Raw genomic sequence first — 142,736 nt, forward strand, 5'->3', positions numbered from 1 at the left:
ACAATATTAAAATCTAAAAAGGTTGGAAAATACCAGTGTTGCCATCATTCCAAATCAAAATACTTGTACAAGCTGATCGAAATGGTCATAAATAATTCATTCAATTTTATCATCAACAGTTAATTTGAAATTTTATCTGGTGCCCCTGTTGGGCTGTGTTCTAAGCAAGTGCTTAATGGGTATTCTGGCACTGATTGTCTGCTGTTTTGCTGGAACAATTTTCCTGTCAGTATGGTTAGGAAAATGTTTTGTGTTTTTTTCATGCAAGCAGGTTCCTAGTTAATTCACTGACACTATTTACAGGTAAAACCAGTTATAACATGATGCTTGGGGTTGAAAGAATAACATCGCAATGTAAGTGGGATCTCATTAACAAATTTTTTGAAAAACTTCCCAATTGAAAATGTGCATTGAAATTTCAATGTCATCAGTTTTAACTAACCTCCTGATCATATAACATTTTTTGTTTTATTCACTGGGTTTCATCAGACATCAAATATACTTCAGTTTTGAATTGTATATATGCCAATATGGCAGAAACAGTGCACAGAGAAGCTAAGGCAACATTAAATGCAGTGCTGGGATTAAAAATCTGCTAGGGATATGAATAATTGGCTTATCTAAGAACATGTATTTAGGATGTTAAAAAGAGAGGTCAGCTTAAACTAAAAAATAAGAGCCATGTTATCGTGTCATAAGCGGAATCACATTATAACAAATCACATTAAAATGGGTTTTAGCATCAAACATTAGGGTTTCTCTTTACATTTATTTTTGAATCAAAGGATAATTTTATTAAAACAATCAGGATTTTCAGGTACAAAGGTACCTGAAAATCCTGATTGTTTTAATAAAATTATATTTTATACTTCACAACTTATTACATTTAAAAGTGTTCTGCTAACTGATATGTATAACGATAGTAATGTATCAGGGAAACATGTTACTCCCTAAGTGGAGATATAGTGATGTTGTGGAGATTTTAAAAACTGAAATGCCTAAGGGTATGGTTAATATAGTTACTAATCAAAAATAACTAATAACAAAACTTAAATGATGAAATTGTTGAGAAGAATTATGAAAATGCTGTTTATTCCTTTTTACATTCACCAATCTCATTGTACTAAGGACTGGCATCTAATTTCTAACCTTCATATCATGCAAGTCACAGAAATGCAATAAGTATACATACTTACAGTCTCTTTGAGATCATGATGTAGTTACATAAGATGGTGTACATAAGGCCCCTCCAAAACATTAAAATGTAACAGCATATCTTCTGCATTTGCTTCTTCTTAGTTAATTGGTAAAGCAAAGTTAAAAGAAACAATAAATGTGCTTTTAACTCTAATTCCACTACCCTATGAAAAAAGACTAATTAGTTTTCAATGTTCTCTCTCTCTCTCCCCCTCCCTCTCTCTCACTCTCTCTCTTGCTCAATTTTCTCTGATACAATTTCAAAGTAAAATTGTGATCAACATTGTTGTCAAAAAATAATGCTGATTTTTGTCATAGTTTAGAAGGATTAGTGATGATTTAATCAATTAAATAAACTTAAAGTTAGATTTTCAATCAGCAGTACTAACAATGATATTTCCTAACTGGACACATTGAAATCACATGATAGATATTTTCTGCATATTTCTTCTTCAAAAGAATTTCCAAAAACAAAACAATAGACTAAATTTAGATTGTTATCACAGGTTGCAACCACAACATTTTTATGTCATTTAAAATGACCATTCCATTAATACACTTCATTAAAAATGACCATTCCATCAATACACTTCATTGAAAATGATCATTCCATCAATACACTTCATTTAAAATGATCATTCCATCAATACACTTCATTTAAAATGACCATTCCATCAATACACATCATTAAAAATCACCATTCCATCAAATACATTTCATTAAAAATGAACATTCCATCAATACACTTCATTTAAAATGATCATTCCATCAATACACTTCATTAAAAATGATCATTCCATCAATACACTTCATTAAAAATGATCATTCCATCAATAAACTTCATTTAAAATGACCATGCCATCAAATACATTTCATCAAAAATGCCCATTCCATCAATACAGTTCATTTAAAATGATCATTCCATCAATACACTTCATTTAAAGCGACTATTCCATCAATACCCTTCATTTAAAATGACTATTTCATCAATACACTTGATTTAAAATGATCATTTCATCAATATACTTCATTTAAAATGACCATTCCATAAATACACTTTATTAAAAATGATCATTTCATCAATATACTTCATTAAAAATGATCATTCCATCAATACACTTCATTTCAAATGATCATTCCATCAATACACTTCATTAAAAATGATCATTCTATCAATAAACTTCATTTAAAATGACCATTCCATCAAATACATTTCATTAAAAATGATCATTCCATAAGTACACTTCATTAAAAATGACCATTCCATCAATACACTTCATTTAAAATGATCATTCCATCAATACACTTCATTTAATATGACCATTCCATCAAATACATTCCATTAAAAATGATCATTCCATCAATACACTTCATTAAAAATGACCATTCCATCAATACACTTCATTTAAAATGATCATTCCATCAATACACTTCATTTAAAATGACCATTCCATCAATACACTTCATTTAAAATGATCATTCCATCAATACACTTCATTCAAAATGATTATTCCATCAATAAACTTCATTTAAAATGACCATTCCATCAATACATTTCATTAAAATTGATCATTTCATCAATAAACTTCATTTAAAATGACCATTCCATCAATACACTTCATTAAAATTGATCATTTCATCAATAAACTTCATTTAAAATGACCATTCCATTAACACATTTCATTCAAAATGACCATTCCATCAATACACTTCATTAAAAATGATAATTCCATCAAAACACTTCATTTAAAATGATCATTTCATCAATACACTTCATTTTTTTGTTGTTGTTGTGGGGTTTAACGCCATTTTACAGCACATGATAGGCTATACATGGCGGCCAGTATTAATGGTGGAGGAAGAACCAGAGAAAACCCCGGAAAGAACCACCGACCCACGAGAAGCTACTAGCAAGCTTTCTCACATACCCACATTGGCTGAATCTTAGACTCGAACCGCCGCAGACAGAGGTGAGATGGCAGTGATCCGTAACGAAGAGCGCTTTAGACCACTCGGCCACTCGGGGCCCCTACACTTCATTTAAAATGACCATTCCATCAATACACTTCATTAAAAATGATCATTCCATCAATAAACTTCATTTAAAATGACCATTCCATCAAACACATTTCATTAAAATGGCCATTCCATCAATACACTTCATTAAAAATGACCATTCCATCAATACACTTCATTTAAAATGACCATTCCATCAATACACTTCATTTAAAATGATCATTCCATCAATACACTTCAATTAAAATGACCATTCCATCAATACACTTCATTAAAAATGACCATTCCATCAATACACTTCATTTAAAATGACCATTCCATCAAAACCCATCATTAAAAATGATCATTCCATCAAATACATTTAATTAAAAATGAACATTCCATCAATACAATTCATTTAAAATAATCATTCCATCAATACACTTCATTTAAAATGATCATTCCATCAACACACTTCATTTAAAATGACCATTCCATCAATACACTTCATTAAAAATGAACATTCCATCAATACACTTCATTTAAAATGATGATTCCATCAATACACTTCATTTAAAATGATCATTCCATCAACACACTTCATTTAAAATGATAATTCCATCAATATACTTCAGTTAAATTATCATTCCATCAATACACTTCATTAAAAATGACCATTCCATCAATACACTTCATTTAAAATGATCATTCCATCAATACACTTCATTCAAAATGATAATTCCATCAATACACTTCATTAAAAATGATAATTCCATCAATACACTTCATTTAAAATGATCATTCCATCAACACACTTCATTTAAAATGATCATTCCATCAATACACTTCATTTAAAATGATAATTCCATCAATACACTTCATTAAAAATGATCATTCCATCAATACACTTCATTTAAAATGATCATTCCATCAATACACTTCATTTAAAATGATAATTCCATCAATACACTTCATTAAAAATGACCATTCCATCAATACACTTCATTAAAAATGACCATTCCATCAATACACTTCATTTAAAATGATCATTCCATCAATACACTTCATTTAATATAACTATTCCATCAAATACATTCCATTAAAAATGATCATTCCATTAATACACTTCATTAAAAATGACCATTCCATCAATACACTTCATTTATAATGATCATTCCATCAATACACTTCATTTAAAATGACCATTCCATCAATACACTTCATTTAAAATGACCATTCCATCAAATACATTTCATTAAAAATGACCATTCCATCAACACACTTCATTTAAAATGATCATTCCATCAATACACTTAATTTAAAATGACTATTCCATCAATACACTTCATTTAAAATGACTATCCCATCAATGCATTTGATTTAAAATGATCATTCCATCAATACACTTCATTAAAAATGATCAATCCATCAATACACTTCATTAAAAATGAACATTCCATCAATACACTTCATTTAAATGATCATTCCATCAATACACTTCATTTAAAAAGATCATTTCATGAATACACTTCATTTAAAATGACCATTCCATCAATACACATCATTAAAAATGATGATTCCATCAATACACATCATTAAAAATGATGATTCCATCAATAAACTTCATTTAAAATGACCATTCCATCAAATACATTTCATCAAACATGACCATTCCATCAATACACTTCATTTAAAATGACCATTCCATCAATACACTTCATTTAAAATGATCATTCCATCAATACACTTGATTTAAAATGACCATTCCATCAACACATTTCATTAAAAATGACCATTCCATCAATACAGTTCATTAAAAATGATAATTCCATCAATACACTTCATTTAAAATGATCATTCCATCAATACACCTCATTTAAAATGACCATTTCATCAGTACACTTCATTAAAAATGACCATTCCATCAACACACTTCATTTAAAATGATCATTCCATCAATGCATTTGATTTAAAATGATCATTCCATCAATACACTTCATTAAAAATGATCAATCCATCAATACACTTCATTAAAAATGAACATTCCATCAATACACTTCATTTAAATGATCATTCCATCAATACACTTCATTTAAAAAGATCATTTCATGAATACACTTCATTTAAAATGACCATTCCATCAATACACATCATTAAAAATGATGATTCCATCAATACACATCATTAAAAATGATGATTCCATCAATAAACTTCATTTAAAATGACCATTCCATCAAATACATTTCATCAAACATGACCATTCCATCAATACACTTCATTTAAAATGACCATTCCATCAATACACTTCATTTAAAATGATCATTCCATCAATACACTTGATTTAAAATGACCATTCCATCAACACATTTCATTAAAAATGATAATTCCATCAATACACTTCATTTAAAATGATCATTCCATCAATACACCTCATTTAAAATGACCATTTCATCAGTACACTTCATTAAAAATGACCATTCCATCAATACACTTCATTTAAAATGATGAATCCATCAATACACATCATTAAAAATGCTGATTCCATCAATAAACTTCATTTAAAATGACCATTCCATCAAATACATTTCATCAAACATGACCATTCCATCAATACACTTCATTTAAAATGACCATTCCATCAATACACTTCATTTAAAATGACCATTCCATCAAATACATTTCATTAAAAATGACCATTCCATCAACACACTTGATTTAAAATGATCTTTCCATCAATACACTTCATTTAAAATGACTATTCCATAAATAGACTTCATTCAAAATGACTATCCCATCAATACACTTGATTTAAAATGATCATTCCATGAATACAATTCATTAAAAATGAACATTCCATCAATGCCCTTCATTTAAATGATCATTCCATCAATACACTTCATTAAAAATGATAATTCCATCAATACACTTCATTTACAATGATCATTTCATGAATACACTTCATTTAAAATGACCATTTCATCAATACACATCATTCAAAATGACTATCCCATCAATACACTTGATTTAAAATGATCATTCCATGAATACAATTCATTAAAAATGAACATTCCATCAATGCCCTTCATTTAAATGATCATTCCATCAATACACTTCATTAAAAATGATAATTCCATCAATACACTTCATTTACAATGATCATTCCATCAATAAACTTCATTTAAAATGACCATTCCATCAAATACATTTCATTGAAAATGACCATTCCATCAATACACTTCATTTAAAATGATCATTCCATCAATACACTTCATTTAAAATGATCATTCCATCAATACACTTCATTGAAAATGACCATTCCATCAATACACTTCATTTAAAATGACCATTCCATCAATACACTTCATTGAAATTGATCATTCCATCAATACACTTCATTACAAATGATCATTGTATCAATACACTTCATTAAAAATGATCATTCCATCAATATACTTCAGTTAAATTATCATTCCATCAATACACTTCATTTAAAATGACCATTCCATCAATACACTTCATTTAAAATGACCATTCCATCAAATACATTTCATTAAAAATGACCATTCCATCAATACACTTGATATAAAATGATCATTCCATCAATACACTTCATTTAAAATGACTATTCCATCAATACACTTGATTTAAAATGATCATTCCATCAATACACTTCATTAAAAATGACCATTCCATCAATACACTTCATTTAAAATGACCATTCCATCAATACACTTCATTTAAAATGATCATTCCATCAATACACTTCATTTAAAATGATCATTCCATCAATACACTTCATTAAAATTGATCATTCCATCAATATACTTCATTTAAAATGATCATTCCATCAATACACTTCATTTAAAGTGATCATTCCATCAATACACTTCGTTAAAAATGATCATTCCATTAATAAACTTCATTTAAAATGACCATTCCATCAAATACATTTCATTAAAAATGACGATTCCATCAATAGACTTCATTTAAAATGATCATTCCATCAATACACTTCATTTCAAATGACTATTCCATCAATACACTTCATCAAAATGACCATTCCATCAATACACTTCATTAAAATGACTATTCCATCAATACACTTCATTTGAAATAATCATTCGATCAATACACTTCATTAAAATAACCATTCCATCAAATACATTTCATTTAAAATGATTATTCCATCAATACACTTCATTAAAATGATCATTCCATTAATACACTGCATTTAAAATGACTATTCCATCAATACACTTCATTTAAAATGACCATTCCATCAATGCACTTCATTTAAAATGATCATTCCATCAATACACTTCATTAAAAATGATCATTCCATCAATACACTTCATTTAAAATGATCAATGGAGGTAATGCAATCAGTACGTCTAGACAATCTAGACTGTAACACATAATATCAAACCTAAGTAAAAAGCTGTAATGCAGTCAGTAGGTCTGGGAAATCTAGACTGTAACACATAATATCAAACCTAAGTAAAAAAGCTGTAATGCAGTCAGTAGGTCTGGGAAATCTAGACTGTAACACATAATATCAAACCTAAGTAAAAAGGCTGTAATGCAGTCAGTAGGTCTGGGCAATCTAAACTGTAACACATAATATCAAACCTAAGTAAAAAGCTGTAATGCAGTCAGTAGGTCTGGGCAATCTAGACTGTAACACATAATATTGAACCTAAGTAAAAAGCTGTAATGCAGTCAGCAAGTCTGGGCAATCTAGACTGTAACACATAATATCAAACCTAAGTAAAAAGCTGTAATGCAGTCAGTAAGTCTGGGCAATCTAGACTGTAACACATAATATCAAACCTAAGTAAAAAGCTGTAATGGAGTCAGTATGTCTGGACAATCTAGACTGTAATACATAACATCATGTCTAAGTAACATGGAGTGATGCATGTTGGTAAGTCCAGACAATCAGACTGTGTCATACATAACATCAAGTCTAAGTAAAATGCAGTAATGCATGTTGGTATGTCCAGACAATCAGACTGTCACATATGACATCATGTCTAAGTAAAATACAGTAATACATGTTAGTATGACCAGACAATCAGACTGTCACACATGACATCAAGTCTAAGTAAAATACAGTAATACATGTTAGTATGTCCAGACAATCAGACTGTCACACATAACATCAAGTCTAAGTAAAATACAGTAATACATGTTAGTATGTCCAGACAATCAGACTGTCACACATGACATCAAGTGTAAGTAAAATACAGTAATACATGTTGGTAAGTCCAGACAATCAGACTGTGTCACACATGACATCAAGTCTAAGTAAAATGCAGTAATGCATGTTGATAAGTCCAGACAATCAGACTGTCACACATGACATCAAGTCTAAGTAAAATGCAGTAATGCATGTTGGTATGTCCAGACAATCAGACTGTGTCATACATAACATCAAGTCTAAGTAAAATACAGTAATGCATGTTGGTAAGACCAGAAAATCAGACTGTGTCATACATAACATCAAGTCTAAGCAAAATGCAGTAATGCATGTTGGTAAGTCCAGACAGTCAGACTGTCACACATGACATCAAGTCTAAGTAAAATACAGTAATACATGTTGGTAAGTCCAGACAATCAGACTGTGTCACACATGACATCAAGTCTAAGTAAAATGCAGTAATACATGTTAGTATGTCCAGACAATCAGACTGTCACACATGACATCAAGTCTAAGTAAAATGCAGTAATACATGTTGGTAAGTCCTGACAATCAGACTGTCACACATGACATCAAGTCTAAGTAAAATGCAGTAATGCATGTTGGTATGTCCAGACAATCAGATTGTCACACATGACATCAAGTCTAAGTAAAATACAGTAATACATGTTGGTATGTCCAGACAGTCAGACTGTCACACATAACATCAAGTCTAAGTAAAATACCGTAATGCATGCTGGTATGTCCAGACAATGAGACTGTCACACATGACATCAAGTCTAAGTAAAATGCAGTAATGCATGTTGGTAAATCTGGACATTATAGAATGATATCACACACAACATTGAGTCTAAGTCAAAGAAGGGACTGCTGATGATAGCTTTGGACATTTAAGCTCGTCACTACTTTCAGTAATTAAATTCAGGATTCTATGGGATTACACTGCACTAGAATAGTGGGATTTTAATTTATGCATACTGTTCAACAAAAAAACATAAGATATTTGTCTTACTTTAAGAGCTTCTCTACATTTGACATTTAAGTCAGATTTGCACCTGTGCACTGCTGGTTTTCTATTACCCATATTCAGTATGATACAAATTTCTAATACTCACCCCATATCCAGTATGATACCAATTTCTAGCACTCACCCAATATCCAGTATGATACCAATTTCTAGTACTCACCCCATATTCAGTATGATATAAATTTCTAATACTCACTCAATATCCAGTATGATACCAATTTCTAGCACTCACCCCATATTCAGTATGATACAAATTTCTAATACTCACCCCATATTCAGTATGATAAAAATTTTTAGTACTCACCCAATATTCAGTATGATACCAATTTCTAGCACTCACCTCATATTCAGTATGATACAAATTTCTAGTACAAACCTCATAATCAATATGATACAAATTTTTAATACTCACCCCATATCCAGTATGATACAAATTTCTAGCACTCACCCAATATCCAGTATGATACCAATTTATAGTACTCACCCCATATTCAGTATGATACAAATTTCTAATACTCACCCAATATCCAGTATAATACCAATTTCTAGTACTCACCCCATATTCACTATGATACCAATTTCTAGTACTCACCTCATATTCAGTATCATACAAATTTCAAGTACTTACCCCATTTCCAGTATAATACCAATTTCTAGTACTCACCCATATCTAGTATGATGCCAATTTCTAGTATTCACCCCATATTCAGTATGATACAAATTTATAGTACTTACCCCATATCCAGTATGATACCAATTTCTAGTGCTCACCCAATATTCAGTATGATACCAATTTCTGTCACTCACCCCATATTCAGTATGATACCAATTTCTAGTACTCACCCAATATCCAGTATGATACTAATTTCTAGTAATCACCCCATATCCAATATGATATCAATTTCTAGCACTCACCCCATACTCAGTATAATGCAAATTTCTAGTACTTACCCAATATCCAGTATGATACCAATTTCTAGCACTCAGCCATATCTAGTATGATACCAATTTCTAGTACTCACCTCATATTCAGTATGATAACAATTTCTAGTACTCACCCAATATTCGGTATAATGCAATTTCCAGTACTTACCCCTTATCCAGTATGATACTGATTTCTAGTCCTCACCCTATATTCAGTATGATGCCAATTTCAAGTACTCACCCCTTATCCAGTATGATACAAATTTCTAGTACTCACCCCATATTCACTATGATGCCAATTTCAAGTACTCACCCCTTATTCAGTATAATACCAATAACTAGTACACAATGCAGTATGATACCAATTTTTAGTTTCTGCTTACTAGTGCTCACTATATATCCAGTACTATATTAATTTCTAGTATGTGTAAACTCTGTTGACTATTGCTCACCATACATCCAGTATGATACCTATTTCTACTGTGTGTGAATTCAGTTGACCGATACTTACGTATCCAGTATATATCAATATTAGGCTGTGTACATTCTGTTGACTAGTACTCACTATATATCCAGTATGATAGCAATTTCTACTCTGTGTGAATTCTGTTTACTAGTATGTCCAATATGATTTCTAGTCTGTGGAAACTCTGTTGACTCACTATACATCTTGCATGACAATAATTTCAAGTGTGTTGAAATTCTGTTTTGACCAATACTCACCATATGGTTATATATGCTTAATTTGTATTGAGTGTTGGCCTTTGTCCATGATCTTATCTTATGTATATTTAATCTGTAGTATGTGCTTGACCTTTGTCCGTAATTAAGTGTAGGAGTCTGGGCCCACCTGACTAATATTTTTTATAAACAATATATTACATAGATAATTCTTGTCTATGATTTTAGATTATATATTAAGATCATTATTACTTGAAGGTACGCATGTTTATATGGCCTTTTGACCCTGGAATTTTGTAGAAGGGATCTTGATTATGAATTTGACAGGAAAATTACACTCATCCTGGTTCTACTATGGTATCTTAATTTTTTATATCAGGGATGTTTACCTCAAAAAATGTCATTCCAATCTTAAAATCAGTCTCTAGAGGAATCAATTTTAACTCTGTTCAGCTAAAATTGGAGAAAATTTATTTATTTCAATTATTCACCAGAATTACAAAATGTTCTTTGACATTAGGAATAAGTCACTATTTGGAATTATTGTGAATTCATTCAGAGAGATTTTGGATTATATCATTGTCATACATCAAGACACCATTGTAATTCTTTGGAATACACTACTTTTCAACTTGTAATAGTACTCTTAGGATTATTTGTGATTTAATTCACAGTACTGTTAAGTTCTTTTTAAATTTTCACTTTGTATTCCAAGGAAATAAATTATTTGTTGAATTTTGCAAAACTTGTTCGCTTTTGCTCTTTATTGTTACTTAGTTTAAGACCATAGAGTCATAACAAGATATCCATTATGATACAAATTTCTACTCTGTGCGAATTTTGTTGACTTGAACTCACTATATATCATTTATAATACCAATTTCTAGTCTGTGTAAATTTTGTTTACAAGTCCTCACTACATATCCAGAAACTGGAACTGCAGTGGATATGTGGCACATGTATTGCAAGAACTTAAATACATGAGCAATATCAGTACAGTCTATTGTCATCCTATTGTGAAATGTCATCTATCTTACAGTCTATTATCAGTCTCATCTTAGTGTGTTGTCAGTATTTTCTCAGTTTAATCTTACTGTGCTGGCAATCTATCATCAATCTGAACTTAGTGTGTTGCCAGTCCATTGTTAGTCTGATTTAAGTGTGTAACCAGTCCATTGTCAGTCTGATCTTTGTGTATTGCCAGTCTACTGTCAGTCTGATTTTAGTGTGTTGGCAAAGTATTAGCAGTCTGATCCTAGCGCTGCTAGTCTATTGTCAGTCTGATCTTTGTGTACTGCCAGTCTACTGTCAGTCTGATTTTAGTGTGTTGGCAAACTATTAGCAGTCTGATCATAGCATTGCTAGTCTATTGTCTGTTTTCAATATACTGGTCCAATGGTATGGAACAACATTCCCAATGACATAAGGCAGGCTCCTAGCATTTCATCTTTTCACAATCAATGTCTTAAATGGATGAAATCTTTAGAAAATTGAACAGTTCTAGTACAAAAGATACATCTTGCTTTTCTGTAATTTTACATTATTTTCATAGTTGAATTTTTCAATGCAGGATTATATTTTATGTTCTATATATGTTTATGTTTTCACTGATGCCTGTGAATGTGTTCCAGGCTTGATACTTTGAATTTTAAAATTACTTAATTTTTTAATGTCAAGACAGACTCTACACATCATTTTGTATATACTGTATATATTGTACATAACAGATAGAAGGCCTCAAGGTAGATTAGTTCTGTAACTAAATGAGTTACCTTCTCTAAATAAAGTCTTTATTATTATTATTATTATTATTTATTATTATAACACTAGTGTAAAATTAGATATGTACATGACAGCACTACCTTGCTAAGATAGATATGAAAATAACACCACATTATTAAATGTAATATGACCATAACACACTAGTGTTAAAATAGATACAGTATATGAACAATACAGTGTCTGAACAAAGAATGAAAACATGTTATGCAATGTGTTGTATATTTTACAGAGATGAATTCCAAATTATATACCGGTATGCATTTTCTGACTGCATCAAAACAAGATTTTGTGTATGTGTGTGTGTGTGTTTTGGACTTTTAACGTAGCTTAAAAAAAAAATCTGTCATATCACTATGATGTCTGTTGTGTTTTTAGTGCAACCTACCACATCCGAGGCGGATGCTCTAACCACAAGGCCACCAGAGGGAGCAGTGCATCAGATCATGAAATAATGGCATTGAATAGTAAAAAGTAAGCAATATCAAGCACCAGTTTTGGCACCAGTCAAAGTATAGTAGGCATGATACTAATTCTACTGAATAAAAAAGCAGTTTTCTGTACTGATCAGCTCTTTGCCAGGAAAAAAAATCAGAGAAAACAAAAAAAATCTACAAAATGCTGCATCAGTTTGCTCAGCCATTTAAAAAACCTTGTAAAGTTACTTGAGAAAGAAAAGTATACCACTATGAACTATTTTTGCCTGTGGTTAATAGTTCCCTTGAAAATAAAAAAATCCATCAAATTTCATGACTGTACATACTCTGTCAGAGAATTAGAGCTAAATGCAAAACCCAATGTAGTAACAGAAGTATGAAAGGTCACTGTGATCTTTTGTGTGCATGGCATGAGTACCCCCACAATGAATGTGCCCATTAAGTTTCCTGACTGTACATACACTTGTCAGAGAAACTGAGCCAAATGCAGAAACTGAATGTAATCACTGAAGATGATTCAACACAGTTCGCTGAGACATAATTTTGCCCATCCTGAATAACACCATGTGATATAAATACACCCATCGTATTTCATGACTAAATAAATAACAGTTTTTGAAACTGAGCTAATTGCAAAATATAAAAAAATACATTATGCCTACGCAAACAACAAAAAAGCTGTTGAAAATGTGATCCCTATGTTTCAAATATTATTTTCTTAGAGTCTACAGTTGGATAACATAGCATCTTTTTGGATGAATTAGTGTTGTGAAACCTATGAAACAAAAAGGTGCTTATATACAATCAGTCTATGCTGGCTGAGATGGAATTTGATGCAGAATCTGTAGAAAGATACAACCCGTCTATGCTGGCTGAGATGGAATTTGATGCAGAATCTGCACAAAGAGATGAAGAACATATCTGACATTGCACTGTCAGACTCTGATAATATAACTGTTTTATAACAACATCAGTTTTTTATGATTGCAGTTTGTAAACAATCAATATATATGAAAATATAATGCAGCTTTCTAAATGATTCAGTTAAAATTATGCAATGATCAGTGGGTCATTTAAGTACATGTACGCACTGGTCAGCAGTCATGCAAGTAAAATTATGCATTGGACAGTGGGTCTCTATGAATTTTTTTATAGCGAAAACAATATGTTGATTTTCATAGGTAATAAATTGCTCTCTCTTTGTACCTCATTTCATAGAAACCATCGGGACTGAATAACGGTAACAGTCAATGAAATGGTGGTGTGATACCCACTTAATTTAAAAAACAAAAGGGCTGATGTAACCAGCTTGTAGGAGATGGGGACTGGGGATAGAATGGTATGTAGACTCTGCACAAAAAGCTAATAAGCACATCGCACATATTTTGTCAGATTGTGTTGTGTGATAAAATATTTGCTTTACAGCAAAAGCAGGCTTCAGATTCAACAATTTGTTTCCAATCAGGGATATTAGCTTATGAGCTTATCAGAATACTGTATCACAAAGAATGACAGATTATTGATATACTGCCACTGATTATAGTTGATATCTGAGGGGAAAAAAACAGTAAGAATGACAAAGTCTTAGAGCAGGTGCTTGAAATATGTCATTTCTTCTGAATAACACAAAGAAAGATTAAACAAAGGCAGTATTGTGTTTTTAGTACTTCTGTCATAAAATAATACGTGAGGAAAAACTCGAGATAAAAGTACCCAGAATACTGATAGTTTGAAGGACTACAGTGATTTGGTTTGGTTTGTTCCTTTATGGCACAGAAACGCAAGGTTACTTGTGCCAAGGCAATTGGAGCAAAGTACCTTGCCCAAGGATACATCATGATAAATGAGCCAGGCTGGTCTGATGGTAGAATTCAAACCCATGCTCTTTTGAATGGGAGTCGCCCATGCTAACCACTGAGCCACTGTGGCTCCTTGATTGAAGTGATACTAATTCATATAAGATAAAATAAAAGAACATGACTTTTTAAAAAATTGACATTCATGGTGCTTTACGATAGTAAATATATGTCTGTAAATAATACATAGAATATTTTCTAAATTGAATGTCAAAAGAAAATTTACATTAAAGTTTAAAAATGTGAGAAATCATTTATTTATTGTGATGATTTCCTTTCAAAAGCTTTTTCAACTTTCTATCAAACAGCACCTCTGCTGTGGAACAATATCCATGGAAGAGAAATGCTATAAGGTCTAGTCCTTTCTCTAAATCTGAGTTGCCTTTGACATATAAAATTGACATGAAAGCCCAATGGATCTGTACTTTGTAACCAATCTTTATCAAGACCATAAATTTGCTCGTATTATTAGTGATGCAAACTTTGGTAAAGAGAATGAAGGTACAAATTTTGTAAAAGAATTAAAAGTTTGGTAAAAGAGGATGAAGGTACAAATTTGGTAAAAGAGAATGAAGGTAAAAAATTTGTTAAATGAGGTTGAAGGTAATAATTTGGTAAAAGAGAATGAATGTAAAAATTTGGTAAAAGAGAATGAAACTGAAGAGCCATATTTTAAGTTTGCTTGGCCATATAGTCTGAGTAGATAAAAACTTACCTCTGCCATTATTGGGACTTTAGACTCTTAATTTAGCTAAATGCTGTACTCACCTATAAAAGAAAGACAAAAAACATTAATAATAAGGTAGATAATGAATCAAAAAGAAAATTTCATTTCAAGAATTTTATTGCCTTTATACAGAAGAGCAATCGTATGGGATCATACAGAAGTTTTCACAACTTATCAAGGGTTCTCTCCCTTGATACTATTATAAAAAGACATGCCAGTACAAGACTTGGCACTAATCATTTAATGTTAAAACAGCCATAGTAAAGAGACCCCTCCCCCCATCAGCATGATACCAATCACGATACTGAAAAAAGTGTTAAGAAACAAGATGGAAAAGAAAGGAAAGACGAATAAGAAAAAAAGATAAAATGTTAACAGAAAAAAGAAAACCAAATATAATGGATCAGTCGAATCAATGAGTATCCTCAAGTTTGTTGCTGAATAAATCCGTTACTAGTAATTATCAATGAGAGACTATCATTAATAATGAGAAACTTATAATTACTAGTGGGAGACTTATTATTACTACTGGGAGAATAACAATTATTAGTGGAAGACTAATCATTCCTATTGTGAGACTAATAATCATTTGTGGGAGACTAACTATGGCTAGTAGAAGACAAATATTTATTAGTGAGATACTTATAATTAAAAATTGGAAACCAAAAATTGGAAACCATAGTGGGAGACACATAATTATTAGTAAGAATCTAATCATAAACAACATAATAAATTCATGTATAGTGGGAGACTAATCATTACTATATTATAACAATTTAAAGGTAGTGACCAGAGAAAACAATTTAATACATCAAAACATTCTCTGTCCATGTTTAATAGGACAGTCAAAGCAAAGTGTCCTGAATGCACAATGTTAACATGGTAGGTTCATTTAAAATATATCAGCTTTATCTAGATTTTAAATTGTCTACGACCTTAAGTAAAAATCTGGATAATTTACAAATATCAGGTCAGTTATGTTTTTTGTATGTGCCCCTTAGCATTGTGATTCTCAGTGTTCGAAGGCTGGTAATTCCAACAGTTATTTCTACTAGGAAAGAAAGAAGAAGAAAAGAGTTTTAGCCTGGGTTGCAAAAATGTTATTTGATGTGTGGATTGCATAAAAGTTATTTGATGCATGGAATGCAAACAAGTTATTTGATGCCCGGATTACATAAAAGTTATCTAATATCAGATGCCTGAAACGACAAGTTTTTCAATGCCTGAATTACATAAACGTTATTTGATGCCTGGAAAGCATTAACATTATTTGATGCCTTGAATACATAAAAGTAATTTGATGCCTGGACTGAATAATGGTTTTCTGAAATGTATAAAAGTGTGAACTATATGATTGGACCTTGGATGAGTACACCAGTGTGGAATATTTGATTGGATTGTGCTTACTTGCTGTGAGACTATTGTTTAAAGCAGCTTTTACTGGTACCACACTTTTGGAGTATTTTGCCTTTTTATAAAGTTTACAATCAATGAAGAAGCACATGTGTCTTTTAATGAGCCATCAAGTAGTTTTATTTTTTCTTTTGCTTTCAACTATTTAGTTGTTGGCTTGATGTAATTAATGAAACTTAAGAACCTGAAGGAAACCAGGTAAGACCCTTGTATCCATGTCAGAACAAGGATTGAACTTCAGACCATACAGATGCAAAGTCACCATTTTTTATTTTTTATTATTATTCTGGAATCTTCAAGTAAATGAAGATTGTCTTTGACTGTACAAGTCTGTGGAATGTGATCTGACACACACACACAGAGACACATATTTATCTGATTTAAATTTGGCTGTTTTCTTATATAAACACACATACACACATGCATAGAGACAGCAAGTGTAAAGTTTTGGAGCTGTTTCCATTTTTCCAACAGTATCATAACAAAACCAAAATGTAAACCCCTCACTAAATAAATGGCTATACAGGATATATAAAAAAATCTAGCTTTTTATCCAAGTTACGTAGAAATGAACTTGTGTTATAATGTCTTGTACATCTCCATGATTTATATTTATCTGACAATCCAAAAAACCAGTCGGTATGGCTTAAAAAAGCCTTCATAAATCCAGCCTATTATTCAACATTTCTCCTCCAATTAGGGCTGAAAATTCCAACAAAATATCAAATTCTGACTGGCAGTATGAAATTCATGTATAGCTCTTGTCAAAGCGAATATTGACTTCTGTCACAAAAGAATTTTTTTGTAATTTTTGTGTTTTAGCAACATGTTTAACACGCTGGATAAATCATTCCATGAAAATAAGAGTTCAGTGCCTTTCCCAAACGCTCATCTATGCAGTTTATCCAGACCCCCTGGGTAGGTATCAAGCCCATGACCCTTATATTATGAGTCTAATGCTTTACCAACTGAGCTACCTTATGGATCCTTCATTAAATGGAAGTGCAGGATATTCTAAGGATAAAGAGTACCCCTTCACTTTACTGCACATAAATGCAATCACTTTTATAAGGAAGGATCCCTTTAATTCTTTAATAGCAGTAGTATGTATAACATACCTCAATATAAGGTGACCTCACAAATAAGACAGTCAATATCTCAATATAACATGACAGTGAATACCTCAATATAACACAACATCATGAATAAATCAGTCAACACCTCAACACAACTTGACCTCATGAATAAATCAGTTAATGCCTCAATATAACATGACTTTATACATTACTTATACCACAATATATGGTGAACTCACAAATAAGACAATCAATACCTCATTAAAACATGACCTCACATATAAGGCAGACAATACCCCAATATAATGTGACCTCACATATAAGGCAATCAACCTTTATGGCTCCACAGTGAAAAAATACAGTAATATGAACACTTGACTAACAGAATTCAGCAATAATTCTATGGAGGGAATCTGGGTATGTTAATGAACTGTAAAGAATGTTGAGTGGCACTTGCAAATAACTATGAAGAAATTACAGTAAGCAGGAGGAAATAATTTCTATCTCATACAAAAGCAAACAGAGATCTGTGTAAGTTTACAGTTACACATAACTGGAAGCAGTCTGCCCAAAAATATGACATTTAGGAGCCAGATGGCAAATGAATCATGTAAGTACGCAATCAATGTCGTCAGTTCTGACAAATTATTTTGCAAAAGGTATTTCAAACCATAACTTTCAAACAAATATTTGTTTGTACAATACTAATTTCAAGCTTAATAGATATTTCAAAATGTCAAATACTGTACTGGTTTGTGTATTGTAAATGGTGGTATATACAAGACAGTCTATGCTGGTTTGTGTATTGGAAATGGTGGTACATAAAAAGATAAACCATTCTGGTTTGTGTATTGTAAATGGTGGTACATACAAGACAGTCTATGCTGGTTTTTGTACTGGAAATGGTGGTACAGTACATACAAGATAATATATATTGGTTTTTGTATTGGAAATGGTGGTACATACAAGATAATATATACTGGTTTTTGTATTGGAAATGGTGGTACATACAAGAAAAAATATATTGGTTTTTGTATTATAAATGGTTGTACATACTAGATAATATATACTGGTTTTTGTATTGGAAATGGTGGTACAGTACATACAATATATATTGGTTTTATATTGGAAATGGTGGTACATACAAGATAATATATACTGGTTTTTGTATTGGAAATGGTGGTACATACAAGATAATATATATTGGTTTTTGTATTGGAAGTGTTGGTACATACAAGATAATATATACTGGTTTTTGTATTGGAAATGGTGGTACAGTACATACAAGATGATATATATTGGTTTTTGTATTGGAAATGGTGGTACATAAAGAGATAGTCCATTCTGGTTTGTGTATTGGAAATGGTGGTACACACAAGATAATCTATGCTGGTTTTTGTACTGTTTGAAGTTCAGATCCTGATGTGCTTTAACCAGTTTTCAAGTGTTCTCATATCCTAGCCAAAATTTAAATTTATACATAAGGCAGTTCAATTACCTGGAGAACTCTCAATATTCAATTGTAACAAATTATAAATCCTCAACAAAACAACACATGATCATGCCTCCTTGATCACAACTGCCTGATTGAGTCTCTAAAAGCTCAAACAATGAAACAAAGGTGAGCAAAATAGAAATCTACCTGAAAATAATTTGTATGACTCTATGCTCTTAAACTAAGCAACAGAAAAGAACTAAAACATACAAGTGTTTTATTAACTAACTTCCCTGGAATACTGAGTGAAAATTTAAAAAGAACTTACAGTATTGTGAATTAAATATCAAATAGTCCTAAATGTTCTATCACAAATCCAAATGTATAGAGTTCCCAATGAATTCCAGTGGTGTTCTGAATAAATTCCAACATTGAACATACTGATGTACCCATAGCCTCAAATGTGCTCATGTGCCAACAGTCTTGATGCATCACAATGATATAATCCAAAATGTTGAATGAATTCCCAGTAATCCTAAATTAGTGATTTAGTCTGAAAATCAAAGAGCACTTTGTAATGACTGTGGATAATTTAAACAAATAAATCCTCTCAAATAAAAGTTGATCATTATAATAAGACCAATTCCAATTCAGAGCTTAAGGTAGGAGTGAGTAATCCTAATGCAAACAACTTTATATACCCCTCCACTTGACTTCAGTCACAATTACTGTTTCCATGAAATAATCTGTAATCTTAATGGAAAATTTCATTTCTGGAACCTTCTAAGATCATAATCAAGATTGTATATATGACTCGAACTGAAGTAAACACCTTTACAATTAATAATTATTTTAATACATAACCTACAATGATAGACAAATATTAGATATGTATTATACTGTTTACAAAATAAATGTTACTAGTCAGGTAGGCCCTTACAATCTATAATCAAAAAATTAAATGAACAATGCAAATAAAATATACAAAACATAATCAATAATTTATTATGCCAGTATTATCACATATACGTTTTTAAAAAATATCTCGGATATCAATTAAAAACACTCTCTAAAAGCTGTCCCTGAATTAATTTGGAAAATCTCCTGAAAGTGAGAAGTCTCTCTAAGAAGGATTTAGCAACTTCTTCTATAAATAAAGCTGGTCTCTCTGTTCCAGAATTATTTTAGGAAAATCTCCCAGACAAATTATTTTCCATATTGGCTGAGATGCTTTACAAACAATACACATGATAATTTTGGCAAATTTGCTTTAACAACAATGCAAATGGTATACATGGTTTTGCAGATTAGTTTGATAAACAATACATGTGAAATAAATTTGTTTTGCAAATTTGTTTTACAAACAATAAACATGACTCACTTTCCTGCAAATTTGTTTTATCAATAAAACTAATAAATTTTTCGGGCAAATCAATGCCAGAAGCATCTGTTTAATTAAAAAATGTAAGCATGTTTTTTTACATGAATAACATCTGTACCAATTTAGTTGCCACAGTTAATTCAGAAAAATGTTATGTTCCAATAAAGTTTGTAATTTTCAGTATTACTGTTATATTATTTTGCAAAGAGAACAAATACCCTGAACAAGAAAAATGGTCTTAAAAGTTCACCATTGATTTGTTACTAACTGTGCCCACCTGTTCCATTTCATCACAAAAGACAAAACTGAATCTTTGTACTGGTACAGAAAATAGTTCATCCTATCTGAACAATTTTAAAATTACATGGTGTAAAATTTGTCAAAATGTATTCTGATACATAAATACCAGAAAACTAATGGGATACTGGGAGATGGGTCTTAAATGGACAAAACTATGCTATAATCCCAAAGTAAAATGGGTCCCAAAAATCTCAATTTAAGATATTTAAAAATCATATGGATTTTCCAATTGCAGCAATTTACACTAGATATTTCTTTTCCAATTCATCATTTTGTTTTAAATAAAAGAGAAATATTTTACAGGTTAGCTACCACTGGCAGGTAATAATAAATAATGTATGATAATCAACTGACACAGATCCTGCAATGTATGTTGACCTTTGTACTTTCTGTCCTTAACACTGCATTCAGTGGGTCTCTGTAATGCCTGTAATTCATTATCATGCAATGTCCCATTGTTAGGGTATGTAGCACTCTGTATCATACATTTTTACTTAGAGATGCATGTGTCTTAAGTAAATGATCTGTCCTTGACCCTACATGATCTGTTTTTGACTTTACTTGATTTGTTCTTGATATGAAATGATTGGTTTTTGACATTACATGATCTGTTCTTGACTTTACATATTCTGTTCCTGAAGTAAAATGATCTGTTCTTGACATTAAATTATAGTTCTTGACTTTACATGATCTGCTCCTGAATTATGACCTGTTATTGACATTAAATGATCTGTTCTTGACTTTACATATATTCCTGAATTTAAATGATCTGTTCTTGATATTAAATTACATATTCTTGACATTAAATGATCTGCTCTAGACTTTACATGATCTGTTCTTGACATTACATGATCTGTTCTTGACTTTTCATAATCTGTTATTGACATTAAATGATCTTTTCTTGACATGAAATGATCTGTTATTGACATTAAATGATCTTTTCTTGACATGAAATGATCTGTTCTGGACATGAAATGATCTGTTCATGATTTTACATAATCTGTTATTGACTTTAAATGATCTTTTCTTGACAAGAAATCTATTCTTGACATCAAATGATTGATTCTTGAAATTAAATGACCTGTTCTTGACATTAAATTATCTGTTCTTGACACTGAATTTTCTGTTCTAGACATTAGAGTAAGCACCTTAGACTACTCAGCTACAGCCTGACTTTTAATGATCTTTTCATGACTTTAAAAATCTGTTCTTGCCAATGAATGCTCTGTTCTTGACACTGAATAATCTGTCCTAGACATTACTTCATCTGTTCATGACACTAAATGGTGTTTTCGACTTTTGATTTTTACTGCTTCTGAAATATGACACTGTCAAGCATTTTTCATATGTACTTTGAACTCTTTTTTCTATGAATATTTAAGTTTTTATGAAAATATGCAAATCCTAATATTTCATCATAATGTTTAAGATTTGCATTCCTTGGATTACAAATTTGCTATGAGGAGTTCACAGGTATACATGTTTAATACACTGTGAAGTACTATATAAACTAAAGGATAACTCAGATCTGACAGCAACCTTCATAGATCCAGATCTGCTATTGCATAATGTGCAGGTGGATCAGGGTCTATGCAGTTTGTTCAGATAATTAAGTAGAACAAACAACACAGACCCTGATCTGCCAGCACATTGTGTTATGGGTAATCAGGGTCTATGTTGTTTGCAGGTGGATTTGATTTATAAGCAAGTATATGTAATTAATTATTATTATTTGCTGCGTTCTGATTCAGGTAAATTGTATGGCTGCAATAGACTGTGAATTGACAGACCTATAAAAACTAATTTTCATAAACTCCATCTTTAGAAGAAAAGTATCTATAAATTTCAGTATTTACAAAAATGTTATTTTTTGGTTTGCTAAACCAAGAATAATTATATGCTTGAAAGTATATGAAATCTGTAATTCAGTGTAATCTTTAAGTGTAATTCAGTGTAATTCAGTGTAATCTTTAAGTGTAATTCCAAACTGTTTTGTGTATTTCAATGTACTTTTTTTTACTGTAATTCAGTGCAATCTTTTGGTGTAATTCCAGGTAATAAGTGTAATATTTCATTGTAATCATTTAAGCAGTTCAATGTAATCACTGTGTAATTCTGTGCAATCTTTTGGTGTAATTCCAGGTAATAAGTGTAATATTTCATTGTAATCATTTATGCAGTTCAATGTAATCACTGTGTAATTCTGTGCAATCTTTTGGTGTAATTCCAGGTAATAAGTGTAATATTTCATTGTAATCATTTAAGCAGTTCAATGTAATCACTGTGTAATTCTGTGCAATCTTCAGCATAATCTTTCAATGAAATTTGTCAGTTTAACGGAATGTAATTTTCCAGTGTAATTCAGTTTAATCTTTCACATAATCTTCCAATGTAATGAAGTGGAATCCTTCAATAACAAGAATCGTTGCTTGGTTTTTAACACCACATTTAACACAGCATGGAGGAAATGGTTACAAAGTAACTTTTTCAAGGACACAGAATAGAAGCTGACCTGGGCTCACCTAAAAAAAAAATAGCAACAACCATGATCTAACAAGAGTGAAGATATGAACTTTACCCCCCACCCACCCACCCGTCAGAAAATGGAACTGATATTAGGTGTTATGTAACAAAGAGAATTCTGATTGAATTCCTATATTTTCTAAGTGATCTAGTGCACACAGGAGAGCTCATGTTAAGAACCTGTCACTTATGACATTTAATTAAAAATGTGTGTGTGTGTGTGTGTGTGTGTGTATGTGTGTGTGTGTGTGCATGTGTGAGATTTGAACATTTAATGTGGCTTTAACAACTTTTCATTCACATCACCATGATGTCTACAGTATGGCAGTTTATTGTAATTCTTGCACTGGGGCATCATGCTGCAGACATGTAGCATCATGTCCCACCCAGTCATATTATCCTGACACCAGGCCTACCAGTCCTAGCACTAACCTCTTAATGCTGAACGACAAGCGAGGCAGCTGCCTGTAACATTTTTGTAAGTCTTTGGTATGACTCGGCCAGGGTTCAAACCCGCAACCTCCTGCATATAAAGCAAATGTTCTAACCACTAGGCAGTAAGAGAGAAAAAGAGACAACTAAAGAAAAAAAATGAAGAAATGAGGTATCTTCATTGTGTCAAATGCAAGCCATCAAAGTAGCTGATAAAGTATTTCAGATAGTCTGTGAAAATCATTTTCTTCTTAGAGTCACTGTAACCTTGACCCTTAACCTTTTGATTTCAAACTCAATAGCGTCTTTCTGATCTCTTTAACTTATTGCAAAAATATTTGTTCTTTTTTTTCATTCCCTGTCACCACGAACTTGTATATATTGAGCCTGAAAGAAATGTTTCCTCACTGACTCAGAAAGCAGTACTAAGAGTCGTAATGTTAGATGCTGGTGAACTTGAGATACTGTGCATAATCGAAAATAGGAAACATGGAAGATATCTTAGCATGACACTCTGTCTTATAGCAGAGGTATGAAAATGGTGAGTGACTGAATATATTAAGCAATCATTTACACACACACACACACACACACACACACACACACAAACATACCAAAAGAAATCAAGTGTATATTAGGATTTTTTATGTGATGAAATAATAAGTCAAAAAGAACAGATGCTGCTTTCACCAGAACATGTGTTGTTTACCACTTGTAGCTGGTATTAGAGAGTATGAGACTGCTATCATCAGACACATACAACTAGAGTTGCAGAGGGTGCTGTTCATGGACTGGTACACAAATGCCAATCAGCTTGATAGACTGGTTCACACTTTAATAATCAATGGACTAAGCCATTCAACAGATGACTTTATGGTGACCTGTCTGCCTTCTGGAGGACATTTGAGACTAGAAACATGGCTGTTTAGGGGACAGCAACCACTTGACACTGACAGCAAGGGTCATTCAGGTTTGGTTTTAACAGATACTTCTAACAATTTCACTAACAGAATATTGCAGTAGCACACAAAAAGTGTAAAAAGGATGATATTGGCTTTTTTCCAGTCAATAAGTGCACTACATTTGAGGTCAATAAATGTTGTTTTTAAATATTTTTTAAATTCTTTTTTCTTCCAATTTTTTTAATAACATGACAGAGAAACATTTACATAAAAAAGAGACATACAAAACAGACACATACAATACATGAAATGAGAAGAATCATTTCATTATGTGTAAAATTGTTAGATACAGCAAAATCCTGTATATAAATGGTTGTATGTATGTAAATTACTATACAAGCAGAAATTGAGAGATAGCAAATACTTGAGTTGTTTGTGATACTTTGTTTTACAAACATAAATACAAACAATATGTGAAGCCTGGATCAATACGAGTTTTATAAACTATATATCAAAATACAAATGTCTGACCATTTGTACAAGGATTTATTACTGGACTGCTTAACTCTGAAACATATTTCTCAACTTTAAAATACCTGCTACAAAATCTGAATTAAAACTTCAAATCAAAAGGTGATAATAAACAATTTGGTCTGTCAAGAAAAGTGTGGCCTGCTGAGATAAAGCTTTGTTATAACAGTGAGAAAATAAATAATATTTGGAATATCGGAACTGAATATTATAGTAATATCAATTTCTTATTAATATAAAAATTATTTTTCAACCACTGCTCTGTCTGAATCCATATACGATTTCCTTTCTCTTTACTACATTCATACAATAAATGTAAAACTAACTCAATCTCCAATCACTGAATTAGTTACAAGGTACCAATTTCACCTAATTAGTTACAAGGTGTGTGTGTGTGTGCGTATGTGTGTGTGATTAGGATTTTTAACGTAGCTTTAACAATTTTTCAGTCATATTGCTACGATGTCTGCAGTGTGGCAGTTTATAGTGATGTCTAGCACTGGGGCATCATGCCGCAGACATGTAGCATGATGTCCCACCAAGTCACATTATCCTGACACCAGTCCGACCAGTCCTAACACTAACCTCTTAATGCTGAGCGCCTAGCGAAGCAGCTGTTAGTACCATTTTTGTAAGTCTTCGGTATGACTTGGTAAGGGTTCAAACCCACAACCTTCCGCTTCTGAGGCGGACGCTCTAACCACTAAGCCACCAGAGCAATTAGGTACAAGGTAACCAAGGTTTATATATAATGGATAATACTACAGCAATGTGGGGGGAAGTACTGTATATATATAATGAACAATACAAGTGATGTGGGAAAATATTGTTTATATATAATGGATAATACTACAGTGATATGGGAAAAATATTGTTGATATATACTGGATAATACTACAGTGATGTGTGAAAACTATTGTTGCTGCATTTGTTACTTCTGATATTACTACCACTGTTCTTACGATTACCACTGTACTAATTCTTACATTAATTCTTACGATTACCACTGTACTAATTCTTACATTAATTCTTACGATTACCACTGTACTAATTCTTACATTAATTCTTACGATTACCACTGTACTAATTCTTACATTAATTCTTACGATTACCACTGTACTAATTCTTACATTAATTCTTACGATTACCACTGTACTAATTCTTACATTAATTCTTACGATTACCACTGTACTAATTCTTACATTTGTTACTTCTGATATTACTACCACTGTTCTTATGATTACCACTGTACTAATTCTTACATTAATTCTTGCATGTACAATGCTATAACAAATTTATTACATTTATTTTCTCATTGCCAATTTTTTTAATATCACTGACATTTCAATGAAAGATTTAATATACAAATTGCAAGCTGACTAGTACAATACTGTTATAACAGTGAAGATGTATAATACAATACTGTTATAACACTGAAGATGTATAATACAACACTGTTATAACACTATGATGTATATAGTACAGCAATGACTGTTATAACAGTGATGAGTCAGATCTGTCAAACAAAAATGTGAAATGGTTTGTGAAAGCCCATATAACTGAAAACTTTTTAAAAAAACAAGTTATTCAGACATAATTTATCCTGACAAATTTGTTGGTTTGGGGCTGAAATTTGTTCTTAACTTAAAACCACATTTCATAATGCAGTCAAAAAGGATGCTTCTTCATCAAGGACAATTCCATAAATTTAAAATGTCAAAACTCATGCTAATAATAGTTTGTTCTTCATACAATGGACATCTATCTATGTGGACACATAACAGTTATAACTGCCTATATGTCCACTTTTCTGGATAACCCTAAAGCCTTGCAATGCCCCTCAAGCAAGTAAAGTAGGAATGTAAGTCACTGTGACCAGTTATTTATATATATATATATATATATATATATATATATATATATATATATATATATATATATATATATATATATATATATATATATATATATATATATATATACACAAACACACACATACACAAATTTTTCATGATTAAACTTACAAGTGTTTGAGATACAAAACTAAAATTAATGTAACACTTGAACAAAAAAAAAGGTCAAAGTGACCTCCTTTTAAGCCTCTACAATTAAGTTTCATGACTGCATGCCACATAATCAAAACTGAGCTTGATGCAAAATCTTAATGCTTTGCAATGACAATCTTATGACAGAAGTGAAACCTGTCCCACCTAGGGGAGGGGGCACTAGACAATTTTTGCATAGAAATTTACATGTATATCCATATTACACCTGTACCTTTGTTGCATCTTTAAACCATATACTGGGCTGACACAGCAAATGTATTGACTGGAATTGACATGCAAGTTTAATTTACAAGACATTTAGCTTTTTTAAAACAATTTTCATGTTTTTCCTATAACAGATACTGAGAGCTTAATATAGCAAAAATAAATGTCAGGTAGTTATATAGGTTACTGTTCTTTTGTATTTAGTCAAAATAGATTAAAAATGGAAGTTTTCTCTGTAAAAACCAAGTTGCTTCCAATTTTTATTCTGGTAAAATGTCTTGTAATCTGTCTGTAGTAGAGCACCTATAGTATCTAGCCTTGACATTTGACAACATTCCGCAACCCATGTTGAGAGGTTCCCTAAAGACTTGCAAACCATGATTTTCAGTAAACACTGACTTCAGTTTTTTATTTTCCTGAGTTACGAATAACATGTGTCTAGGTATTCAAATAAATTTATTCAATCTTATTCTTCCTGATTTATTCATAAATAGAATTTAACATTTTGACATGGAAAGCGTGGCAGTGGACTGGAATTGATTGAATCCTGTGGCATTGATACTTTAAGTGGTCATATTGCTGTTGGACTCCCTAATATGTCAGTAATTGCAGTGAACTTTGTCAGGATGGTTATAATCAAAATTTTACTACAAATTCAGGTGATCAACAAAAAAATTTTTATAGCATGAATTGAGGAATTGCTTGTAATGTGGCTCTTTAGGAAGAGATGTACTGATTAGCCTTTATAAAGCAAATGACCAACTGCTAGCCTCAAATAAATTGGGGCTTTTTACTGAAAATAAGTGATTTGCATTGCTTTTGTGGACTTGGCAAGCCATTAGAAGTGACATTATGGAAAACTAACAATATACCTAGCACTGAAGGCTGAGAACGGGATGAAAATTATTCAAATCAAATTAGATGCGTCTGATGGAAAGAAATAGCAATTGTGAGTCTAAATTAAATATCCGAGGGTCATTTTCTGTATTTTCCTTGGACAAATGTCTATTTGACTCAGTCACCAGTTAATATTCATAGTTATAGTAAAGAGAAAAGATTTAGAAAGTCAGTCTGATATGGTGGTACCATTAGTTGGAACCCCTTACATAAGTAGATGGTAATAACAGGTTGTGGAAAGGTTACAAAATCAGCCATATTGTGTAGGAATGATATACTATGCACCTGTTTCTGTATAGGAGTAGATTTACTATAGATACAAGAAACAGGTGGACAATCAGTCTAGGTTACCATGACATTTGGGACTGGCTTCGTGTAGTATTTCATTTAAAAAAATCAATAATGAAATCAAATATAGTTATAAGTTAAACAGAATAGCTACATTTAAGAGAACAAAAAAACTATGTTTAGCTTAATTTGTTTTTTGACACAAAAGGGAACATTAATGCAGGCAAATTAAAATTTATAATGTACTCTGAATTCATTGTACAACACCATAATGTATGTAATATTTCTTACAGTTTTTATTAATTGTTTTGAACAAATAATTATAAATAAAAGATCAGTTATAATTTTCAGCTGATATTTAAGTTAAAATAAAAATGAACTGATTTTAGAATACAACGTTTGTACATTAGAAATTAAGGTAAGGCCAACAATTCCACACTGAAAAGCTGGATTTATAAATGGTGTGACCTAAGTAAAAATATACTATTTTCCAACTTTTATAATAATGTTCTATCAGAGACCATCTTGGACTTTCAGAAGGAATGTGGTTTATATAACAAATTGTGATTGTGGTTTAAGAATGTTACATTTTTTACTTTAATCTTTTATTTTATAAAAACTTTGCACAACTCTGAAACTTTGACCTTTTAACATTTCTCATGTTTATGTTTATTTGGAAGACTTTATCGTCCTTGTTATTTTGCAATTTTTAAAAATTACATTTTCAGAATTTTACTTTCAAAGGATACCATATACATGAAGCTAGATATCCTGATATGGCATTAGACACTACTACTGCTACTACTACTACTACTATGTGAGGGGGCAAATTTCTGTCAATCAATGAAAAGCACATTAGTTGGGGCCAGAGAACAATTAATTAAATTTATGGGAGCAGATTTTTGTTAAATCGTTATACAGCAATGATTTCTAGTGTCTGGTTGGTAAAGGTAGAGATTTTTAAATTAAGCATTCATTTACTTATCCATGAGATGGACCATTAGGGACACTGTAGTTAAACTTTGATTTCATAGTGAAACTGTCGAACTTGATAAATTCCAGAAACCATTAGACAAAAACCTGGAAGGGCAAGCTGACCCCAACTTTGGCACCTAGTTATAAAAGGCAGTAAATATATTTCATCCTGATTGGTTATGCTAAATTGGGGCGTGTTTCCCACATGAAATTTCCTAGCTGTAAATATTCCCCCCATCGAAAAATTGAATTAGTCTAAGCTTTGCTACAAGAGCAAAGGTACAGGGGACTCCAAGAGTCAATTTGGAAGAAATTCTCTTGTAAAACATTTGTCCAAGGGACCATATGTCTGGAAGGTCAACACAATTTTGGTGGTAAAAACAAGAAAAGCTTGAAAGCACAAAGATATTTGCACCATATTCATGAGATTCGTTGATACCAATATAATGCTTTGCTTGAATTATTTGATAACATGTACATGAATTTATTAGTTAATTCATTGATAAATTCTCTTGATATAAGTATAACTGTGTTGAGTTTATATATATATATGAATTCATACAATAATCTTCTTTATATAAGGTTGTCGAATTGTTTAAATTTGTTGTCTTGTTTGTATAGGAATTAAGTTCTAAGAATATTTCATGTATTACTTTAGTTGATATTAGTTATGAGAATCCGTGTGAATTCACTGATCTCAGGTAATTTCACATATGATAAAGACTATAAAAAACTAAAAGCATGAAGTATATGAAAAAGATGCACAAAACTTAGTAATTTCATTCACACATTTATAGTTTCTAACTTGATTTCTGCCTGGGAGTCTCCAATACTGTCTTTTTGTTCATATTTCAGACAAAACGATACATTCTTTACAAACATGGCCACCATATTTACCTGGATGAGTCTATTTTTCAGACAACAGACATAATGTAGTTTGCGTCTTTGATAAGTTCTATATAATTGGCAAATTCCTGTGACTTTGGAAGTTACGGAATAGTGCCTATTCTGATGTAACTATGCTTAGGGGAATTCCTCACAAGGGAGAGGGTTTTTCTTTTCCACATTTAATGTAACCCTACTGCCTCCAGATGCTATGCTGCCTCTTTTCACCAGGATACAATACAATAATAAATTTAGGTCACCTGCGCAGCTAGTGCTTGCGCGACCGGTTAAGTCCTGAAGGTCAGGATTCTTAATTAGTCGGGTCTGTGGGTATTGTGTCACCACAGCCCTGTTTTTATGTGCAATGTTGCACTCCTTAATTTTGAGATTTTGGACATGTCTAGGCGAGGCAATGAGGAAAGGTACTCCATGTGATGCTGTGAGCCATTGGATGCTGGTATGCCCTGGAATGCTGAGACTTGTATGATCAAATTTTCATCCAGTTTTACTATTGGACACTTACTTTCCCAATAATGTGTGAGCCACCTATGCAATTTAAAAAAAAATTCGAGTTCTATAACTTTATTATTTTTAACAAAAGATTGGAATTTTGTGTACATGGCGTACCTTTATTTTTCCGAAAAGGTGCCAATCAGCTGGGTATCAGGTACCCTGTATACTTTTTGTATCCTGTTAGGTTGTTGTATTTTGGGTTTGAATTTTAATGGTGGTAATCAAAGGATCAGATTAGGATTTTGTGGATAGAGATTTTGTCAAAAAAAAACTTCATAAACCAAAGGAAGGTCCTCGTTAATAGAAGGCAATTTGAAAGTCGATGTCGGTCTTCTTTTTCTTCCTTCTCTGTCTTCTTTCTGCTTTCTGTTGTTGAGGTGGGATGTTTTTCGTTCCAACTCAACTTTCAATTTTGTAGTCCGGTATGATGTTTGCGACTGGTCTCTCTGGTTATTAGGCCGTTGTTCTCATTTACTTAATGGAGTTTTGGAATTACATTGTGCCTCTAAGTGTTATTAGTTTTGTGAAAATGTTAGACTTATGTAATGTTGGGCTTAAGATGTTGTGTTTTAGATAGCCTGATGACTGGGCTTTGTCACCTTATATTCTGATTTCTTATTGGGTCCTTTCAGCATGGTTGACCCCTGACTTATAAACTATCCTAGTGGACTTCAGAGAGAGCATTCCCTGAAGACCTTTTCTAGGGTAAACTTACAGTTCACCTGTGTTGCAGATCCTTTATCTAACCCTAGTCTACATATTAAAATAAACAAAATCTAAATTATATAATCCAAATTATAGCCATATATTGTGACTCTCCACACACACACCTTTTGCAACTAATAATGTAAATTAGAATTTCAAAAAATATTATGTTAAATAGGATATTACTTGTAAACTTCAGCCCTATGAACTAATTACTTCCAAATTAAACTGTAATTACACAACTCTATTTTAAGCACTTCATATCTACTAAAAGCGATTCCAATTCCCCAACAACTGTTCACTAATTTAAATGTTTAACTATTAAGGGAAACTTGCTATCATTGATTTATAGTCGGTTTACAAATACATAATCCCACTACTGCAATGACTTCTTTGTTTCCATTTCTCAGCCTGGACTGTCACAAGAACCCAACAATACTGACCCTGACTGCTGCTGATAATATCATATTTAACCCATATCACAGCCCCTACATTTAGCAGTAAATAGAGATGTATGCCTCTATCATAGACAAACAATTATTAAATTTACACAAATGTATCTTTTCTTCTAAAAGCTATATAATGCCATACCACCTTAAATAACTATATTTAGCACTATAATAGTTACATCCCTTTGAACACATTTATGTTAAGAGTTACACGTTTTTATCTTGTTCCAAATTTTTAGAAATGTTAAAACTGGACATTGCAAATACTGCATGCAGATGACACAGCTTATAGTCAAAATGGACTGTTCTAGGAACCAGAAAATGACACTGAGGAGTCTGGTTGTTTCTATTTGTTTTTTTTATTTGTGAACAAAGATGACAATGTTAGGGGACACCTGGCAACAATCAGGCTAGAAATTATAAATTGATGAATGAAATCACTTAATTTTGTGCATTTTTTATAAGACAGTGATGTCTTTTGTTATTAAAACTGCTAGGAAGGTACAAACTAATACTACAGAGGGTACAAGAATGTAAGCCAGTGGTGAAAGTTCACAACAATCCCTCTTGATGGCTAAGATGATGGCAAATCCATACATGAACTAGAATCCATAATCAAACCCAAGACTTTAGAGTTGCAAAGTAAGCATGCTACCATCCAGACATGAAAGGAATGAGTCACCTTTAAGCCCGGTTTGGCTGGTACAATAGATGTTCAGATAGTGGTATATCAATTAATAAATGAATAAGGTGTCAAAAACAAGACTATGACATTAATTATACACAGACTTATTATATTGTACTTGGGTATTACATGTTACAGCCTGGTTTACTAACAGTTGTAATCCAGATGGGGTTCAGACTGGTTCTCTGCCTCTTTTACTGAAAACAAAATTAGTTCTGCTTCTCCCATCAGAATTACAGGCCATGACTAACATCTCCTGAACATAACCATGTATCCTTTTGGTATGAAATATTTGATAGTAAGCACATAAAAACACAGCCAGATAATTGCTCTGTTTACACTAGTTCTATTTTAGGAAAGGTATTAGATATTTAATTTATAGGAAAAACAAAACAGTTTGCATAACTCTATTGACTGATCATGAAGTTAAAATGTCCTCCTGTTGAGAAATGTTGTCATGGATGTCAGTTAAATCTGTCTGAAAGCAGATTTGTTTTTTTATCTGCCAGTAATAGGGTCAGTTTTGAGAAATATTTGCTTCTTAACCAGATATGTGTGCTTGTAAAACATGAATGACCCAACAGCATTTAGAAACCCTATCCAAAATGTAATAAAAAAGAGGGCAAAAATGTGCAAAATTCATATGTTCCTATAGAGAGATATTTCTACATTATTATGCTAAAGAAGTTTTTGCTGAAAAATTGCAGTCTACAAACTCTAAATGACTTGTTTAAAATTTAAACAAAAATTACTAAAATGGCAAGAAAATGATATAATCATAGCCAGAAAAAACATACCGAATAAGTCTCTAAATAATATTATTGGATAGATAGAAACACACCTACCTAGTTTCAGTGTAATAATCAAGGATGGATGGAACCATGACTACCTTAAGTTTCAATGTAATGATCATTGATTGATAGAAACATGCCTACCTAACTTTAAACTAATAATCTTGGACTGATAAAAACACGTTTATCAAGCTTCAATAAATAATCTTATGGATAGAAGCATGCTTACAAAGTTTCAATGTAATAATCTTGAATTGATAGAAATACGCCTAAATAGTTTCAATGTCATAATCTTGGGTAGATAAAATATGCTGACCAAGTTTCAATGTTATATCCTTGGGTTGATAAAACATGTCTACATTGTTTCAATGTAATAATCTTGGACTGATAAAAACATGTCTAACTAGATTCAATTTAATAATCTTGGATTGATAAAAGCTTGTCTACTAGTTTAAATGTAGTAATCTTGGACTGATAAAAACATGTCTACCTCATTTCAATGTAATAATCTTGGATTGATAAAAACATGTCTACTTAGTTTCAATGTAATAATCTTTGACAGATAGAAATATGCTTACCAAATTTCAATGCCTATTAATACCAAGTGGTTTTTGTCATATAATCATGCTATTATTCTGGCCAAAATGGACATCTGAAATCAGGAATACATGGTTGGACAAGAGTAACTCAAGATGCCCCTAATGCATTCACATTGGTAGGATAACAAAGGCATACAATATATCAGCTAAGAGGAGTAGAAGAGTTCACTATGAGAACTGCACGAGTGTGTGGTTCACAAGTCCTTAGGAGAATTGCATATCAGTGTATGGTTCACAATCCATAGGTGAATTGCATATCAGTGTGTGGTTCACAGTCCATAGGAGAATTGAATGAGTGTGTGGTTCACAAGTCCTTAGGAGAATTGCATATCAGTGTGTGGTTCACAGTCTATTATAAGGAGAACTGCATCAGTGTGTGGTTCACAAGTCCTTAGGAGAATTGCATATTAGAGTGTGCAGTTCACAGTCATAGGAGAACTGAATATGAGTGTGTGGTTCACAAGTCCAAATGAGAACTGCATGATCAGAGTGTGTCATTTACAAGTCCACATGAGAAATGCTCATCAGTGTGATGTTTACAAGTCCATATAAGAATTGCATACCAGAGTGTGTGGTTTACAAGTCCATATAATAATTGCATATCGGTGTGTGGTTTCACAAGTCCGTAGGAGAAATGCATAAAAATGAGAGTGTCGTTTACAAGTCCATAAGAGAACTGCATATCAGGGTGTGTGGTTGAAAGACTGTTGCTTTATGGAAAGAACTATTGAATCAGATGGATACTCCTTCCATCAGGTATGTGACAACCCAAAATAAGTAGCTTACTTTATGAGCTGACTGGCCTCACTAGGTCACTGCGACCTAGATTTTTTTGTGTAAGATATATAAAAGAAGTTAATTATTTTAAAGATGTTGATAGTAATCACTGAACAAATAATTAAGTATTGGCATGAAAAGAGTTTCTTTACAAGATTTTGATCCGTGTAGACATGCCTCTTGAAAACATAAATAAATTATACATTCCATGGACAAAACATCGACAAGCATAGATTGTACAGTGTTTGGCTAATTTACAATGTTAAGGGCATCCATAGTAGTCGATGGTTAGTTACAGCCAATCAATCGAGTCCTTTACAATACATGTACACACAATTTACAGTAAACCAATGGAGTCCTCTTCAATATATGTACATGCAATTTGAAGCCATTCAATGGAGGGGCCCCGAGTGGCCGAGTGGTCTAAAGCGCTCACCGTTACGGATCACTGCCATCTCACCTCTGTCTGCGTGAGTTCGAGTCTCAGCCTCGGATAACGTTGGTACGTGAGAAAGCCTGCCAGTAGCTTATCGTGGGTCGGTGGTTCTTCCCGGGGTTTTCCAGGGTTCTTCCTCCACCAATTATACTGGCCGCCATGTATGGCCTATCTTGTGCTGAAAAATGGCGTTAAACCCTACAACAACAACAACAACCATTCAATGGAGTCTTCTGCAATATGTGTGCATGCGTCTTATAGCCAATCAATGGAGTCCTCTACAATACCTGTAAATGCAATTTACAGTCAATCAGTGGAGTCCCCATTAACATATGTCTCTAGATGAAAAGGACAGCCAGCCAGAACAGTATCTATCTGTTATCATCAATATAAATAGGTCTTGATGAAAAAATGATATCATGGATAGAACAGTATCTCTCTGCCTTTAGCAATCTGTAGATGTCTTTAGTGCTTTGATAACATGGCAATTAAAACAAGAAAGGAAAAACAATTATTTTTATTTAATTGACGTATTTTCTTATCAATATGATATTTGCTTTGAAATGTATCCATTTTTTTTTTATACCAATAATTCAAATACTGTGTATGCCATCATCCTAAGTATGTTCAACAGACATAGACAAGGCATGTGTAACATTAAGAGTACTAAAATTATGTACAACATGTATGTTTAGTACACATATTTTGAGTACTCAAAAGACATACAATATGTATGCATATATAACACTGGGAATACTCAAAACACATATAACATGTATGTATAACATTGGGAGTAGTCAAAAGCCAAAATATGTCTGTATAGCATTGTGAGTAGTAAAAAGACATAGAATATGTATGTATAACATTGGGAGTACTTGAAGGACATATAATATGTATGTATAACTTTGGGAGTACTCAAAATACATACAGTGTGTGTGTGTGTGTCTCTCTCTCTCTCTTTCTCTCTCTCTCTATATATATATATATATATTAGAAGTACTCAAGACAAAATATGCATGCATTAGGAGTACTCAACAGATATACAAACATGCGTAGTAAAATGAAGTTCTGTCTAAAACAATGCAATTTTAAATGATTTTCAAAAATACATTTTTTTGGCAAGATATGAATAGTCTTTATTTCTAAGAAAATGTGTGATATGTGCTGGATGTGTGAAAGTCACTGCATGATTTGTATCATTTTGCTTGACAAGAAGCATGTGTGTGTGTGTGAGTGTGTGTGTGTGTGTGTGTGATTTGGATTTTTAATGCAGCTTTTTAACAATTTTTCAGTCATATCGCTATGATGTCTGCAGGGTGGCAGTCTATAGTGATGTCTAGCACTGGGGCATCATGCCGCAGACATGTAGCATGATGTCCCACCCAGTCACATGATCCTGACACCAGCCCGACCATTCCTAACACTAACCTCTTAATGCTGAGCGCCAAGTGTCAGGCAGCTGTTAGTACCATTTTTGTAAGTCTTTGGTATGACTCGGCTAGGGATCAAACCCATGACCTCCTTCATCCGAGGCAGACACCCTAACCATTAGGCCACCGGAGCAGTCATGCTTGACAAGAAGCACTCATATAATAGCATACAAATATTGTTCTTATCCAAGAGGATCTTAAAGTTAAAATCTGTTGTTGAATATCAAACCCTATCAGAATCAGTGGCTGTAAAATCTATCTGTGTTATCTGCTATTAGTAATATCTTTAAATAAAATCTAAATAGGAAAGTGGCTCATGTAACTTTTAATTGAAGCATAAATAGTGTTTTCCAGATCCTGTGAGATAAGGGTATAATGTAACTATATGAACCAAATAAGATGATACATTGATACCTCACTGTGATGCTAAGGTAGATGAATTATCCAAACTGCACATCCCTTACAAATGGGATCTATGGCCATAATAGTTATATGTGGGACCATGTTATAGATGAGACTGTGTTGAATGGGGAGCTGTGTTATATGAGGGACTATGTTATATTAGGAACTGTGTTACAGCACAGTGTTATATGATGGACCATGCTATATTAGGGGCTGTTATATGTGGAACATTGCTATATGAGGGACAGTACTATACTGAGACACTCTATTTAGAGGGGCTAATATAGTAAATAAAAAACTTATCTTTTAAAGTTCACTCTTTTCTAGCTTTCTGCAAATTTGACATCACACTTTTTGAATGAAGGAAGAAGTCAAAAATGCAGTTTACAATCATTTCCAAAAAAGTTCCTGACAGAAGCTATAGAAGACTAAACCATTACAACTGAAATAAGAATCTGTTTTCAAGAAAAGTTATGATTAAAGTCAATAAAGGTCATGGTTATGATAAATGTCAATAAAGGTCATGGTGATGATAAATGTCAATAAAGGTCATGGTGATGATAAAAGCCAATAAAGGTCATGGTGATGACAAAAGCCAATAAAGGTCATGGTCATGATAAAAGTCAATAAAGGTCATGTTATTATTGAAGTCAATAAAGGTCATAGTTATCATAAATGTCAATAAAGGTCATGGTGATGATAAAAGTCAATAAAGGTCATGTTATTACTGAAGTCAACAAAGGTCATGGTTATCATAAATGTCAATAAAGGTCATGGTGATTAATAAAAGCCAATAAAGGTCATGATTAATATATTAATTACTCCATTTGAAAAACTTCTGAGATGACAATTTAACCTTAGTTTTAAATTAAAATGATACCTAGTTTGCACCTGAAATCTTGGAAAGGTTTATGACATAAAAACAAGAAAATGTGGACTCCAGGGTTAGCTCCACAAAAAATGCCAAACTCTCTTATCTCAAGATGTCAAGTATTTTTTATTACAATATGCTAAAACAAAGTAAAACAAAAATCTTTCGAGTCTTTTCTTTTTACCTGACTAAAATCTAAGTGAAATAAATATAGCTTAAGCTTTGATTAAAGAAAGAATCTTATCTTGGCTGTAATGGTAAGCAAGAAAAACAAGACAAAGTGTTGTTCTCTGATTAAATCTCACATAGAAATGTCATGATCTATAACAGGAAATGCTTACATAGGGTTCAAAAGCTGCACAGACCATGGAAGATTTAGCTATCCCACAGCTGTGGGTGTTTTTCTACTTTAAGACAACACATCCCCATTAATCACATCCTCCTTTAGGGCAAATAAATGGATCTGACATTCTTAAGATTATTATTAATTTTGGAATTGTTTGCTGCATGTCTGTTTGTAATTTTTACATATCTTTAATAATACTGGAAATAAATCATGCATTTCACTTTGCTTTCACATTAGTTTTTGTTGCTTGTTTCTGTTATTCACCTAAAAATATTCCCTGAATCTCTGCTTTTTTCAGACTGTCATAAATTTATATAAACATTGGAAATGATTAAGTTTACAGTAATATGACAACAGTACCAGACCTAATGCTGCCTTCTGGTGAGAAAAAAAAAGCATTATAAATATTATGTTACATATTATTGGAAGTTATGCCAAACATGATGCATCCATTATAAATTCTCTATATTTCCCCCCCCCCCCGACAATAGTTTATCTGTTTTCTCATTTTTCAAAACTCAAAACATGATCATTAAAGTGTCTGAATTCATAAGTTCTAGTGTATCAAACAACATTATCTTTTAATAAGCTTTCCCAACAATTGCAGCACACAAACTGACGTACCATATAAGCCCAAAGATAGATCACCTACTTTAACAGCATCAGTTGCTGTATTCTTACATGACTGGGTAGATATGGGCTGGTTTCAATGAGTTTTCAATCCAAGTTTTCTTATATGATTGGGTAGGAAATACCTTGGACAAAGCCTTGGTCATGAGAACTTAGTTTATTTTTGGCTCAGAAAATACTAGGAAATTATAAGAACTTAGTCATTTTTAGCTTGGACATAGCTCGGAAATGTAGACTTAGAAAATGTTTAGCTAGGAAATGGACTTGGTCTGTTTTAACTATGCACTTAGAGATATTTGTATATTTATTCAGAACTTATTCTAACAGTTTATTAAAATGAATAATGTTTGTCATTACCAAAACAACAAACAAACCTAGGATTGGAATTTAAAAATCTTCTTAAATAATGTTGTTTGATTGATATGGGTTCTGCGTACTATCTCAGTTCAGGTAACATGGTGCCAAACAGGATCACAGATTTTGGTTTCACATCCTATATTTACATGGATATAAAAATATGAGATAAAGAACAAAAAATCTATATACATGCTGGAATCCCCCAGTTACAGAAATCCTAAGCATTCATACTCTTTTAATCACTTCATACAATCATGTTAGTGTAACACAGTGGTCCCAGTTCTAATGCCCTTTAACCAAACAGAACAAATGTAAAAATATATTTTCTAACAACTGAACCTAAAGTAAAGTCTTCAATGCTTAAAGGGACACATGGCATTTTTCTTAAAATTTGTGTTTGTGTGTTAGTTACAGGAATGATAAAGTACCATTACAGAATGATAATAAACTAGATTTTGACTGGTGATGCAATTTTTCAGAATCTTTTTTTACCCTGAAAAAATTGCATCACTAATCAAAATCTTTTGGAAACTCCTCCCACTGTATTCTTGCATGAATTGTCACATTAAAATCAGAAGAGATCAAATCACATCTTCTATAGCACTGAAATCTTCCTTCAGTCCTGTGGGGCTCTGTGTGTATAGTGCTCCTACACTCCTGTAGGGCTCTGTAAAGTGCTCCTATAACTCTGTAAGGCCTGTGTATATAGTACTCCTACATTCCTGTATAACTCTTTGTGTATGGTGCTCTTATATTCCTTTATTACTCTGTATGTATAGTGTTCCTATAATCCTGTACTTCTCTCTGTGTATAGTGCTCCTATAATCCTGTAGAGCCTGCGTGTATAGTACTCCTATATTCTTATTCTGTGTGTATTGTGCTCCAATATTCCTGCAAGGCCCTGTGTGTATAGTGCTTCTTTGAATGTTAATTTGACCATCTGATTAAAATGAGTGTTTCAGGCTAATGTGCTCTCCTAATGGTAAAAACTTGATCATTTTTCAAGCCACAATCTATCTGTCTTAGATTAAGACCCTATCAATCAATTTGATTTGTACATTCTTAGTCTTCCTAATCTAACAATGGAAATTGTAATCTAACTCCTGTAATGTAATCCATCCTTCCTTATGTCTAAATTCATCATCTTTGTATCACTAAAAAATCCAGTCTTTTGGGAATAAATCTATAGTATTTTCTGTCTAAAGCCATAGTTTTATGTCTAAAACCATAGTTTTATGTCTAAAGCCATAGTTTTGTGTCAAAAATAATAATTGCATCTCTGTAAAGTAAGTATTTTTGAGGTATCAAAGGAACTTATCTGTGTATTTTCTTCCTGATTGTCAAGTAAAACAGCTCTGGATTATAGGGAACCTACCGACTGTCAAGGTACATAGACCTTTCATTACACTGGCCTCACAAACCATAGGCTACAATCCACAATGTTAATTATCACCTGTGGCTGCCTCAGTGGCTTTCCTCATTTTTCAAAACAAAATTGCATCATTAACAACACAAAGAAACAATCTTCTAGACAGAAGTGAAAATGTCCACTGTATCAATCAATGAGTGACTATTTGAGAGAGAAACTTTGATTGGCTAATTCAAAAATCATGAAGGGACGTGTTGGTTCAAAACAGCAAGAAAATCTGACTTGTGCTGCAATGATTGGTTAAGCAGGTCTAGATATATTTATAAAAATTGAGGAAATCACTGCACATGCAGTGACAGGTTATAATGAACATAGATTGTCACCTGTGGCTTGCCATGGTGGTGTTAGATCTGTATAGGTGTGTGTGTTATTTGGATTTTTATGTCGCTTTAGCAGTTTTTCAGTCACATTGCTATGATGTTTGCAGTGTGACAATTTATAGTGATGTCTAGCATTGGGTCATCATGCTGCAGACATGTAGCATCATGTCCCACCCTGTCACATTATTGTGAAACCAAGTTGACCTGTTCTAACACTAACCTCTTAATGCTGAGCACCAAGCAAGGCAGCTGCTAGTACCATTTTTATAAGTATCTGGTATGAAATAGCCAGGATTTGAATCCATGACCTCCCACACCCAAGGCAGTGACTCTAACCATTAAGACCACTGGAGTGGTATAGGTTTAACTGGCTAGTTTGAAAAACTCCATGATTAACTATTGTTAATATTATGTTGTATTACATAAGTTGTAGAATGTAAATCAATTTGTGCCACTCTATCCCTGTCATTTAACTATTGTTAATATTATATTCTAATACATGGCTGGGCAACCAGTGGCACTCACTTGTTCGTTTTGTAATTAATCTGGAAAAAAGTGGCATGCTAATGTCAAATAGGTTGCTGACCCCTGTTCTAACACATAGCTTTTAAATAACAGTTACTGCAAAACTGTAAATCCCATGTCTATTATTTCAATATTTGATTTATTACTGAAAATCTGTTTGTGTCACTCTATCCTTTGATCAATCATTACATGAATTGGACAGAACATTAAACATTATACAATACAAAATGTCATTAATTCCCTCTACTAGGGTTTACTGGTTTTTCATTTTACTAACAATTACCTATGAAAAGTTGGTATCATAAATGTGAAGTTTTTCTGCATACAAACAAGTTTTTTTAAAAACACTTAAAAGGAATTAATATACATTCTCCACTATTGTATATGCTTTAATCTAGTTTACTTTGCTATAAGTTCTGCACTATTGTATATGCTTTAATCTAGTTTACTATGCTGTAAGGTCTGCACTATTGTATATGCTTTAATCTAGTTTACTTTGCTATAAGGTCTCACTATTGTATATGCTTTAATCTAGTTTACTATGCTATAAGGTCTCCACTATTGTATATGCTTTAATCTAGTTTACTTTGCTATAAGGTCTCCACTATTGTATATGCTTTAATCTAGTTTACTATGCTATAAGGTCTCCACTATTGTATATGCTTTAATCTAGTTTACTTTGCTAAAAGGTCTCCACTATTGTATATGCTTTAATCTAGTTTACTATGCTATAAGGTCTCCACTATTGTATATGCTTTAATCTAGTTTACTATGCTATAAGGTCTCCACTATTGTATATGCTTTAATCTAGTTTACTTTGCTATAAGGTGTCCACTATTGTATATGCTTTAATCTAGTTTACTATGCTATAAGGTCTCCACTATTGTATATGCTTTAATCTAGTTTACTTTGCTATAAGGTCTCCACTATTGTATATGCTTTAATCAAGTTTACTATGCTATAAGTTCTGCACTATTGTATATGCTTTAATCTAGTTTACTATGCTATAAGTTCTGCACTATTGTATATGCTTTAATCTAGTTTACTTTGCTATAAGGTCTCCACTATTGTATATGCTTTAATCTAGTTTACTTTGCTATAAGGTCTCCACTATTGTATATGCTTTAATCTAGTTTACTATGCTATAAGGTCCCCACTATTGTATATGCTTTAATCTAGTTTACTTTGCTATAAGGTCTCCACTATTGTATATGCTTTAATCTAGTTTACTTTGCTATAAGGTAACTTACCATAGTCTGCATAATGACAGAATTCACATTTTAATGAACAGGTGACATCATACCCACATACTGTCCATCAGTATCGACACAGACTTTCGGGACTGACTTATCAAACTAAGTTTACTTATCATCAATGTGTGACCGATGCAAGAATATGGCATCTGTGATTAAAATTAAGAGACAAGTTTTACAATTAACGTAGGAAGAAATATATTGTCGATATCAGAAAAATGAACTGGATCAAATAATGAAATCGATGAAGTCGAGTTTCATCGAGAGGAGTGTCCAAGGTAAGAATGAGTAGTTTCAGCAGCTGGAACTCGTCACTGCTTTGGATAAGCTTGATGTTGAGAGCTTAGGCCAAGCTGATCATACATGTACCAATGAAAATCATTAGCGACCTACCTCTTACAAAAACATGATGTGGCATCATGCTGAAGTAGGTCTGCATACAGATGTCCACATTTCTCGGAGACATGGTGACTTGGTTTTACACCCCAGAGAGATGCTATAAACTTTGTTTGAATTCAGAATTGTTTGTTGAATAAATTTTCTGTATGAAGAAGTCCAAATTGAGAGAAATCATAATCATTACTTATTTTTTCTCATCAATCAACCTCTTCATGTTTGTGAATAGCTTTGTTACTGTTCTCTTCCAATTAATATTTATTTGAGAAGTAAATCTGCTTCTAATCCAAGTTTCATCTGACCCTTGAAACCCCATTTTGATATTTGGACATTAATGTTGGGGTGTAGTCCCTACACACTAACATAAATGTCCAAATATAAAAAATGGTGTAGCAAGGATAAGAGAAAAATTGGATTAATCTGCTTCATGAAATTTGTGAGGAAGTCAGTTAGGTCATACTTTTAAAGTGTATACCAAATACTGGATGCATAAATAGTTTGTACTGAATATGTGCCATCAGCAAAACATAAAGATGCATGGGAAACATCTGTTTGGAGCTAGTATGACTGGGAGGCAACACAGTTTCTGACATTGAGAACATCAATGCCAATCAATCTTGGTTGTTATTCTTATCAGCCCTAGCATAGATTCAAACATATCTAAGCAAGTTTGTGCTTGGAATCCCTGAACTGTCCTTGCAAGAAAATGTTAAAGTTGTTCAGTTCACAGAGGTCTAACTTTTAAAGCTGATTCCTGATTTCACAACCAAAAAGCAGTGTTGTCTTTTACAGACTGGCAGATGTTGCTGGGTTTAGATTTGCAGTTCCAATTCCAAGATTAGCAAGGGAAAAAAATGTTTGCTGCGCTTTTTTCTATAGGCATTGTGGGTGTGAATATTAGAACTTGACCTATCTTGTAATATGTCCAGTAAGTAGCCATGTCAGTCTCCCAAATGACTGTATCACCTCATTTTAGGGATAACCTCAGTCTTGAGACTCTCATCTTTCCAAACACAACAATACATGGCTTTTGATTATTTATTTCATAGCACCAATTTCATGAGTAATCAGCACTTATTGCATGCATCACAGATTATCAGGAGAGTTTGCAAGACAAGTAAATGTGGCATAATTCACTAATGATATCACTACTGCATGTATTTGAATCAAGTTTACTATGCTAAAAGGTACCCGACAATAGTCTGTGTAATGCCATTATCCAGATGTGGTTAGTCTTAATAATCTGTCAATTAGGCACATTACCAGACTCAAGATGGGGTAAGTCTTAATAATCTGTCAATTAGGCACATTACCAGACTCAAGATGGGGTAAGTCTTAATAATCTGTCAATTAGGCACATTACCAGACTCAAGATGGGGTAAGTCTTAATAATCTGTCAATTAGGCAAGGTACCTGACTCAAGATGGGGTGAGTCTTAATAATCTGTCAATTAGGCAGGGTACCTGACTTGAGAAGGGATAACCCTTGATATTCTACTTAAATGTTTGAGAATGGTCCATTCTCAGGCTTGAAGAATAACCCAGCAATGTAACTACTGAATTTGACTAGATGAATCCAGTTGTCCTCTTTATAAGGAGTCTCAGTATAACATTCCTGTTCATAAAGCTGGATCCCATTTCATGATGTATACCTATGAATAATTTAACTCAATATAACATGGTCCTTTATATTAGGCAGATATGGTCATGGATCCCATTTCATTGTGTATAACTATGAATAATATAACCAAATAGAACATGGTCCTTCCAGCATGAAAACACTTACTTTAAAGGGGGGATATGGTTTGATGATTTCTTCCAGCATGAAAACACTTTGTGTAATGGAAAATTAGGTTTGATGATTTCTTTCAGCATGAAAACACTTTTTTGAATGGATTATTTTATTTGATGACTTCTTTCAGCATGAAAACACTGTTTAATTTAAATACATGTACTCTGTTGCAACACCAGGAACAGACTTTTAAAGTTATCCTAAAAATGTATTGTGATTTTTCTTGATAATAACATTGTAATGCTTTTCAACAATTCTGATCAATTTAATTTTGAAAACCTACAGGTAGCATAGGTTGAAACCTACCTTGTTCTGTTTACGTTCTTTTTTGTACATGCAGTCGATGTCCTTGTTAACATGGCTATGAGTGGAAATAAATGAAAGGTGCTAATATCATAAGGGTTTAGGGCAATCAATCAGCATTTGGAATAATTTATTTCCAAAGAGAAACATACAGTATAGATGAATGATTCTCCGATGCTATATTTATTCAGTCATCAAAGACTGAGCTAGCCATTAGGTCAATTTAGTACAAAAATCTAATTTAAAACAAATTTACATTATTAAAGGGATTTAGCTTTTTTTCCACAACAATAAAAATATGACCACAGTAATTTGCAGCATATTGAAAGACAAGTGATTAACATCAAAAGGAAACCTATCCACAGGTGTGCATGGGATTGAAGGATGTAGAACACTGTAATTTTTCTGTGGATCATAATAAAAAACTGAAAAAATATAATTATTTTGTGTACAAGGTGTTCTGGTACACTATTCATGTATTTCTCAAAAGAAGTCAGCACAAAAACGTTCTGAGAAATCAAAGCGAGCTGCTTTGTAACAATTATGTTAGGCAGCACTATTAAACATGTTTGGAACGTGATGATTCTGTTCTGCTGGGGAAAAAATTTGATTGATCCGGATGGAAAGATGGCATCTATATAGAAATGGAGAAAATTGATAATAGCCACCAAAATTACGAATAGAAAAATATAACAATACATGGGAGGAAAATAGCTGAAATCAAAACAGTTTCTTTTCAGTACATATTGATGGATATTTTAAATAAACCTGATGGACTGTATAAACTGAGAAAATAACTCTTATATAAATTTGTGTCTTTTCTTAAGAAACCACAATGATATTGTATCTGTAATGATATTACATCCATAATAATATTATATCAATAATAATAATAATAATAATAATAATAATAATGTATCCATAATGAGTCTTATAATAATAATAATAATAATAATATATCCATAATGGGAAAAGTATATTGATATTTTCCTTTGATAGACTCTCAGACTGATATGATGTCATAGTCAATGGTTCGTGTCCTACTCAGAAAGGTCTACTGACTCTGTACATTATGTAAATAATTAGGTTAGTCCATTTCAAAAGTCTTATGCAGGTCCACATAGAAATTTATGGCCTAACTAAGCTTATGTATTTGGGTCTATGCCTGGCCCATATTTATGATTGTGGCCTCAAGCTAACTTAAGTATTTTGGGTCTATGCCTGGCCCATATTAATGTTTGTGGCCTAGCTAGCTGATGTTTTTGGGTCTATGCCTGGCCCATATTAATATTTGTGGAATAGCTAGCTTATGTATTTGGGTCTATGCCTGGCCCATATTAATATTTGTGGCCTAGCTAGCTTATGTATTTTGGGTCTATGCCTGGCCCATATTAATGTTTGTGGCCTAGCTAGCTGATATATTTGGGTCTATGACTGGCCCATATTAATGTCTGTGGCCTAGCTAGCTGATGTATTTGGGTTTATGCCTGGCCCATATTAATGTTTGTGGCCTAGCTAGCTGATGTATTTGGGTCTATTACTGGTCCATATTAATGTTTGTGGCCTAGCTAGCTGATGTATTTGAGTCTATGCCTGACCCATATTAATGATTGTGGCCTCAAGCTCAATTAAGTATTTTGGGTCTATGTCTGGCCCATATTGATGTTTAAAACTGCAAGAGTCTGGTAAGATGCCAATGCAGCATCTGTGACTTGAATTTACAGTGTGGACAGTATTCAATTTAAAACCAATTTCTGACTGAAGAATGCATGACCTGTTAAAGCAAGACAGTAGGCCTGATAATGTAACTAAAGCAATTCATGCATTAGCAATATCAGTCTGTTAAGTACTTGAATCTACAATACACAATATGCTAATTTTGGTCAAAAACTCGTTTGCTTTCTATCTTTTAACGGCCATCAATAAATTAAAGAACTAGATCCCAAAATATGCTAATGGCCACAGGCAATATACACACCAGGAAGCAAATTTAAAACTGCTTGCAAGGTCACTGACCTGTTGATTTTGACCAAGATCCAACACTGGCTGCTGTATATGCCAAAGACCTTTTATGTTAATTTCATCTGAATGCCAAATAAACATTAATTATGCGTTACGATTGGTATGTAACCATATGACCTACTACTGTTATTTATTTCATCCAATTTTCTTCCAATTTTCTGCAGAATAAAGAATTACCTAGCATTGTTTTGGATCATAAATTTAAGCCTTCACTTCATTTCAGAAGCGGTCCATGACACTGCAAGTATAGTTTTGGAATAAAATTGTCCATTTCAGAAATCCATTTTGTTTAACAATGCATATCTATCCCAAAAGTGTAACTCTAGATGAATCACACACAAAAAAGCAAATGAACACATTTTTTTTCAGTCATATTGCTACCATGTCTGCAGTGTGCCAGTTTATAGTGATGTCTGGCACTGGGGCATCATCCCACAGACATGTAGCATGATGTCTCATCCAGTCACATTATCCAGACACAGGCCGACCAGTCCTAACACTATCCTCCTAACGCTGAGTGCCTAGTGAGGCAGCTGTTAGTACCGTATTTGTAAGTCTTTGGTATGACTTGACCAGGGTTCAAACCCACAACCTCCAGCTTCCGAGGCGGATGCTCTAACCACTAGGCCACCAGAGTGGTCCCCCTAATAATATGAAATATCTGTGAAAAGTTTGAAATGTTTTACAAATCAGTGATTGCTGATGAATTTTGATTGTCTAGTTATGTGACATAACTGCATGAACCTATTTTCTGTCATTATTATTGTTCATACAAGGTTCAATTTTGCACTTAGGGTCAAATGGCATTCATAAACATATACTACTATATCATTACAAAGATATATAATTTTCCAGATCTGAATCAAAATGAATTAATCACAATTACATTTATACTTTAGAGGGTAACCAGTTCTAGTAGTTGTCCACCACAACAAACACTATTCCTTATGTATCTTGAAGTTTAACCAGTACTAATAGATGTTTGCCGCTGCGATCCCTTAGATTCATTACGTATTTTGAAGGGTAACCAGTACTAATTAAAATAATGTAGAGAGTATTAGGAGATTATTAAAAGAATGTAGAGAGTATTATGTGATTATTAAAATAATGTAGAGAGTATTAGGTGATTATTAAAATAATGTAGAGAGTATTAGGTGATTATTAAAATAATGTATAGATTATTAGGTGATTGTTAAAAGAATGCAGAGAGTATTAGGAGACTATTAAAAGAATGTAGAGAGTATTAGGTGATTATTAAAATAATGTAGAGAGTATTAGGTGATTATTAAAATAATGTATAGATTATTAGGTGATTGTTAAAAGAATGCAGAGAGTATTAGGTGACTATTAAAAGAATGTAGAGAGTATTAGGTGACTATTAAAAGAATGTAGAGAGTATTAGGTGATTATTAAAATAATGTAGAGAGTATTAGGTGATTATTAAAATAATGTAGAGAGTATCAGGTGACTATTAAAAGAATGTAGAGAGTATTAGGTGATTATTAAAATAGGTGGCACTATACAGTTTCACATTTCCATAAGGGTTAGGATTTTAAAGAAAAAGAATTTCCCCGGCTTTCCTCACTGGTTATTCTGGCTATTTAAAAAAGACCTTGTATATCTTAGGTATAACTAAAAGAACCTTTAATTCCCTTTATTTTGGTGTATGATTGATGGGTGTACTATGGGTTATAGAGTATACAGCTTGGCCTTACTTCAAAAAAGTGCTAGCTCTACTTGGTCATTTTCACTTCCTGAACTTCAGAGGTAAATTGTATAAAAAAAGAGCCAATAACTTTTTTTACATTTTATATATTTGGTAATTCTTTCATTGCACTTTCAGAAGCTGGTATTGTCTAGTCTGGCAAAATTCATTTTCCCTATTTTAATAGCTGCTATGTATAGTGTACTTTAGACTAATTCAGGCTGATTTTTTAACACAAGGGAGCAGTCATTTTAGTTAGCAGTGTGCTTAAATCATGTAAAATTTCCAAAAGTACAATATCCAAAGAAATATCATCCACATTACATTACTGTAGCATATAGGTATGCCAACATTCTCTCCATTGTGCATGTTTTAAATGCAAACTACTTACACCTCACTCTCTCTCTAAAGTACATATTAATTGGTGAACGCCCCCATAATGTAACGAGTATTAGGTGATTATTAAAATAATGTAGAGAGTATTAGGTGATTATTAAAATAATGTAGAGAGTATAAGGTGACTATTAAAAGAATGTAGAGAGTATTAGGCAACTATGTTTGCCATTGCAGTCCCTTAGATTCATTATGTATTTTGAAGGGTAACCAGTACTAATAGATGTTTGCCATTGCAGTCCCTTAGATTCATTATGTATTTTGAAGGGTAACCAATACTAACAGATTTTTGCCAATTTGCAGTCCGTTAGGTTCATTATGTATTTTGAAGGGTAATCAGTACTAACAGATTTTTGCCAATTTGCAGTCCCTTAGATTCATTATGTATTTTGAAGGGTAACCAGTACTAATAGATGTTTGCCATTGCAGTCCCTTAGATTCATTATGTATTTTGAAGGGTAATCAGTACTAACAGATTTTTGCCAATTTGCAGTCCCTTAGATTCATTATGTATTTTGAAGGGTAACCATTACTAGTAAATGTTTGCCATTGCAGTCCCTTAGATTCATTATGTATTTTAAATGGTAACCAGTACTAATAGATGTTTGCCATTGCAATCATGATTCATTATGTATCTTAAAGGGTATGCAATACAAGCAGATGTTTGCCTTTGCAATCATGGTTCATTATAAAGGGTATCCAGTACAAGTAGATGTTTGCCATTGCAATCATGATTCATTATGTATCTTAAAGGGTATGCAGTACAAGCAGATGTATGCCATTGCAATCATGATTCATTATGTATCATAAAGGGTATGCAGTACAAGTAGATGTTTGCCATTGCAATCATGATTCATTTTTTATCATAAAGGGTATGCAGTACAAGCAGATGTTTGCCATTGCAATCATGATTCATTATGCATCATAAAGGGTATGCAGTACAAGCAGATGTTTGCCTTTGCAATCATGATTCATTATAAAGGGTATCCAGTACAAGTAGATGTTTGCCATTGCAATCATGATTCATTATGTATCATAAAGGGTATCCAGTACAAGTAGATGTTTGCCATTGCAATCATGATTCATTATAAAGGGTATCCAGTACAAGCAGATGTTTGCCATTGCAATCATGATTCATTATGTATCATAAAGGGTATCCAGTACAAGTAGATGTTTGCCATTGCAATTATGATTCATTATGTATCTTAAAGGGTATGCAGTACAAGCAGATGTTTGCCTTTGCAATCATGATTCATTTTGAAGGGTATCCAGTACAAGTAGATGTTTGCTTTTGCAATCATGATTCATTATGTATCATAAAGGGTATGCAGTACAAGTAAATGTTTGCCTTTGCAATCATGATTCATTATGAAAGGTGTCCAGTACAAGTAGATGTTTGCCATTGCAATCATGATTCATTATGTATCTTAAAGGGTATGCAGCACAAGCAGACGTTTGCCTTTGCAATCATGATTCATTATAAAGGGTATCCAGTACAAGTAGATGTTTGCCATTGCAATCATGATTCATTATGTATCATGAAGGGCATGCAGTACAAGTAAATGTTTGCCTTTGCAATCATGATTCATTATAAAGTGTATCCAGTACAAGTAGATGTTTGCCATTGCAATCATGATACATTATGTATCATAAAGGGTATGCAGTATAAGTAGATGTTTGCCATTGCAATCATGATTCATTATGTATCATAAAGGGTATGCAGTACAAGCAGATGTTTGCCTTTGCAATCATGATCCATTATAAAGGGTATCCAGTACAAGTAGATGTTTGCCATTGCAATCATGATTCATTATGTATCTTAAAGGGTATGCAGTACAAGCAGATGTTTGCCTTTGCAATCATGATTCATTATAAAGGGTATCCAGTACAAGTAGATGTTTGCCATTGCAATCATGATTCATTATGTATCATAAAGGGTATGCAGTACAAGTAAATGTTTGCCTTTGCAATCATGATTCATTATAATGGGTATCCAGTACAAGTAGATGTTTGCCATTGCAATCATGATTCATTATGTATCATAAAGGGTATCCAGTACAAGTAGATGTTTGCCATTGCAATCATGATTCATTATGTATCATAAAGGGTATCCAGTACAAGTAGATGTTTGCCATTGCAATCATGATTCATTATGTATCTTAAAGGGTATGCAGTACAAGCAGATGTTTGCCTTTGCAATCATGATTCATTATAAAGGGTATCCAGTACAAGTAGATGTTTGCCTTTGCAATCATGATTCATTATGTATCATAAAGGGTATGCAGTACAAGTAAATGTTTGCCTTTGCAATCATGATTCATTATAATGGGTATCCAGTACAAGTAGATGTTTGCCATTGCAATCATGATTCATTATGTATCATAAAGGGTATCCAGTACAAGTAGATGTTTGCCATTGCAATCATGATTCATTATGTATCATAAAGGGTATCCAGTACAAGTAGATGTTTGCCATTGCAATCATGATTCATTATGTATCTTAAAGGGTATGCAGTACAAGCAGATGTTTGCCTTTGCAATCATGATTCATTATAAAGGGTATCCAGTACAAGTAGATGTTTGCCTTTGCAATCATGATTCATTATGTATCATAAAGGGTATGCAGTACAAGTAAATGTTTGCCTTTGCAATCATGATTCTTTATAAAGGGTATCCAGTACAAGTAGATGTTTGCCATTGCAATCATGATTCATAAAGGGTATGCAGTACAAGTAAATGTTTGTCACTGCAATCATGATTCATTATGTATCTTAAAGGGTATGCAGTACAAGCAGATGTATGCCATTGCAATCATGATTCATTATGTATCATAAAGGGTATGCAGTACAAGCAGATGTTTGCCTTTGCAATCATGATTCATTATAAAGGGTATCCAGTACAAGTAGATGTTTGCCATTGCAATCATGATTCATTATGTATCATAAAGGGTATCCAGTACAAGTAGATGTTTGCCATTGCAATCATGATTCATTATGTATCTTAAAGGGTATGCAGTACAAGCAGATGTTTGCCTTTGCAATCATGATTCATTATGAAGGGTATCCAGTACAAGTGGATGTTTGCCTTTGCAATCATGATTCATTATGTATCATAAAGGGTATGCAGTACAAGTAGATGTTTGCCTTTGCAATCATGATTCATTATGAAAGGTATCCAGTACAAGTAGATGTTTGCCTTTGCAATCATGATTCATTATGTATCTTAAAGGGTATGCAGCACATGCAGATGTTTGCCTTTGCAATCATGATTCATTATAAAGGGTATCCAGTACAAGTAGATGTTTGCCATTGCAATCATGATTCATTATGTATCATAAAGGGTATGCAGTACAAGTAAATGTTTGCCTTTGCAATCATGATTCATTATAAAGGGTATCCAGTACAAGTAGATGTTTGCCATTGCAATCATGATACATTATGTATCATAAAGGGTATGCAGTATAAGTAGATGTTTGCCATTGCAATCATGATTCATTATGTATCATAAAGGGTATGCAGTACAAGCAGATGTTTGCCTTTGCAATCATGATTCATTATAAAGGGTATCCAGTACAAGTAGATGTTTGCCATTGCAATCATGATTCATTATGTATCTTAAAGGGTATGCAGTACAAGCAGATGTTTGCCTTTGCAATCATGATTCATTATGAAGGGTATCCAGTACAAGTAGATGTTTGCCTTTGCAATCATGATTCATTATGTATCATAAAGGGTATGCAGTACAAGTAAATGTTTGCCATTGCAATGATTCATTATGTATCATAAAAGGTATGCAGTACAAGTAAATGTTTGCCATTGCAATAACGCTTCATTTTAAAGGGTATCCAGTACAAGTAGATGTTTGCTATTGCAATCATGATTTATTATGTATCATAAAGGGTATGCAGTACAAGCAGATGTTTGCCATTGCAATCATGATTCATTATGTATCATAATGGGTATCCAGTACAAGTAGGTGTTTGCCATTACAATCATGATTCATTATGTATCATAAAGGGTAACTGGTATGAGTAGATGTTTGCCATTGCAATCATGATTCATTATGTATCATAAAGGGTAACTGGTACGAGTAGATCATTCTATAAATTCCTCAGTAACAGTATCAAAGAATGTATGCATCTTAAGTATGTTTTTTTTTCTTCTTCTCCCTGGATTGTTTCAACATTTGAACTCTCTCTATATGAAAGCTGAAATGGTCTACAGCATCTATGATAAGCAATACCAAAGTGTCAATAGCACTGAAAACATAACATTTTGTCAAGAAACTAAGAAGGATTTTGTATCTTTTAAATTTACATGCTATTTAAATAATTTAAATTAAGACAAACAAACTACAAAAATTGCTAACAAAATATAATTTCTCTTAAGGGCCAGCTTAATTCTTGATTTCTCAACCACTATGTTATCTTGTATAAAATTAATGTTACTGATCTCATTTCCCATAATTTTGTTAAATATGACTCAGCCTTAATGCTAAAGGTATGATACTGAAGTGACATTGTAAACCTGCTGAATTTAAGCTGATTATATGATGCTAAAGTGACATCTCAAAGCTAATGAATTTAAGGCAGACCCTGCAATCGTACTTGAGTGGCACTCTGTAACTTTACTTTTTATTTTTCTTCATTCTTATTTTTTATTTTCTTAACCTTTAGAAAAGTTATAATAATGGCCATCATCATCTCAGTCTGTGCTACAATCTTTTTCAAACTCAGACATGTAGCCAACTACACAGTACATTGGCCGGAATTATAGCATGCAAACCAGTAATGAGGATATGATTTTAACACAAGGAATGATGCTCTTGACAAACTTCTGCTAGAGTATTTATTAATTGCTGTAGGGAACATGCTGAGCAATAACTGACACGCTGTTTCTAAAATAAGCAGAAAGACGAAAGCATATAAAAGTATATCTCAACCATGAATATCCAAGTTTTTCATTTTCTGAATGACACATACTGCATACAGGGCTGGGAAGAAAAAAAACTGCTGTTAAAATTGGATTGGAGTGTGAATCATTTTAAAAGGATATCCTTTTCTAATGTATCATCATAGTAAAAACAAATTTCCAATAAATAACATGCAAATCTGCTATGTGAAGGTTGTAACTTTTTAAATGACAAGTTCTGCTTGATGGTAGTATAGGCAAAGATTAAAATGTAAATGAGAGGGTATGATCCACTTGTATATTACATAACACTAAATCTGCAGTTGGACCTATGATTACAGGGTTTGATCCACTTATGTATGACATAACAGTAAATCTGCAGTTGGACCTATAATTACAGGATTTGATCCACTTATATATTACATAACAGTAAATCTGAAGTTGGACCTATAATTATATGGTTTGATCCACTTATGTATTACATAACAGTAAATCTGCAGTTGGACCTATAATTTTATGGTTTGATCCACTTATGTATTATATAACAGTAAATCTGCAGTTGGACCTATAATGATATGGCTGATCCACTTATGTATTACATAACATTAAATTCGAAGTTGGACCTATAATTACAAGGTTTGATCCATGTATGTATTACATTACAGTAAATCTGCAGTTGGACCATAATTATATGGTTTGATCCACTTATGTATTACATAACAGTAAATCTGCAGTTGGACCTATAATTACAGGATTTGATCCACTTAATGTATTATATTACAGTAAATCTGAAGTTGGACCATAATTATATGGTTTGATCCACTTATGTATTACATTACAGTAAATCTGCAGTTGGACCTATAATTACAGGATTTGATCCACTTATGTATTACATTACAGTAAATATGAAGTTGGACCATAATTATATGGTTTGATCCACTTATGCATTACATAACAGTAAATTCGAAGTTGGACCTATAATTACCGGGTTTGATCCACTTATGTATTACATTACAGTAAATCTGCAGTTGGACCTATAATTATATGGTTTGATCCACTTATGTATTACATAACAGTAAATCTGCAGTTGGACCTATAATTGTATGGTTTGATCCACTTATGTATTATATAACAGTAAATCTTAAGTTGGACCTATAATTACAGGATTTTATCCACTTATGTATTACATTACAGTAAATCTGAAGTTGGACCATAATTATATGGTTTGATCCACTTATTACATAACAGTAAATCTGCAGTTGGACCTATAATTACAGGATTTGATCCACTTATGTATTACATAACAGTAAATCTGCAGTTGGACCATAATTATATGGTTTGATCCACTAATGTATTACATAACAGTAAATCTGCAGTTGGACCTATAATTATATGGTTTGATCCACTTATGTATTACATTACAGTAAATCTGAAGTTGGACCATAATTATATGGTTTGATCCACTTATTACATAACAGTAAATCTGCAGTTGGACCTATAATTACAGGATTTGATCCACTTATGTATTACATAACAGTAAATCTGCAGTTGGACCTATAATTACAGGATTTGATCCACTTATGTATTACATAACAGTAAATCTGCAGTTGGACCATAATTATATGGTTTGATCCACTTATGTATTATATTACAGTAAATCTGAAGTTGGACCATAATTATATGGTTTGATCCACTTATGTATTACATAACAGTAAATCTGCAGTTGGACCTATAATTGTATGGTTTGATCCACTTATGTATTACATTACAGTAAATCTGCAATTGGACCTATAATTACAGGATTTGATCCACTTATGTATTACATTACAGTAAATCTGAAGTTGGACCATAATTATATGGTTTGATCCACTTATGTATTACATAACAGTAAATTCGAAGTTGGACCTATAATTACAGGGTTTGATCCACTTATGTATTACATTACAGTAAATCTGCAGTTGGACCTATAATTACAGGATTTGATCCACTTATGTATTACATTACAGTAAATCTGCAACTGGACCTATAATTATATGGTTTGATCCACTTATGTATTACATAACAGTAAATTCGAAGTTGGACCTATAATTACAGGGTTTGATCCACTTATGTATTACATTACATAAATCTGAAGTTGGACCATAATTATATGATTTGATCACTCCAGAAATTGTTAGAATACATCAAATCAAAGCACTGCATCATTTTGATGGCACTTTCTGGATGGCATCACTAAAGCTTGTGATACACTCCAACAGGAGTACAGTATTTTATGGCACTTTCTGGATGGCATCACTAGAGCTTGTGATACACTCCAACAGGAGTACAGTAATTTGTGGTACGTTTTGTATTGTATCCCTATAGCTTGTGATATACTCTAAAAAGAGTACAGTATTTTATGGCACTTTCTGCATTCCGATAGCTTAAAATATACTCCAACAAGAGTACAATAAATGATACATTATATACCTGCCATGTGGTTAACACTTTATTCTTTTATGAAAACCCTTCTTTCATTGATATGTTTGATGTTCAAAGTTTATGAGAAAAAATACTTTCATTGATTGGATAACTTGACCTTATGAAAAACCCAATTCAATGATTGAATACTTGACATTTTGAATTCAAAATCAGCATGTGTATTCCTTGTTTTAAATGCTAGCCATACACAAAATTTAGCCACGGAAAAGACACAGGATTCCAATTATTTTGCAGAAAGCATTTTTTGCTTCAATCTAAATGACCTTGACCTACTGACCTAAAAATTGATTTACTGATTCAAATGCAAACCATCCACAAAGTTGGTTATGGTTTTTGGCATAGTACTAAAGCTTTCATAGTTTTTCTTTCTTCATGTGAGATTTGGATTTTGGATAAAGCTTAACAATTTTTCAGACATAATGCAAGTGCACAGCTAAAGATTACAGCAATAACAACCAAGCATTTTATGGTTCTATCATCAATGATGTAGGAGTTGCATGACATCACACATGCATGCACATGTACTCACACAGAAACACACACACATACACACACACACACACACATACACACTACTGTGAGACAGATGAGCATTATCACTATTATCCACATCTGTTGTTCAAAATGTGTGGGAATCATTGCAATTGGTGTTTCAACAAGAACTATTCGGCACACTCTGGATTTTTGGCCAGAAACTATAGCAAAACAATTATCAAAATTCCTTAAACTACTGGTCGGTCCTAAAATATAGCTGCTTAAAGGCTCCTGGGCAACTGACAACGTCAAACACTGATTATAATTATGCAAATTTAATAAATAAATAAAAAAACTTGCTTATAGCAAGTTAAGGATTAAGGAACATAAATATCCCTTCAAGGAAAGTTTTAAATTTGCATGTGGTTGATAATAAGCAGTGTTGTTCTGATTGTCAATTATCATCGATCATCAGTTGGTTGATCAAACCAATAAGATAATCTATTGTAAAACTCCATAATTGATTGTGAAGAAAGGGAGATTACGTCTTTTTAGTTGCATGTAAACAAAAAGGTTAGTAAAACTTCTTGTCAGTGGTAAGCTACTGTATATAGGACTTCCAATTTAGCACTGAGAAAGCAGAATTAAGCTTTTCATTCTTTTTCTACAAAATGTTATGAAAAAACAGAATTAACTACAAAACACATTAATTTCATCACTTTCGAAATTTAATTTTGCCCGAATCGAGTTGGACTTGGCTATTAAATGACAGTCATTTAATCAATTTAAAATTTCAAGGTTGACATAAAACTAAATAATCACCAGAAAATCAATTCATTCCATAAATATTCCAGAATTGGATACATTTTTAGACCTTATTTTGGGAATTACTAGTCTGATATTTTTTATGTGTCTTTCTTTTACATATATTTTTGTGCAAAGCAAATCATGTTACAGTTCCTCATTATACCAAGTTACCATATATACTCACATATAAGCCTGGTCCAATTGCACTGATCCAGATCTGTCATCACATAATGCATTAGCAGATCCTGGCCTATGCAGTTTGTTAAATAATCAGTGAGGCAAACAACACAGACCCTGATCTGCCAGCAGATGTGACAGATCATGGTCTATGTTGCTTGCATTTGGTCTCAACTTATATGCAAGTATATAAGGTATTTGTTTCTGCATTGAAGATACTACAACTAGTCTAGGACAGCTATTTTTAAATGGGAGACTGACCTCTTGGTTCATATTTAGCCATCTATGATTAATTAATTTCCCTTAACCATCTTGGTTTCAAAAGTACTTGTCTATTTCAAAACTTGTGTTTCTTAATTCTTTTCATGCAAAAAAATGTTTGCATGTTTTAACACATGACTTTCTCTAAAAATCGTAAAGTTCACTTACTTTAATAGGTTAAACCAAATTCAGACCTTTCATGGGGGAAGCTCCATGACTTTTCATTGATGACTGTTTCAGGATGGATGGGTTGGCAAATCACATTTTTTGTGCGAGACACCGTGAAATGGTTGACATGAGACAATTAAAAATAATGCCCCTTTCCAACACTTGATAACTCTTCTCTCTTAGTATTATTTCTAAATGATGTATTGGGAGGTATTTAACATCATATTAAAATAAAATATGTTAAAAGGTTAATTGTAATAAGCCAATTAGAATAAGTTGCTATGACCACACAAAGAGACACATTGTGGTAGATGACTAAGCCTGGGCTGAGCAGGATTCCAACATACACCATTGTGTCACAAGTACACTGACCAATGAACCACTGAGGTTTCTTGTATGTGATGCAATGTCATCTTTATATGCATGGAATATTTTAGAGGTATGAAGTAACAATATCACCTTGAAAAACATGGAGTATTTAGAGATATGGAGTAACAATATCACTTTGAAAAACATGGAGTATTTTATAGGTATGGAGAAACAATGTCACCTTGAAAAACATGGAGTATTTTAGAGGTATGGAGTAAAGATGTCACCTTGTAAAACATGGAGTATTTTATAGGTATGGAGAAACAATGTCACCTTGAAAAACATGGAGTATTTTAGAGGTATGGAGTAACGATGTCACCTTGAAAAACATGGACATATTTTAGAGGAATGGAATAACAATGTCACCTTGAAAAACATGGAGTATTTAGAGATATGGAGTAACAATATCACTTTGAAAAACATGGAGTATTTTATAGGTATGGAGAAACAATGTCACCTTGAAAAACATGGAGTATTTTAGAGGTATGGAGTAAAGATGTCACCTTGTAAAACATGGAGTATTTTATAGGTATGGAGAAACAATGTCACCTTGAAAAACATGGAGTATTTTAGAAGTATGGAGCAACAATGTCACCTTGAAAAACATGGGAGTATTCAGTGACTGTATTCAAAGACTGCAAACTATGTATGGCACACAGCACACCTGTCTACAACATCCTTCCACTGAGAGCATTGAAAGACTTTTGCAGTTTATTTCTGGTCTTCAAAATACAATTCCTGATTCAAATGAATCAAACATCAATACTATCAATTACCAACTGTAACTGTGAAAGTGACTAACATTTCTAATACATTTGCCTCCTGTTACATTCAAAAATGACTCTAGATTTACAAAAGAAGCAAAAAAACTCATAAATCAAGAACTTTTTGATCATTGCAAACTTCTTTATGTTTTAAATATTCCCCACACTTTAAATTAAAGTGTATACCCTCCAATTCCATCTCTTCCCCTGATCCGAATATATTCTGATCTTATCATTCTTCTTCTTCATAATGCTATACTGCATTTCACAGTTTGCTGAACAAGTTTTAAAATCATGATTAATACAAATATTATTCTTCCAGTACTCATGTACCTGTTTCATCGTCTTTCCAAAACCATGATCGATAATCATTATCAAATAACTCACATCACATGAGCACAAAACTAGGGCAGGACCTTCATAATCCCAAAGACAGATGTTCTTTCAGCAATGTTTCTCCATGTTTCATTAACCAAAAAAGACATAAAAATGTGTGAACACTCAATGGAAAACCAAAATAACATGCAAGAATCAAAACGGAACTTTTTAGTGCTTTTCCTTACGGCACTAACTCTCAAGTGCATTTAATAATTGCATCAGTGTACATTTCAATCATATGCCAGAATCACAGACTTAGAGTATCATCTCAGGTGCCTAATCTCTTGTTCATAAAATGCACTGACATGCTGAGTGATCTAGCTAAATTAAAAATGACTTATGGAACCAAAACACAAACATCAATACTATCAAATCAACTCTAAATGGACAAATTCAATTAATGTCTGCCTTTACTATTTTCTTTTCATTTTCTGTCAATAAATCCTAAACTTGTATACATTATTGTGTACCTACTTAGTAATGTTTTATTTCCTTGGTTTTAAATTTAAACTTAACTGGGTAATACACATCGGTTATTTATTGGATATTTAACTGGTCTAACTAAACAGTCAAATCCCTTACAAGACAACCAAGACTTGCATTTAACCAAGACTTAAAATTAAATAAAACTTGTTTTTAACCAAGACTTGTATTTAACCAAGACTTGTGTTTAACCAAGACTTGTATTTAACCAAGATCTGCATTTAACCAAGACTTGTATTTAAGCAAGACTTGTGTTTAACCAAGACTTGTGTTTAATCAAGATTTGCATTTAACCAAGACCTCCACAAAAGTGTTGACAAAAATATAAACCTTACCTGCACTGGACAAGTAAATGCCATCATTGTACATTATTGCCATCACTGGACAAGTAAATACCATCATTGTTAACAAGGCAAACTCTGATTTGAATATTGAAGTGCCACAAGTGTTGATAAGGAAAACTCAACCAGTACTGAACAAGTAAATACAATAATTGTTGACATGGCCAGCTGTAAATGAATCCGATAAATAAATGCCATAACTTTTTACTAGGCCAACTCTAACAACACTGGACAAGTACATGCCATAACTCTTGACTAGGCCAACTCTAACAACACTGGACAAGTAAATGTCATAATTGTTGAAAAGGCCAACTCTAACAGACTTGGACAAATAAATGCAACATATATTAACTAGGCAATGGACAAGTAAATGCTATAATTGGTGACAAAACCAACATCAACAGCACTGGACGAGTAAATGCCAAAAGTTTTTATATGGCCAATCCTAAATGCACTGCACAAGTAAATGCCATCATTGTTGATGGGCCAACTCCAACAGCATAGGGCAAGAAATGCCATAATTGATTTAACCGATTCAGCCCCGATCCCGTCTGTAGGCGTGATGAGGCTGTACCCTACTTCCATGCTCTGCAGCATCAAGGTCATTTAAGATACACCACCGTGGGTGGTATTAAAAAAAAGCACACAGATATAGCTCTAAAATGGTATCAAATAATCTGGAAATTCTAGTTGCACTACAAAATACAGAGAGAAAAACCTCATTTTCTGGACCCAGTTTATTTTCACCCAAAATTCACTCGAGATTGGAATGCGATTTTGTGTCCGGATTTTAGACCTTTTGGCCTCAGATCTAAGGTATACCGGTCTTAACTGCATACAGATAGGTGAACCTTTGCAAAAACTAGGATACAGTGGGCATTTGGAATAAACTGTGGTCTCCATACGAAAATGATGGGTCCATTAAGCAAAAAAAAGAAAAAAGAACTCCAACTTTTACCCTTCTGCTCATGCGCAAGCAAAATAACCAATGGAAAATGATGTTTCTAATATAACTAGGCATTAGTCTCATGGAAAATCTGTTGAAAGCCGATGTATTATGATGTATTCAGAAATAGCCCCCCAAATGTCTTTCCTACACATATTTCAGGCAAAAACGACAAAAACCTCTGGGGCCGAATGAGTTAATCCAGAATGTCTTTGAATGAGTTCTCAATAATCCCAAAGTAGCGTTTTAGTCCAAATAGTCAATGAGCACATTGTAATTCCAATGAGTAATTAAAATAAATAATTCATATTATAGCTGAATACAACTATAAGTGAATCCGCAGACCAATGATAAAACAGGAAAGAATAATTGTTTATAAGATCCTATGTATACTAACTTCACTTGACCTGACCCCCAATAGAATTCCCTAGGGAAAAACCCTAGTTTTCACTCATTTTCAAAAAAACAACTTACAACCCATTGACTATGAGTTGGATACTCTATTGACTGAGGTACCCCATTTCCACTGAGTTATGACATTCATTAAATACCAGATCATCAACAAACCATGCAACTAACAATCATGATTCCCAATATAATGAGTATCTCTAATTAAAAGTTTCTCATATTAAAACTTAAACTAAGCCCATTTCCAGTACACTGTGTTTTTCTAATGAAGCCTTTCTCATTTTAAAACTTGAATGAAGCAATTGGTTATTATTTTGCAAAGGTTGGATAATCCATGTATATATACTGAGAAGTGCTTCTGTTATCGGCTTCAATATTTGAGGGAATGCAATTTATCTAAAAATAATTGACACTATATTATTATATTATTTATATTTATCTTTTATTTTATATACATGTACCTTAAAAAGAATTTTAACATCTTTACCTTTAGCCTTTTATAGTAGTCTATCATTACATTTATTTTGAAGGGTTTAATTTTGTAAAAATTGTTTTGCAATTCTTAATGTTTGCACTGACATGTTGTTAACCTTACAGTGTGTATATATATATATATATATATATATATATATATATATATATATATATATATATATATATATATATATATATATATATATATATATATATACATACCTAGTCTAGTAAGTCCACCTTATACCATGGTACACTCAATATACTAAAGTACTACCTCACTATAATACTGTTCATTTGACCTATAACATGTACCATCTCATAATAAGTTAACCTTATGCATACATTTCAAACTTTAGCCCTATACTGCTGTCTGAATGTATATGTGCCCTTGTAAGTTTTGCATCTCTGTATATAATGTTTGATCATTTACTGGTTGAACAGCCACAATAATGAAGAAGTACTCAGATAACAAAAACACCCAAGAAGATGATGCTCAGAAAGACACAGTCAAATACCACAAGCATAATGACTAGAACAGACTAATTGTATTTAGGTCATGTAAGAACAATTTTTTCTTTGCCTGTTTTGACTCTAAAGTTTCATCAGGTACAATGGAATCAATGCTTCTTTGCAGAAATAATTATTATATAAACTGCTTCTCTCCATTTCTTGTCAATAAAGTAGAATCTAACACAGAAGCAGCCAAACCCTTGCATCAGTCTACAGTCTTGTCTTTGTTCAGGCCTACATTTGACAAAGGTAATTTAGTCAGCTCCAACTGATCAGACTGCTTCAAGTTCTGTTATCATCACTTTGTCAGAAAAATTGCACAGTCTGGGCTTTGTTAGCCTTGTAAGGAAATACCTCTACATATGAGGAAAGACAGTCTGTGCTTTTTAAAAACTTTCAGGGATTCAACATTTTGGAAGTAAAAATTTTGAGGAGCTATAAAAGCTGTGAAAGAGGATGTCATATTTTTTCTTCTTCAGAGAATACTAAGAGATAATGAAAATACAGATTCGGAATCATCAAGAATTGACCTAGCATTTCCTATATTTTTGAATATATATAAAGCTGCAAACTTTCTGAGAAAACAAAACAATTTAAAAAAATCAAGAATTTGTGTCTCATAAATGGGATACAGTAGAGTCTGTACAAAGAATAACAAGTACCTTGGCAATTACCTTAGCAAGTACCTTAACATGTACTTTAGAAAGTACCTTAACAAGTACTTATCAAGTACCTTAACAAGAACCTTAGCAAATACCTTAACAAGTATCTTAACAAATACCATGGTAAGTACCTGAACAAGTATCTTAGCAAGTACCTTAATAAGTACTTTAGCAAGTACCTTAGCAAGAACCTTAATAAGTACTTAAGCAAGTACCTTAGCAAGCACCTTAATAAGTACCTTAGCAAGTACCATAACAAGTACCTTAACAAGTACTGTAACAAGTAAATGAATAAGCACATTAACAAGTACCTTAACAATTATCTTAGAAAGTACCATAATAAGCACCTTAACAAGTACCTTAACAAGCACCTTAACAAGTATCTTAGCAAGTACCTTAACAAGTATCTTAACAAGTATCTTAGCAAGTACCTTAGCAAGTACTTTCACAAGTACTGTAACAAGTATCTTAGCAAGTAAATTAACAAGCATCTTATCAACTACCTTAAAAAGCACCATAGCAAGTACCTTAACAAGTACCTTAGCAACTATCTTAACAATTACCTTAAGTACCTTAACAAGTACCTTAGCAAGAACCTTAACAAGTACCTTAACAAACACCAAGGTAAGTACCTTAACAAGTAACTTAGCAAGAACCTTATTAAAAACCTTAACAAGTACTTTAGCAAAAACCTTAATAAGTACCTAAGCAAGTACCTTAGCAAGTACCATAACAAGTACCATAACAAGTAAATTAATAAGCACATTAACAAGTACCTTAACAAGTATCTTAGCAAGTACCTTAACAAGTATCTTAGCAAGTGCCTTAACATGTACCTTAGCAAGTACCTTTACAAGTGCTGTAACAAGTATCTTAGCAAGTAACAAGCACCTTAACAAGTATCATAGCAAGTACCTTAAAAAGCACCTTAGGAAGTACCTTAACAAGTACCTTAGCAACTACCTTAACAATTATCTTAAGTACCTTAACAAGTACCTTAACACCACAGTAAGTACCTTAACAAGTACTTTAGCAAGAACTTTAATAAGTACCTTAGCAAATACCTTAGCAAGAACCATAATAAGTACCTAAGCAAGTACCTTAGCAAGAACCTATATAAGTACCTTAGCAAGTACCATAACAAGTACTTAACAAGTACTGTAACAAGTAAATTAATAAGCATATTAACAAGTACCTTAACAAGTATCTTAACGAGTACCTTCACAAGTACCTTCACAAGTACTGTAACAAGTACCTTGGCAAGTACCTTAACAAGTACCTTCAATTTTAAGGTATTTATTATCATTCAAATAATAGTGTCATTCCTGTAGAAAAAAATGATCATCAGAAAACTGAATGAATTCTATATAGATTGCAGAGAATAGAGATTAAAGTACATCTCTGAAAAGCTGAAATAACATTGGGTATTAAGGAAATCTAACTATTCCTCTGTTGTAAACATTTTACTGGGATATCAAAGTTTAGTTTTTATGTTTAGAGGTGCTTTTTTAGTGCAATGGTACATTTAGTTCAGCAAACAGTAGAACTGCTGAACAGGGTCAACAAACACTGCTTGTCTGACACAAAACATATGAAAATTGTTTCTATCATTGGAATTATAACTGAAACTCATTTATACTGTTGTTTTGCATTATTGTTTTTATGGCTGTGAGATCTCAACTTTTTGTCATAGTTTTCTAACAAAATGTTTATATGTTATGAAAAGCACCATTCTATATACATGTATGTTGTACCAAGATCACTGGATTTTTTATGATCATTTGTATCTAAATTTGAAACGTTATATTTTGGGCTAGGCTTGCTACTGGAAATATTAATAAAATTAAGAAAATATTATAGATTGTTATCCACTGATGCTGCTGGCATGTGCAATTTTTTAATTGCTTGTTTATGTGTCGGACAAAAGTAGTAAAAATGGTGTAAACACTTTATCTTGGGTATTTGTACCTGCAGTAAACCCTGAAATATACTAAAATTTGTACCATAAAAATATGAGTGAATTTGAAGTGTTTTCAGCACTTGCAAAGAAGCAATGACTGTAGAACCAGCTTAAGATAAACTATTGCAAAATATTAAGGAATTTTGCTTCTAATGAACATCAATACCAAAGTTTCACATTAGAACACACTGAGCTTTTTGAGGAATGAGAATTGGACAATTAGAATGATAATAATTGGAAAAATAGCATGACTGCAAATTCATAAGGTTTAGATGGCCTGGACAGCCATGTATCCTGAAAATGGTGTGTGAACATGATGATCAAAAAGTTGGGATAAAATGTATGTCAAGATCTCTTGCAAGTGAGAATCTCTGCTTCCATATTTATTATTTTAATAATCAGACCATAATTCCTGAAATAAAACTAAGTCCAGGGCCTAGAAATATGAATTAACGAAATGTAATCATGGCTTATGTTAGACTAAACAAGGAATTGTGCTTAAAAATTCAAACAAATTGGTAAAATTGAGGTCACTGCCTCCAGTTCCTGGACTTCCATTTCTTAAACTCTGGGCCCTATGTTTCTTTTACAATAGGACTCCTTGGAGAATGCATGTGGTCCTGAAACTTGATTTTCCAAATCCTACAATTAAATATGATGACCTGACCATTACAAAGCTTCATGTTAGCTTCCATTTCTGTTTTTCATTCTGTACACTACTGACAAGCTGAGTTAAAGCTATTATTAATTTATCGATGTCTGGCAGTTTGAGACAAGATAATGTCGATGTTAATAAAATAGACACGTAAGATAAACACACAATTCCAGACAGAACGGAAACCTGTCTCAGCTTTCAGCCAGTTTAAAACTCACATGCACTAAATTGACAGACAAAACCAGGTTCTGACATGCTCATATTCTGCAAATCCCAAATTTTATATACCAATGGACTTCGAAATTTAATTAATTTCAGTATCAGTTTCTATGGGCTAAATAAGAAAAGAGACACTAATAGTATGTATATTTGATTTCCATGAATGTCAAAATTCAGTGTCACTCTCCAAATGATTTATACTCAGTCAAAAAATAGAAATGCACACACTTGTCCAAGATGATAGTGTATTGGCTTGTAGTATGCTGGATTCAATGCCAAAGGTCATGGGTTGGAATCCTGTTTGGATCAGCCTGTGTTGGCTTGTAGTATGATGGATTAAATGTCACTGGTCATGGGTTGAAATTCTGTTGAGATCAGCCTGTGTTGGCTGCTGTGGTTGGTCTCTGAGCAAGGTATTTACTCCTATGTCCTCATAACTCTATAGCCTTTATTGTGTTGATGTGCCATTAAACACCAGTCATCTCTGAATTAACAGAACAGATCACACATGGTGCTTAATATACCTATGTCCTTCAGTTACAAATGTCCTCATCATACACCCAGGTATGATGCTTTAAGCCTGTATTCAACTTTAGAAAGCATTGTTAACTTGAGCCAGAAGTCATGATTGCATCACAAAGGACCCTGATTTCCATGATTTCCATGGAAGCTGAATGTCAATGCTTGGGACTGATTCAGACGATTACTCTGGTGACTTTTTGCTGAGAAAACTGACATCACATTTTCTTGAGGAGCCACCACCACCAAGACCATTTTGATCATTGAAAGCTTTTCTCAAGCAAATATCACCACCATCATTTTGGCCATTGAAAGCTTTTCTCAAGCACCATTTACACCAATCTGGCCATTTGTAATTTTTGTGCACAATATCAACTCTTATTCCCCAACATAAGTCATTAACAAATATCATATTTTTATGCTATTTTATCAACAGTTCTGATTATTAAGCGTGCAATTACATTTAAATGTACGAGATTCCTGCCATAAATTCACACATGAAGCAGAAGAAAAAAAATGAATTGCCATTTTTTTGTAGTATAATAAAAAGCAAATTATTACTCAATGGAGATTTGTAGAGCAATTGCCTGTAAAGAAAACAAGTTTATTTCATAATATGTAAAAGATGACCAAGAGAACTTATTTAATATCTATCAACATTTTTTTGATGGTAATCAATTTTCAAGGTTACCATCTCTTGCAGAAGCAGCAATTTTGCTGAGTCAAACACGGAAAATTTTAGTAATTTGATAAAGTTTTTGTCTTATATTATATGGCCCACAACTTTTAAGTGAATGTTTTGAATATTTCAAATTTTGACCTTTTCTACATTCACTTCACTGGTTTCTCCCACTACTTCAACCCATTCTGGCAGAGAAAAGAAGTCCCTTTTCTGTCAAATTTGAATCCAATATGGACCTAGAAGCATGGTCCTAAATAGAAGCACTTTTGTTTAGAAAAAAAACAAAGTTTGGAAATGACAGGCATTCATGTAAATCATGCCCTGAGATTCCAGAAATTAAGTCACTCAAGGTCTCATCAATCTGAAGCCACATGCTGAATTTTGTTGAAAAAAAAACAATTTGGTGTGGTCATAATGAAGAAACAAAGGTGTCACTCACCAGTTTTGTATTTGCATTAGAATTTTAAAGAAAAAGAATTTTCCCAGAAGTCCTCATTGGTTATACTGGCTATTTAAAAAGGATCTTGCATATCTTAGGTATAATTCAAAGAACCTTTAATTCCCTTTATTTTGGTATATGACTAATGGGTGTATAATGGGTAATAGAGTATACAGCTTGGCCTATCTTCATATGTGCAATTCTCAAAAAACTGCTAGCTTTATCTGGTCATTTTCACTTCCTGGACTTCAGAGCTAAATTGTAAAAAAAAAAAGAGCTGATAACTTTTTTTTTTTCATTTTATATATGTGGTACATCATTCATTGCACTTTCAGAAGCTGTTATTGTCTAATCCATGTTCCCATCTTAATAACTGCTAAAGATAGCATACTTCAGACTAATTCAGGCTGATTTTTTTAGCACAAGGGAGCAGTCATTTTAGTTAGCTGTGTGATTAGAACATTTCGAATTTCCACAAGTACAATATCCAATGAAATTTCAGCTACAGTACATGAAAGTAACATAGAGTTATAACAACATTCTCTCCATTGTGCATATTGCAAATGTAAACAACTTCACCTTACACACCACCACTTTCTCAGAAGTTCATAATATATGTAGAGCACCCCCAAACTCAGGAGGATGAGCAAAAAGGGGGTCATAACTCTTGTATGATCAGATAACAGACTACCAAAAACATATTACTCCCTAACAGTCACATTTTATCTATTGAAAACAAATGCAGAACAACTAAGCTCTACATAATGACCTACCTTAACATTTGATCAAGTTATTTCTTAACATTAAAGACTACTCAAATTAATCACATCCAAAATAAACTGATGATCTGAGTTTTGCATAAAAAGCAGGGGCCCAGGTGGGGAACACCAAACTAGTTTTGTCACTATGAGTTTTTTGGAATATGAACCTTTCTTTGAGATTTTACCAAGGATTCTTTGGGATTGTACACAGGATTCAATGGGATTTCAAATAAAATTAAATTGGATTTAACATAAAATTCAATGGGATTTTATATCGATTCAATAAGAATTTAAATAGGATTCATTGGGATTTTAACCTAGGATTCAATGGGATTTTAAACAGGATTCAATAAGAATTTAAACAGGATTCAGTGGGATTTTACACAAAATTTCAATAGGATTTTTTTACAGGATTCAATGGGATTTTACAAAGGATCCATTTGGATTTTACACAGGATTCAATGGGATTTTTATATAGGCTTCAATGAGAATCTAAATAAGAATCAGTGAGATTTTACACAGGATTTCAATAGGAATTTACATAGGATTCAATAGGAATTTACACTGGATTCAATGAGACTTTGCCCTGGATTAGACGTTTTTGCAACCTTTTATGTTACTTAACAAAAACTAATGAAATAAACCTACAACATTTTTAGTACAAAATGTGAATAGAACTATGCAAAAGTAACAGAGGTCAGAATATTTTGCAAGGTAGATTTGATCAGATAAGTCATTTTATTTTGAAAATTAATTAAATAAACAAAAATTTTACAATGTCTTTATCTGATTTCAAACAAAGTTCTTTGTGTCTTAAGTACCTGTCAGTCTGAAATGCCATACCCACTTTAGACTATAATATGGTATATGGAAAAATGAATTGCTTTGTATATCCTATTCAATTCACAATTTTCTTAGTGTGGGACTTCAAGTACTAATTATATGAAAAAACATGTCAACCAGTATAAAAATGGGTGGAAATAAAATGGAGGACATAATGGCTTGGAAGGCAATGATTGATTGATAATGAAAAGTAAAATTATATTTTTTAAAAAAATTTTTGGGAGAATAATCCTATTTGAATCTGTATAAAACTGAAATAAAAATCCATTGATGCAAATCAGGTCTTTTTACGGACTTTGTCTAGGAATATTCAGCACTGAAAATAGCACCTGGTTCTTTAGTAGGCCAATAAATCAGCCCCTCACCTGTGATGATTTTTATTTTTGGGTTTGGGGATGATATCACTTATTTATTAAAAGCCGCAATTATTTGCAGGTAATTTTGGCTCCACACATTGGTGCATTTTTTATAGACTTAATGGTATTTCTCATGCTGTGAGAAAGGCTGTGAGAGGCTGTGGAGCTACCGTTGGCTAAAGGGTTCTTTTGGTGACATGTACATTATATATCAGGGGCCCTGTGTGGCCGAGTGGTCTAAAGCGCTCTTCGTTACTGATCACTGCCATCTCACCTCTGTCTGTTTGGGTTCGAGTCTTGGATTCAGCCAATGTGGGTACGTGAGAAAGCTTGCCAGTAGCTTCTCATGGGTTGGTGGTTCTTCCCTGGTTTTTCACGGGTTCTTCCTCCACCATTAATACTGGCCGCCATGTATAGCCTATCGTGTGCTCAAAAATGGTGTTAAACCTGACAACAACAACAACAACAACATTATATATCCGGTGCAAATGCTATGTTTGGTGACTTGTAAACCCACGTGGAATAGCACAACCATCTGTCCTGTGGCCATTTTGCATTTCACACTAGATATGGCTATTATCCATTACCCTTATGTGTCTAAACTGTATGTAGGATTGTTCTGGAATGATTTGCATGCAGCAAAATTGCACATTTTAATGAACAAGTGACCCACATATCTTCCATCAGCACCAACACAGACTTGGGGGGTTGATTTTATCAGACTAGTTCTTTAGGTATGGATCGGGTAACATGTTTTATACACATTTAAATGAAAAGAATTCCATAATTCATGGTTTTCTCTGAGCAGATTCCTGCATCAAGGATGGGTCTATATTGGGATATATCAGGTTTGATCATAAATATTTAGGAATATGAAGTTGATAAATTTGTAATATTATGGTGTTTCCACATGTTTATGACTGGTAAGTTATGTATGTAATTTGTTTCTACCAATAATTTAAATATTTTGGTTTGGTTTAACGCATTAACCCCTGGCAACAAGTTTATGTGGCATTAGGTAGTAGCCTACTGCCGAGCTCTGTAGTGTCAAGGTCATGTAAGATACACTAAAGTGGGTGGTACTGTAGACAGGTAGACAGATGTAGCTCTGCAATGATACCAAATACACGTAATCTGGAAGTTCCAGTTGCACTACAAAATACAGGGGGAAAAACCAAATTTTTTGGGACCAGATTTTTTCCACCCAAAATTCACCCATGGTCAGATTCCGATTTTGTGTCCAGATTTGAGACTTTTTGGCCTCAGATCTAAGGCAGACCAGTATGAACTGCAAACAGACAGATGAACCATGGGCATTTGGAATAAAGAGTGGTCTGGATATGAAAATAATGGGTGCATTAAGCAAAAAAAAAAAGAAAAGAACTCCAACATTTACTCTTATGCTTATGCACAAGCCGAATAGCCAATGAAAAACAATGTTTCTATCACAAATAGGCATTAGGTTATTGGAAAATCACCTGGAAGTTGATGTATTAGGATTTATTTAGAAATAGCTTTAAAAATGTGTTTCCTTCTTGAATTTCAGGCGAAAAAGACAAAAACCTCCAGGGGTTAATGTGTTAATACTTTTCAGCATAGCAATCCATGCAGGTCATTTAGTGCCAAGGGAATTAGAATAAAGTGCCTTGGCCAAGGACACACCATAGTAGCTGACCCAAGTTAGTCCAATGGTCACAAGGATTTGAACCTGTTCCCTTCTGGTTGGGAGTCTGGCATGCTAGCCACTGAATTACCATGGCATGCTTTAGTAATGATATAGAGTAAAACCTGTCTTGAAAGACCACTGTTATGTGAGACCACCTGTCTTGAGAGACCATATTCTCAACACACAGATTTATTGATTTTATGGTCTAATGGCCTGTTGTGGGAGACATCCTGTCTTGAGATACCATCATATTTTGGCAGAAAGGATGGTCTTTCAAGACAGGATCTACTGTATATAAATAAAGTCATAAAATCAGCTGTAGACAGGTTGTCAGTTTATGAGTATGCTTCTAAATTAAAAATACCATTCTAACAAGAAAGACAAGTCTTTATTCTAACAAGAAAGACAACTATGTATTTTGAAGCATGTTGGGCTTGCTTTTTCCTTACATTTCCAAAATAAAAGACAAAACAAACAATTTCTCAGAATCAATTAAATTCAAAGAAAGATAGGAATCATGATGTCTTTCTGGGAAAGGTAGACAGCTAAATTAACTGAAATGCAATGGCTAGAGACAATTTTAAATTAATTCTTGGACATTTTACCTCAAAAACTTCCATAGAATGACAGTCATTTTTATGCATGAAGCATTTTGATTTTCTTCTGTAAAGTAAACAATTCTGTCAAAAGACAACTGAGTTTGTATGACAGTATGAAAAAGCACTTCATCAACTTTTGTTGTAAAAAAGTAAATGTAACTTTCTAGTTGGCTGAATGTAAACATCTATAGCAAATAACATGATACATTATTTGCTAATGTCACATGTGATATTAGGACATGATGTAGAACAACATAAAATATATGTTTTTAAAATCTCTGCAGATAATTTCCTAAAATGTGGTAGAACTGGGGTAAAGACCTATATTTTATGATATGGAAATGTTAAAAAGATTTTAATTTGGTGGTTGTATATTTAAATAGCTCTGTAAATGTATCTGGGAATAATATTCAGTATATGACAGTTAAATGTACCTGGGCATAATACTCAGTATAGGACAGTTAAATGTATCTAGGTGTAATACTCAGTATATGACAGTGAAATGTATCTGGGTAAGACACTCAGTAAATGACACTTATATGTATCAGGGCATAATACTTGGTATATGAAAGTGAAAGTGTATGTGGGTGTAATACTCAGTAAATGATATTCAGATGCTCAGTATATATATATATATATATATATATATATATATATATATATATATATATATATATATATATATATATATATATATATATATATATATGGGTGTAATACTCAGTATATTACAGCTACATATATATGGACATAATAGTATATGGCAGTGACATGTATTTGGTTGTAAAACCTCTGTATCTGAGTGCATATTACAATTAAATATATCTGGGTATTAAACTCAGTATATGACAGTTAACTGTATTTGGTTGTTGTTGTTATGGGGTTTAACGCCATTTTTCAGCACAAGATAGGCTATACATGGCGGCCAGTATTAATGGTGGAGGAAGAACCCGGGAAAACACCGGAAAGAACCACCGACCCATGAGAAGCTACCAGCAAGCTTTCTCACATATCCACATTGACCGAGCAACTGTATATGGAAATATTGTTCAGTTTACAACAAATGGGCATAACACTCAGTATAAGAAAGTTAATGTGTCCTCATGTAATACTCAGTATATGACAGTTCAATGTATCTGGGAATAATACTCAGTATATGACAATTATATGTATCTGGATGTAATATTGAGTGTATGACAACTAAAAGCATCTGTAATTGTCAGTATATGACAATTAAATGTATGAAGGTGTAACACTCAGTATATGACAGTTAAATGCATCGAGGTGTAATATTCGGCATATGACAATTAAATGTATCATGGTGTAATACTCAGTAAATGACAATTAAATGTATTGAGGTGGAATACTCAGTATAAGACAATTAAATGTATTGAGGTATAATACTCAGTATAAGACAATTAAATGTATCTAGATGTAATATTCAGTATATGCTAGTTAAATGTATCTGGGTATAATACCCAGTATATGACAGTTAAATGTATCTAGGTGTAATATTCAGTATATGACAGTTACCTGTATCTAGGATTATTATGCATTATATGATGGTGAAATGTATCTGGGCATAATGCTCAGTATATGAGCAAAATGTATCTTGGCATAATATTATATGACAGTGAAATGTACCTGGGCATAATACTCAGTACATGACAGTGAAATGTGTCTGGATAAGACACTCAGTAAATGACACATATGTATAAGGGCAAAATACTTGGTATATAAAAATGATAGTGTATGTAGGTGTAGTAGTAAATGACATTCAAATGATCAGTATATATCAACTGAATATATCTGGGCATAATACTCAGTATATGATAATTAAATGTATCTGGGTGTAATACTCAGTATATGACAGTTAAACGCATCAGGGCATAATACTTAGTATATGATAGTTAAATGTATCTGGGTGTAATGCTCAGTATATGACAGTTAAACGCATCAGGGTATAATACTTAGTATATGATAGATAAATATATCTGGGTGTAATGCTCATTATATGACATTTAAATGCATCAGGGTATAATATTTAGTATATGATAGTTAAATGTATCTGGGAATAATACTCAGTATATGACAATTATATGTATCTGGATGTAATATTGAGTGTATGACACTTAAATGTATCTGGGTGTAATACTCAGTATATGACAATTAAATTTTTCTTCTTTGTATAATAGTCAGTATATGACAATTACATTTATCTTTAGGTAATACTCAGTATATGACAATTAAATGTATCTGGGTGTAATAGTCAGTAGATGACAATTAAATGCATCTTCTGTCTATAATAGTCAGTATATGACAATTAAATGTATATGGGTGTAATACTCAGTATGACAGTTAAATATCAGCAGTGCAAATCAAATCATACTGTGCCCACCACCATCATCTCAGGTCTGACCCAACTGGAAGTCAATATTTGGTCACTTAATAAGGTGATCAGTTGATATTGACCTCTCAAGGTCCTCTTACCTCAATGACAAATACTAATCTGACAGAGTTGCTTTTGTACTGCTTAAGAAATTTATGCTGGAAAAACAGTATAACATTTATTAGCTTCATGTCAAATAATTTTAGAACTACTGTGGTTGATAACAATAACAAACACTGTGGATAAGATCTGATGAATCCTAAATGATTTTAACAACTAGAGGAAGGGCTAAAATGGTAAAAGTATTGGTTGCTTTATAACCACTCATAAATCAAGGCTCAAGGCTACAAGTTTGGTTCTAAAAATCCTTTGATAAATTATTCATTACTGATGGAACATCAAAAGGTTTCCTTTTAAAAAAGTTAGAATAATGTGATTTCCATTAGTACGGTATCTTTGAAAATAACTTCATAAGATTCTGACAAACATTTTTATCTATTACAATTTGCACCATGTCTCATAATTTTGTATTTAATTTTCTCTCTCACCATTTAAACAGTGCATTAGGTCTCATCTAATTCCACTTGGGAAAGCATCCAATTTCTGGTTCAGCAAACCCCTGCAGGGGGTAAATGTAAAGAATATTGGCACCAACTGAACTCCTGCAAGGGGGATAATATAAAGAATATTCATATCAACTGAACCCCTGCAAGGGGATAATGAAAAGAATACTGATATCAACTGAACACCTGCAAAAAGGGGGGCAGGATATAAATACTGATATCAAATGCATTGATATTGGCACCAAATGAACCTCTGCAAGAGGGTAATGAAATACTGATACCAACTGAATCCCAGCAGGGGGTAATGTAAAGAAATACTGATACCAACTGAATCCCAGCAGTGGGGAGTAAAGAATACAGCTATCAACTGGACCCATGCAGGTGGTGGTGGTGGTGGTGGGGGGAATAATGTAAAGAATAATATTACAGATTAATGAGGAATGTAAGGAATGCTGATATGAACTGAACCCCTGCAGAGATGATGTAAAGAATATTGCTATTAATAGAATCCCTGCAGGGTGGGGGACTAATTTAAAGAACAGTGGTACAGATTTATGTGGTCTGTAAAGAATAATGGCATACATAAAAATTGAATGTGCTAATAGAACATGTATGCCCCTCCTCCTTTGTATAAACCTGTGGCCAACACTGCATAAAAAACTGACCAAAACACCTACATGACCCTTCCACACCCATACCTGAGACTAAAAATAAGTTACAAAAAGAAAACCTAGCAAACACTATGATAACTGGTAGGTAAGTATCCTAGTTGAGATGGATGGAATGATAGATAGGTAGATAGATAGATAGATAGATAGATAGATAGATAGATAGATAGATAGACAGACAGACAGATAGACAGATAGATATATAGAAAGATAGATAGACAGACAGATAGACAGATAGACAGACAGACAGACAGATAGATAGATAGATAGATTTTTTTGTTGTTGTAGGGTTTAGCACCATTTTTCAGCACACGATAGGCTATACATGTGGCCTGTATTAATGGTGGAGGAAGAACCCGGGAAAATCCCAGAAAGAACCACCGACCCACGAAGCTACTGGCAAGCTTTCTCACATACCCACATTGGCTGAATCCAAGACTGTGGGTATGTGAGAAAGCTAGATAGATTTTACTTGGTTACACCAAATAAATTAATTTGCAATATTAATGCTGAAGCTGATTGTTTAAATTTTCTTTGCTTGTTTACTCACAAATATACAAAACAAAGGCTAAAATTTCCATCCAATCTTACTCCTAACTCATACACTATTTCAAATTCACTTAAGTGTTGCTGAATTAACTGTGTGACACTAGATAAACATATTCAGCATCTTGGATGCTTTGAGCAGGCAAAGCTGGCATCACCTGGACAATATGGTATAAAGAATCAATATACGATTAGGTTAGGGCCTTTCATCAGAAAAAAAAAAAATGACTTGAATCACTGGTAAATCTAATTATGTTCCATTATTGTACATGTAAATAACATTAGCAACGTAATGTTGAGAAAGTTGTTGATTAGATCAGATTTCATCATGAAATAAGAATTGGCAAGGGAACTTACACAGCCGCTGGACTTAATGGACATTCACTATATTGCTTATAACTGTTTTACACTGATATCAAATGGCACCAATAACCTATTGAGCGAACAATAATAGGGTCACTACAAAAGCTTCCCAACAAATCTACAAGGTCCCTTAAAAAATAAACTCCTGTGCTCTCAGGGATGTAGAACATGCTGAGTGCACTCTACTATATGTCATAAAAAGTGAATAATGGAGGTGGGATCTTCAGTGGCCCAGTAGTTAATAATAATTCTAACCCATAATTGTCCAACATATGGCCTGCTGGCCAGAATCCAGCCTGCAAATGGTTTCTCTATGGCTCGCCGACCTTTAAGAACTTGTGCATTATCTTGTGCCTTCAAATATCTTATCTTTAAGAAATTTGCTCACCAACTCCAAAAGTGAGAAAAAATAGCAACGTGGAACCTTATGCGAAAATGCTGGACACCGCTGTTCAACCCAGTGCTAATGAAGGCGGCTCAATTAGAAACAAATTTACCTCAACTGATCTTACTTTGTCGTAATATGCCACACTTGTGACCAAAAAGGTGCAAGTTATAAAATCCTTCCATCCAATCATCCCAGATCAACTAGCATGATTTGTCCTTGGGCAAGGCTTATTACTCTAACTGTCTTAACTGATAAACTGGCAAATACAAAACAGTCTAAATGTTCAATCTGGCTTCCAAGTGTGGATCCAGAATTATTTTTGACCAAACTGTTTGATTTTTTAAAAAATGAAACATGTAATAGTTTACTAGATAGGAATGACCAACTGAAAGCCCATAAACCCCTCCCCAAAAAATATCCTTTATAAATTAACATTGCATTGCTTGTACATTATACAACAACAAAATGGTTATAACACTTGTAACATGCTGGTGACAACATATTTAATAAGTGTATGCATGTGATTTGAATTTTTAATGTAGCTTTAACAATTTTTCAGTCATACTGCTCCAATGTCTGCAGTGTGACAGTTGATAGTGATGTCTAGCACTGGGGCATCATGCCGCAGACAAAAATTGTAGCATGATGTCTCACCCAGTCACATTATCCTGATACAAGGACGACCAGTCCTAATACTAACCTCTTAATGCTGAGTGCCAAGTGAGGCAGTTGTTAGTACCATTTTTGTAAGTCTTTGGTATGACTTGTCCGGGGTTTGAACCCATGACCTCCAGCATCCAAAGCAGATGCTCTATTAACCAGGCCAAGTTTACATTGAGACAGAATAAAGATTACAGTTTGAGGCTCATATCGTGTGGACATTTATTAGCATCACAGAGCCCTGAATGGATGCTTACAATTTACTTGTCATACATGTAATATAAAATAATACAAGGGAGGACATTTCTCCTTTCTCATGCAACCTACTTAAGAATCAATACTAATGTTTCAAGCTAGACTGTCCATATTTCGTGCCCATCCACAGTTCATGCGTCATTTTTCTCGTGACTTAAATGTACTTGCTTTGATATCCTGATGACATTAACTTGGTCAATACCTTTCGCCGACAGCAACACTAAGTACTGATTAAGAAAATATTTGACAAAATAAAATTTCAATGTGTATTACAATTCAAATTTAAAGAAAGCACAATCAAAATGTCTGGTTTAACTACTGCCATTTTGTCTCAAGTTTGTGGCCCTGAAGCAAGCATTAGCTGTTCAAAGTCAGGATCACTGTTCACACGATTGTTTACTCTTTTATATTAGCAAGAAAGCCAAGACATATTTTTGTCATGACATATGAAAAGCTTGATTACTCTAACATGCACTTCTTATACCATGTTATGGAAAAATGAACTAAATCAACAACTATATAGAATTAATTTTTTCACTTAAATATTTAAATATAAGGGAAATCTTTGTTATTTAATAACAATGAAAAATCTGATAAATATGGTAATTTTTCCATTAATTTTACTTGAAACAGTTTTTTAAAAAACATGAGATTCTTCAATGTAAAATCACTTGTCACTGATTCATATTTTGATACTAAATACATAGTGGACCTGTCTAAATTGAAAATAAATGGCGCCAGATATTTATAAAAAATGGGCTGTATCGATGTGACTGAGGGATGTTATATGACAGAAAAATGTTAGAGGAGAGGGGTTTTGTTAAATTTAAACTCATGCTGCACTGCACCATTGTTAAGGGACAAATTATGGCAGGTTGAGATATTACAACAGTCATCATTTGTGGAATTTACAACTGTTCGTGAAAGTTACTGTTGACCTGTAGAGTTAAAGTGAGTGTTATTCATCAATAATTTATTTTTATAGTTTCTTTTGTATCTATTGTCTTGCATGAACTACTAATCCACACGGATTTCGCCAATTTGTGACAAAAATTTTAACTGCAGATCCAGCTAAGTAGCAAAAATAAATGTACATTAAAAAAAAATATATATGTATTTTTTTCAAATTAGGAACATATGTATTTTTTCTTAAAGTTTTATGTAATTATGGCATGTAATATATAGTTTGCTCTTTTTATGCTCAGATTACACTTTTCAACCACTAATATTAGTAATAAATTACACCTAAACAATATACCAAAGTCTGGAAAGGTGTACGAAATGCAATTAATATGTCTATGTCAGGGGTCTCAAACACGTGGCCTGTGGTCTATGTGGTGTTTAGGAATCTAAAATAAGCACTTATAGGGTGCTGAACTCTGTGTGTGTGTGTGTGTGTGTGCGTGTGATTTGGATTTTTAATGTAGCTTTAAAAAAAAATCAGTCATATCACTATGATGTCCACAGACTGTGACAGTTTATAGTGCTGTCTAGCACTGGGGCATCAGGCTGCAGACATGTAGCATTATGTCCCAACCAGTCACATTATCCTGACGCCCAAAAAGGTTAGGTTAGGTAACTAAAGACATAAATTGTCTTAGATGTAATGTCATTCATGGTTTAGAGAGCTTTTGAATACAGAATTGTGGTGATATACAATACTTGTACAAAGTGAAGAAACAAAATCATGACTCTATTTACACATGTTGTCACTACTTGTACAAACGAAGACACAACTCATGACTTCACTTGCACATGCTGTGATCTACTTGTAGAAATTAAGACACAAGTCATGACAGTACTTACACATGTGATATACTTGTACAAACGAAGACATCAAATTATAACTGTACTTAAACATGTTGTGACATACTTGTACAAATGACACAAAATCATGACCATATTTACACATTGACTACTTGTACAAATGCAGTCACAAGTCATGACTGTACTTACACATGTAATATACTTGTACAAACGAAGACACAAAATAATGACTGTACTTAAACATGTTGTGACATACTTGTACAAATGACACAAAATCATGACCATATTTACACATTGACTACTTGTACAAATGCAGTCACAAGTCATGACTGTTCTTACACATGTAATATACTTGTACAAATGAAGACACAAAATAATGACTGTACTTAAACATGTTGTGATATACTAGTACAAATGAAGATACAAAACTGTGACTGTACTTAAACATGTTGTGATACACTAGTACGAATGAAGACAAAAGCCATGACTGAACTTACACATGTTGTGACATACTTGTACAAATGAAGACACAAAATTATGACTTTTTATACCTCCCTCTACTAAAATATGCAAAACAAAAGTCCCTTAATATAGTTTCCAGACTAGTTATTTAAACTGACCAACTAACTGATTGATATTTATTGGCACATGAGGACATGAAAGGCTATTTAGTGAGGGTGTGATCAGAGTAAAGTGTATTGCCCAAGGATCCAACCTATGAAAGCTGGAAAGGATTTGAACCAGCAACCTACTGATTGTGAGTATGGCTCATGAACCATTAAGCCACAGCTTAATGTTAATGAAACAGTCAGACAAGCTACACATAAATCTAAACAGACAATTGTAATAAGAAGCCAACCTTCATCACTACAATTTTCATTTCTATATGAAATACCGAGTCCTTCTATTTCCAAACCAATATGCATGTAAATTCCCACATGACCTAAGGAAAACTTTTGTCTGACCCCTGGGAAAATTAATGTTTTAACCCTTCAGACTGGTTCTATTACCTGGTATCAAAACGTAAATATAAAATAAATGAGTCAGTATCTAAAATGATTATTGGATTTATCAAAAATAAAAAAGTCGGTTGATGAGATAATTGAAAGTACAACATTTTTTAGATACCTGATTAAGATTGTCTGCAGTGTGAGTCATTTTTTTATAGTGGGATAAACACCTAAAAAGAGCAAATAATTGTGTGCTCATTAAAAACCAGTATTGCTGGAATTAATGGCTGGTCTTTAATGGTGATTTTATCTGATAGTCAATCATTCAATAATTGATTAATTCATCAGATGCAAAATCTTTGACCCTATAATCTGCCTACAGAAGTGATGTTAATACAAATATTATTAAGGACATGGGCCAACCAATTTATGTAACATTAATGTAGTCACATAATGAAAACAGTGACAGGTGTCCCTGCCAGAACTAGTGTGGGTATGGAGATGTAATAAGAGTGTATTTCCAGTGGACTACTGCAGTGTCCCTGACAATACTAGTGTGGAAATGGAGATGTAATAAGAGTGTATTTCCAGTGGACTACTGCAGTGTCCCTGACAATACTAGTGTGGAAATGGAGATGTAATAAGAGTGTATTTCCAGTGGACTACTGCAGTATCCCTGACAATACTAGTGTGGAAATGGAGATGTAATAAGAGTGTATTTCCAGTGGACTACTGCAGTGTCCCTGAAAATACTAGTGTGGAAATGGAGATGTAATAAGAGTGTATTTCCAGTGGACTACTGCAGTGTCCCTGACAATACTAGTGTGGAAAAGGAGATGTAATAACAGTGTATTTCCAGTAGACTACTGCATTGTCCCTGAAAATACCAGTGTGGAAATGGAGATGTAATAAGAATGTATTTCCAGTGGACTACTGCAGTGTCCCTGACAATGCTAGTGTGGAAATGGAGATGTAATAAGAGTGTATTTCCAGTGGACTACTGCAGTGTCCCTGACAAAACTAGTGTAGATTTGGATATGTGATAAGATTGTATTTCCAGTGGACTACTGCAGTGTCCATGACAATACTAGTGTGGAAATGGGGAGGTAATTGGAATCCATTTCCAGTGGATCACTGCAGTGTATATTTTCAGGTAAATCATAGTTTGATTTGAGCAGAAAGTCTTTATAACACCACAGAAATTTCTAAGTTACAGCAATCAGTAATGTCAGGGAATGATTTTATATGCTTTGATTTTATTTGTATTACTTCCATTTTTGTGAAGAGCATGTGTGCATATTTGCAACAGGTTGACAGTATACCTTTAATAATTTCTCCATCATGTATTTGGGACAAAGCCACATGAGAATGTATGGTGTATCTGACAGACTTGATACAAAAGTTCCATGGAACAGGGTATTTCATATGTACCCCATCTTAGCATGTACCTTCATTGTATCTAACTTGATACAAAGGTTCCCTGTAACACAGGATTTTATATGTGCCCCATGCAAGGATGTACCTCTGTTGTACCTGACTTACTTGATACAAAGCTTCCATGGAACATGGTGTTTCACATATGCCCCATGCCAGGATGCACCTCTGTTGTACCTGACTTACTTGATACAAAGCTTCCATGGAACAGGGTGTTTCACATATGTCCCATGCCAGGATGCACCTCTGTTGTACCTGACTTAATACAAAGCTTCCATGGAACATGGTGTTTCACATGTGCCCCATGCCAGGATGTATCTTTGTTGTACCTGACTGACTTGATACAAAGCTTCCATGGAACATGGAGTTTCACATATGCCCCATGCCAGGATGCACCTCTGTTGTACCTGACTTGATACAAAGCTTCCATGGAACATGGTGTTTCACATATGCCCCATGCTAAGGATGTACCTCAGTTGTACGTGACTGACTTGATACAAAGCTTCCATGGAACATGGTGTTTCACATGTGCCCCATGCTAGGATGTACCTCTGTTGTACCTGACTCAATACTTGATACAAAAGTTCCATGGAACGTGGCATTTCATATGTACCCCATCCTAGGATGTACCTTCATTGTATCTAACTTGATACAAAGGTTCCATGTAACACAGCATTTCATATGTGCCCCTTGTTAGGATGTACATCTGTTATACCTGACTTACTTGATACAAAAATTCCATATAAAATGCACAACATTTTATATCTGCCCATACTATGATGTACCTCTGTTGAATCTGACAGACTTGACACAAAGGTTCCATGGAACATTGCATTTCACATATGCCCCATGCTAGAATGTACCTTTGTTGTATCTGACTGACTTGATACAAATGTTTCACAAAACACAGCATCTCATCTGTGCCCATCATAAGATGTACCTCCACTCTGATTTTTAAGTCACTTAACCTCAAATGTTCTACACAAGAATTATAATATTGTTGATGGCAACACCATAGTTATCATCATAGAACTGACCTATATCTTTCCAACAGGACCAAGATAAAAAGTATATCTCTCATCATACTTATACAGGTGAGATAAAAATATATCTCATCATGCTTATACAGGTGAGATAAAATAATCATTATTTTTCTCAGAAATGTGGTTATCAGATTCATGATTTCAATTATTCCTAATAATTTTATCAATCAATACTTAAATTTTAAATGTATAATTTATCAAAATCAAACCTTGGAAAAATATACTTCAATTTACACTTCCATATGTGCGAGTGATCTGGATTTTTTATGTAGCTTTATCAGTTTTTTTGTCATATCGCTACAGTGTCTATAGTGTGGAAGTTTCTAGTGATGTTTAGGACTGGGGCGTCATGATGCAGACATGTAGCATCATGCCCCACTCAGACGCATTATCCTGACAACAGGCTGACCAGTCATAACACTAACCTCTAATGCTGAGTACCTAGCGAGGCAGCTGTTCGTACCATTTTTATAAGTCTTTGGTATGACTCAGCCAAGATTCGAGTCTGCAATCTCCAGCATCAAAGATGAACACTCTAACCGCTATGCCACCTGATCAGTCACAAATACTTCTGGAAGGACAAATATCTTTCTAAAGACCAATGGTCACATATTTTGACAAAGGAAATATGTACATATTTACTAGTCATTACTAAATGCATAAGTCTTTATTCATTTATAGTCATTTATGCAAGGTAATGCACTAATTACTAGACCATCATTATGGGTAATGTCAGTTCTGTATTTTTCATGGGAAGATAATTTCATGGAATTTTAGTGGATGCTGCAAACAATAAAAATTAAAGAGCTAAAGAATTATCATTCTTTTGTCAAAACATTATAGGACTTCTCCAATCCAAGAAATGAGTCCAATCAAAAATGTAATTCTTTATAAAACCAGAATACCCATGTAAAGACATGAATTTACAGCAATTTGGTTATTTCAGGGTAAGGGTGTTTATTGTAAAGGGAGGAAAGATTCTACAGTACAATTGGTCAAGAAACAACCCTTTCTCTCCATCCCCAACCACTTAAATAGTACATGATAAAATGTATATGTGCATAAAGCACAGGGTCATGAATTATAGGTGATATCACCAAACAGTGGTCTTGAAAGTACTGATTTACTGAATAGAAGAGACAACAGCACAATGAACTGATTGAATATGGAAGGTAGTTATTGACATGGTTGTCAGTAGACCAAGTTAAAAATCACCAATCAAGCACAATGATTTAATGTTTTTCAGCACATAAATCTTCATAATCTGTAATTTTACATTTGATTTAATAAATAATAATAAATTGATGCCATTAAAACAAATCTGGTATCTGAATTCATTTTAATGAAATTTCTTTCAGGCCTTAATTAAATCTCCTTCAATACTGATCCAGACCATAAATTAAATTCTAATTGAAAGATTTTGCTCAAAAAGCAATTTTGAAATGAATGATTACATTGTTTTTATTCCCAAGATAAACCATACTTAAGGATAACCCCGTCCCTTGCTGCCCAAAATCAAAATTTAACTCAAAGCAAGCTGTTTAAAGCAAAAACCCACCCCAACAGGCCTCCCTAAGTTTCTAAGAGATAAACAGTTGAAGTCAATTTCACACTAATTGAATATCATGCTTTTATTGTGTGACGTATATCTGCAGATAATGATAGTGTCCAAGAAACAAAGATAAATGTAAAGGTCAACACAGGTCAGAGAGACAAAATATAGGTCACAGTGACAAAGTTTTGAAAGATCTTTTATACTCCTCATAATGCATCTATATACCATGATAATTGACTGCAGGCAATAGTTTCTGAGAAACTGAACTCAATGCAAAATTGATGCTGGCTATTGGAGTGCAAAATGCAGGTTACAGCAACCTAGCTTTTATTAAAGTTTGCATTACTTCTCTTGAACCATTTATCCATCATGTTAAATGATGTCGCAGACAATATTATAAAAAAAATGGATCATAAGTTCATGTACATGTATTGACTATATAATGCCAGTGAGACTAATGGGTGGACAGACAGCATTTCATATCATGGAATTGCTTGACCATCTAGCCTAAACATGCATTTTCACTTTTGCGGTCCTTGTCTGGTTCAGTATTTGAAAATATTTCATTATTGTACTGGTGTAATTGTGGGAAATTTTGATAAAAAGTCCAAATTTTGTAGGCTGCATAAAACAGTTATGAATAGAATTCTTATCTTACTTTTTGTAGTTATTTCTATAGGTAGGAAATAGTATTTATGTGATAATTCATGTAATTATTTCTATAGGTAGGAAATAGTATTCCTGTGATAATTTATGTAATTATTTCTTTAGGCAGGAAATAGTATTCCTGTGATAATTTATGTAATTATTTCTATAGGAAGGAAAAAGTATTCCTGTGATAATTCATGTAATTATTTATATAGCTAGGAAATAGTATTCCTGTGATAATTTATGTAATTATGTCTATAGGTAGGAAAAAGTATCCTGTGATAATTTATGTAATTATTTCTATAGGAAGGAAAAAGAATTCCTGTGATAATTCATGTAATTATTTCTACAGGAAGGAAAAAGTATTCCTGTGATAATTCATGTAATTATTTCTACAGGAAGGAAAAAGTATCCTGTGATAATTCATGTAGTTATTTCTATAGGTAGGAAATAGTATTCCTGTGATAATTTATGTAATTATTTCTATAGGAAGAAAAAAGTTAATCCTGTGATAATTCACGTAATTATTTCTATAGGTAGATAATATTATTTGTGTGATAATTTATGTAATTATTTCTTTAGGCAGGAAATAGTATTCCTGTGATAATTTATGTAATTATTTCTATAGGAAGGAAAAAGTATTCCTGTGATAATTCATATCATTATTTCCATAGGTAGGAAATAGCATTCCTGTGATAATTTATGTAATTATTTCTATAGGCAGAAGAGAGTATTATTCTGGTAATAATTCATTAATTATTTATATAGGTAGAAAATATTTTTTTGTTGATAATTCATATTTCTATAGGTAGAAAATAGTTTTCTTGTGATAATTCATATTTATATAGGTAGAAAATACTATTCTTGTGCTAGTTCATGTAATTATTTCTAAAGGTAGAAAATATTAATCCTGTGATAATTGGTGGTGTGTGTGTGATATGGATTTTTAATGTAGCTTTAACAATTTTTCAGTCATATAGCTATGATGTCTGCAGTGTCGCAGTTTATAGTGATGTCTAGCACTGGGGTATCATGCTGCAGATATGTAGCATGATGCCCCACCCAGTCACATTATCCTGACACAAGGCCGACCAGTCATAACACTAATCTCTTAATGCTGAGTGCCAAGCAAGGCAGCTGTTATACCATTTTTGTAAGTCTTTGGAATGACTTGGCCGGAGATCAAACCCATGACCTCCCGCATCCGAGGCGGATGCTCTAACCACTGGGCCACTGGAATAGTCAATAATTGTTGGAAGCATTTCTGTAGCTAAAAAATAGTATTCTTGAGACAGCTTGTGTAATTATTTCTCTAGGTAGAAAAATAGTATTCTTAAGATAATTGGTGTAATTATTTCCATAGGCAGAAAATAATATTCATGTAATACCTTGTTTACTTTTATCTATAGGTAGAAAATAATATTCTTGTAAATACTATGTGAAATTATTTTTTTTTCTAACAATGTTCAATGTTAAGCATGTCCTGTTCAAATTACACACTTCCCAGTCATTTTGCTGACAATATTAAATACTAAGTCTGTCCTGTCCAAAATACACATTGTCCTGTCATTTTGCTGACAATGTTTAATGCAAGTCTGCCCTGTCCAAAATACACAACGTCTTGTCATTTTGCTGACAATGTTCAATGCAAGTCTCTCCTGTCCAAAATACACAGCATCCTGTCATTTTGCTGACAATGTTCAATGCATAGTCTGTCCTGTCCAAAATACACTGTCCTGTTCAAAATACATATTATCATAATAATGAACCATTTAAAGAGAATCACCACTTTTAGGAAGATAATAAAACAACTGAAATAATCTGAACATTCAATAGACATGTGAATCCCCCCTCACTAGAAGCATCAGTGCTTCAGAATGCTAAACACACCATTAGACATTTCAAGACAAACTCATTTCTACAATGCTATTATAATCAGCTAACAATCTTTAGTACCACAACATTTGTCTGTTTTAATTGTTTTCCTGATTACAACCTTTAGCCCCTCCTGCCACTACCAGTACTATTATCACCACTGCCACTACTAATACAATCAACAATTACAACAAAAATTTACATTTATTATTGTCCCTTTTTTATATAGTATAATCAAACACAATGTTAAGATCCTGAGCTACTACCTGTCAAATAAATTCAATTTACAATAAAGAAAAGAAAATAATTCCTGAATTATCTAAGTGCATGCCAGTCTAAGTCGAGTTCAGCATACACTAAGACCTCTGTCTGTCTTTGTTTTCCTTTAAAAAGGTGTCCATCTGTACATCAATCTAAAACATGTTCAATATAAACCAAGTCCTCTGCCTATCGTTTTTCTTGTACAAACTAAATGACATAATTCAGCATGTTAATTTTCTTTCAATCAGAGACGAAAAGCGGTTAGAAAGTGGTGGAGCTACAGACCAACCCATCAGTAATTGGGTAACTTCTGAAAAAAATCAATGACATTTGAATTATAACCATCAACTACACTGTAGTAAGAGTCAGTGTAACGTGTTGTGTGAATTGCAGACAGATCGCAGGGAATCTCATGTGAGAATCAATTCACTGAGCTTGACAAGTAATACCGCTGATCATATGTAAGGATGGTTCATTCTAGCAGATCTAATCTGCCTCTCTCATAACACATAGTTAAACCATGGAACATTTCCTTCAGAGAGTTATTATATAAAAAGGAAAACCATGCACAACATTGGAAATTTTATGTAGCTACCTCAAAGGTAAGTTTGACTGACAGTTTTGACCTTCAGTTAAAACTAAAAGCAATATTAGCTATGATTATATTTAGATTTTATTAGCAGAATGGCTTTACACCAGATTTAAAAATTTGAAAAATCAATCACAGCTGACACATTCAAAATGGCTTAAATACTCCGACAAAATCTTCTGACAAAATGTCCAACATTCAAAATGGTTTAAATACTTTGATAAAATCTTCTGACATAATGTCCAACATTTAAAATGGTTTAAATACTTTGACAAAATCTTCTGACATAATGTCCAACATTCAAAATGGTTTAAATACTTTGACAAAATCTTCTGACATAATGTCCAACATTCAAAATGGTTTAAATACTTTGACAAAATCTTCTGACATAATGTCAAACATTATGCAGATATGCAATAGTATACATTTTCTGAAATGTTAAAAACAAAGTTAATATTTATATTGAATTATTTCAGCATCAGCAATATTTTGTGCAATATTTTATGACCTGGATTCGTATTGTTATGAAATTTACTTTTTAATATTAATACATAAAAACCTTCACTCATTTACTTCTTACATTCTGGTAGCATATGGTACCCTTAGCTTCAACATATATCATATAAAATATTTCTATACAAGCATTGGTATATAGTTTATGTAATTTAACATTTAATTTAATGTGCTACATTATTTTCAATAAATATGTTGGGATTCCATCTATCTAGGAATCAATAGCACTTAAGTCAGTTGTTACATAATGCCCAGTATTATTAGATACATGAATATGCAAGTGTTTTCTTTTTCTTCTAAAATTTAATACATAATGTTATTTATCATTACTGTATGTTGCATCTTAACATTGAAAAGTGGATCTGGCTGTCTAATTATGTAGAGTAATTACTACTGGGATGGTGGATTACAAATGCATTATATTCAATCTTTCAGTGCAGCACTCAAACTATAATAGATAAAAGAAATGACTCACTGCTATATTATGGTTTATGATTTATGAAAAACTCTTATTACTGATACAGTATGGTTCCTGGACACCTTTCATTACCGATACATCATGCTTTCTGGACACATTTCATTATTGATATGCCATGCTTCCTGGACATGCTTCCTGGATACATTTCATTACTGATACATCATGCTTCATTGACACATTTCATTATTGATGCATCATGCTTCCTGGATACATTTCATTATTGATACATCAATCCTCCTGGACACCTTTCATTACCGATACATCATGCTTTCTGGACACATTTCATTATTGATATGCCATGTTTCCTGGACACCTTTCAGCATTGATACATCATGCTTCCTGGACACCTTTCAGTATTGATACATCATGCTTCCTGGACACATTTCATTATTGATACATCATGCTTCCTGGATACATTTCATTATTGATACATCATGCTTCCTGGACACATTTAATTATTGATACATTATGCTTCCTGGCCATATTTCATTATTGATACATCATGCTTCCTGGACACATCTCATTATTGATACATTATGCTTCTTGGACACATTTCATGGTTAACACATTATGCTTCCTGGACACATTTTATTATTGATACATCATGCTTCCTGGATACATTTCATTATTGATACATCATGCTACTGGACACATTTCATTATTGATACATCATGCTTCCTGGACACATTTCATTATTGATACATTATGCTTCTTGGACATACTTCATTATTTTTACATCATGCTTCCTGGCCACATTTCATTATTGATACATTATGCTTCTTGGACATATTTCATTATTTTTACATCATGCTTCCTGGCCACATTTCATTATTGATACATTATGCTTCCTGGACACATTTCATTGCTAATACATTATGCTTCCTGGACACATTTCTTTATTCATACATTATGCTTCCTGGAAACTTATTATTATTGATACATATTATGACATTGGTTTTATGTACTAATAATATACTATGGTATTTGCTTTTATGTATTAATAATATACTTTAGTATTTGGTTTTATGTACTCATAATACACTATGGTATTTAGTTTTATGTGGTCATAATATACTATGGTATTTAGTTCTATGTAGTCATAATATACAATGTTATTTGGTTTTATGTACTAATAATATACAATGGTATTTGGTTTTATGTACCAATAATATACTATGGTATTTGGTTTTATGTACTAATAATATAATATGGTATTCGGTTTTATGTACTCATATTATACTACAGTATTTGCTATTAAGAAAGCCTACAGAATATGATGTGGCAGATTTAACTTTCTTGTTGATTAAGAAGTATATATTCAATTGTCCATTTAAAAAAATCTGCATTCCAACTTTCTACTTTTCAAAGCTGAATAAAAAATGTCAACTTATAAAATATTTTGAATTTTATTCAATACATCTTTATTTCTCATCAGTGCTAGGTATCACTATAAACTGCCACAATGCAGACATCATAGGGATATGACTGAAAAATTGTTAAAGCTACATTAAAAATCTAAATCTGACACACACATTCATGTTGTTTATGGGAATGTTGAGTACTAAGATTCAAGGTTGTTTATAGGAATATAAGGCACTTATTTCAGAAACATGAAGTCCACTTGGATGCAAAATGATTCTTTTTTTATCCTGAATTTCTCATCTCTCAATAAAATTAACTTTGCAAATAAAAGCCACATCAAAATCAAAATGTTAATTTTTGGTCTATATGGTATTTGGTCTTGAAAACTTTACTGTATACTGAAATTTGAATGAGAAAAATCAGATTTTTCATATATTGCATTACTTGGACAACATGGATTCTGATGTATGTCTAGAAATGCAGAGAATTTCAAAATCAGTTACATAATGTCAAATACTTGATGACATTTTAATTTTTTTAGCCACAATTCTTACTTTTCTTCTTCTTCATTTTACTCTGTTACATCAGACCTTCTATATCAAGTGTCTGCATGTGTGATTTGGAATTTTAACATAGCTTTAACAATTTTTTAGTCATATCGCTACAATGTCTTCAGTGTGGCAGTTTATAGTGATGTCTAGCACTGGCTGACCATATATATACACCTCATGCCCAACACATGTACCATATGTACTAGATTATAAGTCAAGTCAAACTGCAAAAAACAAAGATCATGATCTGCCATAGCATACCGTGCCTGCAGATTAGTGTCTTTGTTGTTTAGTCTACTGATTAATCTGAACAAATTGCACAGACCCAGATCTGCTGGTGCATTATGCACTGGCAGATCTGGGTCTGTGCAGTTTGCAGTTGGGCTCATCTTATAAGCAAGGTTAGATACTGCAGACTTACCACATCTACACAAAACAGGTTGACCACATCTACACACTACAGGCTGACCACATCTACACACTACAGGCTGACCACATCTACACACTACAGGCTGACCACATCTACACACTACAGGCTGACCAAATCTACACACTACAGGCTGACAACATCTACACACTACTGGCTGATCACATGGTTTGTAAGATATATAAAGTTTCTTTCATCATTCATTGTTACATATATGCAAACAGAAAATCACAACATTCAGAATGTTAGCAAAGATAAAAATACAACTGGAAACTGAAAATTTCTTTTTCATTCCTGTATCTATTTCTTGTTGAGTTCTTGTTTTAAAAAGTTATATGGCAACTGAAAATAAAGCAAGGTTTGTAATGATTTATGAAATACATGTAATATCATAAAAATTATATGTACCTTATCCCTTTGTCTTTTTTATACCATATCAATTATAGGTTCCTGAACTCTTGGTCTTTTTTGTACCATATAAATTATAGGTAGCTTATGTCTTTGTCTATTTTATACCATAAAATTTATAGGAACTTTATCTCTTTGTCTTTGTACTGATTAATCAATGGCCAGTAAATGTGGATTATCTTTCACGACTGTAGACAAAAAGTACAGACTTTTTGAAAATCAATGCAGTCACAATAGGACTAAGAGAAAAAAATACAAGCATCAATGGAAAGCTTTCTTTAAAGGTATCCCATAATAGTATTACTTAATTACTTAATTATCTTTCCTAAGACCCACTTCATATGATGGCACTGATACCATTCCAAAATTACATCACATGAAAGCGCTTTAAACCTAATGCGCCTTGATACATTATGTAAGGCTTGAAGATTCATCTGATATCAGCCTTTTCCTTAATGATGTGTTTGTTTTCACAACAAATTAAATTAAGCTTTTATTCAAGTACTGCCTGTTTTTTCTTCTTTTTTTTCTTGTCTGCTTTTGATGGGTTTCAAAAGCACTTTTAACACATTATTCTCTATGTCATGATGAGGAAATGGAAGATAAGTGCCTAACCCAAGGATCTTGTAACTTTCAAAGATTATCAATTCCTTATATAGAACAAACAAAATATGAAAAAATGTCTGCTTGTTACCTTGAACTTGGCAAGGAAGCAAATGCTTATAGTCCATGGTACCATATTGTCTATTGTTTCTTATTTTTTGACACATGATAAATCCATAAACAAAAGATGAAAATCACCAATGGCAGTATGGCTAGAATGCAGACAGTGAATAGTGTGCCAATGCAGTATAGCCAGATTTGAATACTGTGCCAAAGACAGTATAGATAGATTACAAACTGTGAATAATGTGCCAATGACAGTATAGCCAGATTACAAACAGTGAATACTGTGCCAACAACAGTATAGCCATACTACAAACAGTGAATACTGTGCCAATGACAGTATAGACAGATTACAAACTGTGAATACTGTGCCAATGGCAGTATAGCCAGATTACAAACTGTGAATGCTGTGTCAATGGCAGCATAGCCAGATTACAAACAGTGAATACTGTGCCAACAACAGTATAGCCATACTACAAACAGTGAATACTGTGCCAATTACAGTGTAGCCAGATTACAACCAGTGAATGCTGTACCAATGGCAGTATAGCCAGATTATAAATTGTGAATACTGTGCCAATGGCAGTATAGCCAGATTAAAAACTGTGAATAGTGTGCCAATGGCAGTATGACCAGACTACAAACTGTAAATACTGTGCCAATGGCAGTAAGCCAGACTACGAACTGTGAATACTGTGCTAATGGCAGCATAGCCAAATTGCAAACTGTGAATAATGTGCCAATGGCAGTATAGCCAGATTATAAATTGCGAATACCATGCCAATGGCAGTATGACCAGACTACAAACTGTAAATACTGTACCAATGGCAGTAAGCCAGACTTCAAACTGTGAATGCTGTGCTAATGGCAGCATAGCCAAATTGCAAACTGTGAATAATGTGCCATTGGCAGTACAATGCATAGCCCGTTTACAAACAGTGAATACTATGCCAATGACAGTATATCCAGACTCCATACTGTGAATAATGTTCCAATGGGGTTTGGCCAAACTGCAAACATTATTACTGTGCCAATGGGTTTGTGGACAGATTGCAAACTATTCATATTGTGCAAATGGTGATATTGCTAGATTGCAAACCATGAAGACTGTCAATTTGGGTGTGGCCAGATTACAAACCATGAATACTGTGCCAATGGTGGCTTGGCCAGATTACAAACCTGGAATACTGTGCTAGTGGTAGTATGGCTAGACTGCAACCTGGAATACTGTGCTAGTGGTAGTATGGCTAGACTGCAACCTGGAATACTGTGCTAGTGGTAGTATGGCTAGACTGCAACCTGGAATACTGTGCTAGTGGTAGTATGGCTAGACTGCAACCTGGAATACTGTGCTAGTGGTTGTATGCCCAGATTGTAAACTATAAATGTTGTAACTCCATTTTTATTAATTGGGAATAAATTTTTGTGATGCCATAACACTAGTACCTAATAAAACAAGAAAATCTTAACAGAAATCACTGGAGCGTGAAATGAATGTCACAGAGACCTAATTTTCAGCTATTATTATTATTATTATTATTATTATTATTTGCATAATACAATTAAAAGTTACAAAAAAATTGGACAATGCTTTAATTAAATTAATTTGCACTGAATGAAATCGTTCATGTGGTGAGAAGATTGGAAATATCTTTAATGTAATCTTCTGATTCGCTCACTTGTTTTATTTCAAAGTTAGGAATATTTTCTCAGAAATTACTTCAATTTAATTTTCTATTGTAAAAGAAAAACAATTCCTCAAAAATTCTGAAACTGAAAATGTAATTCTGTCGTCAAAAGAGTAATAAGTAATACTGACTAAGTTATTTTAAAGCTCAGACATTTGACAATCATGTCATGTCAGACATGATTTTACAGCTGAACTGACAAACTTGCTATGACACAGGCATGATTTTACAGCTTACTTGACATACATGCTATGTCTTAGACATGACATCACAGCTTAACTGACAAAAATGCTATGTCACAGACATGATTTTACAGCTTACTTGACATAAATGCTATGTCTTAGACATGACAGTACAGTTTAACTGACAAACATGATATGTCACTGACATAATGTGACTGTTTAATTGACAAAACAGTGTTACAGAAGATATAACTCTATAGCTTATCTGACAAACATACTATATCATTTTTAAAACTGATAGCAATTGGTTCCATTACCTCTTTCAGGAGTAGAAGGGTTTACAAGAGAACGGGCATCATACTCTTTTGTGTTGTGCATTTAACATGCATTTGCGCAAGGACTCTAAATGAAGGCATGCTTCTGAAATATTGTACAGGAGAGAAGACATCCACACTTCAAAAATACTCATCAAAATAAGTTGTTGTTTTTGCTGTTGTGGGGTTTAATGCCATTTTTCAGCACATGATTGGCTATGCATGGCGACCAGTATTAATGGTGAAGGAGAACCTGGGAAAACCCTGGGAAGAACCACCAACCCATGAGAAGCTATTGGCAAGCTTTCTCACATACCCACATTGGCCGATAAAAATAAGTAACATCCAAATTAAGTATTTATGCATATATGCACACAACAAAGGGAATTTGTCTGACTAGTTACTCATATAAAAATAAGTAACATCAAAATTAAGTATTCATGCATATATGCACACGACAAAGGGAATTTGTCTGACTAGTTACTCATATACAAATAAGTAACATCCAAATTAAGTAATTATGCGTATATGCACACGACAGAGGGAATTTGTCTGACTACAGTGTCTTTATCTTTAGCTACTTATTAAAAAACATTCATAGTCTTTTTGAAGTGAAACCTAGTTAGTACGGGATGAAAAGGTGTAGACCCCAAAGGTTTCATGATTTTTTTAACCAAGCTGTAATTAGAATCCTTAAAAGTCACTGAATCAACATTTTGGTATTGGCAGTAGGAAAGCGATATTAATCTAAGCGGAATCCTCAACATCAGACTTGGATCTCACCCTAAGTCCTAACCAGACATCTGTACTTTTCAAACACCATTACTAATTGCAAAACAAGATTTCTGCAGGATATTGCATCTCAACTGCTTCACATTGATATAATCCAAACACCTTGCAAAATCATTACAGCAAGAAAAGAAGGCCACTGACTACAATATCCCAGTAATAATGTCCGAATGCAAACATCTGTTTTGGCTTTTTAGTCCTTCTGCTAACATTAAAAGTTAAGATGTTGAATTTTTCCAGTACTGTGTCTGTGACAGATGCTGATGTCTTCAAGAATTAATGTTAATAAAAAAAAAATATTCTGGAAACCTCAGACTACAATAAACAAATTTTGTTCTGTATTGGCACTGTCCTTTATATACAGGTTTCACAGTACAAATACGTGAAAAATTGGACAATAGAAAGCTGCAATCTGAATTCTGAAATTTTTCCATAATACTGGCTAATTCAGAGCTATCCGAAATTTTAGAAAACTAATCTGACACTAGAAAATCAATCTGACATTAATCCAATCTGAAAAATTGAAGCTGTTTACTATCAAGTTCATCTCTTTAAATATAAATTGTTCTAGCAGTTCCCAAGAAGAAATAATTAATATGGAGTTTCTCCATTTATAACATGAAACTGGAATTGAATCAAATAGAGTGTACTTCTTTTGTAACATTTAAATGTATTTATTGAATAAAGAAACTACTAGCTGAACATTTTGGAGTTAGAATGTTATAGACGGAATGGATTATGTCAACAAGCTGTTGTCTACACAACAAAGCTACTTAAGCTTTCTTTTATGAAGTTTCTTAATATCTCAGATGCACCATTTTAAGATCTCAGATGTATCATTTTGGCATCTCATATCCATCATTTTAACATCTCAGATGTATCATTTTGACATCTCAGGTCCACCATTTTAACATCTCAGATGCATCATTTTGTCATCACAGGTCCACCATTTTAACATCTCAGATGTCTCATTTTGACATCTGAGGCCCACCATTTTTATATCTCAAATGTACCATTTTAACAACTCAAAATTTACCATTTTAACATTTCAGATCTTCTATTTTACCATCTCAGCTCTACCATTTTAACATTTCAGTTCTTACATTTTTGACATCTCAAATTTATCATTTTAACATTTTCAGTTCCACCATTTTAACATCTCACATTTACCAAATTAGTATTTCACATCAACCAATTTATTATCTCAAATGTCCATTTTAACATCTCAGATCTATTACTTTAAGATCTCAAATGTGCCATTTTTACATCTCAGATGTATCTTTTTAATTTCTCAAATATACCAATTTCACATCCCAAATCTATGATTTTAACATCTCAAATGAATTATTTTTACATCTCAAATGTACCAATTTATCTGCTTTAAAAGAAAAGACATAATAATTGTGCAAGAAATAATAATGATGTTTATTTCATCTCCAGAATATTGACATATGTAATTTCTTCCTAATAAAAGAAAGAAATTAATTAATTCATGTATTGGCAATTTTGTATGGCACTTTTAACACAATGTTAGCAGTACCATTCCAGTTAAATTAAAGCTAAGTGACATTCCCATGGACACAATGAGGCAGCAGACCCAAGCTGCCCTGGGTGGTTTTCAAAACCATAATGACTTGAATTACAAGTCTGATGTTCTATGGAGTTAGTATGACTTTTTTATTGACTGATAAACAATCAATGAAAAAACCATTAAAACTGTACAAAAATGAAGTAAAATCTGATTTTTAGACTTATGGTCATATTTTGTACAAATGCAAAAGACATGCCCCGAAATATTAACTGACACAAAAGTGCAGTCAATAAATAGCATAAAACCATAACAATTAGGAAACTGGGATTACAATCCATTAGTCTACAATTAGAGTTGAATTATTCAATAAAATATGCTTGGTGCAAAACCTTGATCAAAGTTTTCACTTGAAGGAATAAAAAACAAAATTATAAAATCCATGGCACAAGATAGGAAAGAGGCTTTATGTTCTTATAGGACTCATAAAGAACAATGTTTAATTCCCGGTTCCAGAGAGTGTTAATTCTTTTAATAAAAAAAGAACAAACACTGAAAACTGTTTTTTAGATGCGGCCAATTTATGGAGGTTCAGTTAAACTTGTTTGTTTCACATTTTTTGTGGTTGTTGAAGTCAGTTATGTGCATACTGTATGTATGTATGTATGTATGCATGCATGCATGCATGCATGTATCTATATATATATATATATATATATATATATATATATATATATATATATATATATATATATATATATATATATATATATATATATATATATATAGGTAACATTTATCAAATCTGAACACTGTCAGGACACAAAATTATGGCTTTTTAATAGAGGTGGACACTATGCGCATGTTCAATTAGTATCAAAGCAACCATACTATTAATCAAATAGAAGGCTATCTGCTAAAAAGGTCACAGTCTCAAAGGGGCTGGTTAAGGGATGCATCAATATACTGCAGGTATGGGCTTCAAGGGCAAATAGTGTACAAAATTTAACAAACAATACATTATTATCCCACTGCTTTCAAAGTTGGATAATGTTATCCTGTGTACTGAGGTATACCCATGATTTCAAAGTGGGGATAATGTTATCTTGTGTGCTGAAGTATTATACCCATGCTTTCAAAGTGGGGATAATGTTATCCTGTGTACTGAGGTATATCCATGATTTCAAAGTGGGAAGAATATTATCTTTGTACATAAATGTTATCCTGTGTACTGAAGTATCCCCATGCTTTCAAAGTGGGGATAATGTTATCATGTGTGCTGAAGTATTATACCAATGCTTTCAAAGTGGGTATAATGTTATCCTGTGTGCTGAAGTATCCCCTTGCTTTCAAAGTGGGGATAATGTTATCCTGTGTACTGAAGTATCCCCTTGCTTTCAAAATGGGGATAATGTTATCATGTGTACTAAAGGATACCCATGTATTCATAGTGGGTATAATGTTATCCTGTGTACTGAAGTATCCCCATGCTTTCAAAGTGGGGATAATGTTATCATGTGTACAGGGTGACAAAAGGAGTAGTGAGGTCCCAAAAAAAAACACATGATGGTTACTACTAGTTACACGTATTAGTCTAATAAGTGGCTGATGCAGATGTGCAACAACATTGTGCTTTTTCATCTGGACATTTTGGGATACATTTCTTGAAAATTTGTGATAAAAAGGATATTTTGAAAATTCAGCCTTTCATCACTTCTTCTCCTATGGTTCTTGGAGAATTATATTAAAATGGTGTAGGCTAGATATGTGGTTGGTGTTGATTTGCAATAACATTTTCATTTTTTTTATATCTCTGGCCAATCGTATGTGAAATGCATTAAAAAATTCACACCATACATGGGGGACTAATTTCTGAAACTTTTGTAGGCTAGATATGTAATTAGTGTAGATGGGCAAATAAAGTTACACTATTTTCATCTGGCTCATTTTGCAAGGGGGACTGATGCTTAAAAATGTGTCAAAATGGGAAATTTTGAGAAATTGGCAGGTTTCTTTATATAAAACTAGGCAATGTTATTGTTGGGCATTCACAGATGTGCTGTAATGATTCTCATTTTCCATTGTTCTGAAAGTCATGGCAGAGGGAGATTTTATGTTGTATTCCCATACAGGAAAACTCACTTTCTCTCAGTGTGGAAGGAAAGGCCAACATCTTTACTCATACAACAAAAAAGGGTAAGCATTAAAAAGATGTATACAATTTTCACAGACAGTACATTGAGTGGAAAGGCCTCCATTAGCTCAGCATTAACAATCCCAGACATTTATTGATAAAGAGGATCAATCTAATGTGCAGTAACGACAGCCTAAAATACTATATACTATCTATGGTATAACGGAAGGAAATAGAGAATTAAGGCATTATGAAAATGGTACAGGACAAGAAATAATTTATTGCCTTATACCAAGCCTAATAACCCTTGTACAAAAACAAACATATAAGGAAATGTGTTAGTCTTGGGCAATCTTCAGACATCAATATTGCTATAAAAATTTGCCACCTAATGTACTCACATTTCCTTTCATATGTAACAAAATAAAGAATTACAAAACACTAAAATATTTTGTAAAACATTTAACTGGAACGACAAGTGGAACAATGGTAACAAAAACATGAAATAAATCTTTTATGGTGGAATACACAGAAACACAAGCAGACAATTGCTGTTAAGCAATTTCCACATCTGAGTTGGTTCAATTATTAGTTTGCCTGGACTGGTGCCCAAATTGTCTTCCTTTAGACATGAAGAGAACTAAGAGTCACACTCTAAAATGTACAGAACCCTTCACATGAAGCTAAAATTAAAGATTAGTGTTACTGAAAAGCTTATATTACATGTAGCAAACTTTAAAAAGAAGATGAATAAATTAAAAAATAATGAGGATTATTGTCCACAAAAAAGTTCATGATATAAATTCCCTGATGTTCACAGTTGATTACATAGTGAGTTTACATCATTAAATTACAGCATGAATTTACATCAATAAATTAAACTTTATAAAGTGTGATTTTACATCTCTAAATAAAACCATGATTTTTCATTATTAAATTATAGTATGATTTTATATCATTAAATTATGGCATGAATTTATATCACTAAACTTTAGCATGATTTTACATTATTAAATTATAATTTAATTTGACATCATTAAATTATAGCATGATTTACATCATTAAATTATAGTGTGATTTTATATAACTAAATTATGGCACAAGTTTATATCACTAACTAAGGCATGATTTTACATCATTAAATTACAGCCTGATTTTACATCATTAAATTACAGCTTGATTTTACATCATTAAATTACAGCCTGATTTTACATCATTAAATTACAGCATGATTTTACATCATAAATTTATAGTATGATTTTACATCATTAAATTACAGCAAGATTTTACATCATAAATTTATAGTATGATTTTACATCATCAAATTACAGCATGATTTTATATCATTAAATTGCAGCATGATTTTACATCATTAAATTACAGCATAATTTGATATCATTAAATTACAGCATGATTTTACATCAAATTATTATTCCTACAGCCATGGTGAATCTTTAGAATCACTGATTATTATCAAGTTAAAAAACCTTGTGCTCAGTGATATGCATGTTGGCACTTGTTTTCTTTTTTTTTTTTTTTGTTCAAGGGAGATAATTGTCATAACAACAAAGGGTGATAACTTGACAATGTATATAAGGTTCTGAATAGAAATTAATACCTATATCCAGTAATTTTACCTAATTTTCAATTGAAAATATGACCTAGTTTCACTTCTAATATATCTAATATAATTCAAAGTACATGTATAAGAGATTATTAACTGATAGTGTTCTTTTAATGCTCTCAGTATAAAAAGTAAAGGTCAACGACATGTCTGGTTCTGACAGTGAAAAGAATAACTTCAAGCTTTCCCTTTAAAGTAAATGGCCTGCCTTGACCATTTACTTTAAGACCTGTGCTGAGCTTTCCTCATTATTCTTGAGTATGCATAAATAAAGATTTGTCCTCAATAATACAATGTAACAATCTCTACATATCAACAAATGCACCGATTTTATTTACCAAGATGTGATTGTGTCTTTAAGAATGGCTTTCATTGGCTCATTCAAACTGATTAAAAGGTCATTTTGGGTCACAATGGTAACAAGTTTTATACTCGCACTTGAAGTGACAGGTTTAAAGTTGGTTTATGCATCATCAAGAAACACAAGCAAATCTCTGCACAGGCAGTCATGGACAACAAAGCAGCATAGTAGACTGTTGCCTGTGGTTTGCAGCAATGGTATAGGGGATCTGGATTGAAACAAATCTCACCCTATTTATATGAATTGGTCTACATACATACATACATACATACATACATACATACATACATACATACATACATACATATCTCACTATCTATATTTGAATAGGCCTATATACATACAAATCTCACTCTATCCATATATGAATAGGTCTGTATAATTTTTTTTTACTCTATTCATACAAATATACCATCCTACATGCCAATTTCATTCTATGCATGTGATTGGCCTACCAGTGGCACTCTAGCTAGTAATCGATAAGAAGGACATGTTCTCAATAAACAGATATAAATAACTGATGCATCTAGTCTACAAAAAAATTCATGAAAATCATATTAAAGTCTACAGAATTCATGGTAATAAATGTTATGAGAATTAATGTCACATGACACAGCTTTTAAAAAACAGAGGAAGTAGTAAACAACAACCACATTGGAGTATAATGTTTAGGATATAAAGTCTGTGGCATTAATTACCATTAACACAGATGTGCTTCTGGGACTTAAAACCTTTACAAAGCAACCATTTAGGATCAGTATAACATACTAAATACAACATAGTGAAACCCTCTATTACAGTAAAAATGTTACTGTCCATTTATAAAAGGGAATGTCTTGAAAATTATTGCCAACATATTGAGAAATAAACATTCTGGACTATACCAGCTTTTAATACTTTAGTTTTGATTTCTAAAAAAAAGAATGTGCCTAACCTATGTTGTTCTAAGAATGCATACAGAAATTTAAATGAAAGGAAATTTGAAAGGGAACATTAAACAGTGCCAACTCTAATTTCCTTTTAGATTCCATTATAAATGGTTTATTGAAATCAATCACGTAGCAAAACTAAAGTGAACCAGACATATCATTAAAGATGTTACAAACAATGGCCTATTATCACGGAATTTCCAAGCTCAATACAATTTATTCATTGCAATCATTTCGGTCAAATTCAAGTGACACATTCTGTTTTTCAATGACAAACACAGATGTCAAACATTTTTCTTACATCACAAATGTCTAGGTCGGTGGGATGCTTTATGTAGAGATTTTTTCCAATGATGCTGATTGCATATTTTCAAGGCCTCTGTATTTTTAGCATTTTCAACTACATCTTCATCTATATCTGAAGGCATGTCAGCATCATTTGACCAATACTGAAAGACATTCATGCCAGTATTCTAAATTTCTGTCAAAGTTGTTTGTCAAAGTCTACTGAGCATTTTTTAAAGGGAGATCATATCTGATGATGGATCGACATCATTTGTAAAACCTGACAGCCCTCCATGCTACTGGATGCTAGGATGCCCTCAAACAATTGTGGTCAAATTCTGTCCAGTGGTTTTAGAGAAGAAATCATTGACAGTTTTTGTATCTTAATAATGACAGCCATATTTGATAGATCTGCATCATCAGTACAAAAATGAAGGCAGGTTTCGTTAAATTCTGTTCATCAGTCTCTAGTGTGCAAATCTATTAAAGAATACAGAACTGTAACTACAATGACTTTCCATATTGCCAGTTTTGGTGGCTAATATCACATTCTCTTTTTTGGCACATTGTTGAGAAATTCTGGTGTTAATTCCATGCAAAAATTGAATGCTTGTGTGTATGGATAAAAAAAAAACTATGTAGGCCCATCAAAGATTAAATAAGTTCTTGAGATCCCACTATATACTGTACTCTCTCACATTAAAATAACCTCAGCATAATGTGGTTCCTTTTATGAATTCCTCTCACCACTTACTAAGCATGCTAAATCAATGAGATTTGCTTTGGTTTTGTTTCAATATTTTATGGCACATCAATACAAGGAGGTTATATCATGTTGAAGTATTTGAGTCAAGTGCCTTGCCATATTGGCAGCTGACCTGGGTCATTTGAGTATACTGTATTGCCATATTGGCAGCTGACCTGAACCACTTGAATATAGTGCCTTGTCATATTGGCAGCTGACCCGAGTCATATGAGTAAAGTGCCTTTGCCATATTGGCAACTGGCCTGGGTCATCTGAGTATAGTGCCTTGCCATGCTGGCAACTGACATAAGTCATTTGAGTATAGTGCATTGCCATATTGGCAACTGACCTGGGTCATTTGAATATAGTGCCTTGCCATATTGGCAACTGACCTGGGCCATTTCAGTATAGTGCCTTGTTACAACTTTACAGTTACAACGTAAGTAACAGAAAGCAGCAAAACCAACAAGGTTTGTAAAACTTAACAAAGAATTTAATTATCAAAGTTACAAATCAAAATATGAGTGGAACTTACAGTATCATGAATTTTTTTAATAAAAAAAATCATGATAAACTTCTGTGAAAGTCCTAAATGAATGAAATGTTCTTTATAAATTTAGAAACCACGAAAGTATTGGTCCACCAAGAATCATAACATTGTCAAAATAGTGTCATCCAGAACTCCCCTGAATAATTCATAAGAGTTCTAAAACAATATTATAGTCCAAATAATGAGCACTTTCTATTTTCACTGAACAGACCAAACCAATGTTTTTCCTCTTGAATAATAAGTACAACATAAAACACCTCTGAAGACTTATAACAGGAATACAAGAAATAATGAAGACTCCAAAATTGGAATGAATCAGATTGCTCTGTTCTTTCTTTATATACAGCTTCCATTGTGACTCAGTTTCACAATACACTGATCTTACTACTCAGTTTGCCTCAAACTTGCCTATTCATGTGACCTAGTCCAAGCAATAGGAAATTATTGAATTCTTCTAGAACCATCTAAACCCTATCAACCAATGAAAACATAAGACAAAGACATCATTAAGACTATTATCAGTACCTGTCAACACATATGTATCTATTATAGATCCTTTGTAATATTTATGCTCTTAACAGATTCTGGTCACATATGCAAAATCCAAGTAAAGATATTCTGTACAATTTGTAGCCATGAATACAGTAACAAAAATTAAATAAAACTGCATACCTGGGTTACAAAAAAATATAGATATACATAACATGCTTTGCTATATTTGCAGCTGACCTCAGTCATTTGAATATAGTGCCTTGCCATATTGGCAGTTTACCCAGGTAATCTGAGTATAGTGCATTGCCATATTGGCAGCTGATCTGAGTCATCTGAGTATAGTGCCTTGCCATATTGGCAGCTGACCCAGGTCATCTGAGTATAGTGTCTTGCCATATTGGCAGCATACCCAAGTAATCTAAGTAAAGTGCCTTGCAATATAGGCAGCTGACCTAGCTGGGCCACCTGAGTATAGAGCCTTGTCATATTGACAGCTGACCTGGGTTGATCTAATAGTAGGATTCAAATCTGCACCATTCTGGTCATGAGACCATGACACTAACCACTGAGCCACTGTGGCTCCTGTAAAACTCAATGATATTGTTTACTGCCATATATTATTAAATACGTTTTGGAGGGCTTTCAGCCAGATATTATTAAATATATGTGGGTTTTTCTCCGCTAAGAATGTTATACACTTTAATATGAAAAAAATAAAGAGCATTAATTGGATATAATAATTTGGCCACCAGGAAGCTATGAGCTCCCTCAATCAATGATTCCAAATAAAGAGATTTACTTAATTTGGAACAAATGATAAGCAATCTATCAAGTGCCCCTTGTTGTCCTGAATGTGCCAATCAAACATGACTGTTTAAAAATCTTACTGACACGGTTCAGTCTCAAACAACAAATGAATTCCTCTAATTCAAAGCAAACTGGATTAAAATCTTTCCTCACTGACGTTAATATGACAAGGAAAAAAATTTCAATTGGGAAGAATTCAGCCAATTAGATATAAAAGGGTTTCAATGTTCTAATTGTTTCCTTCAGGAATTTGTATCAAATCCATATGTTAGCTTTTAAATTAATTCAATTACATCAGTGAAATTTGATGGAATTCCATCTTAAAACATGGATAGGGGCACAATGCTGTAAATTATATTGTCAATATACAGTAATATAATTGTCATGGATGGTGCTATGAAATAAAAAGCTAAATAGGATAACATGTTACCGTAATGTATGTCATTTTTGGTACAGGTTTAATTATTTTTTCAGGTGTACAAACAATTACAGGCAACAAATAATCAGGATTTTCTAAGGTTCCTAAACCGTGCACAATTTTATTAAGGAAAAAGTTTTGTATTCAAAACTACTTAGAAATTGTGTGGACTGACGGATGAGAAATAACTAATGATTCTGTAGTACATAAAACCTGACAAAGTTAAATTCAATTATAGAATGTCCATGCAAACTTAAACTAAAAACTAATAATACATTTTATGGATTGATGGTTCTTTAAAAGTGTTACAGTACAAAACACTTGATAAAGTTAAACTCAGTTACTGAATGTGACAAAATATTCAATGATTTTTGAAAATATATTATTTCTTTTCTACAGAATATCATCAGTAATGACTAAAATAATAGAGCAGAGTTTTAAATAGGATTTTTCTACTTCCATTGAAAAGCTAGGTTTTACAAATAAATATATATAATGCGTGTCTTAAAGACATATTTTCCTGAGACCATTAGAAAACAACTAGTTACAGATATGATTTTGTTTTTACTCTGGATAACTAAACATATAAAGACCCAACAAAAAATAATCAGTACCATTGGATCTCTTCTCCAATCCACGAATATGAGTAGAACTAAACATGTTATTTTCCACAAAACAACAAAAATAATTATTACCATCAAAAATAAATAAATTTACAGCAAGATATCACAAAAGTCAAAATCTGAATTACTGAAATTTTCAGTAAAGTTGATCTGTAGACTGCATCCAATAAACATTTTATTCCAATACTATGAAACTTCCTTAGACTGTCAACTCTGTAACCTGCTTTCCACTGCAGTACAGCTTGTAATGTTGGTCCCCGTCAGGTCTTTCTGATAGCAGTTTAAACATTTTACACTGGCCAAAATTCTCCTTAAAAAGACCAAAAATGTTTGGTCATAACAGTGTCCAGTATATTTAAATAAGCTTGATCATCTATCTGATCTTCAAATTATCCAAACCGTTCAAATTTTCCACGACAAATCTGTCAAATATTACAAATCTGCCACTGAAGGATAAATTTTTCAAAGGAAAGATAAAGATTTGCATTCTAGCCTGCTGACTAAAATTCAAAGAGACACTTCTTGAGCTTTCCCCTCCAAAAAGAAATGTCAGATTACAAAAAATTCCTCCTCCTTAAAGGCAATAGAATGAAAATTTACTTCCATTACTGGAACAATTTATTACCGATCAATTGCTTATTTCCTTGGCAGGCATCAGGAGAATTTCTGTCAGCGAATGGCTTCAAGTAATAAATAATTTTGCCAAGATGTTAAAATCATCAGTACAGAATATTTGAATTGCACAGAACCCAGTGAATTGGAAAATAAAGGAGACTTACACAAGCCAAAGTCTAATAAATTGTCATGCCTAATGTCACGCCAGATCATCATGGCATTATAAATGAAGTTAAAAAATTTCTTAATCTATGTGATGTAGCATAAATCTGTTTATAAAGACAAAAATCACCAAAAAGGGGACTGGGGCGAATTCCAATATTCCAATAGTACAACATTTAAATATCATACAGCCCTTTGCTTCCATTTTGTATCCTGCTGTATTTCATATTCAAAGCTTTAATAATAGGAACTGATCCAACACCACAGACTACAATCATATCTGGTACAAGTAGATGTTATTAGAAAAGTAGAAAATGGATTATACACTGACAGATTGGCTTCCAACCCTGTTTTCTTTTAATAGGACTGAAGATTCTAAATTAAACTCTGACCTTTTAAATACTTTTCCTGCAAGTCCCATCATACTTCAGCAATAAATCACAGTCATCTGTGAGTGCATGTACCCTTACTTTTAGTTTTCAGACCCAATGATATGGTACACATGCAACTCTATTTGACTCACTTGAAAACTGCCAAATCGACACATTGGTAGGGTTAACTGAACTTCAGTGTAAAGCTAATTCATTGCTATTTTCAGTTATGAATAGATACCGTGTTGAACCAAACATGCAACACAGGTGAAATAAAATAAACCTATTTTGAGAAAAAAACGAACTGGGACCCTTAACATGAAGCATTTGTGCATGTGCACTATCAACATGCTCAATGGCTAGTGGTTATAAACACTGAAACTTTGTCTCTTTGAAGCATTAACTGCCTTAAGGCTGCAGACCAGTGTCTCTGGTTTCTGCTGAGGTGATACATCTGAAAGGCCTGCTTTTCCTCTGATGGCAGTCTGGTATCTTCCAGGTACACCAGTTTCTCCTGTGTCAGAAAGGTAACCTCCCAAAGCTTCCCTACTAAGTAAAGGTGGTGGATTTTATCAATATAAAAATCTATACATGCCTTGAATTCATTATCAGGTTGGGGAATGTAAAGTTGATCACTCCACCTCAATGACTGAGGGTGCTCCAATTTATAAGTCAGGAGTCTCTCTAACCTTATTCATATATACATGGCTTCAAAAACTAAAAATGTTGAATTTTTGCGACAGTTTTAAAAAAATGTTTTAACTTTTTCTTTTCTTTTTAAAATATTACTACATCAGCATCTTTTTAAAATATTACTACATCAGCATAATCAGTCTTTAGTGTCTGTTCTTAGGTCAATTATGTCCATATCTGCTTAATGAGTGTGGTGCAGTGGGCAAATAAACATTATCAAATCTCTGGTTTTGGAGTTATCAAGTTTGCTTGTTGAACAAAGTGGTTTCAATGTCTCGGATAACTCACCTATCAGATAATTGGCTTATGACAACAGAGTTATAAAGAGTATAAATTGTATAAACAATGCAACAACAAAATAAAGCAATTATTTTACAACAATTAACATAATCTCATTCACTGAATACATAAGAATTTTTTCGTTACCTTCAAAGAAGGTGGGTGTTGTCATAAATTCCATTATATGAATTAATAGCAACATATTATAGTATTTACCTCATTATAAGGTGCACTACTATAAGGTAGTTATGGTCATGAATTCCACTGCATGATTTAGTAGGATCATTGTGTAATATTTACCTCAGTATAAAGTGACCCACTATAAGGTGGGTGTGATCATGAATTCCTTTACAGTATTGGATAGTAGCAGCATGCAATATTTATCTCTCTGTACAAAGTGCCTCAGTATAAGGTGTGTACAGTCATGAATTCCATAACACAATTTAAAAGTAACATTATGCAATATTTACCTCAGTATGAGGTGCCCCACTATAAGGTGGGGGTGGACATGAATTCTGTTATATGAGTTAATACTATGATACATTATTTTTTCATAGCCATATTCCAGGCAACCTAACACTGGTACCTGAATAAGACTGCATGACTGGGATAATATAAAATCCTTCAGAATGCATTTTGATATTTATTTAAGCAGCCTAAGACAGTGGGATTTACAATTAAATGCCATATTGATTTACATTCCTGAATCCAATTCATTACGTCATTCCAAAGTTAGAAAAGACGAAGATAATAATCCAGTTACTGATGATTCAAATCCACGTTTATTCAATTAAACCAAAATTGATCAAACTTTTTTTCCACAGAAAATGGCTGGTTTCCATGGAAATCATGCTCTACAATAAAATCATTGCACTAAAATACAGATTTAAGTGAAACTTGCCAGTCAATTTGCTTTCAAGTAAGCTTAAAATTCATTTTCTTAATGCAGACGAGCACCAGTTTACATGATAATTGATCTTAGGGTTTATGGTTTTAGAGTGTACCATTAATTTAAGTTGGATTATTGTATAGTTATTGCTGAGCATCATCTTAAGCCAAGCTTACGACCAATTCTGTATGAGCCAATAAAATGTCACCAGCCAATGCTAAATTACCAATAAGGCTACAAATTAAAATTACCCATTCATTTTCTAAACAGTTGGACTGACACCAAATTTCTAACCAGCATGATTGACACCAAACTGCTAAACAGCATGATTGATACCAAATTTCTAAACAGCATGACTGACACCAAATTGCTAAACAGCATGATTGACACCAAATTGCTAAACAGCATGATTGATGCCAAATTGCTAATAAAGCATGATTGACACCAAATTGCTAAACAGCATGATTAATGCCAAACTGCATGACTGACACCAGATTTCTAAATAGCATGATTTACACCATACTGCTAAACAGCATAATTGACACAAAAGTTCTAATTAGCATGAGTGACAGAAAAGTTCTAAATGGCATGATTGAAACTAAATTTCTAAATAGCATGATTGATACCAAAGTTCTAAATAGCATGACTGACAGAAAATTTCTAAATGACATGATTGACACTAAATTTCTAAATAGCATGACTGACACCAAATTTCTAAATAGCATGATTTACACCAAATTTCTAAATAGCATCACTGACACCAAATTTCTAAATAGCATGACGGACACAAAATTTATACCTAGCATGACTGATACAAAATGACTGTAAATCAAGATTTTTTCCGGAAAATTCTTTTTTTAAAAGTACTGATAATTTTCAATCGACTGGTATCACTAGGAAAAATCCTGGAAGAATGATGAGAACTGGTTGTACTGCATACATCAAGTTTATTTACTCGTAATGCCGACAAAAACATCTCTGTAAACTATTTTATTTAACTTTGAAAAATTTGTTCATTGACAGAGCCTTTGATGAATATGATTTAATTTTAAAGAAATGCTTTCAAGTTTTGTAACCCACTTCTGATTCCTATCATTATTGTAGACCATGCAAAAGCATCCTATATGCATGTCCAGAAAGTGGTGAATCTGGTTTCATTATGGCTTTTTCTTAATGTACATAATACACAGCAGTAACAAACAACATCACGATAATTCTAAGGATATTTACCTAAATTGTCCAATATAGTCAGCATGCATACTTTAAAAACTGAATCACTTGATAATAAAAGGTAAAAGACATAGAGCAAAAACAATAATTGCAAGTTAAGCGACATGCTGCATACACATTGTTGGGGCACCGGGTGGCCAAGTGGTCAAATGTGTTTGCCTTTACCAATCATTGCCAGCACATCTCTGTTCACATGGGTTCCAGTCTCCGACTTGGTGAATGCCAGTATATGAAAAACTTGCCAGTAGCTTCCTGTGGGTCAGTGGTTCTTCCCGGGTATTATCAGGTTCTTCCCCTGCCAGTTAAACTGGATGTATTTTATAGCCTATCATGTTCTGAAAAATGGTGTTAAACCCACAACAACAACAACAACAACAACAACAACAAAAGCATGCACACTGTCGATGGTTTACAAATAAACATCTATCAGCTCAAAGTCAGATGTACAGATCTATGGAAAGCTCCTGGTAAGAATAGTTTTGATTTAACAGCATTATTTCGGCTACAGCATGCTGTGTACATACTTTTAAAAAATTTGGATAAAATTGCTGCTTTTTCCTCAGGAAAGGAACTTGGCTCCATTTCCTCTGCTTGATATAACTAATTATGCATTGAAAGTACTTTTCGAAAGAACAAGGCACAACATTTGCCAAGACATTTTTCTTCTTTTAACCATAAAGTTATCAAAATCAAATGGTTTAGCTATATCACAACTATGATAATGATGCAAACAGCACGTGGGCTTTCATTGTATTTTGTACACATCTGTAATCTTTTCATCTGAGCACAAAGTATCGAGTGCAATGAAAATTTGACTCAATGGATTATACTAAAACACCGGTAATTATCAACTGCACTTAGCAGAGATGATGGTCAGCTTAAGAATGTAACGAAATATAGAAACAACGAAAAAAGCAAAATGTTCAACATTCTGGCAGGAAATAAAGCGGCTACAGTATGGTGAATTTTTAACTCAACGTACCACATATACTCTCTCATAAGATGAGACCATCTGCAAACTGCACAGATCCAGATCTGCTGTCACATACCGCATCGGCGGATCTGGGTCTGTGCAGTTTGTTAGGAGTACTCAGTAGAACAAACAATGTAGGTCCTGATCTGGAGGAGCAATGCGTGAATCGGCAGACAAGTGTCTTTGTTGTTTGCAGTTTGACTCATCTTATAAGTGAGGATATACAGTCAGTACAAGATCAATCACAATCTATGAGTCTATATTAAATTTGAATGACACTGTGCTGATAGCATATTTACTATGTTCCTTATACTGAGGTAACTTTTAATGAGGGAGTAATGTTTAATTCTGTTCATCTAATGTCTCTGACTATTTATTTATGTATAATGCAAATCCAGATGTTGACAGTACAATTTATAGGTAAATCATGTTTATAATATTGGTTCTACTCATGCAAACTAAACTGTTGACAGCATAAGATACTGGCAAATCAGGGTCCATTCTGCTGGTTCTATGAATTTTTAAAATAAAGCTGTGCATAGACCCTGGCCTGCTGGAGGACTATGCAAAGGCAAATCATAGTCTAAGTTTTTTACAGCTGGGTAAATATTTTACGCCAGCAGAATGTTCATTATTAATTTGTAGTAAGAACATTAAATAAAAAATACAATCATCTCTCCCTATAGAACTGCTATGGAAAGCTATGAAACAGTACCAAGTTATAAGCAGTGTCACCTTAAAATTAGGTACTATAAAGTAATACAGTAATCTCCCAATAAAATACTGTTCAGGTAAGCCATATACTAGTACCATGTTATAATGCCACCTTATAATGAGGTACTATAACATAATACAGTAATCTCTGATTATATCACTGTTCAGATAAGCAATAATTTTGCTATAAGTGAGGTCATTGTATAATAAGGTACATTATACATAACACAGTGATTTCTCACTGTAACACAGAGTTCAGGTAAGCCCTAAAACAATATCATGTTATAAGTAATGTCACCTTATATGGAAAACATACTTTATTTAACTCAGAAGAAATGTACTTTCTGCTGTATGAAATATAGCAAGAAACAAATGTGTATACCTTTACAGATTTCAAATTTCATTTGCAATCATCATTACTAATGCCATCTACCTATACAATAACATTTCAAATAACTATCATTATTAACGCCGTCTACCTATACAATAATATCTCACATAACTATCATTATTAATGCCGTTTGCCATTACAATAACATGTCACACAATTGGCATTATCAATTCCATCTACCTATATAATAACACCTCACACAACTGTCATTATCAATGCCATCTTCCTTTACAATAACATGTCACATAACTGTTATTATCAATGCCATCTACCTATATAATAACACCTCACACAACTGTCATTATCAATGCCATCTACCTATATAATAACACCTCACACAACTGTCATTATCAATGCCATCTACCTATATAATAACACCTTATATAATAACACCTCACACAAATGTCATTATCAATGCCATCTTCCTTTACAATAACATGTCACACAACTGTCATTATCAATGCCATCTACCTATATAATAACACCTCACACAACTGTCATTATCAATGCCATCTACCTATATAATAACACCTCACACAACTGTCATTATCAATGCCATTTACCTATATAATAACACCTCACACAACTGTCATTATCAATGCCATCTACCTATATAATAACACCTTATATAATAACACCTCACACAACTGTCATTATCAATGCCATATACCTTTATAATAACATGTCACACAACTGTCATTATCAATGCCATCTACCTATATAATAACACCCCACACAACTGTCATTATCAGTGCCATCTACCTTTACAATAACATGTCACACTACTGTCATTATCAATGCCATCTACCTATATAATAACACCTCACACAACTGTCATTATCAATGCCATCTACCTATATAATAACACCTTATATAATAACACCTCACACAAATGTCATTATCAATGCCATATACCTTTATAATAACATGTCACACAACTGTCATTATCAATGCCATCTACCTATATAATAACACCTCACACAACTGTCATTATCAATGCCATCTACCTATATAATAACACCTCACACAACTGTCATTATCAATGCCATCTACCTATATAATAACACCTCACACAACTGTCATTATCAATGCCATTTACCTATATAATAACACCTCACACAACTGTCATTATCAATGCCATCTACCTATATAATAACACCTTATATAATAACACCTCACACAACTGTCATTATCAATGCCATATACCTTTATAATAACATGTCACACAACTGTCATTATCAATGCCATCTACCTATATAATAACACCCCACACAACTGTCATTATCAGTGCCATCTACCTTTACAATAACATGTCACACTACTGTCATTATCAATGCCATCTACCTATATAATAACACCTCACACAAATGTCATTATCAATGCCATATACCTTTATAATAACATGTCACACAACTGTCATTATCAATGCCATCTACCTATATAATAACACCTCACACAAATGTCATTATCAATGCCATCTACCTATATAATAACACCTCATACAACTGTCATTATCAATGCCATCTACCTATATAATAACACCTCATACAACTGTCATTATCAATGTGATCTACCTATATAATAACACCTCACACAACTGTCATTATCAATGTGATCTACCTATATAATAACATCTCACACAACTGTCATTATCAATGTCATCTATTCTTACAACAACATGTCAAATATAACTTGAACAAAAAAAGTATTATGAATGGCAAATTACACGCACACCCAGTGTGTAATAGTCTTCTATATAGGCAATAGTGCAGCACAGTTGACATGGGAGAATACCCTCCATAGTTTTCCATGCTGCCAATAGTACTGTATGGTTGACATGGGAGAATACCGACCATAGTCTTCTATGTAGCAAGTAGTGTAATATGGTTGATATGGGAGAATACCAACCATAGCCTTCTACATAAGCACTAGAACAGTATGGTTGGCATGGGAGATTAATGGCCATTCTTATTAGGCACTAATATAGTATGGTTGACATGGGAGATTACTGGCCTAAGTCTTCTAATTGGACAATGATACAGTATGGTTGGCATGGGAGATTACTGACCAGGCTTTTACATGGGCACTAATATAGTATGGCTGACATGGGAGATTACCAACCAAAGTTTTCTAATTAGACATGGATACTCCACTCCAGTGGCCTAGTGCTTAGAGCATCTGCCTTGGAAGCGGGAGGTCATGGGTTCGAACCCTGGTCGAGTCATACCAAAGACTTCCAAAAATGTTACTAACAGCTGCCTTGCTAGGCCCTCAGCATTAAGAGGTTAGTGTTAGGACTGGTTGGCCTGGTGTCAGTTGTTGTTGTTGTTGTTGTGGGGTTTAACGCCATTTTTCAGCACGATAGGCTATACATGGCGGCCAGTATTAATGGTGGAGGAAGAACCTGGAAAACCCCGGAAAGAACCACCGACCCACGAGAAGCTACTGGCAGGCTTTCTCACATGCCCACATTGGCTGAATCTTAGACTCGAACCGCCACAGACAGAGGTGAGATGGCAGTGATCCGTAACGAAGAGCGCTTTAGACCACTCGGCCACTCGGGGCCCCGCCTGGTGTCAGGATAATCTGACTGGGAGGGACATCATGATACATGCCTGTGGCTTGATGCCCCAGTGCTAGACATCACTATAAACTGTCACACTGCAGATATCGTAGTGATATGACTGAAAAATTGTTAAAGCTACGTTAAAAATCCTAATCACACACACACAGAAATGGATACAGTATGGTTGGCATGGGAGATTACTGACTAGGCTTTTACATGGGCACTAATATAGTATGGTTGGCATGGGAGATTACTGACCAGGCTTTTACATGGGCACTAATATAGTATGGCTGGCATGGGAGATTATCAACCAAAGTTTTCTAATTAGACATGGATACAGTATGGATGGCATGGGAGATTACTGATCAGGCTTTTACATGGGCACTAATATGGTATGGCTGACATGAGAGATTACTGACAAAAGTCTTTTAATTAGATAATGATACAGTATGATTGGCATGGAAGATTACCAATTATGAGATCTCAATGAGTTAAAACTTTTAGACAGAGTATGTGGTCTGGAACTTAATTTAATGTGCAAAAGCCATTTCTTATCAGACTATTACCATGACCTCTGAACTTTAGGCCCCAAAACATAAATATGTCTTTATTACCATACCTGCAAGCCAGCCAAAGTTTGGTCAAGGAATTTATTCTAAAATAGTAGGTATACTGCAAAAACAATTTTTCTTTCAGCCACAGTGAGTCTGACATTTGATCTCTTCCATTCATAAAGGCATGCCCTCCAAGCCCCCCACAAACTTTATGATCCAAAAAACATTTTTCTTCTTGCAAAGTTACCTGGATCTTTGATCTTTCTGACCCAAAATTAATAGGCTTTTACTTACAAAACACATACGTCATTGCCAACTCTGGTGGAGGTACATAATGGATAACTAAATGTGTGTATACAGAAACCCTTTTGCTTCTTTCAATTACAGCTTCTTGCTTATCCTTCATGCAAGACACCAGTAACATTTGTTCCAAATCTGCAATGTAAAACTAATAGTACTGTGTGGAAACCATATTTCTTTTTTCATATAGAATTGTTTTGACCTTAGAATCCAAAATCCATTAGACTTTTTTCAAAATCCATAGACTTTTTTTCCTTTCTCCAAATGCAAGCCATCCACTAAGTTTTGTATATGAAGATTCTCAACAACTCAGGTTAATGTTTAGACAGGACAGAGAGACATCCTAACATCATCATAATAAGTTCTGCCCAAAGGAAGGTGTATAATAAAATGAATGTATCTAATATAGACATAATATCAAAAGTTATTATTTCCCATGAGAAAGATGCCTATTCAATATTTCTCATTTCAGACAGACTTGTCACTTGAGTAGAAGTCACAGGAGAAACAATCAAGTTATGCAAAGAACTAAGTGATTTGGTGCCTGCCACTGCATGCTGCCTATTGATTTCAAAGAAAGCTTGTCAGTCTGTCTTATGTCCTGCGACTTATTTCTGTGAATTTTGCTGTCCAGTTTGCACACATGGTTATAAAGAGAAACAATGTGACAAGTGAGTGTAAGCACGAAGTGAAATGACATCTGTCACCAGCAGAATCACCTTTAAGTGTTCTGGAATCACTATTTCATTACTTGCCATTCCTGGAGCTGTCAAATTCAAACTGTGTTCAGAATTCCAAGGAAAATTATGTGTACTTACTAAGCTAATTCCTGGAAGTACAATGAGCAGGAATCTGATATCCTGAGATGGAATTCATACAAGGCTTGAAGCAAATTGCAAAATTACTATTCTAAGGCAAATTATTTATGTAAATCAAACATGCAATTAAGAGGAAAAAAATAACTGAAGCCATTTTAGTTAAATTTAGTTAATCAGGAACATATGTTTAATAATCCGTAGAAAACACTTCATATAGTAAACAATAATAAATGAATATAGTACCATTACATAAAAAGTCCTATTGCAGATTGGAGTGTACAGTTTGCCACCATCTCTGTTCACAATTAAATTGTGCTGGTCACTCTCCAAGAAACTGCACACCAGAAACTATATTAGCAACTGCATTATAGCATAAGAACTTCCTCATGTGTAACACAACCATTATAAACTGATGAGACTTTAATACAAGAAAAACAATTTCAGTACAGTGCTACATTAGTGATTTAAAAAAAAATTAAAATTTAAGCCAATCAGCAAAGGTCTGTGCCTTCAGTTGTGGGGTTCATTCTATGCTAAGATTAGTTCTTGGAAATAAGTTGTATGTAGGAGAGTGTACCACTGAGCCGAGGTGCTGAGACTGCACGACAATTAATTTCACACAGCAATAAGCTGCGGATGAAGCTGAAATCTACTTAAATCAAAGAACTTTGACAAAAGCATCTGACAGGAATCAATTCTTCTTTCGGTCTTCTGCACACAGGAGGCTAATTAATTTATTGGCTATATTGAATAACTAATAAGATTCTGACGGAATGATAGTTGCCCACTGGTACTAAGTTGTATGATTTAAACATCCAGCTTTCTTTTGTGTGATATTTCACCCACGGCAAGACAGCTTAAAAGGATAGATTTATACCAATCTTATGGGTTCGTCATTTCCCTGACAAACAATTAATTCTATGAAAAATCCTTAGTATGGGATCGTATGTCACAATATTTATTAAAAGCTGGTCTATTTACAGCAATATACAAAACTAAATATAACTTTTCATGGAAAATATTGCTTGAATGAAGTCAAATGTTATTACCATAACTTATCTCTAGCATTGTGAAAATTTAGTGAAATTAAAAAGGCAAAAATGTTGCATTATAGTCACCCTTAATAATATAGTACTTATCTGTTACAATAGTAACATCAGGGATTAGTCGTGAAAAAAAGTCATTGGAGCTGCAAATTTTTTAAAAATTCCAAGAGTGTTTAAAATTCAAATTCTCCAACCAATGCTACAAGTAATGCTAAATGGGATTTGACAGATGATCGAAGACAACAGATTAGAGAAGACCATGTGAGGATTCTACAACCAAGCTTGACACCAAAATATGTAAATTCTAACAAAGAATGATGTTTTACAGGATGGCCAATTACATTTAGACAAGAAACAGCTTTTGATAGAAAATCTTTCATTAACACAAACAAGAGTTGTCCTATAGACCTGACAATGAAATAAGTTCATTTTCAGCAAATAAAGGCCTAATGTAATGAACAGAGATAGATATCGATGAACAGAGACTTGATGTCAGAGATGGACAAAATGAAATACTTATGCCAGACACTGATAAGTTAAATTTCTGAAGACTTCTCATGTACAAAGAAAATAATTTTTGACAATACAAAAAAGAATATTTTGAAGACCTTGACTGCAACTTCCTTAAGGAACAGAAACTATCATGGCAATTTTGGAAAATATTCCCCATTTTCACCTGAATAAAAGCATTCAGAATTTAGACATTCAACTGTACAGCGCAATATCATATGAATCTAAATACATGGGAACCAATATCAGTTATCGCGATCATGTCTGTGATTCAAACAGCTCGATGTGGATGTTGACAACACCTTTATGTTCATTAAAGTATTCCTCATTTTTCATATTCTTTATTGTGGCCCTTCTTTTAGCCATCATCACACTGTGGACAATAATCGGTAACATACTGGTGCTCCTGGCATTGTATAAATTCAAAAAACTGCGGTCCATGTCAAACTGTCTAATCGGCAACCTGGCCATTAGTGATCTATTACTAGCAATTTCAGTGTTGCCGATTTCTGCAACGTATGACTTGTTGGGATACTGGGTATTTGGAGAGCTTATGTGCACAATATGGCTATGCATCGATGTTCTCTACTGTACCGCTTCCATATGGGGACTTTGTACAATAGCTGTTGATCGTTACACAGCAACAGTCTACCCTGTGTGGTACCATGAACGGAAATCACCAACCCGTGCACTCGTGTATGTGATATTTGTATGGCTGTTTTCGATAATAGTATCCATAGCTCCCTTCATTGGATGGCGAGACATGATTCCTGGTTTTTTCCATTATGAGGTGGATATTAATAGGTATCAGTGTGTTCTGTTCTCAAAGCAAAGCTATGTTGTTTATTCTGCAATGGGATCTTTTGTAATACCAACTTGCCTCATGGTGTTTCTATATGTGCGGATTTTTTATGTTCTCAAACAACGCTCACGTTCAATGCAACCAATGCGAAAGCGCGTTTTGTATCCATCTGAGAGTGATTTTGAAAGTGATGGTGCAGGACTTGATGACCAGGAAAGTGATGAAAATAATGTTGAGCTGCGTGCTGTAGCAACCCAAACCACACCAATAAACATGAAACGTCACTCACGTACTGGCACACAGGAAAATGGTTTCAAAGTGTCTTCAAATTCAAATGGAAACAATGTTTCTCCAAGACGCAAAAGCGCACCAGAAATAGATGGGAACAGGATAAATAAGCCTGATTTAATTAAGCATACGCAAGTTGAACCAGTTCAGAAAAGAGCTTCACTTACTATTGAGGTCACAGATACGACAGCCATAAGTGTCATCGCCAAGATTGAAGCCGAGAATGAGTCTCATGTAAATGGAACACCAGTGACAAGTACTCTGAGAGTGCCCGGTGAAAGTCATGGACAACCAAACAAGCATAAAAGAACACCAAGTGAACGTTCAAAGAAGAGCATCACCAATGAGGACTCGTCAGATTTGGATTCCGAAGCACGGTGCTTACGACAAAAACACAGTAAATCCATTTTCTTCCCTTGGAGTGCCCGACATGCTCGGGGAAGCACTGGACTTGGTGTGAGACAGAAATACGAATTACGTGAGCAACGCGCAACAAAACGCATGGCCATGATAATAGGTTGTTTCTGTGTTTGCTGGTGGCCCTTTTTATTCATGTATACGATTCGAAGTTTCTGTAAAAGCTGTGAAATAGACCCACATTTCCAAGCCACAATAATATGGCTTGGATATGCGAATTCCAGTTTGAATCCAATACTGTACACAATATTCAATGAGGATTTCAGAAAGGCATTTCAAAGAATTTTAGGATGTTATAAACAAACAAGGAGAACAAGGTGACTGAAAAAATAAGCTGAGATGCATATGATGTGTACACTTTATGTGACATCATAATATACTGAGGTAGGTTGAAAATTATGTACTGTTTTATTGTGATAAAAATGTTCATAACAAAACTTTTAAAGCCTCTTCTCTGGAATAAAATTATTATTGCTGATATTAAGATCTTCAATTATCTTTGATGGGTAATCATGAAGCTGTCGATAATTTCCTAATTAATAAACCAAAATTGATCACGATAATTAAAATGATCATTAAAATATAGTAAACTTTTGAAAAAATTCAAAAACAGTACTTAAATATCAGCATGCTAAAACAATTTTTGTTTCATTTTCCTAGAAAGGCTAACAGATATATTAGATTTCTTTGTTGTAATTAAATTGTTGCCATGTCTTTTTGCTTTGACTGGTTTTCCCATTTGATTCACTAGCCTCAGCACAAAGCATTAAAAGAAAACAAATAAGGCTAAGAACCAGTTAAGTTTCCAAAACAGTGGCAGACATCATAGATTTTTTAATTTTTTTATCTATTTTATTTCTATGACGTTTAATAAATTTTACTGTCAAATATGAAATAAAGGCAATTTTTTCTGTATAGGCATTTAGATTAACATTTCTAGAAAAAAACCTGAGAATGCTGAATTGTAGCAACTATCCCATAATACCCAATTTTTATCTTCAGTTGTTCTTAACACATGGCTAAAACTCGGTCTGAAAATCCCAAAACAGATTACTCAGAATGCTATTTCCAAATTTTCACAAAAGAATTACTCAAAACGTTACTTCTGAAAATCCCAAAACAGATTACTCAGAATGCTATTTCCAAATTTTCACAAAAGAATTACTCAAAACGTTACTTCTGAAAATCCCAAAACAGATTACTCAGAATGCTATTTCCAAATTTTCACAAAAGAATTACTCAAAACGTTATTTCTGAAAATCCCAAAAATGATTTTTATGGCAGGGCCAGTTGACAGAGGTTAGTGAGAGACCCAGATGCCAATGATGCTTGCATAAACTGATTGCCCACTTTATGCAAAGGAAGTTTAATTAGGTTTATAGTGTGGAAATCTCAACAATTTGCACGTTATGAACCCATGAGTATACATGTGGCTTACAGGGTAGGTAGGGTGCGTGTAAGAACAGACCCCAGACCTTACGGGAACTGCATAAATTATATATATATATATATATATATATACACACACACACACACTCGTTGTATATATATAGACACATGATAAAAGTGGGGCAATAAATAGTTTGTTAAGTTATGACCCAGGAGCCAGTCTGTCAGGGACAGGGTGATACATGAGGGCCCATTCTCACTGCACAAATAATTTGTCCTTGTCATTCTAAGGAACTGTGTATATGGTTATAGGATTGGGAATTCATAAGTTACAAAGTTGCAAGTTATTGAGCCCCAGAACAACAGGACAGACAGGGGGATAAAATCCAGTGGCATTAATGCTATAAAACAATGTTACCTGTTTGCTAACTTCATATTCCTATGATACATGCCTTACAATTGTTTAATATGGTTCTCTGCGCAGGTAATATTGGACAATGGTTGACTCTGGAGATATCTTAAGTGTCAATAACCCTGATTAATGAGCAGAAACCATTATTTTCATAATAGGTTTACCGTGACAATTACCTCTGACCTTTAGATCCCAGAATCTTCTTTATTACCAAAAGACTAAGCAACCCACAAACTTTTGTTTCGTCAAGGAAGGTAGTCTAAGATGAAAGTTATTCTGCACAATCCATTTTTCTGTGAGTCACAATGAAACTGACCTTTGACCATTTTACCTTCAAACCAATAGTTCTCTTCCACACCTTAAGTGCAAGTCATCCTAAATTCTGCTCAAGGCATAATTGGTGAAGAACTAAAGATATTATGCAGAAATAATTTTTCATATTTCAGTCACAGTGACCTAAATCTTTGATCTTTTGACCCCAGACTAAATAGGTATTTTTTCTTTACCCCATGTGCAAGTCATCCATTAAGTTTAGTACACAAACTATTTCTCTTCTTTCAGCCACAGTGACCTTAACCTTTAACATATTGTTTATCAAACCAAGAAGTTTCATCCTTACCCTAAGTGCAAACCATCCATAAAGCTTGGTAACTATGGCTGGTGGTAAAATCAAGTTAGTGTGCAGAAACCATTTCTCTTCTTTCATTTAAAGTGACCTTGTCCTTTGACCATTTCAGCCCCAAATCAATAGGTCCTGTTCTAAGACCAAAAGCAAGCATTCCATGTAGGTGGTATAAAGCCTCACTGTTGTGCAGAAATTAAATATGTTACAGATGGATGCGCAACATAACACAATCTGTTCCAACATATGGCGTAAGCATCATAGTAAATGTGCCTTGAATTCTATTAAAATATACAGAAATTAGGGGGCTACTTTTAACCACTACCCCTACCTAAAGCGGGGTAAGATTCACTTAAAAAAATACAGCTGACTCCATTTTAAAATCAGTTGTACATGTAATACATTTCATCAAATTCCTTCAGGTAGTTTTGGTATATGGTTGTAAAAAGAACTTGAACACTGAGTCAACAACAACAACAACCATGGACAGCATCATGTTCATCACATCTCACATTTTGTCTCCAAGAAATGCAAGACAAAAACTTAAATATTTTACTGAAAGTAAAACTCTCACATTTAAGTTAGAAGATATGAGAGGAACCATCTTTTGAAATATTATTATAGATGCTCATGTTTAATGAATGCCAAACTGCAAACAATAGACATGGAGGTAAAACTGATGCCCAAACGACATAGACATGGGGAGAAATGGATGCCATCTAAAAAAAACTTAGACATGAGTAAAATAATCTATTTGAAAATTTGAGGATGCTCATTGTGGTTTTACTGTCACAAATATGTTTTATGCAAAACAAGATGCATGTAGCAGACCCAGTAATACAAATATGTAACAGTAAAATAATCACTGGCATCTTTATTCTCAGATATCTGTTGGGAAAACAATCATTGGCATCTTTATTTTCAGATGTGTGTCGGTAAAACAATCATTAGCATTTGTAATTCTCAAATACAAGAATCAATGCCAGTGAAAATGATATTAGTGATACTAAAACAACCGTCAGTATCCTCTAATCCACAATCACAAGACTCAACGCTGGCAAAAGCCATAGAAAAACAATAATTATTGTCCATGAATCCTCAAATATAAGACTCATTACCAGTTAAGCTGATATTTGCGACAGTAAAACAGCCATTATCGTCCTCTAATCCTCAAATAACAAGACTCATTATCACAAAAACTGATATATGCGATAAAACAACCAGCAGCATCCTCAGATATAGAACTAATCGCTTATAAAACTGATATGTGTGACAGTATAAAACCCACTATCGTCTTCAAAGTCTCAAATACAAGACTCTCCACCAGTAATGTGACAGTGAAAACAACCATTAGGATCCTCCAATATATGATTCACTGCTGGCAGACTACATTTTACAAAACTAACATTTTCATCTGAGTAGTCATCTGAGTGAGAAACTGTTCAGAAGGCCAATGGGCAAGACACCTCAGCATTTGAGTGAGAAACTGTTCATAAGGCCAATGGGCAAGACACATCAGCATTTGAGTGAGAAACTGTTCATAAGGCCAATGGGCAAGACACATCAGCATTTGAGTGATAACCTGATGAAGAGGTTGTGAATAAAGAGCAAAAAACCTCATTCAGTGATAGCATGTTACAGAGACTGTGAACAAAGGGCAAGAAATCTCATTGTTTGAATAAAAACCTGTTGATGAAACTGGGATTAAAGGGGAAAATATCTTAGCGCATGAGTGCATTGCAGAGACTGTGAATAAAGGGCAAGATACCATTATTTCATTTCACCTCTTTTTCACCAGATAAGAGAAAAATATGTGAATTTTATCAATATAATATGACAGATAATTTGACATGAAAATGACAAATCAAGCCTTGAATTATTGAATTCTGTCACATATTAATGATGCCAAATTCTGACAGGACTTATCCAGTGGACTAAGTGGTTAGAGTGTCCACTTTGGATGCAGGAGGTCATGGATATGAAACCTGGTTGAGTCATATCAAAGATTCATAAAAATGGTACAAACAGCTGCATTACTAAGTGCTTGACATTAAGAGGTTAGTGTTAGGACTGATCGACCTAGTTGCAGGATAAATCATAAACACACATGCACACACACATACAAAAGTTCTGACATGTCAATGATATTTAAGATACTCATCTACTTTATAGCCTTTTTTTTTGTTGTTGTTCTAGGGTTTAATGCCATTTTTCAGCACAAGATAGGCTATACATGGTGGCCAGTATAACTGGTGGAGGAAGAACCCTGGAAAACCCAGGGAAGAACCACCGACCCATGAGAAGCTACTGGCAGGCTTTCCCATGTACCCACGCTAGCTGAGCCTTGGACTCGAACACACGCAGACAGAGGTGAGATGGTACTTTATAGCAATTACATCAAACAATGGTGTATTTTGTAATTACAGCAATTACATCAAACAATGGCGTATTTTGTAATTACAGCAATTACATCAAACAATGGTGTATTTTGTAATTACAGCAATTAAATCAAACAATGGTGTATTTTGTAATTACAGCAATTACATCAAACAATGGTGTATTTTGTAATTACAGTAATTACATCAAACAATGGTGTATTTTGTAATTACAGCAATTAAATCAAACAATGGTGCATTTTGTAATTACAGCAATTACATCAACCAATGGTGTATTTTGTAATTACAGCAATTACATCAAACAATGGTGTATTTTGTAATTACAGCAATTACATCAAACAATGGTATATTTTGTAATTACAGCAACAAACAATGCTGTGTTTTGTAATTACAGCAATTACATCAAATAATATCTAATTTTGTAATTAAAACAATTAAATCAGTGTTATTTCATAATTATAGCAATTGCATCAAAACAATGGTGTTGTTTTGTTATTAAATAAGTGCTAAACATTTAAAATATTTAGTTTTGCAAAATATTTGAGGGAGAATATTTCTGCACAAAGATATGTTAATATTCTCAAGTTTAAAAAATGTTGCTTTTGTTTTAAACCATATTTGAGTTCAAATTTTTATTTACACCACAGAGGTTTGACAAGAAGGTGCACCATAATTATATGCATGATTCCTACTGTTTGGTTTGAGCAGGTCAGCTACCAAGGTGCATCCTGGGCAGGGCACTTTACTCAACTTGCCACATCAGAATAAAACTTCATAGTGTTGGTGTGCCATAGACCCTACACCCACCCACCCATCTTAAAAACAAAAACTCTAATTACAAGCTATAAGATCATTCTCTTTGATTCACCAACAATCAATAACTCAGAAATAATATTTTTTTCTTGTTAAAATACATTTTGTCAAAAAAAGATTATGCAACACCAATGTCTACATGCATAAAAAAGTTTGCAATTTAACATCACACATTTTTAAAATAATTTGTATGCTACAATTCTTTTTTCAAACAAAAGTAGTCTGTATCAAAGTTCTCTATAATTCCTGAAATTGTACATACTTAAAATTAATTCAAAGGTAAAACAACCAAATTAATTTGACATTGCTTATGAAATCCTAAAGTGCCTCTTCCACTGAATCAGTTTTTCTCTCTTTGCATCATTATTCGGTTTACCTATGGTAGCTACCAACCCACCCCCAATATCCTTATGTCGCTTGAAAATTTCGATTTAACACTGTTTATTTGCTGAAATCATCATGGAAAGGACATCAAATCCAAAAACGGAATCATAAACTTGTGGCAACAAGTATAATTGATTTATTCTTCATTAAAAACAATATTTAGTTTGATAACATTGCAACACAAATAAGGAAAGCACATGATCCCAACATTCAAAAGTGCTAATGAGATATTTCAAGAAAATTGTATATACAATATTGTAATAATATAAAACAGTAACTTACAGGCATTTATAGTGAAAACATGCTAATGTATACCTGAAAGACAAAATATGAAGATGCTGGCAATGATGGTGGTAGGAGGGATAGGTAGATAGATGACTTTAAATTTTAGTTCAGGTGGAACATATGTAAAACAATATACAAATGATACAACAGCTTTGTGTAGTGACTAAATATATGTACCAAAGATACAACAGGTTTGTGTAGTAACTATATACATGTACCAAAGATACGACAGCTTTGTGTAGTGACTAAATATATGTACCAAAGATACACCAGCTTTGTGTAGTGACTAAATATATGTACCAGAGATACAACAGCTTTATATGCAGACATATTCAGTGATGAAACAAATTTATCTATCTGGTATCCCATTAGTTACAATTATGTACTGTTGGACCAACTTAAAAATCTCACTGATCTCAAGCGATTGCAGAGTGTTATCTAGATGCTGTTGTTTTTGTTGTTGTTGTTGTAGCGTTTAATGACATTTTTCAGCACAAGATAGGCTATACATGGCAGTCAGTATAAATGGTGGAGGAAGAACCCAGGAAAAGCCCAGAAAGAACCACCAACCCATGAGAATCTACTGGCAAGCTTTCTCACATACCCACATTGGCCAAATCTGAGACTTGAACCCATGCATACAGGTGAGATGGCAATCATCCAAAACAGTGAGTACTTTAGACGACCACTTGGACACTCTGGGCCCCTATTATTCAGTAATGTCAAGGTTATATCTACAGGATGTGTTAAAATTTCTGTTCTTTGAGTTCTGATACTAAAACAGTTTGTGCAGTCTAAAAGGAAATGCTTGGAAGTTTCTGCTTCACCACATTAATACCTAAATGACAAAATGGTTTGTCAAAGTGTTCTAAACTGCAGTTTTGCACGGTTTTGAAAATCTGTATCCTGCATCATCATCCTTTAGCTACGCGCATACATGAAGCAGAAAAAGGATACCAAGATGAATGGGAAAGTATTGCACCATGACAGCTCTCTCTCTCTCTCTCTTGCCTTTGATTGTATGTACAACTAATAAAATGCTGTAGGTAAAGGGAATTTCCTTAAAAATCCTTGTCATGACACAAAAAAGAAAACAAACAACAAAGAATGTGTTTTGCAGACAAAGTATCCAAAAATGGAATATTAGCATGTGATTTATTTTTTCATGAATATGACACCTAACAGATGTTTATTTTGCTTCTATATTGATCAAGTAAAGCACATTTTGTAAAAGGCTGGTGGTATTATGTTTCCATTATCACACATGTTGCCTTTTTTCATTATGTATTTGTTTGGGAGATTTATCCAGACATTCAAACAATTAATTAGCAGGGAGATTTATCCAGACATTCAAACAATTAATTAGCACAAGTTTTTTCTTGGCTATTGTGTAACCTGTTTGTTGTCTTTTTGTAAGTTGTTTCATAACCTGATGCTAAGAGCTATATTAGCTCAAAAAAGTGGGAAACTGTTTTTGTAACTCTACCATTAACAATAATACAGGTCAAAATAACAAACTGACAACAGTGCAAAACTAATTTGTAACTGAGTGCTTTATTTTTACTCACAGAAACTCTTTGTCAGAGGCAAAATTACGAAACAGATACAAACAAAACAAACAAAAAACACAAAAGAAAATGTTAAATTTACGAAAAACAAAATAGGATTATGGGGCTCACATAAACAAAGTCCTAATGGTTTGAACTCTAATGATAAATAAAGGTGTGTAACTATTATGACACTAACTCACATATTCATTTTTAACGTGGCACAGTGCATTTATTGTGTTCAATATGGTATGTGTGATGTTTTTTTTATTATAGTGTATCAGTAACTTAAGGAGCAATAATAAATGTATTGTCTTGATATTTCCATCCAATAAATTCCATTTTATGTACAGGCAGCCTCTGGGTACTACAATAATTAATATCTTGTGTGCTGGTAGACTTAGGACACCATGATAACAACTTTAGCAATCCATATAAAGCCACCTAGTAACCGTTCAATCTGATGTTATATTACTGTATTATTTGCCTTTACAGCCTGAACTAGTTGAACAAATAATTTTTAATTTTTTTTAAATCTTCGAAATCAAAAGAATGGACCAAGAACACATTACTTAATTGATTCTGATTTCCCCATTTGATTATCAATTTTAATTCCCTATTACATAATTGATTCTAATTTCTCCTTTACATAATTGATTCTAATTTCCTGACTACGTAATTGATTTTAATTTCCCCATTACGTAACTGAATCTAATTTCCACATTATATGACTGATTCTAATTTCCCCAATACTTAATTGATTTTAATTTCCCCATTATGTAATTGATTATAATTTCCACATTATATAAATGATTCTAATTTCCCCATTAAATACTTTTTGTTCTAATTTCCCCCATTGCTTGATTTTCATTTCTTCATTATATAAATGATTCTAATTTCCCATTACATAATTTATTCTAATTTCCCAATTAAACAACTGATCCTAATGTCCCCATAATATAATCAATTTTAACTTACCCATTACTTAATTGATTCTAGTTTCCCCATTGCATAATTTATTCATTACATAACTGATTTGAATTTCCCCATTACATAAATTCTAATTTCCCCATGACATAATTGATTCTAATTTCCCCATTATATAATTTATTCTAATTTCCCTATCATATAACTGATTACCATCTCCCTAATACATAATTGATTCTAATTTCCCCATTACATAACTGATTAAAATTTCTCCAATACATAATTGATTCTAACTGACCCATTACATAATTGATCATGATTTCCATATTATATAATTGATTAATAACTTCCCTATTACATGACTGATTCTAATTTCTCCGTTTTATAAGTGATTCTAATTTCCCATTATATAATATATTCTTTATTACCAATTGCATAATTTATTCTTATTTCCCATCATGTAATTTATTCTAATTTCCCTAGGACATAATTGATTATATTTTTCCCATCACATAACTGATCATAATTCCCCATTACATAATTCATTCTAATCTCACCATTGCATAATTGATTCTAATTTCCCTATTACATAATTGATTCTAATTTCCCCATTACATAACTGATTCTAATTTCCGGACCACACCAGTGGGATGCAGGAAGTTATGGGTTCGATCCCTGGCCAAGTCATAGCAAAGTCTTAAAAAAATGGCACTAACAGCTGACTTGCTTGGTTCTAGCATTAGGAAGCTATTGTTAGCAATGGTCAACCTGGTGTCAGGATAATGTGACTGGGTGGGACATGATGCTAAATCTCTGTGGCATGATTCCCCAGTCCTAGACATCACTGCAAATTGCAACACTGCAGGCACTGTAGCGATATGACTCAAATTGTTAAAGCTGCATTAAAAATCCATACATACACACACACACAACACACAATTCTAATTTACCCATTACAGCTGGAGAATCACTTTAAGAATAACATAAGGAAAACAAAACACCAAGACTAAGAACATAAGAACTATGAGCCAATCTTCAATCAAGATCCTGAAAAACAATGTTATTGGATTAGAAAAAGATTACTGCATGATCACCATCTTCAATTTGTAGTTCTATGTATGAGAATCAGAGACAGCCACAAAGACAGATTAAATAAATATAATGCTTGTTGGACATATACCATCTATCACTTTCTAACACTGTAATATCCATTTACATTTTTAGAAACAAATGTTTGTAGTTAAGGTTTCTGCATCCATTTTGTCATTACACTCTATTTTAGCCAAATGACCTCATATCAACACAGCAAAAATTATACACTACAATAATTTTTGACTCAAAGTACCTAGATTACATTATTATTATTATAATTATTATTATTATTATTATTACTATTATTATTATTATTATTATTATTATTATTATTATTATTATAGATAAAAATATGTAATAAACTGTTCTTTTGGAAAATCAATTTATTTTTTATTAGATTCTAAAACAAGACTAAATAAGGTACATAACATTTCAAAACTTGAAACCACCTCTTTATTGTACAGGACAGCAAATGCACTGATGTCTTCACAGTACAGAGTTTACCAATGGGTTTATGGCTTATTACAACTCTATGGTCTTATTACGACTCAGTGGTCTTATTACAACTATATGGTCTTAAACTAAGTTACAGAAAAGAACAAAAACCAACAATTTTATAAAATTTCAACAAATAATTTATTCTCTTAGAATACAAAGTGAAAATTTAAAAACTTAAGATATTGCAAATAATATTCCAAACAGGAGTATGATGATGAGCTAAGTCTTCCAATTAATCACAATAATATAATCCAGGATGTTCTTGTTGAAATTCACTATAATTCAGAATTAATGTTTCTGTCCAAGAATACTACTGAGCACTTTGTAATTCCAGAGATTAATAATTTGAATAAATAATTCCACCCAGATGAAAAGTGAACATAACAATACAAATGATTCTGCTTTTGATCCTATTGCAAGAATGAATAATATTTCAAGTACACATGATTATATTTTTAAAAAAACACTAAGACACAAAAGTAGAGCCAGGATGTAGGTCCAAAGTTCATTTCTAGATAATTCTAAGTTGTAAACAGATAAAATCTATTACTAAAATTATAAGAAATAACATGGGAAACATCAGGTACAACAGGTTCATCATGGAGAAATTCCAATATCTTGGACCCAGATCCGAATAAATACAATTTATACAGGGGCCCCGAGTGGCCGAGTGGTCTAAAGTGCTCTTCGTTACAGATCACTGCCATATCACCTCTGTCTGCGTGGGTTTGAATCTCGGATTCGGCTAATGTGGGTATGTGAGAAAGCTTGCCAGTAGCTTCTCGTGGGTTGGTGGTTCTTTCTGGGGTTTTCCCAAGTTCTTCCTCCACCATTAATACTGGCCGCCATGTATAGCTTATCGTGTGCTGAAAATTGGCGTTAAACCCTACAACAACAACAACAACAACAATTTATACATAACCTATAATCATAGAAAAAACAAAAATAAAATAAATATACATAACTGACAGTCTTTACACCAGAATAGTTACCAATGCCATGGGTTTATGAATGTCTTCACACTGCAATGGTTATCAATGTAATGGGCTTTAGGATGTCTTAATACTAAAGTGGTTACCAATGTTATGGGTTTAGGGTGTCTTCACACTACAGTGGTTACCAATGTTAAGGGTTTAAGGATGTCTTAACACTACACTGGTTACCAATGTTAAGGGTTTAAAGATGTCTTAACACTACACTGGTTACCAATGTTAAGGGTTTAAGGATGTCTTAACACTACACTGGTTACCAATGTTAAGGGTTTAAGGATGTCTTAACACTACACTGGTTACCAATGTTAAAGGTTTAAGGATGTCTTAACACTACACTGGTTACCAATGTTAAGGGTTTAAGGGTGTCTTCATACTACAGTGGTTACTATTGTTAAGGTTTTTAGGATGTCTCAACACTGCAGTGGTTACCAATGTTAAGAGTTTAAGGATATCTTAACACTACCAAGGTTACCAATGTTATGGGTTTAAGAAGTCTTAACACAGCAGTTGTTAGCAATGTTAAGGGTTTAATGATGTCTTAACACTACAGTGATTACCCATGTTAAGGGTTTTAGAAGTCTTAACTGAAGTTGTTAGCAATGTTAAGGGTTTAAGAGTGTCTTCACACTACACTGGTTACCAATTGTATGGTCTTAAGAGATTTTCACACTACAGTGGTTACCAGTTTTATGGAGTTAAGGGTTCAATAAAAAAAAATGTGAATGTTTTTGGACTTAATAAAGTTTCTGAAGTCCAAGGGCCAAATTACACATTGTAATTCCCAAAAACAAGTACACAAACCTTAAACTATGATGTGGATTATGAAGAAAAATAGAGATGGTGATGGTGACGATGTTGTTAGTGACAGTGGTGGTGATGATGACAAAAATATGCTACAATTAAGATGATGATAAGAATGATGAGAGAGACCATGACCATGATGAGGAGGATCACTCAGTCAGCCACCCAACAGATGATAAACAAAAGACCATCTCATAAACTCCTCTGGTCTGTGACCAGTGGCGCTAAAAATGACAATGAAAAATATAATGAAAATGAGGGTCATAAAATCCATTATACTAAATGGTAATATTGTGGATATATTATTAGTCATAATCATAATGATAATGATAATAATAACAATGATGATGATGATGATGATGATGATGACAAAATAGCAAAGCCTTAAATTTACAAAGTTAATGCTGGAGAAAAAGAATATGAGCAATTGAAGAAAATTGTGGATTCAAATGCCAACATTTGATGAAAATTTGCAGATTCAAATGCCAACATTTGATGAAAATGCAAAAGCTACTGAAGAAGAACTATAACGTAATCAGTCTTAGCAATCACATCTACATAAAGAGCACCTGGTCATGAAATTTATGAGTTCCTTTCTTGTTTTCATTGCTATTTAGCCTCTGTGTAAAAGAAACATGTCCACAATGAACAAAATTATGTGGTCAGTAAAGGTTGTCCCTTATCAACGGGCTTCTACCTTCAAGTTAACTCCTAAATGGAACATGGTAAAATCTCCTAACTGGATCAACCTCCAAACTGTATCAAGTTAAAAACTCCTAACTGAATCATCTCAAAAACTCTTACTTGGATCAAACTAAACACCTTCTATTTGGATAAGTTTTAAACTCCTATTTGGTTCAAGTTTAAAATCCCTAAATAAATAAATATTTAAAAAATTCCTAATTGGATCAAGTTTAATGATCCTAACTGGATCAAGTTAAAACGTCTAAGCTGGGTTAAGTTAAAAACTAGTTACTGAATCAAAGTAGATACTCTTAACTGGGTTGTGTTAAAACTCATAAATGGATTAATATCAAACTCTTAATTTGATCATGTTAAAATCCTAACTGGGTCAAGTGACAATCTCCTATATCAAGCTAAAAACTCCTAAATGGATAAAGTTAAAAACTAATTAGATCTAGTTTGAAGCAAAAAGCTATATAACAGTTCCATAAATCTAAACACAAGGAGTTGAATCCCCATGAATGTATTAAGTAAAGAATTTCAGTCAAGACAAGAAAATTAATAACAAACTTTTTTAAGTTAAAAATCCCCATTTGTTTACTGCAAGATTATTTGTCAGTTATTCATGAACATTTAATTTCATAACAAGACAATGTCTTTTGTGCCAACTCATCAAAACAATGCAGCAATCTATTGCAATATCAGATATTAAAGTCAGCGTAAGAAAATGTATTGACTTCAAATAGATCTCTGAATTTCAAGGCCAAAAATGAATGCAGCTATGAAAACTATACATTACTGGCTAACAGGGCATCATACTGTTACAAATGATCATAAAATGTGACATGATGAGCTGTGACATGATGTCCTGAACATTGTCTTATTGCATCAGAACACTTGATTATATTGGTACAAACCCTAGCCAAAAAGGTACAAATCCAGGTTATACTCATCAACTTACCCATCATAAAATGTGACAGGAAGTTGTTATGAATATTTTGTTACTGACTGTATTTTTACAAACCCAAACTAAAGTACAGCTCCAGGTTACACACAATAACTTACCAAACAAAATGTGCACTTCACTATATTTATGCCAAACCCTAAATGACAAACAAATCTAGATTAAAACCAACAACATACCCATCAAAAATGTTATATCACAGTCACACCTGGAATAAACTGTTGCAGTTTCAAATCACACTTCTGACAGTCAAGCAAAAACATTTGTGGTTTATAATCACACATCTGACAGTCAAGCAATAACATTTGTGGTTTCAAATCACAATTCTGACATTCAAGCAATAATTAAGTAAATGGGGCTAGCTGCCCTAAAGACATGTTAAAATTCCTAACTGGGTTAGAAACTAAGTATTTTTTTTACAATATGCTTGCTAAGTATGTCTTCCAAAAATCACCCGTTAAAAACTGATGAATTTTTATCATTTTCAAGATTTACATTTCCTGGCTATAGAATGTTACACATTACATCACAGGTCATAACATCAGATATGATGTGGTACATATATTGAGTCAAAATTATGTGCTATAAAACCCACAAAATATAAGCGTATTGCTTTAATGGTTCATACGATCTCACACAGAGAAAAATTGGTAAAAATCCCTTCAGTAAAAAGTTTAAGTTAGATATAGATAAACGTCAGCTTTAAGCAGATAAAGTCACATCTTAGCGTGTTTCAAACTAATCAGTGAAGAGATTCTGTATGTAACGTCACCCTCTTAGTAATATGGGTGGTTAATTGGATTTGGCTGGCATTATCTAGAGGATGACCTCCCTCAATATTATAGCCCAGTGGGAGTGGAAAGATAGAATATCAACAGAGAACTAAGCAAGACTATTGCATACTGAGCCCCTTTAGACAAGAAAAATAACAAATTTAATCAAAACAAATTAATAGCATCAATTCCAATCCAACTTATTCCAACAGAATTTAATAACAGTGTCTAATTTGGATTTATCATAATCACGAGTGGTGAAAAGAGCACAATGTCCACAACTGAATGCATCACCTTCCTCCCATGACCGTGTATCAACGTTTTCCTATTTACTTGAGCCTTCCTATTTTCTATACTTCACCCTTTTCTGGACTTCCTAGTCCTTTATTCTAAACTCGTCACTCCTTTTTTCAGACTTCTGTCTTTGGACTGTCCTGTTTCTCCCCAGAAAACTGTTCCTTAAGGGACAAAATTACCCCATAATCTCTATATGTACCACTTTCTATACATACATTCCGTCATTTACGTTACTCAGAAGTATACTAGCTATCCACACTGCATAAATTCTGACTTAATCCAATAGAACATCACCCGCACTTCACAGCAACCAGCCATAAATTAACACATGAGCAGTATCCAACATTATCATATCTCTTTATCTATGCTACCACATGCTTGGTTACTACTGCATACAATTCACAAAGTTCTGGCTCACAGCAATCCCTTAATTTACAAGATTATTTAAACATTACAAAATCAGATATAAATATGTGAGTATCATTAACTCACAATAATCAGTATCATCCTAACAAACAAAGAAAATTATTTCAACTAACCCTATGAAATCCTACACATATGAAAACTTGGACAGCATGCAATCGTCAACTCTATCAATAAACTAGTAACTGTAAAATTAAAGAGATAAATTGCATAACAACTCTAGCGTTAAAAGATTTCCATGAAATTGAATAAACGATACATAATATGGCTCCTAGTCATATCAAACACATTTGTACAAAACAATAAAAAATAGAAGATTATGTGGAAACGTAAAATTGTGTACCTTAATGCTGTTCTCTTTCAGAAACTGTGCATCCTAGCACTAAACCCTGTCTTTTCTTACAAGACAGCCACCTGGTCCCCTTTTCTTGTTTAACTGAGAAAGTACTATTCTTTTTAGGCTTCCTTGGAGTGAAACTACTCTCTCTCTCTCAGGAATTTTAAGTCTAAAGAATTTTGACCAAGGCCATCATTTTAAATTCACATTACTTCTAAAGTGTATGCCTTAATATGCTTGGGCTAATCATAAGCAGTAGTTCCTAAATTATCCCAAGATAATTATTTCTATTGTCAGATTTTAGACAGACTAGAAACTATGAACTACAGTTCATATCAATTTCCCTTTGAAAAATGGTAATTTGACATGGGTTCCTATCAAGCAGTTATATTAATTAGCTCAAATGTTTACTTTCTCAGGACAACATAGCAATGCCCTGGTCAATCTCACTGAGTCATAAATGCTAGCCTTTCAAGTTTTAACACTGACATGGCAGAGGAGAAAAGAAGAAAGGTCAAAGTGACCCTTCACAAAGATTTTTCTGCCTAAAATGTGATAAAATTTTAATGCTCAATGCATTCAACTTTAAGGTTCAATACAATTCAAAATTTGACATTTTACACTGTATAACTGTCATTATGTACTTACACCGTTAAAATTTAACACCTTTTACATACTAAACATGTATACTAACCATATATGCTTGCACATAAGCCCATTAAAGCAAACCCCCCATACTGAATAGGTATAAACATTAAAAAGTGCATGAGCCATGTATAAGCTGACCCATAAGTCCAAGACAAGATCATATTATGCACATAGTAAGTTCTAAATGCATTTATTTCTGAAAACTTATTTTCACAAAAATTACATGCATACAGACACTGTATGCTTTGTTAATTCAACAGAAACAGTATGCTTTGTTAAGTCAACAGACACTGTATGCTTTGTTAAGTCAACAGACACTATATGCTTTGTTCAGTCCATGACACAGTATGCTTTGTTAAGTCAAAAGACACTGTACACTTTATTAAGTCAACAGACACTGTGTTTTGTTAAGTTAACAGACACTGTATGCATTGTTAAGTCAACAGACACTATGCTTTCGTAGGACAACAGACAATGTATGTTTTGTTAAGTCAACAGAAACTGTATGCTTTGTCAAGTCAACATACACTGTATGCTTTGTTAAGTTAACATACACTGTATGCTTTCATGACAGATACAATATGCTTTGTTTAGTTAACAAACACTGCATATGTAAGGATGCAAATTTCTGTCGATCTATGAAGAAGACATTCATTTAGGCCAGAGAACAATTAATTCGATTTATGGAGACAGGTGTCTGTTAAATTGCTATACTGCAATGATTTCTAATGTCTGTGTTGGGAGAGGAAGTGATTCTTAACTAAGCCTTCATTTACTTAACCGTTAGATGACTAGAAAAGGAAAGGTTAACTTCGATTTTATATTGGAACTGTCAAAGCTGAGATTTTCCAGAATCAGGTTTGGAAATCTATAAGTCAGGCTGACTGTAATTTTGGTGCCTAGTTATAAAATGCAGTAAATATATTTAATCCTGATTGGTTACACTAAATAAGGGGTGGAGTTCCCACATGAAATTTCTTGGGGGTTAAATTGCCTCATCGAAGAAAGTCTAGTCAGTCTGCATCTTTCCTGCAAGAGTAAAAATTTAGGAGACTCCAAGATTGAATCTGGAAGAAATTCTCTCATAAAACATTTGTCAAAGGGATCAGATGTCTGGAAAGTCAACAGACACAATTTTGGTGGGAGAAGTGAACAAAGCTTGAAAGCACAAGGTATTTACGTCAATTTCATGTAATTCGTTGATACCAATATAATGATTCAATTGAATTTATTTGCTTATAGTTGCATGAATTTATTTGGTTAAATACGTAGATCAATTCTCTTGAAATGACTGTAACTATGTTTGAGTTCATCTATCTGAATTCATACAATGATCTTCTTTATAAAAGTTTCACAAATTGTTTGATGTTTTCATCTTGTTTATTATAGGAATCTAAGAATTTCATGCATTACTTTAGTTGATATGAGTTACGAGAATCTGTGTGAATTCGCCGATCTTAGATGATTTCACGTATGCTTAAGGTTGAGTGTGTATTCGCTGAAAATAATGTAGTTAAACCATGTAATGAATTTCATTCATTCATTTGTATAATTGAGATGAGAACAGAACTGTTATGTCTCATGTAATGTTAATGGGAATCAGTGATGCAACAGCCATTAGGAAGTATATTAATCTTATGACACTACGTTTGTTTCTGGTCTGCCATGTTCAGCTTGGCCAGATAGAATTTGGTATCTGTTTGAATTCCGAAAGAACATTATCTGACATAACAAGAGTGGAGTTATTATCTGTTCCCAGTAGGACAACTGAGAGAAGATTTAGGTTGCTTTATTTTGAAAGGGGAAAAGCTCCAAGGATGTATCCACTGAAGTATCCACTGACGTATCCATGTACCTACTTATCCAAGTATCTATGTACTTACGTATTCACCTACCCACACAAAGTTTGAGGGCCGAAAAGAGTCGAGACAGTAGGGAGGTTGGAAAAGGGGAAAAAGCAAAAGGACCTAGAGGAACCACCATAGCAAAGTTGGAGTGGACCAGAATAAGCAGGTTATGAAGTTGTACAAGGCAATGACTTCGATCGTTCACTTGATTATATGATGAACTAATTCAATCATTTAAAACAGATTGGCTATTTATAAAAATATATTTGTGTTTAAAATTCAGTGAAAGATTTATTTCAAATAGAAGTGCATCTTCCTAATGTAATGTATTATCATAGTTGTTTATATAACTGATTAAATTTTTGTTTTTCCATGTATGGGGGCTCGTGTCATTCTGTTCTATATATCTGCTCAGATCTCTGTTTATTCCATCTATAAGTTTCACACCTTATTTTAATATTTACTCGATCCGGGCAACAATACAGAGGGCGATCACCCTCTAGATAATGATAGCCAAATAAAGCTGACACCTTGTAAGAAGGTGCAACCTCATAACACCACCACCAGTAGCACCGCTACAGTATACTTCAAGATAACAGACACTGTATGCTTATGTCAACAGACACTGTATTCTTTGCTAACATACACTATATACTTTGTTAAGTAAACAGACACTATTCTTGGTAGGACAAAAGACACTGTAAGCTGTAGCAAACAGGTCACATGCATATGATTTTCAATCTGTTGGATATCTAGTCTGGAGGCATGTGTTAAGGCTAAGACAAAGGAAAGAAAGTTTTTCAAGTGAGCCATCAGTGCTGGTGGTGTCTGACTGAATGTCTCTTAATAATAACCATATAGTGATTGGCATTTTAATGTTACTCAAAGAATTTTACTCAAGTTTATAAGAAAGGAAAATAATTAGAGATTCTGAAGATTATTTTGTAACTAATTCTCCAAACACGTTTGAAAAATATTATGAATTTGTGAAAAATTTTACTTCCACTTCAAATTTGAGAAAAATGCTTTTTTTAATAAGTTTTGCAACTTATATGCATCATCACATCTTATGGAATGACAAAAATTTGTCTTAATTTTTATTTTCAAACCTCAGTGAAAAAGTATTTTTTTAAATAGATTTTCACTAAAGTAGCATGTCTATTTCAATAACTCTCACAACAAGGATGCAACTTTTCACTTTTCACAAGTTCATCTTGCAGTGTATGTTAAAGTGAGAACATTTCTTCCTTTTCACCAAAACTACAGTTAACATGGATGATTAAAACTTGAAATTCTACCTAAAACTAAGGTGACATCAATGACATGGATCAGTTTACTCAGGTATTCATACTTGCCATAGTGACTCATTCATAAGTAATGACTAAATTATAATACACAAAACTAGCATAGCAAGATGTGGCATTAAACTGTAGCAATATAAGTTAATATAAAATACGTATTAAAAAATTCAATATTTTTTTATATTGTGATGGCAGTACCTAACACTGTTGTTGTTGTTGTTGTAGGGTTTAACACCATTTTTCAGCACACGATAGGCTATACATGGCGGCCAGTATTAATGGTGGAGGAAGAACCTGGGAAAACCCCAGAAAGAACCACCGACCCACGAGAAGCTACTGACAAGCTTTCTCACATATCCACATTGGCTGAATCCGAGACTCGAACCCTCGTAGACAGAGGTGAGATGGTAGTGATCCATAACGGAGAGCGCGTTAGACCACTCGGCCACTACCTAACACTGTAATGGCAATAAGTAATATTGTAATGACAGTAATATTATAAAGGCAATAAGTCATACTGTAATGACAGTAATATTATAAAGGCAATAAGTAATATTGTAATGACAGTAATACTGTAATGGCAATAAATAATATTGTAATGACAGTAATATTATAAAGGCAATAAGTAATATTGTAATGACAGTAATATTGTAATGGCAATAAATAATACTGTTATGGCATTAATTAAGAATGTAATGGCAGCAAGTAATATTGTGGTGGCAGCAAGTAATATTGTAATGACAAGTATTATTGTAATGATGGTAGGTAAGATTGTAATGACTAATATTGTAATAGCAATAAGTAATAATGTAATGACTGTAATACTGTAATGGTGGTAAGTAATAATGTACTGGCAATTGATTAATAATGAAATGATAGTAATAATGTAATGGCAATAAGTCGTATTGTAATGACAGTAATAATGTAATGGCAATAAGTCATATTGTAATGACAGTAATACTGGAATGGCAGTAAGTAATACTGTAATGGCAATAAGTAATACTGTAATGGCAATAAGTAATATTGTAATTTATAGTAATACTGTAATGGCAGTAAGTATGATGTGATGACAGTAATACTGGAATGGCAGTAAGTAATACTGTAATGGCAATAAGTAATACTGTAATGGCAATAAGTAATATTGTAATTTATAGTAATATTGTAATGGCAGTAAGTATGATGTAATGACAGTAATACTGGAATGGCAGTAAGTAATACTGTAATGGCAATAAGTAATATTGTAATTTATAGTAATACTGTAATGGCAGTAAGTATGATGTAATGACAGTAATACTCTAATAGCAGTAAGTAATAATTGTAATGGCAGTAATGCTGTAATGGCAGTAAGAAATAATCTAATGACAGTAAGTAATACTGTAATGGCAGCAAGTAATACTGGTGAGGCAATAAGTAATAATGTAATGGTAATAAGTCATATTGTAATTGGCAGTAAGTAACAATTCAAGATATTTCAAAACTGTTTACTGAACTTGCCATTCTGTCATTATGGGGAAGTAAGTTCTATATATTAGCATGTGAACATTGAAAACTGCATTTGAATTGCTCAGTATAGACTGGGAGTTTTTGGATTACCCTCAATGGCTGAGTGTAATGAATCTATAAGCTACTGACATGATGGAGGACCAAAAATGTCTTTCTTTTTTCTCAAAACATGAAATTTGAAACCAACAAAAACAACTGAATTCACACTATATGACTGTAAGCAATTACAGACAATTCCAGGTCCATCATATAAGTGGTGATTATAAACAACCATAGTCCAGAACAGGACCATCCCACTGGTGGTAATTATAAGCCATCATCAACCTCTGGAGGATCAACCCAATGGTGGTGACTATAAGCAGTTATAGACTATTATATGTGATTGTAAATAATCATGAACCATTAGTTGACCCTTCCATTGGTGGTGACTAAGCAATCAGGGACCACTAGGTGACCCTTCCAACTGTGGTGACTGTAAGAAATGATTGACCATTACAAGATGATCACACTGGTGTTGATAATAAACAATTATAGATTGTTACAGGTAATTGTAAGTAATCACGGACCATTACAGGATCATCACAATATTGGTAATTGTAAGCAATCATGGACCATTAAAGGACCATCACAATGGTGGTAATTGTAAGCAATCACAGACCATTACAGGATCATCACAATAGTGGTAATTGTAAGCAATCATGGACCATTAAATGACCATCACAATATTGGTAATTGTAAGCAATCATGGACCATTAAAGGACCATCACAATGGTGGTAATTGT

The 142,736-nt window shown here is 33.1% G+C and overlaps 1 protein-coding gene across 4 annotated transcripts; it reads left to right on the top strand.

The window, feature by feature from the left end:
• The first annotated feature begins 25,163 nt into the window (after positions 1-25,163).
• On the top strand, positions 25,164-121,499 carry LOC149795010 (octopamine receptor 2-like). Of its 4 annotated transcripts, XM_089964672.1 has the most exons (3): positions 92,920-93,026; positions 108,947-109,076; positions 117,611-121,499. In XM_089964672.1, exon 3 carries the CDS (start codon positions 119,646-119,648, stop codon positions 121,338-121,340), a length of 1,695 nt encoding a protein of 564 aa, XP_089820798.1. In that variant the 5' UTR covers positions 92,920-93,026; positions 108,947-109,076; positions 117,611-119,645; the 3' UTR covers positions 121,341-121,499. The 4 variants fall into 4 exon arrangements, with proteins under 4 accessions (XP_089820796.1, XP_089820797.1, XP_089820799.1 ...); XM_089964670.1 differs by lacking the exons at positions 92,920-93,026; positions 108,947-109,076 and adding an exon at positions 25,164-25,353; XM_089964671.1 differs by lacking the exons at positions 92,920-93,026; positions 108,947-109,076 and adding an exon at positions 89,325-89,540.
• Positions 121,500-142,736: the final 21,237 nt, after the last annotated feature.

Source organism: Sinohyriopsis cumingii, chromosome 7, assembly GCF_028554795.1.
Source record: "Sinohyriopsis cumingii isolate HCF-2022 chromosome 7, ASM2855479v2, whole genome shotgun sequence".
Classification (NCBI taxonomy): Eukaryota; Metazoa; Mollusca; class Bivalvia; order Unionida; family Unionidae; genus Sinohyriopsis; species Sinohyriopsis cumingii.

What these genes read in the sequence shown, in the direction of transcription:
- LOC149795010 (XM_089964670.1), top strand. Translation starts at nt 119,646, where the DNA reads ATGGCAATTTTGGAAAATATTCCCCATTTTCACCTGAATAAAAGCATT.